The sequence below is a fragment of the Catharus ustulatus genome, chromosome 17 (genome assembly GCF_009819885.2).
Source record: "Catharus ustulatus isolate bCatUst1 chromosome 17, bCatUst1.pri.v2, whole genome shotgun sequence".
Classification (NCBI taxonomy): Eukaryota; Metazoa; Chordata; class Aves; order Passeriformes; family Turdidae; genus Catharus; species Catharus ustulatus.
The window spans coordinates 12,255,238-12,366,556 of NC_046237.1; the positions used below are offsets into that span (position 1 = coordinate 12,255,238).

At 53.8% G+C, this 111,319-nt stretch overlaps 3 protein-coding genes across 6 annotated transcripts; 2 read left to right on the top strand and 1 right to left on the bottom strand.

Moving 5' to 3' along the window:
* The first annotated feature begins 21,964 nt into the window (after positions 1-21,964).
* On the top strand, positions 21,965-51,054 carry SOGA1 (suppressor of glucose, autophagy associated 1). Of its 3 annotated transcripts, none has more exons than XM_033074716.2 (16): positions 21,965-22,355; positions 30,002-30,226; positions 31,773-31,931; positions 34,325-34,387; positions 37,068-38,297; positions 39,274-39,393; positions 39,567-39,692; positions 40,035-40,265; positions 40,413-40,520; positions 40,794-40,961; positions 41,881-42,132; positions 42,257-42,328; positions 42,685-42,755; positions 42,995-44,441; positions 44,537-44,678; positions 45,570-51,054. In XM_033074716.2, exons 1-16 carry the CDS (start codon positions 22,113-22,115, stop codon positions 45,596-45,598), a joined length of 4,686 nt encoding a protein of 1,561 aa, XP_032930607.1. In that variant the 5' UTR covers positions 21,965-22,112; the 3' UTR covers positions 45,599-51,054. The 3 variants fall into 3 exon arrangements, with proteins under 3 accessions (XP_032930607.1, XP_032930606.1, XP_032930605.1); XM_033074715.2 differs by having other exon boundaries at positions 22,026-22,355; positions 42,263-42,328; XM_033074714.2 differs by having other exon boundaries at positions 22,026-22,355; positions 39,277-39,393.
* A 5,927-nt stretch (positions 51,055-56,981) lies between these two features.
* On the top strand, positions 56,982-88,717 carry ACSS2 (acyl-CoA synthetase short chain family member 2). 2 transcript variants are annotated; one of them, XM_033074738.1, is made up of 19 exons: positions 56,982-57,138; positions 57,319-57,514; positions 74,838-74,929; positions 75,419-75,522; positions 75,792-75,864; positions 76,620-76,695; positions 77,583-77,697; positions 79,214-79,252; positions 80,941-81,078; positions 81,320-81,490; positions 82,212-82,345; positions 82,575-82,707; positions 83,133-83,189; positions 83,458-83,538; positions 84,092-84,200; positions 84,341-84,409; positions 85,496-85,672; positions 86,367-86,441; positions 86,960-88,717. In XM_033074738.1, the coding sequence occupies exons 1-19, from the start codon at positions 57,015-57,017 to the stop codon at positions 87,085-87,087; spliced, it is 2,091 nt and encodes a 696-aa protein (XP_032930629.1). In that variant the 5' UTR covers positions 56,982-57,014; the 3' UTR covers positions 87,088-88,717. The 2 variants fall into 2 exon arrangements, with proteins under 2 accessions (XP_032930629.1, XP_032930630.1); XM_033074739.1 differs by lacking the exon at positions 79,214-79,252.
* Positions 88,718-89,155: 438 nt separating this feature from the next.
* Positions 89,156-98,741, bottom strand: GSS (glutathione synthetase). Its single transcript, XM_033074740.1, has 12 exons — positions 98,606-98,741; positions 97,494-97,639; positions 96,179-96,254; positions 95,262-95,401; positions 95,029-95,145; positions 94,817-94,897; positions 94,474-94,551; positions 92,912-92,978; positions 92,110-92,304; positions 91,685-91,766; positions 91,156-91,345; positions 89,156-90,721 (listed from the first exon to the last, which is right to left on the bottom strand). Exons 1-12 carry the CDS (start codon positions 98,732-98,734, stop codon positions 90,598-90,600), a joined length of 1,425 nt encoding a protein of 474 aa, XP_032930631.1. The 5' UTR covers positions 98,735-98,741; the 3' UTR covers positions 89,156-90,597.
* Between the last annotated feature and the right edge of the window lie 12,578 nt (positions 98,742-111,319).

The window sequence follows — 111,319 nt, forward strand, 5'->3', positions numbered from 1 at the left end:
CTGAGGGCTGGTACAGACTGGGACAAGGCTCTGGGGAGCCCTGTGTCACCAGCTAAGGGCCCAGAGAGCTACAGAGCCTCCCACACATGAGGGAATAGGACATGGCCAGATGCTTTCAGTCAGATGACTCATCCCAAGAAGCCTGGGGGCCAGAGTTTTAAAAGACATTATAATGCATTAGTCAACCTCAAAGTAAAGGCTTCTGTGGACCTCAGTATCTTAAAATAATTATGCCTTGGAGACATGCCCGGGGTGGCACAGCCACAGTGACAGCACAGGGGAGCAGCTCTGCCCCTCAGAGCCCCTGACCACCCTCCCCAGCCCAGTCACCAACACCATTAGGGAGCCCAGGGGGATTTGTATGAATTTCCCTGTGCTTCTCCCAGCTCGTGATAGCTCTCCATTCTGCGTGATGCTAGAGTTTAGTCTCCTACTGTTCAGCATGAAAAACTGGCATAAAAGCAGCAGCTGGTGCTCACAGTATCTGCTCAGTCCCTAACACCACCCAGCATGTGCTAGTACTGAATATTGATGAAACTCCGATCTTATTACAACAGAGCACAATATGTTCCCTGCCTATACATTCCCTTTAAGCACAAAAAAATAGTGCTAAATTAGGATCCAGGTCAGGTCCAGTGTCATAAAACCCACTTAAGCCAAGGTTTGGGGGAAGCCTCGTGGGTTTTGCCTGGCTCTGGAAGGATTGCTTTCTACTGCAGGAGTATAACCCAGCTGTAAATGAAGCAGAGTTAGGGGGTGTCAGGGCTTCATCCATCTCTGCTTAAGAACACACTTGGATCCAATCTGATGTCACATGTCTTGAAGATAAAGGCAAATTAACCACTTCAAAGCAGCAAGCACTTCCACGCAGCCAATTTTGTTCTTTCTATAGAATCCAAAATAAAAATCCCTGTTTACCAAAAATCGGTTTTTCATCTTGCTGCATTTCAAGTTCAAAATGGGAAATGAAATGTTACATGAGCTGTATTTGGTGCAGAAATAGAAACACAAGTGTAAAGGATAAGACAACACTATTCCAGATACAGATACATTTTGAACAAGTTTTACTTCTGGGAATTTAGTGAACTTAGAACTGTGCATCATTGATTCATCCTTTGGTAGTGCTCCAAATTACACAAGATCCACATTATTAACTTGTGTAGTTGATAAAACACATTATGAATTCCCACATTCACCCCCACAACCAAAGAAATCTGGAGGAGCAGCAAAAGCAGTTTTAAATACCCTGGTGGTCCTGAAGGCAGTAGAAGACTGTCTGTGAAGAGAAGATCTGAAAGTCATGGCAGGGGAACGTGCACGTTCCTGCCTTCCAGCACCCGCACACAGGGCTGGTTCCTGATGGAGGGGCTGATCCCAGCAGCACCACAGCAACCCTGCCCCACCTCACAGACCTGAAACGAGGTGGGAAGAGACCTCAAAGGGCAGCCTCTGCTCTGGGGGAGGATCATCTTGTCCTAGTTTGGAGGACAGGTGTCTGCTGAGAAAGGCAGGAGCTTCTCTTTGAAATGGAGAATGTAAACCCCCTTCCTCCAAATTATTATAATTTTGAAATCAAGGGGCTTTCAGGCAAAGATATGGGAATTAGGAATAACAGTTCTTTACTAGGGAAATTAAAATAGAAATACAGCACTACAAAGAAACAAACCCCAAACCCTGACACAGTCAGAGTACAACCTGACACCCGTCAGGCAGGGTGTTGGCAGCAGTCCCATTCCATGGTGGCTGCATCCTCCTGCAGTGACAGATGTGGCTCAGTTGGAGCAGTGCTCCTGTACAAGGTGCAGTTTCCCTCCGGAGCTCCAGTGGTGATGTGGAAAAATCCGGTTTTCCTCTGGAGTCCAGTGGAGAAAGGGACTCCCTTAGTGTCCCAAAACCTCTGTTTTTATCTTGGTAAGAAATGTTGGGCTCTTCCCCCTGTCTGGAGCAACTCCCAATGGGATGCAGTAATTTTATCAGTCCCACAGTGGGACTCAATGGCCATGAGCAGAAAATGACTGGCTGGAGGAAGGATGGGTTGTGAAAAGATAAAGAACAATGTCCTGCCTGGTTTCAATGGATGGCCCATTAGCAGAATATCTCCCACGGAGATAAGGATCACTGCCCCCACCCTCAACAGATGGTGATAGAACAGATACCTTTTATCACATCCTGTATTGTAACCCAAGACACATCTCTACACAGCCCATAGCTTAACTCCCTTTTCTGACACCGTGCCTGTGTGAAGTGCCCTGTGCCAGTCCTGGATTATCCGTCCTGTTGGGAACTCACACTCGGCTCAAAATAGCTGAACCTAAACCCATGACTTCTCCTCCCATGAACATTGGGCAAAGAGAGCATTTTAGTTTTATATCCTAATTTTTCTCTGACATATTTGCAGCTGAGACTTTCTGCTTGACCTCATTTTCAAATTTAATAAGAACAATCTCTATCTCATCCTTGAGATGATTAATGAAGACACGGATTGACAGCAAACCCTTTGCAGAACCCCACTTTGTGAAGTTTTCTCTTTTGATAAGAAACAACTTTCCAGCATGGCTTTCCAACCAGTTTTGCAACCACCACATGACAATTTTTCTTCTAATGAGGTTTCTCTATCTTGATTATCAAAAACATAATTGGAGAAGATCAAAAGCTTTATTAATGTCAATTTATATAAAAACCACCACTTTTCTTTTGCTCATAAAACTGAATTATAGTGTCACAGAAGAAAAATCAAAATGTTTTGGGAGCCATTTGTTGTAGACAAAGCCCATGGGATGCTGCTGACCTCCTCACCATGTGCTAACATTTTCATTATTTGTTCCAATATTTCCCTGGCAGATAAAGTTAACCTCCTAGTCTGTACATGGAGCTTCCTTAAACCATTTAAATGGGAATTTTTTTTTTTAAATCTTTGCCAGGAGACATTACCCACAGTTTGCAATGTCTCAAAACCAGAGGTGAACACCTCCATGGTGAAACAAATCACCCTGTGGTGGTTTTCCCCAGCACCTCCGTGGTTTGAGATCAACAATCCACACTTTTTAATTTCTCTTTTCCTGTGTTGGCTGCCTGGTGGCAGCTGCACATTTGAGTTGAATCTGAAGCAATTCAACATCAATAGGAACGAGCTGGGCTTTGCTCCTCCACAAACTTCCCTCTGCTCTGAGGACCAGCCCGACACCTCCCCAGCTGTAACAGCAGTGGGAGTTTGCACCACTTAATTAGTGATTTGTCTTAGGTCTCTTCTGCCTTCACTCAGAGCCAGGATTAAAAAACACACAAAGGAAATTAATTTTCTCATGTTCGGGCTTGGTTGTTTATTAAATCTTATCAAAAGTATGGAAAGTTCAGTAACACTTCTGGCTACCTGCTAGAAACAAACAAAATGGAGAGAGATCCAGCTGCTACAAGGTCTCTTCAAGCTAAACAGTCCAATAGAGAATTAACACCTATATTATTTATACTTTTGACCCAATAACCAAATCCCTATGATGCTCAGTGTGACACTGACTGTCCAACCAGGAACTACTGCCTGAAGCCATGGAGAAGAAGGAAGATGAGCACTGGAAGAGACACCACCCAAAATCCTCCATCTTGTCCCATACCTAGTACTACTTTATAAAAACCCTTCACCATGTGAAATCACAACTATTTAACTGCACACCCATGACTTTAACTCCATCACTCAAATTTGGAGCCTTCTCCAAGGCCTCAGCTCACAGCAGTGTTCTCCTGGGGGTCAGAGCCAGAAAGCACAGAAAGCTCAAACCCCCAGGTTTCTGGGATCCAGCACCCAGCTGCCTCCTGTGTCTAACACACTTGTGCAGAGCATCCTCCTCCCTGTCCTTCCCAGTTCCCTCTCCATTTGGAGCCCTGGCCTGTTTGTTCTGCCCTCCCAGGCTCACACACTAGGCTTTTGTGCTCCTCCTCAGTAGTTTGACCCAGTTTCCCCAAGTCTGGACTGTTCCGCTTTGCATCGTGACTTAGCACTAACAAACAAAGCCTGGGAGCTGCAGAGACAAAGCACATCAGAGAGATCTGGGCCACCAGCAGCCCTGTCCAGGGCACCAATTTCCCTGTGCATACTGATCCGAGGGCCATGTGCCTGCAGGAAAGCAGGACACACGTCTCGGGATGCAATTAGCGGTGGTTTGCGCAAATGCCGGCAAGGACGCGCCTGTGGCTCGGCTGTTCCCAGCACAAAGGAGGCTCTGCCCTGCACGATGGAGGTGCCACATGCCAGACTGGTGGGACTGGCATGGGGAGCTGGGGGCAGGTCTGCAGGCTGTGGTCTGGGAGCAGCAAGCAGCACGGGGCAGGGAGCTGGTGTGACCTCCTTCCATCACAGGGAGGAGAGAGCCCAGAGCAGGCACCAGGATAATCAGAGGGATGGAGCAGCTCTGCTGGGAGGAGAGGCACCAGGATAATCAGAGGGATGGAGCAGCTCTGCTGGGAGGAGAGGCTGGGAGAGTCAGGGTTGTTCAGCCTGAAAAGAGAAGGCTCTGGGGTGATCTGATTACAGCCTTCCAGTGCCTGAAAGAAGCATACAAAAATGATGGAGAGAGTATTTACAAGGGCCTGGAGTGACAGGACAAGGGGGAATGGGTTCAAACCCACAGACAGGAGGTTTAAATGGGATATTAGAAAAAAATTGCTAACTGGGATGCACTGGTACAGGTTTCCAGGGAAGTTGTGGTTGCCCCATCCCTAGAAGGGTTCAAGGCCAAGCTGGACAAGGCTTGATCTAGTGGAAGGTGTCCCTGCCCATGGCAGAGGGGTTGGAACAAAACAATCTTTAAGGCCCCTTCCAACCCAAACCATTCATGATTCTGTGATGAGTCATTCCCCTGTGACCTCCTGCTGCTCTCAGTGAGAAGAAAGAAGCAATGAGGAACCAGGGAGACTACACTGAGCAGCCCCATGGACAAAAATCCCATTTGGGTGCTCCACTTGGTGCCAAGATTTGAAAAGGTCCACGGTGAGGAGTCTAGGAATTCCTTGCAGGCAGTTTGTCCAGCTGTGGAAGGCTGCTGAGGAGGGGATGCAAAGACGCAAGTCCAGAAGGCAGATCACATCAGGGAGGGAATGCACTTGGAGACACAGAGAGAGTGAAGACAGCAGCTTTGGTGCTGAAGACAGCAGCTTTTGCTGTGACAGGGAAGGGGAGCAGCAGGGCTGCAGGCAGAGGGGAAGTGGTCCTAGAAAAATTCCTAAAACAAGATTGTCAGGGAAGTTTTAACTGAGCAGAGTGGGGTAGGACTGCGTTTGCTGAGGGGTGGACAGAGCAGCAGCAGAGGTGAAAGTCACATTGCCAATTTTCTGACATGTCTGGGTTTACCTGAATACCTAGTCTTGGTGTTCTTTTCCATCTCAATGAAAAACAGTCTTGGTGAGGAGAAGAAAATAGGATTCATTAAATTGTCCAAGTTTGCATTTTTCTGGAAGTCCATTCAGAGAAATAAAAAGAGTTGGTTTGAGGTACCCCCAAACCTGCAGTAAGCTGGAGAAGCCCCAAACCCACTGTGGCTGTGGAAGTTTTCAATACTTCCCCCTGCACTGTGCATCCTGGCAGCCCCAGAAGAAACACTGGATTCCTGGATAAGCTGAAAGGCACACACAGCACACCTGCACAGCTGGACCACAAGGGCTGAATTATAGAAATGTTAGCCAGAAATTCTGCAAAATTCAGAAGGAGCTTCAACATCAGGACCCAGAGGGAAACCTGAGTCTAAGGGAGCAACAGGGATGAATGATAATCATAACATTGGCAGCAAATCAAGGAGGGAAGGGCACAGGGAAAAGGCTGAGGACTCTGCCATGCACAGGTTGGGATGATGGCTCTAGCTCCAGAGGACAGTGAAGAGATGGGCTGAGATTTTTGCCTGGACAGAGGACACACAAGTGGAATGACCAGGCAGAGATAGAATTTGTCTGGACAAAATCAGGAGCTGAGCATTTCTTAGAACCACAGAATGGTTTGGGTTGGAAGGGATGCAAAGTTCACCTCATTCCATCCCCTGCCATGGACAGGGACACCTTCACCACCCCAGGTTGCTCCAAGTCCCATCCCAGCACCTTTGCAGCAGGTAAAAATTCACTGTAGCCTTAGAGCAGAGGTGCATTATATGACAAAACAGTTCATTAAGGAAAGACTGGGAGAAGGTCACCCCTGAGGGACTTGGTGGGATAAATTAATCACATTTGTTGGTGAAAAATACAACTGATCATCATTTTTACTGCTGTAGAAGCACAGCTTAAAATAACTGCAGGGACAGTAATGAAGGGCCCTGCCAATCAACAGGAGCAAGAGAAAAACCCCAAACCAAGATTATTTTGCTTTTGGAGCATTACAGGAGTAGGTTGCAACTTGTGTTTTACTTGTTAGCTGGCCAGCCTATTCTTCACAATAAAAACAAACAGAAAAAGGCAAATGCAACTAACAGAATTAACTGCACCAGTGCAACCCCACTGCCTCTGGCAGCCACCCACAGCTCCCCTGGGGTACAGAGACACACACACCACTTGGTGAGAGCACAGAGCTCTGCCCATCATCAATCTGCACTCAGGAGGGACAAATCCTACCCCACCTCCACAGTGGGAGCAGGGGCAAGACCCAGGAGTGACACAGAGGGAGGGTTCAAGGAGCCAGGCAGGCTGGCAGGGGCTCAGCTGCTGCTGGAAGCAGCCAGGGCACTGCAAGTGAAGGGATCTCTGTATTCATGGACAACTCAGGGCTCACAGTGTGTTTGGACAGTGAACACACAGCACCAGGAATTGCTGCCTGAATTATTCAGCCTCTCTCAATCCAGTTCTTACTGCCACTGAAGCACTTGGAGGGGAAATCTTCCTTTGACTTCAGAGGACTACAGATCAAACCCCAGTAATGCTTTTATTTCTAGATGGAGAGGTTCTGAAATTAGAAAATAAAAACAGAGATTGACATGAAATTCCTGGATCTTTTCTATTTGCCACTGTACCTTTTTTTTTTTTTTTAATTGGAATAACCTAGATGTTTGCTTGAAAATAAAGCAGGATCCCTGGGGCAAATATTTCTCCATTCATTGACTTTCTTTACAGTTTCTTTGCAAAATACCAAATCTTCTAGGCACCATTCACAATTTCCATGGCACTGATCAAAGGTATCATTATTAATGAGGAGCCTCACTGGACAGGGTATGTTAAAAAAAATAATTTTCCCCTAACAAGACTCTCAGATCAGGAGCTCAGCATTGAAAAAGCCCCAAAAATCTGCTGGATGCACAAAGCTAGTGGAGGAAAAAGGCACTGGAAGGGCTGTGGGTCAGAAATCCCATAGGGTAAGCACAGACTCTGGAACCCAGCACTGCCATCACAAACAGCAGCTGAAAAGTTTTGTATAACATTAAATAAGCCCAGGAGTGCAACAGAGCCGTGGGCTACAGCACAGAGGGGTGCCAGGAGCTGGGACACAGGCTGGCACTGGGGACTGCAAACACCTCAGTGATGGTCAGACAAAGTGTCCTGGTTTGGAGGACAGGTGTCTGCTAAGAAAGGCAGGAATTTCTCTTTGAAATGGAGAATGTAAACCCCCTCCCTCCAAATCATTATAATTTTGAAATCAAGGGGCTCTCAGGCAAAGATACGGGAATTAGGAATAACAGTTCTTTACTAGGGAAATTAAAATAGAAATACAGCACTACAAAGAAACAAACCCCAAACCCTGACACAGTCAGAGTACAACCTGACACCCGTCAGGCAGGGTGTTGGCAGCAGTCCCATTCCATGGTGGCTGCATCCTCCTGCAGTGACAGATGTGGCTCAGTTGGAGCAGTGCTCCTGTACAAGGTGCAGTTTCCCTCTGGAGCTCCAGTGGTGATGTGGAGAAATCCGGTTTTCCTCTGGAGTCCAGTGGAGAAAGGGGCTCCCTTAGTGTCCCAAACTCTCTGTTTTATCTTGGTAAGAAATGTTGGGCTCTTCCCCCTGGCTGGAGCAACTTCCAATGGGATGCAGTAATTTTATCAGTTACACAGTGGGACTCAATGGCCATGAGCAGAAAATGACTGGCTGGAGGAAGGATGGGCTGTGAAAAGATAAAGAACAATGCCCTGCCTGGTTTCAATGGATGGCCCATTAGCAGAATATCTCCCACAGAGATCAGGATCACTGCCCCCACCCTCAACAGATGGTGATAGAACAGATACCTTTTATCACACTCTGTGTTGTAACCCAAGACACAAAGACTTACAGACCCTGAGCTGGCCAGGGTTGGGTTCAGGAGTGGCAGACAAGGCAGAATCAGCAACGAGTAGTGCATGGCATAAATTTAGACATAACTCAGCTGCAGACCATGAAGGAAGCAGCAGTGCTCTAAAGGCTTCTTCAACAAGAAAAGAAGAGCAAAGGTGTAAAGGTGTGTCAGCAAACAAAGAACTCACCCGGGGCAAAAAAACCAAAATCACCACTGAGAATATTATATCCTTAGCAAAGGATTCAGGCACTGGCAAATTGCAGTGACATCCCTCACTTCTCCCAGAATGAAACCACCAACCTCAAGAGCCAGGGAAAGAGGGCAGGGATGAGCATAAACCCCTTCCCCCAAAAGAGGGGTAAAAGCCAAGTGCACGTATAAATACCTCAATAAATACTTTAATTATTTTTTCTGTAAAAACCTATCTAACTAAACTACTAAATATTGCATATACCAGTAATATGTCCTGGGCTTTCCTCACACATTAGATGTTTCCATTTCACCTGCAGTGACAAGAGGAATGGCTTTAAATTTGGAGAGGTATTGGGCAGGAATTGTTCCCTGTGAGGGTGGCAGGCCCTGGCACAGGGTGCCCAGAGCAGCTGTGGCTGCCCCTGGATCCCTGGCAGTGCCCAAGGCCAGGCTGGACAGGGCTTGGAGCAGCCTGGGACAGTGGGAGGTGTCCCTGCCCATGGCAGGGGGTGGCACTGGATGATCTGAAAGGTCCCTTTCCAACCCCAGACCCTCTGTGATGCTGTGATTAAGCAGAACATTGGCAGCATTAATTTCTGAGTGAAAAGTGGACCGGTACAAAGTGCCATTTGTGAATTGTTTACTGGGATTTGGTGACTCTGATTGGGTTTTCCTGTGGAAGGGACTCTCCATAGCTGCAGCTGATGTTACTCACTCCACATTTTTCTCCCTGAAGAGACTGCAAAGAAAATCCTCAGTTTCTGACAAAGGCACAAATTAATTTTCTGTTACACCCAGAATCTGCACGAAAGCCCCGCTGCCGTGTCTCGGTGACATTGTCCCCTGTCCCACAGCACCATCTCGTGGGAGACTGCAGCTTGGAAAAACCCACCAGCAAAAGCACCAGCTTGGAATAAATCCACTTCCAAGAATGCCACTGCTCTTCCCTCAACTCCAAATCTCTGCACAGCAGGATAAACGCTGCATCTTCGCAGGGCTTGAATTGTTTCCCTAAAACATCAAGAAGTGACAGGGGAGCATCTCCATGGCACAGCCTCATCCCCAGTTTATCTTTCCAGAAGCAGAAGTGCAGAAATGCACCTGGGTCTTTTCTCCCAGGTAACAAGTGTCAGGACAAGAGGAAACGACCTCAGGTTGAACCAGTGGGGTTTGGATTGGATATTATTAAAATTTCTTCTCTCAAAAGGTTGCCAGGCATTGGAACTGTGATGGAATCATCAGCCCTGGAAATGCTTTTTAAAAAGGTGTAGATGTGATGCTTAGGGATGCAGTTTAGTGGTGGCTTTGGCAGTGCAGGGTTAATGGTTGGAACTTAATCTTAAAAGGCTTTTCCAAACTGAATTATTGAACTATTGAATCACATGAATTGTTATTGATTTATTGAATTATTTTAACTATTTAGCCTTCACAAAAGACCCTCCAGTGCTGCCTGCTCAGCTCTCACAAGAGTGAGAGAAGAATCCATGCAAGCTCCTGACCTGTACTCATGTCCAAGAGCTGGCAAAGCCCCCACCTCAAATATCCCTGAAAAGAATCCCCAAAACCATAAAATAGTTTCATAAAATGTCTCCTTGGCCAGTCTGGGAGATCTTTCAGTGGGCCCAAAACCATGTACCTTGAAGGATAGGTAAGAGAAGCTTAGAACAGAGGAAGTTTTCATCATCTCAAGAACATGTTTGTATTTGTGGTTTCATCTTTTGGAGGCTGAAGTGGACCAGTTATTGCTGGGATATTCCAATATTTATTAATTTCCCATGGCAGCACTGCTGGGTGTCAAGGAAGAGGGGATCCTGACCCTGGATATGGGTGAGGTTCCTGCCCAGAGAATGTGCCAGGCTTGGACTCAGAGCCTATTCTTTATCCTGAAGTTCTGAAGTTTCCTGGTGAGCACGTTGGAAGGTGGAATTACCATATTTAAAATCATGTTTAATGAAATTTTACTTATTTTCTACATGGAAAAAGCATGACTTCTGTCTCAGCAGCCTGCCTGCAGCTGCAGATTTGCAGGATACTGGGAAAAACAGAGGAGAAAGAATGCTCCCAGCCCTGGGTGCTGCAGGACATCAGCTGAGTCCACCATGGGGACACCCAGGACCTTCACCTGCCAGGAAAGCATCACCAGAGCCTGTTTCAACAGCACTGCTTTCCCTGATGGGCCTCCACACAGAGATCCCATAAAAACACCTTCTGCTGCATCTTTAATAAAAGTATCACCCTTTTTAGAAACTCCCACCCTTCTTAGCCAATGGTGCAGTGAGAACGGTGGGAGTAGCAAACAGCTGCTCCCTGCTGCAAACATTTGACATAGTGTTATAGATAATAAACGAATCAAGCCGAATTAAAAAGATTTAATAAGCAATTTTCATTTTTGCCACCGAAACACAATCCTCAATAGCCACAATCAAAAAGGACAGCATCGCGCCCAGGATCATTGATCCGACCTTTATCACATCGGGTCCCCCTGTGTTCACAAATGCCATCCTGGGCAGTCTGTTTTTATACAGTTTTTCTGGCCTGGGGCAGAAGTCGCTTTGTTTCTGCCGTGGATTCCCATATTTATGTAGTTTCTTTTCTCTGCAGTGGACTGGACAAAACAGTTTTGGCACAGCGATGAATTTTGAAGTGTGCAGATTTTGTTTACTGGAACTGGCTATTGAAATGTAGGTGTTCCTGAGCACCCTGGTTATCTTGATTGACGGCGATTATCAAGTCCTCATGGCCGGGGAGTTTCCTGACTGTCCCATAACGAGTCACCTCCGTTGGAGCTGGTTCTATTCACTTGCTAATTGTGGCTTTGTTAGCATCTGCACCGCTGGAATCCGCTGAAAAAATCATTTCTCCTCTCTGTGGCTCAGTGTTCCTAAAGTTATTTTATTAATCTCTTTATTTATACAAACATGATTCATCTTTCATAAAACACGAATTACTTTATAACATATATCACATAGAGCACATCAAATTAGCAGCTAATGCCTCTTGCCTCCACATCCCACAGCCCTGGGACTCCCTTTGGGAGCAGCAGCCCGCACACACAGACTGGAGCCCAGATTTGGCTGCACCTCCCACCTCCACACCCAAAAGTGGAGTTCAGTCTCCAGCTTGGAGCTGTAGGAACATCCAGATCCTGCAGATCCCAGCCCTGGAGGGTTATTAATGATCTCAATTTTCACCACCATGTTGGAAATGCAGCATGTCAGGCAGCCAGGAAGCTTCCAGATGTCCAGCTGAGCCAGCCTCCAGGTTTACTGTAATTTCACGATTATAAGCTGCACTGATTATAAGCCGCACATTACAATACAGAGTGTGATAAAAGGTATCTGTTCTTTCACCATCTGTTGAGGGTGGGGGCAGTGATCCTTATCTCCGTGGGAGATATTCTGCTAATGGGCATCCATTGAAACCAGGCAGGGCATTGTTCTTTATCTTTTCACAACCCATCCTTCCTCCAGCCAGTCATTTTCTGCTCATGGCCATTGAGTCCCACTGTGGGACTGATAAAATTACTGCATCCCATTGGGAGTTGCTCCAGCCAGGGGGAAGAGCCCAACATTTCTTACCAAGATAAAACAGAGGTTTTGGGACACTAAGGGAGCCCCTTTCTCCACTGGACTCCAGAGGAAAACCGGATTTCTCCACATCACCACTGGAGCTCCGGAGGGAAACTGCACCTTGTACAGGAGCACTGCTCCAACTGAGCCACATCTGTCACTGCAGGAGGATGCAGCCACCATGGAATGGGACTGCTACCAACACCCTGCCTGATGGGGTGTCAGGTTGTACTCTGACTTTGTCAGGGTTTGGGGTTTGTTTCTTTGTAGTGCTGTATTTCTATTTTAATTTCCCTAGTAAAGAACTGTTATTCCTAATTCCCGTATCTTTGCCTGAAAGCCCCTTGATTTCAAAATTCTAATAATTTGGAGGGAGGGGGTTTACATTCTCCATTTCAAAGAGAAGCTCCTGCCTTTCTCAGCAGACACCTGTCCTCCAAACTAAAACAGCAACTTTTCATTCTTTGTCCGTATATAAGCTGCAGCTGATTATAAGCCTCACTTTGGGTTCGGACCAAAATTTTAGTCCCATGCACAGGGAGCAGAGGCAGCACCTGTGTGTGCCCCTCAGCCCTGGCTGGAGAGGGAGCCAGCAGACAGGATCCCACAGTGGTTTTGCATCCTCCCCTTCTGCACCAGATGCTCCTTGCTGTGCAAGGCTCAGGAGCAGAGCCCAGGGCTCACCCCAGGGCTTTCTCCATCCCCTGGAGGACTCAGCCCATGCAGGGAAGGTTGTTTAGTCCATGTCCTGCAGCCTGTTTAATGCAGATTTTTGTCTCAGCCCTGAGCATTTTGCGCTGTCTGCACCCAGGGAAGGCTGAGCTGCCCACAGGGAGCCAGCTGCAAGCTGAAACCTCCCAAAACATTCCAAGGGTTCACTCCTGTGGGCTTTCTCCAACACTTATTAACCCATTTATCACACCATCAGCTCCCCACTGCCTCCACCCTCAAACTCACTCTAATCAAGCCTGGCTGATCCTTTGTTTCTCAAAGATGGAAAGGATTTCTGTTGGTATCCGGATCTTTGGGTGCTAGCTGCGATGTGACATTTGGGAATTAAAGCCAACATGGAAAAGCTTCAGTCACATTTCAAAGTCTGCTTTGATGGAGACTGAAGCTCCTCCCTAGACTGCAGGATCTGCTTGGAGCAGGGGATCAGAGACCAGACCCTCTATATCAGGTGCAAAACTCTCAGCAATTAAACTGGAATGGGTTTTCCATTAATGAGCAGTAATTAGGGGTGCTGCTCAGAGCTAAGCAATTCGAAGCCCGTCTGGGGGTGCTGGCCCTGCCCTTGTGCCCCGGCCAGCTCATTACAGGGGCTTCATTTGCCACCTCCAGTGCAGACAGCACTGCAGGCACCTTACCTGGGACTGCCCCCTGTCACCTGCACCAACGTGTGCACAGAACAGGATGGAATAACAGAGCTGAGACAGGCGACCCAGGGGTTAAGCTGCGAAAAAGCTGAGAATCTTCCTTATATGAACTACCTGTTTCTTATTCAACATGGATCTGTTCCACTGCATAAAAGTTGCCTTGGCTTTATTGACATTACACGCTTTGAAGGCTCTACATGACTAAAACTTTTAAAAATCCCATTTTGCTCAAGCTCTCAAGAAAGAGCAAAGCCTGTGTTTTATTTCTGAACAGGCACTCATCCCAAGAAATCCCAGCTCTGCCAGTTACTAGCTGCTGACACCAAGCTGCTGAGCTGGGTGAGAGGAGCAGAGAGCACAAGGCCAAAGTGGAGCAGCCACATCTCCAGAACTGCTCCTGCAGGGATGCAGGACCCAGCTACAGAGGTGAAGGGTCACAACTCAAATTGCCAGAGCCTTCTTCTTACTCCAAATGCAAGCACTTTGGGACACTTTGATCAAAACATGAATTCAGGAGAATTTTCTGAGTGTGCCTGTCATTTTTGGCTGGACTAAATCCCCTTGAACACTGATGGTTTGGTCTCTGCACTGGCTCTCCCCTGGATTTTGCTGTCCAAGCTCTGCTAATTAGAAACACCCTTTAAACAACACACTAAACAGATCTGAAAGATGAGGAGGACATGGTACATCCAGGGCACAGGGAATGGAGTAGTGAAAAGCCCCCTCACTTGACCAGAGACCTCCTTGTCACATTTAAATTTACAACTCATTTAAACTCTTTTGGCTCGCTTTTCACATCCAGCCAGACTTTTCCTCACATACGGACACTCCTTCCTTGGAGAAGCTGCAGCCCCAGCCCTCTTCCCTTCCCACAAGGTGACAAAGCTTCTTCTCTGAGCCTGATCAGCACAAAGAGCTTCACCCAGGGAGGTGTGAGAACCATTCACTGCTTCTTCTGAGCCCTTCAAACTTGTACGCAGATTTTCCCTAGAGGCCAGACTGAGTAACATCTCTGGTGACCCAGATGAAGCCCAGGATGAGCTGCCCAAGGATGTGCATCACAGCCGCAGGGGACAGACCCAGGGCTCACAGCAGCACAGTAACCACAGGAATTTTCCCCTGGAGGGCTCTATCTCCTAGCAGAGAAAATGCTCCTTACAGCACAGCCCTTCCCTAGGGCTTGCCACAGGAATAGCACCGGCCCACAGCTGTGTTGGGACTGGAAACAGCACCTGGCAGCTGCAAGCAATTCCTTGGTATGTAAAGATGGCTGTTCACAAACCACTCAGCAAACAGCAAAGCCATTGCAACGCTCACTGCCAGGAGAACAGCACAGGTGGGTAAAGACTGCAGAATTCCCCCACATCGTCATCCTTAAACAGTTACAAGAGAGAAACCAGCCCAGAAAGTGCCGCAGGCAATAACTGAGAGCAGGAGCAGGGTTTGCACTTAAATAGAACTCCATCACCACATGTGGAGGGTGGGAGGGGTCCCAGGTGAGGCTCTTTGGGGGGGTTTCAGGGATTTCAGGCTCCTCAGGACTCTCAGAACAACCTGGGGGCTGCTGGTCAGGCAGAGCCCCTGCCTGGATGAGTAGAGCCCCCATAATGGCCAGTGCAGCTGATAGAGAAAGCCAAATTACCTTGGGAACCCCAACAAAGATTAAACATGAGTGGGTAATTTCCTTCTCTTCTGTGATCACTTGCTCTCTCTATGCAATTAGTAAATGCTGACAGTTTGTTTTTACAGCTACAAAGTGCAGTTCTTGCTTTTCTCAGGAGATCTCTCCTTGGAACAGCCCTGATGCTCTCAGGAGCTCTCTTCCTTATCACTGTTCAAGTCCTGCCCTGGGTTTCTGATTACAAAGCCTTTTCTGAAGGGTGAGGGCAAGAGTAGCTGTGCTGGCACTGGGCTCAGAGCTCCTGGGCACTGCTCTAGCTGCAGAATACTGCAATGGCTTCAGAATACTGCTAAAATGTCAGGCTTTGATTGTTTATTTCTTTCTGACAGATATATTTTTTTAAAGCTTGTTATGAATACTGGAGACTTCTTAAAAGCCAGTTTGGGTCAGAACATCAATGAAAGTGTCTAGCCTTGAACATTTGCACATAGCAGGAGGCTGTAATTTCTCAGTGGCTAGGTTAACAAAAGGAAGGAGTTTATTTAGGTTTTTCTTTATGTATTCTCCAGCTTTTGGTTGAGCTGCTGCCCTTCCTTCTTCCCTCGCTGGCTGAACATCCTCAGGTGTCTCTGGTGGCTGCAGGGGAGATGGACACCTGTGCTCTCAGCTCCGTGTTTTACATTTCTAGAGTTGTTAAAATGTTATATCGAGTATCAGATAATTTGTATCCTTTATGAGCCCAATATTTGCAGGGAAATTTTCCCTGCACAAACTCACCAGTTTGATGGGAGCCAAGGGAAGGCTTTTTGCCCTGCTAAAAGTGCCCAAAACAGGCTGGAGTGCTCTGGGCAGGGCTGGAGCACGGCTGCGCTCTCTGCCCCTCCCTGCTCCAAGGGGAAGGCACAAAAGCAGTAAAGGTATCCGGCACGTGGATACAAAATTCCAATTAAACACTGGCTAAAATCAGAAGGAACTTTGTATCACTTTTATGTATAAAGGCAAACATAATAACATTTATATGGATAACGATTTATAAGCGTGTTTCTAAAACGCTGCTGTGTCTGCAGAGTGTCGAAGATTGTTTTCATCATTTTTTTTCCCCTTTTTCCATCATTTCCCTATTCCCGAGAGCAGCGAAGGCGGCTGCGCTCCTCCCTGTGGCCACCAGGTGGCGACGCAGCCCCGCAGCTCCCCCAGCAGAAATGGGGCAGAAAACGCAGATTTGGGGATTTCTGCCGAGTTTCGTTGTTAAGGGCCTCGGTTTGCTTTGGGCTTTTGGGTCAGGAGAAAACTCATGGGCGAGAGGACCCACCTGGCCTATGGCCACTGTCCCTGTCCCAAAGAGCAACCCCTGAGAGCTGAGCAGGGGGAGCCCTCAGCATCTCTAGGGCCACTTTGATGCCCTAAATTCCCACAGCCATTCCTGGACCACGGCAGCCATCTCCAGCCTGGGACAGCCAGGCTCCCTGCCAAGGTCCTGGAAGTGTCCTGGAAGTGTCCTGGAAGTGTGGCACTGCCCTGGTCCCACAAGAGTGGGATGTGTTGAATGCTGTGCTGAGTTTCTGGAACAGATTCTGCTCATGAACATCCCCATACTGCCACACTGCAGTGTCACTGGAGTTGGGGACAGCCAGCCTGGGGGTCCTGCACTGCTGTCCCTGCAGAGCCACATTGCCCAGGGTGGGGGAGAGCAGAGCAGGGCGAGGGGAGGGCAGGATGGACCTCAGTGCAGTGACCTTGTACTCCAAAAGCAAGAGCCACCCCCACTTCTTTCCCAAAGCAGGTCCCAGGAGCAGTGAGCAGCAGCAAAACAGCCCAGAGCCCACATGGACTGTGTCTGGAGGGGAGGGCAGAGCAGGGCAGGCAGATCTCTGTGAAGATCCTGGACTGAGGGCTGGGTGAGGGAGCTGTGAGGACAGGAGAGTGTGAGCTGCAAAGTGCTGGGAGGTAGGATTGGCTCAGGGAGAGGCTGTGACAGAGCACTGGGTGCTGCAGCATCCTCACCTGGTTGGCCCAGGAGTGGGTGCAGCTCAGGGCCAGGGAAGGAGAGCCCACAGTATCTTATGTTTGTTTTTTTTCCTACACCTGCAGTTTTTAATCCTTTACTGTTGGTCAATGAGAAGCTTGTGCTGTGCCATGGAAACTGGGTGCTGCCCTTATCCCAGGGTGCCCTCAGCATCTGGCAGGGCAGCTCTGACTCCCTAAATCCCTGTGACCATTCCTGGGCCCAGGGCCTCCATCTCCAAACGCCAGCAGCCTTTTCAGTGGACAATGCCCTCATGCTCTGTTGTCCAGCACTGTGCTGGCACAGCTGTCTGTCCACAGGCTGCTGCTGAGCCCAGAGCGGTTGGCATGTCTAGTTCTTCCTCCTTCCTCTTGTGGAATCCAAGGTGTAGGGGCAGAGGAGCAGTGCTTCCCACCCTGCTGATGCTGGAGGAGAGAGCCAGGGTTTGGGATACAGCTCGGGTTCTGTGGAGGGTCTGACTGGTGGGGGTGGGACTGGCTGGAGCCTCTGGAGCTGCTTGATGAGTCCTCACCTGACAGGGGACAGCAGAGCCTCAACCTGGGCACCTTCCCAGAACCCCTCTCTCCTGCCTGGCCAGAGGTTTTTGCTGGTGTCTCTCAGGCAACAGCAAATTTGGGAGGAATCAGTATCATTTCTGCTGGGGAAGGTGAAATCCAAGGCAACCCCACTGCTATGATTGCTGCAGAGCATCCTGATGCAACATCATGTTAAGCAGCTCTGTAAGCAGATGTGCCACAGCTGGAAAGCAAAGTGTGAGCATGGCCTGGCAGACCACAGAGTCCCCTGTGCTCCCACAGCCTCCCCTGGGATGCTTGGCTTCAGGACCCTCCCTGGCAGCAAAAATCCCCAGTGGAAGCAGCAGTGGGGAGGGGGGAGCACAGCTCTGACAGTAAACAATGCATGGAGGTGTTTTAAAATAATGCACTTGGGATGTTTGTCATTCCAACAGTGTGTGAGTGTCTATATAAAGTGCTGGAGAGCAGGTGCAAACGCTGTTTGAACAAGGGAAATGCAGAATGTTGGCTGAGCATGACAGCCATTTCTACATCTTTCTTTTCCCTAAGAAACTGTAGAATGATCAGCTGGGCCAGGTTCACTGTGTCCATCTGCACCCTTGAGACTGAGGGCTCAGGCCCTTCCTCCTGCCACTCCTCAGGGCTTGCTGCACTTTGCTACAAGATTTTTATCACCCTAACCTGTAATGCACCTGACAGCCTCATCAGAGGGCTGGCGAGAAGCCAGCATTGCAGAGAAGGAGCAGGGAGTGTGCAGAGCCCAGGGCCTGATTCAGAAGGTGCTCAGGTGAGAACATTGCTGCTGGTTCTTGGTCCTCCCCTGGCCCCTGCCCTTTGCACTGGGGACACAGGGTTTTGGATGTCCCCCTGTGCTCCTGGGGTGCTCCTGCCTGTGTCCACACCAGTTGTGCCATTGGCTCCAGTGCAACCCCTGAGCTGGTGGGGAGGTGACAGCTGGGATCTGCAGGGTTGGTGTCCCTCTACCAGGAGCCAGCACAGGGTGAAATTTCCTCTCCTGTGTCCCCTTTTCAGGCCCTGATGAGCCTCAGGACGGGCTGGGTGGCTGGGAGAGCCCTGCTCAGCCCCAGCCCCATCTGCAGTGGAGGGATGCTGGTGAGGACACCTTCCCCTCTGCACTGCTCAGGGATGTGCTGGATCCTAGCTCCAGCTGGCTGCCAGCCAGACCTCCTGAGGGCCCAGGGGGCTGGTTAAGCTCATTGCTTTCCTTTCAGAGGCTTCAGAAATCTGCCTGCCCACACTTAATTCAAATTTATTGAATAATTCTCCTGGGAACAACTAGTTCAGAACCAACCACTACAACAGACCATCAATGAGATCAGTTGGCACAGCCCCGGGCATGGAGTGCTCTGTCCCTCCAGCACAGCTCCGTGGCAGTGCCAGGGTGATGATGGTGAGCACAGGGCAGCCTTGGCTCAGCTCTAAACCTGGCTGCCTGCATTGCCTCCAGCCCCAGGGGATGTTCTGAGGTCTGGTAATATCCCTCCCACTTCCACCCCAAACCTGCTCCTGCCTTTGAGCCTTGCTCCCTTGGGCAGCAGTCCCAGAATTGGGCTCAGCCCTCACCTGCCTCCAAAGGCTGTTGCCAGCTCTGCAAAGGTGGTGAGACACAACATGCCTGTGGGGATGCACAGGTACCACTGGATGCACATCCCACTGCAATGGGATCCACGTCCTGTCCTCTTTCGGCTGCACTGGGTTTGTATGGCCAGGTTTTTAGGCAGGGTTTACATCCACCTTGGGGTCACCAGGGATTGGCTCTGCTGGACATGGAGGAAGCTTCTGGCACCTTCTCACAGAAGCCACCCCCATTGTCCTCCTCCACCATCAAAACCTGGCCACACCAACCCAACAGAGGTACAACAATCTGAGATCACCTGGACAGGAGCGGGGACAAGCCAGAGCCAGGCTGGGAGAGCAGGGATGAGTCCCCAGCTCCAGCAAGAAGGCAGTGAGTGATGAGATCTGATCTCCCTCTGGGAGAGCTTTTTCACTCCGTGCTCAGCCCCAAGCAGAGACTGGGGCACATCGTGTCATCCTTATGGCATCCTGGGGGTTGTTCCCAAGGACCAGGCTGCGCACATGCTGCCCTCATCCCTCGCTCCCCTGCAGCTGTGTGGCTGCTCCAGGGCAGCCCACCGTGTGCCCAGTGTTACGCAATTAGCCGCTGCTCGGAGCAAAACTAATGATCATCATTAATGAGCGCAGCGCTGGTGGGTCAGCGCCCGCCGTCCCGCTCGGGGCATGTGTAGTCATGCAGGACTGAGTCACGGCGCTGCTAATGATGCTGCGAGCCGTGGGGAGAGCGGAGCAGCCTTCCCGCTAGCCCTGGGCACAGAGCACGGGCTGCTCTGCAGCACGTACAGAAGGGCAGGTCCGTGCCACCCTCCGCCCAGCCCTCGCACCCTGCGCTGTGGAGCAGGACCTGGTGCTGCTCAGCCTTGCTTTCCAGCAAGGAGAGGTGCCAGGCAACGTGCCAGAGCCTGGGAAATAGCACCTGTGGCTGCGATGTGTCCTGGACAGCGCAGGATGCCCAGAACCTTCCTTTCCCAGCGCAGTGGCTGTGCTGCAGTGTGGGGCTGGGACACAGAGCCCCTCTCGTCTTCTGGGGTCCCTTGTTCCAGCCACATCGCCTTTGTCATGCTCACAAGCTGCTGACAGGCTGGAGACACACCTTGGCGTTCATGGAGCCACGGGGGAGGGAGCTCAGCAAGCCGTGGCCAGAGGCACACACCGATTTCCAGCGCTTGCTCAGGCCACGAGCCGCAGGGAGCGATACCCGCAACAAAAGCCTGGGTTTGTTGTACAATCCTGATTTTCCTGTGCTGGAGGCACAGCTGGTTTAGGCAGAGCAGGAATGCAATCCCAGCCTGTGTCCAGAGGGTGCCTGGGGATGAGGGCAGGGGGCTGTGAGCTGAACAGAGAGTGGCATTGAGCAATGTCCTAATAAACCCCACGTGTTTATTTTGGGCAGATTAGGATCGAGACGCGCAGCGGGCTCTGCCCCTCTGCCAGGCTCGGGTTTTGCCCCGGGGCTGTGCTGCCCAGCATCAAAAATGGAATCTGAGCAGCGAGGGGGTGCCAGGGTCTGTGTGATGCAGCAGAGCATCGCTTCCCGTGCTGAAGGCACGGCGGCCGTGCTGCCGCGCGGGAAAGCACAGAGGAGCATTTTACAAACACAGCCGAGGAGCATTTTTCAAACTCAGCCTTTGGATGCTCCGCAGTGGGTTTGGGGCCGGCTGGTAACGTACGACAGACGCGGCGGGTGGGTGGGAGCAGACTTGAACAGGCACTCGCTGCTCCAGGCTTCCCCCTGGAGAGGCACTGTGCGCGCTCCTGCTGTTGGGAAGGCAGCTGGATCCGACCCTGGGCAGCGGGGCGGGGAGCGGAGGTGTCTCAGGGATCGTCACCAACAGGGGTCTCGGGGACCTCTCACCCACGGGGCACATGGGGGACTGCCAGCTCCGAGGGTGCCCCGCACTGACAGGGGTGCCCTGGAGACTGTCACCCTCAGCATCCCTCGGGGACCTTCACCTCAGAGACTGCCCGGGGGACCTGCGCTTACAGGGACACCCAGGGGACTCGCACTGCTCAGGACACCCTGGGGACCTCCTGCCCCAGAGCTGTCCTGAGGGACACTTATCCTCAGGGGTGTCCCAGGAGCTGAAATGCCCCCTCCTCCGCTGGGGTACCCCAGCGTCCTGCTCTGCAGGGGACACGCGAAGGGACACCGTCCCCAGGGATGCTCCAGGGACCCGCCGGGAGGGGCGTGCCATGTCACGGCTCCCCAAAGGACACGCGTTGCTGAAGACACCCGGGGGGGACCCTTCACCCCAGGGATGTCCTATCCAGCGGGGATGCCCTATCCACGGGGGGATCCCGGGACTGCGGAGGCAGGGTGGGATGGCGCGGCTGTGGACGGGCGGAGGGGTCGCTGTTGCCGCCAGCACGGCCGCCCGCCTCCCCCCACTCTCCCTCCGCCGCCTTTTGTTCGCCGCCCGCGCTCGTCCCCGCCCGGCGGCGGCGGGCGGAGCCGGGGCCGGGGCCGGGCCGGGGCCGCAGCCGCAGCCGGGGCCGAGCCCAGCGCGGCGCAGCGGGAGATGGAGGCCGCGCCGGCAGAGCCGGGTCCCGCCGCGCCGCCGCCACCGCCGCCGCTGCCGGAGAGGAAGAAGAAGCCGCAGCGGGCGCCGTCGCCCGCCCGCCCCAAGGAGGTGCCCGGCTGGTCGCTGGCCAAGAGCCGGCGCGGCGGCGGCGGGGGGCACCCGGGCGCGGCCCCGCGGCTGGCGGCGAGCGGCGCGCACCCGCACCCGCGGCGGCCGGGCGGGGGCAAGGACGGGCGGCCCGACAAGCGGGGCCCGGCGGGGGCCCGGGCCGGCGGCAAGGGGCCGGCGGGGCGCGGGGCGGTGCGGCCGAAGGGCCGGCGGCACGGAGCCGAGACGGCAGCCCCCGGGGCGAGAAGGACGGGGTCGGGACCCCGCTCGGTGCCCGGGCCCGGGCCGGGGTCCGGGCTGACCGACAGCAGCTCGGAGGTGTCGGACTGCAGCGCCTCGGAGGAGGCGAAGCTGATGTCGCTGGAGCTGAGCGGCAGCGATGGCGAGTCCCCGGGCAGCGCCCCGCCGCCGCCGCCCTCGGCCGGAGAGGCGTCGCCGCTGCCCGAGGAGCCCTCGGCCGCCTCCGTGGCCAGCAGCCGCCTGCAGCTCAGCACCTCGCTCGCCTTCTCCGACCTCACCGAGGAGCTGCTGGACGCCGGCACCGACGGGCTGCTCCGCGAGCTGGAGGACCTGCGCTCCGAGAACGACTATCTCAAGGTGGGCATGGCGTGGCGTGGTGTGGCATCCCTGGCACGGCTCGGTGTGGAGTGGCATCCCTGGCACAGCTCCGTGTGGCACGGCATCCCTAGGCAGTAGTGGTTCAGCATGGCACCCCAGGGCACGGGTCGGTCAGGGTCAGCATCCCCGGTTATAGCGTGGTTTAGCGTCCAAGAGCTTTGCAGGGCATCTGAGGGCATGGCTCAGCATGGTGCGGCATCCCTGGCCTTAGCATGGCATGGTTTTGAGTCCCAGGGCAGGGTCAGCATGGCTTAGCATTCCTGGGCACAACAGAGCATCCCTTGTCACCACAGCAGGGCATCCCTGTGCACAGCGCAGCATGGCACAGCATCCATGGCAATGGCATGGCACGGCATGGCATGTCAAAGCATGGCTCAGCATGACACAGCATCGCTGGGAATGGCATGACGTGGCACGGCACTGCATCCCGAGGTGTAGCTCAGTGTGGCACAGCATCCTTGGGTTCAGCCTGGTGCAGTTCAGCATCCCAGGGCATGGCTGGGCATGGGGCACAGCTCAGCTCAGGATGGTCTGGCTCAGCCTGGGCTGGCTCAGATGAGCAGCACAGCACAGCATGGCTGTGTGCAGGGCTTGGCATGGCTCAGCCCAGCCTGGCATCCCTAAACGTGGCACAGCCAGGGGTGGCCTGGCATGCTGTGGCTGGGCTTGACTTGGCACAGCTTAACATGATGAGATGTAGGGCCTGGCTTGTCTAAGCCTGGCATGGCCACACTAAACTTCGGGCAGGGCTCAGCTTGGCACAGCATGGCGCAGCTGGGCATGATCCAGCATGGTGTGGCATGGCTGGGCACTGCTCAGCTCAGTGTTCCATGGCATGGCTCAGCACAGGGCAGCCTTTGGCACAACGTGGGCCAGGTTAGCCAGGCGTGACCCAGCTGGGCATGGCTTGCCCTGGCACAGCACATGGGGTGCAGCATGACCAAGCCTAGCATGGACCCAGCTTGGCATGGCGAGGCTTGGCACAGCCTGGGCTGGCACAACTTAGCAAGGCACAGCTCTGCTTGGTGTGGATGTGCTCAGCCTGGCTGGGCATCCTGGGACACAGTATGGCATAAGCTGACCCTGTGCACTTGGGCATGGGCTGGCAGCTGGGCATGGCTCCCTGCTGCTCTCCCTGCTGCTGCTGCTGCCAGACCCTGGGGACATTTTCCAGCTCTCTTCTGCCCGCTGGTTCCTGTGCTCCCTGGGGCCTTTTTCCGGGTCTGCCTGGTCCATAGGGGTGTGGATGAGCCATGGCAGATGTGATGTGAGAGGACAGGGACGTGGAGCCGTCCCACTTTTGGTCACACATCAGCCTGATGGGCACCAGCATCCACCAGGTGCCACGTCCTGGGGTGGCTGCAGGCATTTTGTGCCCTCCGCTCTCTGTCATGGTGGAGCTGTGGCTGAGCTGCTTGGGCAGTCACCTGCTGGCGAGCTCAGGCTGGGTACCAATGTTCCCCAGCTGCTCTTTGGGTGCTGCAGGCTGGAAGTCAGGCCAGCGCTCCTCTGCTATTCCCTAAGTTTGTGAAAGTGCCAGGATTCCAGCCTGGAGGTGGGCATGGGGTGATGCACTGGAAGATGCTCAACCAGGCCCTTTGTCCCTTAGCAAAGCCCCAGTTCAGAGCTGGTGTCCAAACTCCTGCCAGAATTAGCAGCAACAGCTTATGGGCTTTGATTTACTGGGAGCTGGAAAAACACAGATGAGACCCCTGGGTTTCCAAGCACACGCACGCGAGCACTGCCGTTCCTGCGGATAGAGCGAGCGCTTCCTCCATTTCCACGTGATGTGATCTCTTCCTGGCAAGCTCCAGGCCAGCAGGGTGTCAGTGATTTACCCTGAGGGCTGGCAGCTGAAATCCCCTGCCCAGGAGCAGTGGGAGAGGGGAGAGCTGCTGGAGGCATGCATCAAGAATGGCCATGGGGATGCTGGTGGCACCATCCCTTCTTTGCCAGCACTTGTGTCTCCTCCCTGACTTGTGCATCCTGATTATATCCATGTTTCCGTGTTGTAGCTCGCTTCTCCTGACTGGAGCAGGAGGTGGTACCCTGGCTCCAGCTGGGCAGAAGCCCAGAGCATACACCTCTTGTGCTCCAAAAAAATGTTGGAAGATTTGCCTGGTTTCTACAACAAGGAGCAGAAAACTGGGCTGGGCTGCAGCAGAGTGCTGGCTTGTGCCATCTGTGCTAAAAATTCATGGCTAAAAACAAAAACAAAGTCCTAACCCAAAGGATTGGCTCTGCCCATCTTGCCATGCAGCACTTCTTCACTTGGGTGTTGAATCAGACTTTTCCCTGATGACTTATTTCCTAGGACTCACCCAAAAACCTGCAAATGAATTTTTTTGCGTGTATTCATCAGCACCAGCTCGATCCTAGTGCGTATTTAGAGCGAGATGAGGATTTTTGGGGGTGGGAGGGCTTTGGTGACGTTCTGGCACGAGCCAGCCGTGTGTGGTGCTACTACACCCGTGTGACGCTGGCTTTGGGAGCTTCCCAGCCGTGCTCCAGCAGTGCCAGCTCACGTCCCAGCTCTCCTCGGCTGCCATAATAAAACCGACTTGTTTAAGCACACTTCACCCATTTCTCTTTGCAACCCAGATTTGTGGAAGACTGCTTTCCTCCTCCCACTCTGGGTGTGCTGGGCAGGCTGGGATCTCCTCTTGCCCCTGCTCAGGCCTGTGCACCTGCTGTACCCCCCCCAGATGGGTTATTCCAAGCATTTCCCCAAAAAGGGCTGCTTTTACAGGCAGGCTGGCAGCCTGGTGAGGGAGGAGGTGGCTTGGTGTCCTTGCCCCATCTCGCTGTTGCTGAGCCTTGCGATGGAGAGCAGCTCCCAGCCCTGCTCAGCAGGCTGGAAAATGTGAGATGTGATACGGCAGCAGCTGTGGAGTGACAGGCAGACAAAGAGTGGGCACGGGAGGGTTTGGAGCAAGGGGAGGGGATGCCTGCAAACCCTTTCCTCTCCTCTCCGAGGGAAGGGGTTTAGGCAAGAGCTGTGTAAGGCTGGGAGCACAGTGCTGCCTGCACTTTCCTGCTGCCTGTCCCCCTCCTGCTCCCTGCCCTGAGTCATCCCACATCCCTTGGGGCTCACATGCATTTCCCAGCCCTGTGGAGAAACATTTAGAATGGCTGGGTGCCTTGTTTCCCCCAAGGCAGCCGTGCCACCGGCAAGGGCTCTCTGAGAGCATCTCACAGGGGTGCTGGGGGCTGTGTTCAGCAGCCTGGTTGGCACTGAGTCCCTGCTCTGCTGCTGGCCACAGGGGCAGGACCCGTGCCTGGGAGTCCCAGTAGCCACCTGCAGAGCTGGGGAACAGAGCTCTGTCAATCAGCCACCCTGCAAGGGGCTTTGCAGCCTCTCTGGGTGGTGCACAACATGGGTTGGGCTGCAGAGAGCCCCCAGCTGTTTGCCTGGTAATTTATGGGGGCAGGTGTAAAGCTGAGAAATGCTGATTTTTCCCTCACTCCATTGCCAAGGGGGAGCTGCCATGGGGGCCAGAGGCAGGGATCAGCACACAGGCTGCTGCACTGAGCTCCAGCCTGACATGGATGGCCACTGTTCGCTGTCAGAGCTGGGCCAGAGCTGCTGTTAATGCACCCACAGAAACCTCTGTGTGTGACATGGGTGTGCCTTGCCCATCCTTCCACCCGTTGCACCCTGCCACGGGCTTGTGGTGCACTGTATTTTCTGGGTTTGCTTTGCTGGCAGGGGACGTGCCTGAGCACCCTGGGCAGTTTCCTTTAGAAATCCCCTCTGAATTTGCTTTTTTCCCCTAGCAAATTCAGCCATAATTCCCTGTGCTGCCTGACGGGCGCTCAGAGTTAATTGAAAGCTGCTGCTTTTGTGCAGTAATCTCGGAGGAAGCCGTGCTTGTTGCTCTCCTGCACGGTAATCCCCGTTCTTGCACGGGGGTGGTGGCGAGCCGCAGGCACACCCGCTGCCAGCACAGCCCCAGCTCCGCACAAAGGCAGCTCTGCCAGCCATCCAGGCAGCTCCCACCCTTCCTCCTCCTCTGCTGAGGTTTGGGGGTGAAGCTGGAGGGTGCAGGCAGGGCTGTGCCCCCCAAAATGCTGCCCATGGGCAGAGCTGGGGCTGCCAGGGTGAGAGGGTTTTGCTGTCAGGGACACCATAGCCAGCCATGGCTGCACTGCATGAGCCTGTTTGGTGTCCCTTGCTCTTTTCTGCTCCTTGGAGACAGCAGGGTTGCAGTGTGTGTCCCCTGCTCTGCTCAGAGCTTGTTGCATTCTTGCAGGTGCCAAAGTCAGTGTGTAAATCCCCTTGGGTAGGAGATCAAGGGTTTCATTCTGCTTCTGCAACCTGTAAGAGGTCTGGTCTGCTTTGCCATCCCCTCTGGTCCCTCTCCTGCCCTGTCACTGCTCAGGGTCATCACCCTAAAGCTCAGCCCTTCCTGAAAGAGCTGATGTCCTTCAAGTGCATGTGTGGACACAGCTGTTGCCTCCTCCTGCTCTAAAAATGCATGGTTTCTTTTTCCTGAACTGGAAACAGGCAGTTTGCATCCCACCTTTCCGCTTCTTAGCTTCTTTAATGATCTCCCCAGGGAGAGACAGTGTCTCCAAGGTTTGTGCAGAGGAGGTTGAAGGCAGGTTGTCTCTTGAGCTCCTCCACCGAGCATAACCTGGCTCCTGCAGCCACGAAATGGGATGTTTGCTTCTGCACACAATCCCTGGGGCATTCAAATGAGTCTCTCTGGACTGCGGATTCCCAGCGTTTTTTCCAAGACAGGAGATTTCTAATGTGAAAACATGGGGAAATCATTGCTGCTGCAGAGATGGGATGAGCAGAATGCAGTGGTGGGTGATCCTGGAGGACCAGCAGGGTGCTGGGAGGCTGTGACTCCTCATAGGAATGGGCACCCAGTTGTTTACAGGGCAGCCCAGCTGGGTAATCCCCAGGGACATTTGTGTTGGAGAGAAGTCATTTATCTCATCCTCAGTATTGCCCACCTGTCACCATTTCACACTTCATTTAACATGGCTTACAATGCTCCGTGCTCAATGCCATCCCTGAATTTGGGATATTTCTGTGGGGTTCCTCCCCTCTTCTGGTTCTGCTCTCACCTTAATCCAAACGGATTTTTTGCTGAGTTGAGCATCAGCTCCAGAAAATGTGCAGGTGCAAAGAGTGAGGCTCTGTGACCATCAGGGACCCCTGGAGCTGTGAGGGGACCCCAGTGCACCCCGTGTGCTGCCTTAGCAGATCAGCTCTGTCCTCCAACCTCTCTCCCAATTTGCTGGCATTTTTCCACTCTCCAGTCCTAATCCCTTTACTGTGGTTTAGCAGCATTGCCTCCGTGGGGTAAACTGGGGCAGGCTGTGCGCCTGCCAGGCTGCATCCACTCAGAGGATTTATCGGTGGTATGGGATGTGGGTGAATTCCTGCAGCACGAGCAAACACAGACACTGCTTTCCCAGCCCTCAGTGCTGCAAATCCCCCAGCTCCACTCCATGGCTGCACTTCCAGGCTTTGCCCAGGCTGGATGTGCTGGACACGGCCTCCCCCTAAAATAACGGTTGCTACAACCCAAAGCATAAACAAGCAGGAGCTCTTAGCAGGGCAAGCCCAGGCTCCCTTCCAGCAAATGCAAGATGTGGTTGGGTTTTTTCCAAGGTCTCTGCTCCCTGCCCTGCTCAGCTGCTGCCTGGGGAAGCCACATATCAAGTGAGAGCTGGAATGGTCAGCACTGAAGGGGGATTGCAGTTGCATTCAAGCCACGATTTGCCTGACTGTGGTGGTGAAAGGCTGCCTTCCCCACCCGCTGCAGTGCGCCTGCTCACCTGCAATCCATAATGCCTTTTTTCCTATGACAGCTCCCAAGGAGTAGGTGCATAAACCAGCTCTCCAGGCTGGTTTGGTTTATGGGGTTGTTTTTGCTGGTGCCCCCCAGGGCTGTGGCAGTGGGGGGTTCCCATCGAGTTTGTCACCCCAGGGTACATCCCAGCCCTTGCAGGGCTGTCTGCCAGCACTTGTGGTTTGTCCCTGGGGTGTTTCACACCTGAGGATTTCTCAAACATGTCTGCAGTGATGCCCCTTCGCAGGACAGTCTCTGGCTGTCCCTGGAACAGCCTGGCCCGGTGTCCCCAGGACTGCCTGTGCTCATCTCAAAGCCTCGGGGCTGTTTCTGTACAGACGCAGAACAGAAGCAGGTCTGTTCTCAAGACCTCCTGTCGGGAAGCAGAGCAGTGGAGGGTGGCAGGACCCTGGTGGCCATGGTGCCGGCAGCTCAGGCCAGGGGATAATCCGGGATTGTCTAATTGACGTTCCTCCTTTGTCACAAAGTGTTTAAAGCCAACAGTGAGCGACTGTGACTTGTCCCTGCAGCTGCCGGCCCTTTCCCCAGGCTTGGCTTCTCCTTTCGGGGAGTTTTGCAGCTGGGGCTTTGTCAGGCTGGGTGAGTGTGGCAGCCACTGTGTCAGCGCCTGGCAGGGCCAGCACAGAGCTGCCATCTCGGGCTCTAGGTCACTGTCACAGCAATGTGGGGAGCAGTCCCTGTCCCCTGTGCCCAGGGTGAATCAGGGCTGAGCATCCCCAATGCCTGTGCCAGATCCTTTTGTTCCTTCCCTGACCATGCCACGGTGCAGAGTGGCAGCGTGAGCCACTCACTTCTCAAGTGGCAATTGCATTTGGCAGGGTCAGGAGGTCTTTAGTGGCAGGGGTTTAGGCAGGAAAGCAGATGCTTGATCCCTTCCCAGGAGTGTGCTGGTCCCACTGGGTCTTGTCTAGGAGAACAGCTGGTGTGATGGCTGCAGAGTTTGCTTGGGGGATTCTGGTTGATACCACATTCATGGTGACGTGGACAGAGCTTAGTCAGTCCCCAGGAACCAGAGGGGACAGTCCTTGAGCATCCCCAATGATCACAGTCCTGTTCTGGGTGAGGAGAGGGCACTGGGAACCCCACAGCAGTCATGTGCCACGGCCCTGGAGGAGGCTTTGGGTCAGTGCTGGTGCCAGCAGGATGTCACCCTTGCCTCTGCTGTGACAGTGATGTTCTGTGCCAGAGGCTCTGTTGTGCTGGAGGAGGTCACTGGGAGAGCTGATGAGACTGGGGAGAGGTGGAACAGATGACCCAGCCCAAGGATTGCTGCTTGGTGGCAAAACAAGGGACAGCCTCTGGTCCCCAGCACTGGTGGCATCTGGTTCGTGTCCCCACGTTGCCTCCCCTAGCAGCTGTCCTCGCCTGCCATCTCCTCCTTCCCTCGCCTGCCTCCCTGACACATCTTTTCCAAAGATAACCTAATTTTTGTCCCTGTGGCTGCTGCCTGAGCTGCTCCTGCAGCTCCTTTCCCTCCCCCACCTTCCTCTTTCTTTTACCACAAATACTCTCAGGCGCTTTTGTTGGCTGTTCCCCCCCTCGGGTGATTGGCTCACTCCTGAGTGATGGCATCCAGCTGGCTCTGAGCCTTTTCCTGAAAGGATTGGGCTTGGCCCAAGGGTCCGAAGACCTGTGAAAATGGCTCATAGGATGGATGGATGGATGGATGGATGGATGGATGGATGAATGGATGGATGGATGGATGGATGGATGGATGGATGGATGGAGGGCCATGGTGGGGAGGTGTCGCAGGGGAAAAGAGCCTGTAGGGTCTAACACAGCATCTCCCCACAGGATGAGATCGAGGAGCTGCGCGCCGAGATGCTGGAGATGAGGGATGTCTACATGGAGGAGGACGTGTACCAGCTGCAGGAGCTGCGGCAGCAGCTGGACCAGGCCAGCAAGACGTGCCGCATCCTGCAGTACCGGCTGCGCAAGGCCGAGCGCCGCAGCCTGCGCGTGGCACAGACCGGCCAGGTGGACGGCGAGCTCATCCACAGCCTTGAGCAGGATGTCAAGGTCAGCCTGGGAGAGCACCTCCCCAGCCAGGCGGCCCCCAGAGGGGTTTTTGATGAGTTGTGGGCATGGAGGTGGCAGGGGATGGCGGAGTGCAGGGAGATCTGTGAGGATGTGCAGTTTGTGGCGATGTGCAGTTTTGTTGGAGATATAATAATTCCCTGCTAGCAGTGTTGATGTGGGAAGTGGGGAGCAGTGCTTTCAGCTCACAGCTGGTCTGAGGGGATCCTGATGGAGAGGACCAGCACTGCTTGAGAATGTGGCATATGTGAGGCTCATCCTGTGCAGGCTGGAGCCCAGGCCAGCCCTGTGCCCTGGGGCTGAGCTCCCTTATCCTGCTCCTATGGGGATGTGATGGGGCCTCCACTGCAGGATGGAGCATCATGAGTGTGCAGGGAGGAAGTGTGAGACCAGGACCCTGCAGGCTTGGGAGCTGCTTCTCTTGGCCATTGGGAAACCCTTGCAGAGCCCCAGGCATGGTGGCACGCAGGGCTGGGGCAGGGACAAGAGGATTTCTGCAGGGTGACGTTGCTTCACCCTCGAGGAGCCTGGTGAGTGTTTGCTGAGGGCTCTCACCAACGAGACTGCTGCCAAGAAGGGGTGCAGTGGCAGTCAGAGACAGCTCAGGATGGATGTGCAACAGCTCGAGGACTAACTTTGTTTTTTGAGCACAAAACAGCCGCTCCTGGAGCCAAGACATGCCACAAGTGTGGGGCTGAGAACCCGCCTGCCTCACTGCCCATCCCTGCTGGGGCCCCAATCCCCTCCCCAAACCACGCAGCAGCTCCCCCCTCCCACCCTGGGTGTCTGCTGCCAAAAACACCCCCTCCAGCTTCTCCCTTTCTGGGAAAGAAAGCACAGCCCATCCTCGGGGGAACAGGAGCCCGACCCCATGGCCTGAGATCCCCCAGCCCTGCAGCAGGTCCTGCTGCTGCCTCCACAGTGCTGATATCTCAGGCTGTGCAGGAGACCAGTGGCATTTGGGATAATTTTTGCTGTCCTGCAAATGCAGCAGCGACTGTTTCATGTTATTAAGTTCCGTTTATTCTGGGGACTTCTCCCATGCAGGGATCTGGAGAGGGGGAGCTCTGGGGTGGATGTAGGCACCCTTCACCCAGGGCAGCTGCTGGTTTTTCTGTAATGTGATGCAGCAGCTCGCCTTTCTCCTGACCAGCACAGCTGCTGCCTGCAGCGACAGGCTTCCTGCTCTGCTGCTGCTACCAGCTCTTCCAGCCTTTGGGGGCTTTTCCAGCTTTGTGGTATGGGTAAAAGATGGTGAACATCTCCCAGCATCATCCTAGGGCTGGGGAAGGCAGGATTTGGCCAGGGGATGGGGATTGCAGGGCAGCCTTGCAGCTGGTGAAGGAACAAGAGCAGTCAGAATACATGACTGAGGGGACAGGCACAAGGGCCAGGGGGTCACCTCGCTCCAGAGAGTCTCAGTAACTGCCTGGTGATCTCTGCGTGAGGACTGTGGGTGCCCAGGAGCTGGAGTCTCAGCCCCCTGCACACAGTGCCCAGTCTGGTGAGACCCCTGTTGTGTCCCCAGGTGGCCAAGGACATCTCTGTGCGGCTCCACAATGAGCTGGAGGTGGTGGAGAAGAAGAGGATCAGGCTGGAGGAGGAGAACGAGGAGCTGCGCCAGCGGCTCATCGAGACCGAGCTGGCCAAGCAGGTGGTGCAGAACGAGATGGACAAGCTCCGAGAGGTGAGTGGGACATGGCAGGGGGACCAGGAGGGGTCCCCAAGGCTCTGCTCATAGCAGGTGTCCTGGCCCTGGGTCATGGGATCCCCCAGCCCTGCTTGAGGCACTGAAACTCAAACCATACTACAGATGCTTGTGAAACCTGAGCAGCACCTACCCTTGGCATGCTTCATCCCACCCTGCGGGCACGGGCTGGCCCTGCCCCATCCAGGGGGGGCTACAGGACTTCCCCACTGCACTGGGGACACTTGCTCAGCCCAGCCCCCTGGGCCATGCCCAATTCCATCTGGGCAAAGCTCCGAATGATGTGTGAGGTCCCTGTCCCTGGCAGAGTGTATCCTGACCACATCGTGCAGGTTCAAACTGGGCTGGGATGTGCCAGCAGTGTCTCAGTGGTGTCCCAGTGAAGCTGTGGAGCTGGGTGAGTGCACCCACCTGTGTCCTGGGCAGCCACAAATGTACCCATATGCACAGGTCCAGGGCACTCCATGTCATGCTGTGTTTGGGACCAGCTTCTGGCTGAGATGTGTGTCAACCTCGGTGACAGGAAAGGCATCCTGGTGACAGCATGGACTTGAGATCCATCGCAGCCCCTGTAACCCACTTCCCTACTGCCCGGGATGCCTTTGGTCCCGGGGGAGCCTCGGGATGCATCTCTGGCTGAGCCATCAGGGCAGTGTGGGGGAGGAGACAGCCAAGGGAAGACTCTCACTTCCCCCACTGTGCTTCCTGCACACGGCTTGGGATCTCGGGGGCCATCCCTGCTTAAAGCTGCAGGATCCATCCCCTGTGAGCCATCCCCGTGCCGGTGACACAGGGCAGCATTCCCCACTCGGGGTGCCTGGTCCCCGGGCTGTGCAGCCCCTGCTAACAGCCGTGAAATGGGTTTCCCTTGCAGCTGAATAACAAATGGCAGCAGCGGGAGCTGGGCTGAGCTCTCCCGCACTCAGAAAACAGGCAGGGAAATGGTTGTGTGGTCAGCATGGGGAGCTCCGAGAGGCAGCCCCTGCCTGAGCCCTGGGGACACTGCTGGCTGGCACAGGCTCAGAGATGGTCCCCAAGCTCAGGATGGCACACCCCCAGGCTAGCGAGGGCGTTGGGGTTACTCACTGATTGCAGAGTGCTAATTAGGCAAACATTAGACAAAGTGAGCTAAAAGCCCTCCTCCTCCCTGCTGCTGCAGGGCACAGAGCCTGGCAGAGCTCGTTAGCAGCCAGAGCCAGGGACTGCGCAGGGCTGCACTCACCCCTCGGGGCTGATTATTCCTCCCTTCCAAGAGGTTTCTCCCATAATTGGATAATTGTCTGGGGATCATTCCCCAAGGCACAGGCATTTTCCCCTCTTCTGTCACCTAAAGGGGTAGGAAGAAGTGGGATCAATCTGAGTACCCCGTGCCAAGCCTCCCACACCAAGCTGGGCCATGACCCTCGGGCATGGCCACCCCAGGCTGCTCCCAGGGTGGAGCAGTGACAGCCACATCTGCCCCAGGGGGCTGCTGCTACCCTTTGCCAGCCCAGTCCCCAGCACAGTGGGGGAGGGATGTGATGTGGCACAACCAGCCCCTGGGAGAGGCTCAGCAGCTCCAGCAGCTCCAGGGATGGTCGTGGCCTTAATAGGAAAGCCTGGAGCCCCAGCACCTTGGCACAGGCAGCAGCTTACATTTCACAGCTGCTTTCTTTGGCTGCTGGGCCTCAGCACCAGCTTGGAAATAGGTCCAGGGCAGCTGCATGGATCAGCCAGTGCTCATGGGAGGCTCTGTGGATGTTCTTGAGGGTCTTGCCCCAGCTCCCTTTCCCAGATGCTTTGCTCTGGGCACCTGCATTTTTACTGTGCTTTCGGTCTGCCTTATTGCTCTGTCTGCCTTCCCCACCTCCCAGCTGTCCTCACTAGCCTGGACATTGTCCCTTGTGTCCCCTTGTGACCTTGACAGCAGAGTCAGCATCATGCTGCTGAGGGACCAGGACATGTCCCGTGCTTGGGGAAAAGGCGATGGGGAATGTCATCATCTGCTGCTCCCACACTGGAATGTCCTGAGAGCTGTCCCTTGGCCTGGGGTGGGGGTTGGATTCCCTGCTCCATCCAGCCCTGACAGGGACAGTGACTCAGCCTCTCCACTCTCCATGGCTCATTTCCTGCTCACTCCTGCTTTTTCACTGCTCGTTTGCCTGCAGGGGGAATTTCTGGCCAAGCCTCATGATGTGATGCTGCCAGTGCAGCTCCCTCAAAGCAAAGGGCCTCCCTCAGCCCACCAGGGCTCGGGTATTTTCCTGGGGTCCATGAGCACCTGGGAATGTCAGTGCAAATGTGCACCACACTGAATCTGTCTGTCTGTCTGTCTGTCACTGCTGGGATGCAGGGCCATTGCTGTGGGTCATAACTCTCTCTTCTTCCTGCAGAACTCCCTGAAGAAGCGGGGCTCTCGCTCCATGGGCAAGACTGAGAAGAAGCCATCAGTGCAGGTATCAGCACCTGAGTGCCCAGGGCATGCCCCAGTGACCCACCAGCACCCCAGGTCATGGTGCCAGCTGGAGACTGAGCCCAGACCAGGAGTAAATCTGGGCATGGCAGCGCCATCCTTCTTGCAGAGCTTTGCAGAGCTTTCCTGCCTCTCAGAGCCCCTGCATAAGGGAGGGATTGATGTGCTGGGCCATCCTCTTTGTCCTCAACTGCTCCCTTGTCTCATTTATCAATGGAGCAGCAGTGGCCAGGCTGTGGCTTTAACCCTTTCCCTGTGTAAGGAGCTGAAGGAGTTTGGCTTTTACATTGCAAAGCTTCTGCTCCTGTGGCTCTTGCAGCCTGTGTCCCTCCTGCAGTGCCAGCAGCTGTGCTTGAGGGTGGTCTGGGAGCTTCACAGCATCTGGGGGAGCAGAGGGTCCCTGTGGGGATGGCTGGAGGCCACACCACTCCTGCCCCTTACAGGCTGCTGGGGCAGCACAGGGAAGGGGATTTGCTGGTGGCAGCAGGATTTCAGCTGTCACTTGCTGTTGAGCTGAGCTGCTGTGACTCGCTAATGCTGTTACCAGGGCTTGGAGACGCAGAGCTGCTGCTGCAGGGATAGAAAGGCAAAAGGAAAAATCCTCTTTCAAAGGCAAAAGACCTAAAGGGTTTATTTTGGGGAACAGATCTGCTCCCCCAAAGCTGGGACACAGAGGCAGACCATGTAAAGACACTCCTGACATGCTGCTGGGTGTCTCATGGCAGGAACCCTGAACAAACCAAGGGGTTTGGGTGACCTGTGTCCTTCTTGGCACAGGCCCTTCTGTGCAGCCACAGGACAGAGACCCCACCCCAGGCCCTCAAAGACTTTCCCTTTCAGTCTTTATTTATCACCTCTCTTTAACTCCATTCTTGAGAGTCCTTTCTGGCCAGCTGATGATCCCAGCATCCTTCCTCTCATTTCCCCAGAGAGCACTTACAGCCAGGTCTGCCCTGAGTTGAGTGGACTCCTCCATCACCCCCTTCCTGAGGCTGAAGCTCCTCATCTGCCTCCTCCTCGGGCAGGAAACAACCCCAACTCCCTCTGCTTCCCACACCCCCATGGAGCTAAGACCCTTCAGCTTGGGGTCAGGGTGGCAGCCACTTTGGCAGCCCCAGGTCTGTGGTGGGACCAGTGCTCCAGGAAGTCTGGGCTTCCCCGAGTGCAGATGCCCCTGGATGTGGCCTCTGTCAGCTCCCTGTGGCTGGTGGCCCTGCAGGCATAGATGCTGTGACTCATCTGTGGCTTCCTGGGCCCCTTTCCTGCCTGGCTGTCCTGAGTGAGCCTCAGCACTCTCCAGAAATGGAGCTGAGAGGGACAGATTCAACACTGAGGTTTGCCCAGACCCAGGAGCACTCCAGGTGGTCTTGGGAATGTGTGTATGTCTCTTTGCTGATGCCAAGGCATAGAGGGACACGCTGGGTTGCTGCTTTTTTTTCTTTTTTTTCCCCTGGAAAAACAGGAACTGAGGTCATGTCTGCCTGCCAGCACCAGCCCTCCCCTAATCTCCTCACCTAATTAGGGGGGCACAGCTTTAATGCGCCTTAGTGAGGTCGTGTCCTGGTGCACAAGCATGGAAGTGCAGCAGGGTGGTTCCTGTGGTCACAGCAGGACATTTAGGGAATAAAATGGCACCCTAAACTCAAGGGAACCCACTTTCCATCACCCCTAGGCTTGTTATGAGCAGTCCAGGAAGTCTGCAGAGTAAATACTGCTGCAGGGTTTGGCGTGAGTGTGGGCATGGCTGGTGGGGCTGGGGGTCTAGAGCACCCAAAGAAGAGGACAGCTTGTTTTTTCCAGCCAAGGAAGGGGGAAAGGGGGTGAGTTCAGCCAGGCAGAGGGCTGCCAGGGCCAGCAGCCACCCAGCCAAAGGGCTTGAGCACCTCCAGCAGTGCCCAGCTCCAGTGAGTGCAGTGAGGTGAGGGTCACAGCCTGCAGGTCCCGTCCTGGCAGTGACCACGCCAGAGCTCGGAGCACTCAAGTGACCCCAGGGCATGGGAAGCTGTAAGCTGGACGTCAGGAAATCCTGGTGCTCCATCCAAAAAGCTCCCAGAGCAGAGAAACGGTCTGTCTGGGCCAGCAGCCAAGATCCTAACTGCTGAATAAAAAAGGAACACATGGACAAACGGTCCTGAGAAGTAGAGGAGCTTGGGAAGGGACTACTGAGTTGATGCTGAGGCTTTGCCTGGGTTTTCAGTGCCCTGGCAAGGTGGTGGCAGCAAGGCTGGGGGTTGGGACTTTGAGAGGTTTTCAGCTGCTTCTCTGCCCTGCAGTGACAGTGGGGGGCTGAGCAAAAGGAGCATTGCAGTGGCAGCAGGGCCAGTTTTGGGGAGGAAACCTTAGTGATCCTGTGGAGTCTTGAGAGCTCTCCCTTCCTCTCTGCCTTGTTGTGGATCAGGCTGGACTTGGTCCACACATCCCTGGTGGTGGCTCATTTTCCTTCATGGGGCAAGACCCACAGGTCTCCTCATCCAGGGCATCCTGTCCCGTCTCCAGGCTCACCCTGAAAGCCTCGAGGATGGATCTCAAAGCTTTTCCCCATCCAGGAGCAGAGCCAGCAGCTTCCCTGGGATGACTGGAGTGGGAGGGTGGCATATCCCCAGGGCATGTTCCCCTGGGAATCACTGTGGCCTTTCTAATACCCAGCCCCTCTCTGTCCCCAGGAGGACAGCGCAGACCTGAAGTGCCAGCTGCATTTTGCCAAGGAGGAGTCAGCCCTGATGTGCAAGAAGCTGACCAAGCTGGCCAAGGAGAACGATGGCATGAAGGAGGAGCTGCTGAAGTACAGGTCCCTGTACGGGGACCTCGACAGCTCCCTCTCCGTGGAGGAGCTGGCTGACTCTCCCCATTCCCGGGAGGCTGAGCTGAAGGTCCACCTCAAGCTGGTGGAGGAGGAAGCCAACATCCTCAGCCGGAGAATAGTGGAGCTGGAGGTGGAGAACCGTGGGCTGCGGGCAGAGATGGATGACATGAAGGGCCAGGGGGACAGGGAGCTGCCAGGGCAGGACTCGCGGTTCCTGGTGGGCGTCTCGAGCTGCGGGGACGCAGGGGACACGGTGGCGGAGCTGCGCCGGCACCTGCAGTTCGTGGAGGAGGAGGCCGAGCTGCTGAGGCGCTCGCTGCTGGAGCTGGAGGACCAGAACAAGCTGCTCCTGAACGAGCTGACCAAGTACAAGTCGGACCACGAGCTGGACGTGACGCTGTCCGAGGACAGCTGCTCGGTGGTGAGCGAGCCCTCGCAGGAGGAGCTGGCCACGGCCAAGGTGCAGATCAGCGAGCTCAGCGGCAAGGTGAAGAAGCTGCAGTACGAGAACAGGGTGCTGCTCTCCAACCTCCAGCGCTGCGACCTGGCCTCCTGCCAGAGCACCCGGCCCATGCTGGAGACCGACGCCGAGGCCGGCGACTCGGCACAGTGCATCCCCCCTCCCGGCTGGAGGGACGGGCTGGGCAGCGAGGCCGACGGGCAGGACAGAGGGCTGGGCAGTGGGAAGGCACCCGACGGCCCTGCCAAGCTGCTCAAGCCCAAGGACCTGGAGACTTTGCTGGGCATCCGGGACCAGGCAACACTGGTCAGTAAAGCCATCGATGTGCTGATTTCGGATGCCAACGGCTTCACCTCGGGGCTGAAGGCTTGCTTGGACAACGAGTGCGCGGGGGTGCTGCTGGGTGAGGCGGTGGGCAGTGCTGCTGACAGCCCCAGCGATGCCAAGCTGATGAACGTGCTGCTGATGCGGCTGGGCGTGCTCCAGCAGGACCTGGGCTGCTTTGTGAGGAAGGTGGATCACCTCACCGGCGGCTTCAAGGAGCACATGGACTCGTTCCCCTTCTCCAGCCCCAGCAGCCACGATGTCACCAAAGAGGGGCTGCAGAAGGAACATGCCTCTGACTTCCAGGTACGGCTTCTTCCCACATCCCTCACAGCAGCTGCCGCTTTATTTGCCACCACGTTTCCTCCTGCTTTAACGGAGCAAACCCTGATCCCCAATGTAACCTCCCTCCTGCCTCTCCAGAGCAAAATCCAAACTAACACCTCACTGCATGCCAGTGGCACCGGGGACAAGGTAGGACTCTGCTCCAACAGAGTGTGCCCAGGGCGGGAGGCAGTGGACATCCTGGCACAGGCTGGTTGTGCCAAGGCTGCCCTGCCCATGGCCAAGGGCTCTCAGGTGCAATCCCACCTTAGCAGGGTTTTGGCTGCTCTCCCTGGCTTAGCCCAACATCGTGTTTCAGAAGTTCTTTGCTTGTTGGGGATGAGTTGGGTGGGAGGAGAGCAGTCTGCAGACCCTGAAAGCAGCCCAAATTGAAGGGACCCCGCTTGCAGGAATCCTCCATCCCCAGAGGTACCCAGGCAGGGTGATTTGGAGAGCAAAGGCTTCAGGGCAAGTCTGCAACCAAGGGAGAACACCTTTGGAGCAGTGCAGAGCAGCTCATGCCCTGCTGTCCCACTGTTCTCAGGGGTCCCAGCTCATGCCAGGGATGTCAGTGGTGGTTGGGGCTGCAGGCACAAGCCCCTTTCTGGAGCACACTCACTTGTTCAGAGTCCTATTGTTCTGCATGTGGTCCCCCCAGCCCGAGGTCCCACTCTCCCCCAGTCACTGCATGGCACCGTAACTGGTGTTTGCACATTTTTTCCCTCTTTCTCTCTTTTTTCCCCTTTCCCCAAACAATCCAGGCCACGTGTCTCCTCATCCTGTGTTTCCTTTTGGTTTCCGCATTGTCTCCCGCCATGGTGATGAAGCTCCTTCTCCTCCTCATCCTTTTTGTCGTCTTGTAGTTCTTTACTGTTTCGGAGACCCATTGTTTTGTTTTCTGGCTTTTTTTTCTTCCCGCTCTTTTGGTTTGTTCTCATTAACTTGCCCACGCATGCAGCAGCCTGATTTTAGGGACGCCGACCCTTTCCGCATCCCCCACACGAAGGACATGGACCCCGCCCATCCCCGGAGCTACAAAACCTGCCGGACTGAGGAGAACGACTCCTACGCCACCGAGGTATGACACAGGGAGGGAGCCACCTCCCCTGGGCCAGGGGGACTGGGGACAGGGCTGTGCCATGGAGTTGGCCCTGTTGAGAGCTGGGGACAAGGGAAGCTGCAGAGCCTGGTCAGGGGGGAACACAGGGAAGTGCAGCACACCTTTCCCATCCCTTTCCCGGGTTGTTACAGATGAAGGAGCTGCAGATGGTGCTGTCAGAGGCCAACGAGAGCCTGCGGGGGCTGCAGGAGCAGCTCTCACAGGAGAGGCAGCTGAGGAAGGACGAGGTGGAGAACTTCTCACAGAAGATCTGCCAGGTGAGTGGGTAACAGCCTCTGCCCCTGGGAGACAGCTGTCCTCATCCCACGGCAGTGCCACCTCGAGCCCTGTGACTCATGTGGGACCTTGGGTGTCACCTGGGAGCACACACAGTATGTCCCATTTTCAGGGCTGAGACTCCTTGCACATGGGCATGGAGACATGCAGGGCTTCGCCCATGGGAGTGCCTTAATGGCCCTGCTGTCCCCAGAATGCTCCCAGGATGGTGCAGATCCCCCAGATGGGGATATGGGGCTGGCACCAGGCTCAGCCCAGACCTTGGGGGGAAGCCTCACATTGCTGCCCCAGTGCCTGTCCTGGAGCCACTGTTCTCTCCACAGCTGAAGGAGGACCACCAGAAAGCACTGCTGCGACGGGAGTTTGAGCTGCAGAGCCTCAACCTGCAGAGGCGGCTGGAGCAGAAGTTCTGGAGCCAGGAAAAGAACCTGCTGGTGCAGGAGTCACAGCAGTTCAGGCAGAGCTTCCTCCTGCTCTTCATGAAGCTCAAGTGGTTCCTCAAACGCTGGCGCCAGGGCAAGGTGGTGCACAGTGAGGGCGAGGACTTTTTGGAGGTACAGTGGGCTGCCATGGAGGGGAGACCACACTGGTGGCTGTGTCCCTCATGCCTGTTTGCCCTGCCCAGGGCTGTTTGGGTGTCCCCCATCCCTGGCCAGGGGCTGTGGGTCCCCATATCACCCCAGGCATGGTGTCACCCACAGGTGAACAGCATGAAGGAGCTGTACCTGCTGCTGGAAGAGGAGGAGCTAGCCCCGCAGCAGCAGGCAGACAACAAGATGTGTGCTGGGGACACCTGGACCCCCAACACGGTGAGCAGGGTCCCCATGTGCCCAGGGGGTGGATCAGGGCAGGATCAGCCCCTGCTGTGGCTGTGTGGCATGGGGTGGTGGCTCCTCTCAGGGTGCATGGCTGGGTGGGGATGCTGCTCCCCAGCACGTCCCGGTCCCCTGCCCTGGTGGCTTCCCCTGTCCCTTACCTTGGCAGCAGCCTGCAGTGCTGGGGTGCAGAGAGGGCAGCTCCCACAGAGTCCCACCCTGTTGGGTCCCCTCCTGCTGCCTGTGTTCACCCCTGTTCTCCTGCAGCCCAACGAGTGCATCAAGACTCTGGCAGACATGAAGGTGACCCTGAAGGAGCTGTGCACGGAGCTGCGGGAGGAGCGGCGTGGTGCCAGCGAGCTGCAGCAGCAGTTCACCAAGGCCAAGGCTGCCTGGGAGATGGAGCGTGCTGAGCTCAAGTGCCACATCGCCCAGGTGGGAGCCCCGGGCACCCTGTGGGCTGGCAGAGCTTCCCCATGTCTGCTGGGGGGCTGGGGGCCTGCCTGTGTCCTGTGCCAAGCACTGGGCTGGGAGCAGGGTGGCACTGTGGGAATCTTAATTAGCAGCCGCTCAGGCAGGAGAGTTTCCATGGCAACGGGGCTGGCATGGAAATCTGACTGTGGAGCAGCAGAGGATGCTCTTTATTCCTCTGCCTGGGGAGGGTGGGATGGGACAGGGGCTCAGCATCCCTCCTGAGGACTGGCAGCTGAGAGCAGCATCACAGCCCACCCCAAGTCACAGTGCAGGATCCCTGCAGATGCTGCAAAAGGGATGCATGGCTGCAGGGAAGGCAGGAGGTGGAGGGAGAGCAGCCTGAGCACTGGGGGAAGCTTCTACCTGTAGGTTGAGTCCCATCAGTCCCTCAGCCCTGCCCTTCCAGTGCTGAGAGGCTTCCACTCGTGCTGTGCTGGCAGCTGCCCATGGCTGTACATCAGCTCTGCTCCCCAGCACAGGCACTTTCCAGGCAGGATGTCTCCTGGCAGAGCATGAGTCCCCAGTTCCCATATCTACTCCTCAAAAGCGAGCAGAACAGCCATGGTGGCAGCACCCCAGTGATGCTGCATCCTTGGGAGCCACGCTAGCAGCACTGCAGGTGATGCTGCTCCTCTCTAGGAGCCATGTCCTGCAGGCAGGAGCACAGCCAGGCAGTCAGGACATTCAGCCTGTGTCCTGCTGGGTGACCATCTGCTGGGCCGGCTGGCCATGGCATGTTGTGTGTGTCACATCCTTGGGGACATGCTTATTGCCCAGCCTGGCAGCATGGGACTGGCACTGGCAAGCAGGATGCCCACAGCCCTGCTGGTTTGCTGGAGATGTCCAGCACCACACTGGAGCCACCACTGTGTCCCCACAGCTGGAGTCAAAGGCAGGCAAAGGGATCGCGGAGCGTGCGCTGCCAGACTGGAAGGTGGCACTGAAGAGGGAGCGTGAGGAGCACCAGCATCTCCTGGCTGAGTCCTACAGCGCTGTCATGGACCTCACCAAGCAGCTGCAGATCAGCGAGAAGAACTGGAACCAGGAGAAGGTGGAGCTGCTGGCTCGCTTCAAGGAGGAGCAGCAGCAGGCAGAGCAGCAAGCGAAGGACCTGCAGAACAAACTCAACCAGGTATGGTGTCCCCCATCCTGCACGTGTCCTCCAGCCTCTGCTGCTTTCCCCAAAAATGTTTGATGCTTTGGCTTGCCCAAAGGGGCTCATATTGCACCTGTTGGATGACCAATACATTCTCCAGTTGCAGAAAGGATCCAGTCCATGGACATTGAAGCACTCTGAAATGGAGAAGCATGGCAGTAACTGGAAAGAGGTGGGTAAGAGAGGGTGGAGTGCTCTTAGGGCTGAGGTCTGTGTTAAGGGTTAGATGAGAGGATGTGTGAGCCCCAGTTAACATCCCCTTAAACAGCAAATGAGGTTGCAAGGGAGAGTGCCAGGAGAATGAGAGCATGAAGGGCATGGCTGAACCCCGAGAGCTTCTGTGGGGTTATAAAAAAGCTGATTTTAAATAGATGTGGTTGTAGCAAGCCCCATGCAGTCCTGGGACTGCTGTTCCTCAGTGTGTGGGGAAGCTGGAGTGGGATGCAGCCCCTGAGCTCCAGCCCCTCTCTGCTCTGCACTTTGGTCCTGTGCTTGCTGACCCCGGAGCTTTCTCCTGTGCTCTCCTAGGCTCTCAATGAGAAAATCACAGACAAGGAGGCTATCTCTGAAGCAAAAGCCAAGGGAACCAACCTCAAAAGGTGAGTGTGCTGGTGCCTCTGTGGTCCCTGGAACATAGAGGGGGCTGCTGGGCTTGACATCCCTGAGTCATGGGGAGATGTAGCTATGTTCCAGGGCAGTCCTGGAGGCAAAAGGCTCTCTGTGAGGAGCAAGATTGGGTGTCCTGGAAGGTCCCATTGGGGTGGGAGCAGAATGCTTCAGCTGTCCCTCAACCCCCTGCCCTGCCCCCTTTTGATCCCTGTCCTTTCTTTTGCCACAGGACCAAGTCTGTTTCCTCCATGTCAGAGTTTGAAAGCTTGCTCGACTGTTCTCCCTACCTCCCTGGAAAGAATGTGCCAGGGCTGGGTGACCATGCCCGGGGCAAAAAGGCATCCTCAACCACCCAGATGCTGCCCAACGGGATCCGGGACAGCACCAGCCTTCCTCCTTCAAACTGTACATATGTGAATATCGAACAACCTGCCCCTGACAGCCTGGCCAAGGAGAAGCTGGACATCTCCTCCTGGGACTACTCACAGGCAAGCAGCCTCTCGGGGCACGACCCAGCTCACAAACAAATCCAGAGGAGCTACACGGCGCCCGACAAGACAGGGATCCGCATCTACTACAGCCCGCCGGTGGTGCGCCGGCTGGAGGCGCCCCTGGTGCACAACAAGGAGGGCAAGATCATGATCGAGCCTGGATTCTTGTTCACCATGGCCAAGCCGAAGGAGCCGGAGGAGTCGGCCAGCGCCGAGGGCACCTACAGCCAGTGGCTGTGCAACTTCTCCAAGCAGCAGCAGGAGCTGCTGGACGGCGGCGCGGGGGACAGCGCGGTGCCGCCGGTGCCACGCTTGCCCCCCTCGCTGCACGACCTGGAGATCTCTGGCAACATGAGCGACGACATGAAGGAGATCACCAACTGCGTGCGCCAGGCCATCTGCTCCAGCTCGCTCGAGAGGAAGGTGAAGAGCACCTCCAGCCAGACAGTGGGGCTGGCCCACGTGGGCACACAGACCATCCAGACGGTGAGCGTGGGCCTCCAGACCGACCTGCCCCGTGGCGCCGGCGTGCACGGCAAGAGCTGGTCCCCGCGCAGCTCCTCCCTCGTGTCCGTGCGCAGCAAGCAGATCTCCTCCTCCCTGGATAAGGTCCACTCCAGGATCGAGCGGCCATGCTGCTCCCCAAAATACGGCTCTCCAAAGCTCCAGAGGAGGTCTTCCTCCAAGCTGGACGCCTCCAAGGACAGGAGCCTGTGGAACTTGCACCAGAGCAAGCAGAACGGCTCTGCCTGGGCCCGTTCCACCACCACCCGCGACAGCCCCGTCCTCAGCAACATCAACGATGGCCTGTCCAGCCTGTTCAGCGTGGTGGAGCACGCGGGCAGCACCGAGTCCATCTGGAAGCCGGGCTGCCCTGAGAGCAGCCGGGCCAAGCCCGAAGCTCCCAAGTATGGCCTCGTGCAGGAGTTCTTCAGGAACGTCTGCGGGCGGGCGCAGAGCCCCACTGCGCCCCAGGAGAAGAAGGAGGCCGCTGGGGAGGAGAGCAAGAGAGCCGAGCACCCCAGCCCCGCCACCCACCACCCAGCCGAAAACTTCTCCCGTGTCCTGAACAAGAAGGTCCTCAAGCAGGGCAGCTGCGAGGACCCCAAGCCCTCGTCCCCTGGCCAGGGCAGTAAGGACGCAGTCCTGCGGGACCCCGACCTCATCTCGGCCATAGCCAGCGAGGTAACGAGGCACGGAGCGCCCCGGGGTGTCCCGCCGTGGCGGGGGACAGGGTGCCTGACCCCTCTAACCCTGCTGTGCCCTGTCTATCTTTGCAGGACACGGCGTGCGATTGCAGCTCCCAGTCCCTCACCTCCTGCTTTGCCCGGCCTTCCCGCTCCGCGGTCCGCCACTCCCCCTCCAAGTGCAAACTGCACCCCGCGGAGCCCCCCCGGGCGGAGGAGAAGCCGGGGGCCTCGAGTGAGTGAGGACGGGGGGCCGGGGGCCGCAGCGTGCCTGCCATCCACTGTCCTGCCGGAGCAGCGCCCGCGCTGAGCCCGCGGGGGCTCATCTGTCTCCTAAACGTCCCCTCGGCCCCGGGGACGCTTAGGAAGCAGATGTGGAGCCGGAGGCTGCCGGTAGCCCCGGGGTGCGGGGACGCCCTTCCAGGGTGGCTGCATCACCTCCTGGCCGTGCAGACCCGCTGCCGGCACTGGGGGTGCTGGCCGGTGCCACCGCGCCGGGAGTGTCACCTGCCACCCTGCTGTGCCGAGGGTGCCGAGAAAGGGAGAGCAGCCGGGGAGGCTGCTGGTGTCCACAGGGAGGACTGTGCTGAGCACAGCAGGGCCGCTGTGGGAAGGCCTGGCCGAGGGGTGATGCCGCGGATGGAGGGTGCTGGCTGCACCCTGCCCGGGCTCGGTGCATCCTGCCAGCATTGCCGATTGCCGCGAGGTTGCATCAGCCGCGCTGCTTCCCCGGCAGGAAGGAGGCGGGAGGTTCCCTGTGCTCACCCAGGCTGGGCTGGCTGGGCCCCTCCCCGGCCCCCCCTGTGCTCTGGGGGTGCTGCTGAGCCCCTTCGCTGCTGGCGAGGGTCCGGGTGTGGCCGGGCTCCTCCAGCCGCAGAGCTGGGATTGCTGGGTGCACAGTGTGGGGAGAGGTGGCCTGTGCCTCTGTGTGTGTGTGTGTGTGCACACCCCCTGCTCCCAAGGGGCCGTGCTGCCCCTGCCTTGCACCCACCTCCCTGCTTGGGGCCACTTGTAGTTATTTCTCCTCCAAGTGCTGAATATACATATTTCTTTTTTTTTTTTCCTTCTCTTTTTTTTTTTTTTTTTTCTTTTCCCTCCACTTCTGGCTCTGCCCAACTCCGGACAGCCTGCAATGTAAAACCAAGTGCATTTTAAAAATACCGAAATGAGCTACATTGGAGAGGCACCAATTGGATTAAGAGATTGTGGGTTGGGAGGCTGCAGCGTGGCCCGCGGTCTGTGCTGTGTGTCCTCCATCATCACCAGAAAAAGCCTTACCCAGGGAGGGAGGGGGCAGCAGCCACAGCCCCCACAGCACTGCACAGCTCCTGGGGCTTGGGGACTGCGACCCAGCCCATCACAGAGCAGCCTTGGTGCCTCTGTGCAGCTCCAGGAGAGAACAGATTTCTGAGGCAGCTGCCTGACCTATTTTCAACTGCCTGCCAGGGGCCAGGCAGGGATTCATCCAGATGGAGCTGCCTGCAGGTGCTTGGGGCTCAAAGCATTGCTCTGGGGCTGTGTGCCTTCTTCTGGGGGCTCCATACACTGCTCCTAGGGCTCTGCACATTGTTCCAAGGGGTCTGTGCATTGCTCCAGGAGCTCTGTACACCACTCCACGAGCTCTGTGCATTGCTCTGGAGCTCTGTACACTGTTCCAAGGGGTCTGTGCATTGCTCCAGGAGCTCTGTACACCACTCCAGGGGCTCTGTGCATTGCTCTGGAGCTCTGTACACTGCTTCCAGGGCCTCTGCACATTGTCATCTTGCAGTTTCTCTTACAAACTGCTGGTGCTGCCGAGGCTGCTGCCCTCTCCTGTCCAGCTGCTCGCTGCCCGCAGCAGCTGCAGCATCACTGCCACGTCGCAGCCTCCGTCAGCATCTCCGCGACAGCCGCTCACTGCCTGTGTCTCCAGACACACCAGCATCAGCCAGGGCCCAGCAGGCCCAGCACCGATGGCCTTTTGCTCCTGCAGCACCCAGCTGGCCCCTGGGGGACCCTCACAGCAGCCAGGGCCAGGCTGTGTCCCTGCCTGCCATGGAGGAGTCGGGTCCAGAACTGCCACGGGCAATCTCCTGCTGTACATAGATCCTTTCGGGCTGGTTTGTAGCATTTTCGTGGATAATTGGGGTTTTGGTTTGGTTTGGTTTTTTTAAAAGACTCTCTACTTTTTGGAATGTGGTTTCTCATTTTTACAACTGCCTTTTAATTATTTGTAATATTGGTCAGTTCTGTCTTACTCTGTAAATAAGTGGTGCTGGGCATTTCCCAGGGAGGCTGAGATGAGGCCGGCAAGGAATCTGTGGGGAGAATTTGCTTAAGGTGTTGAGGTGGCTGATACTACTCCAGCCCCTCCATGGATTCTGCCTCTGGATACATGCCAGTGCCCAGCCTGGGGTGAAACTCGAGGTGTTTTGGGCAAAGCCCCTACCCTGTCCTCCTGCTTCCTCTCACCAGCCCATGCCAAGGTCGCATGAAGGGCACCTTCTGCCCCGATGACAGGCTCTCTGCCCACCCCATCCTGCACCCCTGTGTCATGCCTGCTTCTTGTGTGAATAAAGGCCCTGCAACCCCTCACCCCCACCCTTGGTGCTGCCTTCCCATGCTGTGGTGGGGGCGACCGTGCTGCCTGTCCTGTCTGGGGCAGTGCTGCTGCAGAGGGAGGTGTGGGAAGTGTGATCATGTCCCTCTGTTCCTGCCATCCTGACTGCTGCCCAGCCTACACATGGTGTCCCATCCTCTCCTCACCCACCTGTCTGTCCCTGACACCATCCCCATGTGCTGACCCCAGCTGTGCCACACCACCACGGCTCCTTGTCATCTCCTGCAGGTCCTCACTGCCAGCACCGTCACCCTACAGCAGCCCCCTCTCAGCTCTGCATTGTCCTTGTGATGCTGGTGTTTCTCACAGGTGCCCTGTCCCATCCCAGCCTGCCCAGCAGCTCAGCCCAGCCTGCACACACACCCATGTCCCCTTTCCTCTGCTGCCCATGTCTCCCTGCCCTTGTTCCTCTCAGTTGGACTTGATGATCTCAGAGATCATGTCCAACCATAATGATTCTGTGATTCCCTGATCACCTGCTGGTCCCAGCCTCCCCTAAGGTTCACTCCATTAAACTCTCCCACCCTTAGGTCCTCCATCACCCACCAAAACCCACCCTCTTCTTTTGCTCTTCCATCATCCTTCATGTTCCATCCCTTTCAACCCTGCTCTTTGATTCACCATCATTCTTCCATCCCTCTTTATTGTGCTCTTTCATCAACCTTAACCCAACCCAACCCTCTTTTCTCCTTCCTATGCTATTCCATCCCATTCCTCCTTCCCATGTTCCATCACCCACCATACCCCATCCCTCCTGTGTATCTTCTTTTATGTCCCAGCCCTTCCTCCACTGCTTCTCTGTTCACCCATCCCTCCTTCCTTGCAGTCACCTACTGTATCCCACCCTTCCCTGCCACCCACCTCCATCACCCACCAGGTCCCATCCTTCCTTTTTGTGCTCCTCCATCAGCTACCATGTCCTGTCCTTCCTGTCCTCCTCCATTGTGTCCTGTCCTTTCTTGTACTCCACTGTCACTCACCACCTCCAATCCCTCTCTGTTCTCCCCACTCCCTTCACATCCCATCCCTCCTTCCACACTCCTTCCAGTGTGCTGGTACCAGGTCTGTCCCATCCCTCCCTGCCATGCTGTGCTCCTCCATTACCCACCATGTCCCCTGTCACCCTCTTGTGCTCCTGCATCCTACACTGCATCCCATCCCTCCTTGTCCTCTGTCACCCACCACCTCCCATCCCTCCTTCCTGTGCTCCTCCACTGTCCCCCATATCCCACCCTCCAGTCTTCCTGTCACACTTCCATCCCATCCCTCTAACCTGCTCCTTCATTTACCACATCCTGTTCGTCTTTCACCATTTTATCGTGTTTTTTCCTTCTTCACCTTCACCCTGCCCCATCCATCCTTGCCTTGCTTAGCCTCCAGCTTTTCCTTTCATATTCGTGTCAACATCTCACCCTCTTCTTCAGCTCCCACCACTGTCCTCTACATCTTACCATGTTTATCCCTGCTTATCCTCCATTAGCTCCCACCTTCACCTCAACCTCCTCCACTCCTCATCTCTCCACATCTTTCTTCATCCTCTTGTCTCTTCCTATCTCGTCTCTCAGCCTCCCTCACTTCCCCATCCCAAAATCCACCCTCAGTTCCCACCATTTCACCATCCTTTCAACTGCTAATATCACCCAAATTTACCTTCTTCACCCCCGCATTTCCAGTCTCCTCTTTGTGCTTATCCATTTCCCATCTCCTCATTCATCCTCCTCCACTGCTCTCCAGTCTGTCTTCTATCCCTGTCTCTGTGTTCCTCCTGTCATCCATATCCTTCTGCTCTTTCCTCATCCCTCCTCCATCTCCCCTCCATCATTTTCCTCCACCACCTGCCATCTAATCTCTCCTTGTTTTCCTCTTCCATTTTGTCCACCTTCTTCATCCTCCCCTTCCCAGTGTCCTCCATCCTTCCCCATGCCCCACACCACCCACTATTTGCCTGTCCTTCCTCACCTTCATTTCCTACCATCTGCCCAGTCTCCTCATCCTCCCCAACATCATTTTTCTTCTTCATTGTTCTTTCCACCATCTTCCATCTCCTTCGCCTTCCATCTCATACTTCTTCCTCTACCTCAGTCCTTCCTGTGACCCTTCACTTCCCATTGTTCCCCATACTTTTCCCTGCAGTTTCACCTCTTGCCCTGTACCTCTCACACTCGACCTCTGACTATCTCACCATTTCTCTGTCATTTGCCTCCCACAGTTTCCCTGTTTCTCCCTATGCTCCTCCACTTCTCCCCACCTTCCTATTCCTCTTTATCCTCTAAGTGTCCCACCAACCTCACAGACTTCCCTCTCCATCCCTTCCTGACCTCCAGCCATCCTTCCTTACCTCATATCTTCCTCTCTAACTGTCCTTACATTCTCCTTTATCTCCTACCTCTATCCTGACTTCCAATCTTCTCCCAGCCTGACCTCTCCCATTCCTCCCTGCAGTCTTTTACTCCCAGCCCATCTGACTCCAGCTGCAGTTTCCTGCTTCTTTTCACACTTCTCCTGCCTTATATCCCATCCCTTACTGACCCAGGAAAGCCACTGCCAGCTCAGCCACCCCTGATGCACACAGAAAGGGCCCTTCCTGACATCAGAGAACACTTCTCCCTAGAGCTAGTGCACCTGGAACTAGTCATGGGGGAAAAGGGGATGACCTTTGCCCTTGGAAGGTTTCAGTAACTTAGCCAGATAGTCACCAATGTCCTGATCTAACATTAGCAATAACTAATGTGGAACATGGAGCTTAACTAGATTCCCTGGAATCACTTCAAGCAGTGAAGGATTTCCAAGATGGGCGAGAAAGGCTTGGAAAGGCTTTGAATGCATTGCTTGGGATGCTGCAGGACATGAAGAACTATCCCTGCCACTTGCAGCTGCTCCATGGTGCTCAAGCAGACCCACCACACACTGCTCCAGCATGAGCCATGTTCCACAAGGACCATCCCATCATGCTCCAGCAGGGCCATCCCATACTGCCTGAGCAGCACCACCCCAGCAGGACCATTGCATCCTGCCCAAGCAGGACCATCCCATACTGCCTGAGCAGCACCACCCCAGCAGGACCATTGCGTCCTGCCCAAGCAGGATCACTGTAATGCTGCTCCAGCAGGACCATCCCATACTGCTTGAGCAGCACCACCCCAGCAGGACCACTGTAATGCTGCTCCAGCAGGACCATCCCACCCTGTTTCATCAGCATCACCCCAGTCTGCTCAAGCAAGACCTCTCCAGGCTGCTTGGGCAGGATATCCTATATAGCTGGAGCAGAACATTCCCATGTTGCCCAAGGAGGACCACCCCATGTCACTTGAGCAGGACCACTCCAGGCTGCTTGAGTACCATTGACCATCCCAAAGAGGCTTCCTGAAAAAGCTGGTAGCTCCCAGGCCAGTGAGTGAACCTTGAGCTGTCCCCTCAGACCAAGATCCAGGAATCTTTCATCATCCTTGTTTTCCTCCTGGCAGGCTGGGCCCTACAGGGTCCAACAGGCTGTAGTAGGGCACAAGGCTGCTGGCACTGCTGCCAAGGGGAGGACAGGTCTCCTCTCCATCCCAAGGGAGCTCCAAACCCTGCAGGACCTTCAGGCAGGGCCTTTCCAGAGCATCCCATGTCACTCACGCACAAGGGCCAGCCAGCCTCGCTTCCAAGACTCTGCCTTGCCTTGTTGAAGGTTCCCAGTCATCCCATGGACAGGATGATGCCCTTTCCCAGGGGATGTCCCACTGCAGGGACAGGGCACCCAGTGTCTTTATAGGGAGGGGTGATATTTGTAAAGCATTCCTGCTGATATGCCTTCCTGACTGGTAAAGCTGGGGGAGGGTGGAGGGAATTTGCTACCTGTGTTAGGAACTAGCTGAACTTACGTGTCTCCCCAAGCTGGATTTCTTATTCCACATGTTCAAACTGTTGTATATTGTTACTGGGATTTTTACATTGAATTATTGTAGAAAACAAAAATTTAAACCGAGTCTGTTAAATAATAAACATTAAAAAATCTCTATGAAAAAATAAATGTGAGCTTGTCTCCAAGTCCTCTCCTTAAAAATGTGCCAGAGCAGGAATGTGTCTCCAGCTGTTGCTTTCCAGCATGAGACCACACCACCCTCTGGTGTCAGCACGGACCTCAGCTCTGCACTGGCTCTGCTCCAACCCTGTCCCTTTGCTCCCAGCTCTGCCTGCCAGAGCATCCTTGCACTGCCTTAAATCCTGCACAGTAACAGCAGATCCCATCCTGCTCCCAGCACATGGACATCCCCACATGGCATGGGGCAGGCCAGAAGGGAGCAAAGCAAGAGCAGAGCTGCTTTGTTGGGTGCTGGCATCACCCTCCCAGCCCCAGCAGGCACTGGTGCTGCTTCCCAAGCTGCTGGAGTGTGGGATGTGCTCCTGTGTCCACACGGCCTCACCCTGGGCATGACTGAGCCTGACCTAGAGCTCCAGCTATGCCTCCCTGCTCAATAAAACAGGGACAAAAGAAGGCAGCCACGTTTATGGGAGTGAAAGGACACGCTCTGAAGACTGGAGACAACTCACACAGGGAAGCTGTTTATTAAACCCCAGTCTCCTCACTGTGCTGCCTCTCCTGAGCCCAGATTCCCTTCCTCTGCAGCCCAGGCTTCCAACAAATCTCTTACCGTCCTGGCCCCCTCTCCCAGGATGAAAATAGCACCAGCTGGCAAGCTCAAGTAAACAAATGAGCTGCTGTGAGAGGAGAGAGCATCTTTATAAGTTAATTGGCCCCATCTAAGAGACAGACAGACATTTTTCTGTAGATAGATCGCTCAAGAAGCTCAGGCCAGCAGCACTAACATGCCTCCTGGGTTTGATTTATAAGCCTGGTTGCGTTACTAGCTCATCTCCATATAGAATGATTATGAATATATTGTCTGTACTCTGCAGAGGGCTAAATTATCAGGCTCTGATATTCATCAGCTACTCCTTGAAGCTTAAAAGCACCTCAGATTCAGAACTCTCTCTCCCAGTGACAGCAGGGGTAGAAAGGAAACAGCTCAGGGTTGGTCTTTGTTTTCAGCACAACCTGGCCTGTTTTAACACCCTGATTAAGTGGGGGGCTGGAGGGAAGGAGCAGCCTGAGCCAAAGAGCTGTGGAGCAGGGAAGTGCTGGAACCCAGAGCCAAGTGTATTGGTATTGAGCAGTTACATTTACAAACAAAGGAGCTGATAACTCCCAGCAGGACTGAAGGGCTCTTATCACGGTGCTGATTAAAATTTCCTCTGCAGCCAGCGATGACGAGGGGGAGTGTCCTCAGTGGGGAGACAGTATAAGCCGGTGTTTAACCCTGCTGCTGCTGAGTGCTGATTCATTCAGCACAAGTGAAGGGCTGCCCAGCCTGACCATGTGCTGAAAATTAGCCCAGAGAGCCCCAGCAGGGAGATCCACAGCCTGGTCACATCCTCTCGCTCCATCTCCTGTACCTCCCACTCCATCTCACCCATGCTCTGCAGGTCCCAGGAGTTTTTGCTGGTGTCATTTGTTATTCCTTCCAGATCCTTTGCTCTTTTGTTCTGCCCCTCAATTCTCTGCCCTTGCCTGTGGTTAAAGAAATCTTCTCACTGCAGGATATTCTGATAAAGGCTCCCACTGCCTCTAGCATGGGCATGCAAGGCACAAACTTGTTTGTGCTGTGGTAAATTCACCAAGAGTAAGGTCCATGATAAAAAGATGCCTTCTCTGATTAGCATCACTGACAGCTGTATCACCAAGCTGCTGAATCTGCCTCACCAGCCCCTGGTCCAGGCTGCCCTGCCCAGGAGATGCTCTGGGAGGAGTGGATAGGCAGTGGGAGAGGAGGTGGCTTGCTGTCCTGCAGACAAGCCCATGAGCCTCAGCCATCACACTGGTGCCCTGGTGTAACTCAGACATCTCTGTGCCTTCCTGGGTTCCTTCCTCTACTACTATGGGTTGCATCCTTCCTGCCTGATACTCACAGTGATTTGCATTAATTGGGGTGTGATTCCCACATTTATTGGCAATAAGGCCAGTCAGAAAGCAATGCCCTGTGACCCCACTTAGACCCCCAGGTAAGTCACCTGCTCAACCTGGAGCAGTGCTTTGCCCAAATTAGCACAAGTTTCCCATGTGAGGCTGCCTCACCAGGATCACCCTTCCAGGACCAGAAGGTCTGAGGTGTTCAAACCAGTTCACACTTTCCAGTTTCTTTCTCCCACCCCCAGCATCTCCAAGACTGAGATCTTTCATGTCAGGGAATATGGAGTGAGGGGTCCCACCACAGCTGCTGAGCTGCTGTGGGTGCTGCTCTGGAGAGGCTGTTTCTCGAGTATCCCAAGTTTCAGAGTATCCCAAGCAGAGTGTGAGCAAGACACCACGTATCTTGGCCAATACCATTTTTTTGACACTCTGAGTCTCTTCAAGAGACATTCACATATACACTTTAAGTACTTTTATTCCTTTACAGGAAGAGGCAATTAAGGGCCTAAAATGCAGCTGATTTTCCAGCACTGCCTGGTGAGTTAGGAGATCTGGGAGCCAAGCTGGGAGCAAAACCTGCAGCATCCAGCTCTATCACACACCAGCTCCCAGGGCAGGAGCCCAGCTGGATGCAAACTGCCCTTGGGTGGAAGAGCTGGAGCAACAAAGCATGGTCACACAGCAGGAGCCCCTTTCATAGATCCTGTAAAATCACCAAGGGAAGCCTGGAGATATCAACAAAATGTTCAAGGCCAGGTTGGAGAGGGCTTGGAACAACCTGGCCTAGTGGAAGGTGTCCCTGCACGTGGCAGGGAGTTGGAATGAGATGAGCTTTAAGTTCCCTTCCAACCCAAAGCATTCCATGTTTCTGTGGCTTTTCAGTGAGACACTGAAATGAAAATGTAAGGAGGGCTGTGTTTGTGCCATGGGGATCTGACTGATAGTACCACCTCTGTGTTTCACAATCCTGTATGCAGCTGCTTGGAGGTATACTGGAAGAGGAGAGAGCTGGAGAAAACAATAGGAGGCTATTTGGAATTTTCTGCTTTGCAGGTGCTTTCTGAGAGGAGATGCACCCTCTCCCCATCAGGCAGCTTCCTGGGCCACAGCTGTGGACAGCTGCAGCACAAGAACAAAATTTCCTGGCTGCAGCAGCCCAAGCTGGGCAATGCTGGATGAAGGACAGCTGTGGGGCTGGTGGGACACGGTGCTGCCCCAGCCTTGGGGCTTGGAATGTCCCACACACAGAGGCAACAGTTGCTGGACAGAAATCATGCTGTCACTGAGGCTGGTGGGGAATTTCAGCTGGCCAGATCACTGAAAGCAAAAAGCCAATGAGAAGGGAAGCAGAGGCCACCTCCCAGGTGCACCTGCAAGCCACCTCTTCACTTGTCACTCCTGTCCTGTGACAAGGAGAGTGACAAAGCCCTTTCTCAGCAGTGGGGTGAATGACAGCCCTTCCTGGCACTTAGGGGGACGCAGGGTTTGTTAGAGAGCTGCTGGCAAATGCAAAATCCCTGGGACACAGGCTGCTGGAACTGAAGGCTGGCAACTTGTAACAGCACATTATCAGCTCAAGGTGTCTTGTGAAGGACATTAGAAGTGCTGGGTTTGTCCCATTTCTCAGGAGAGGATCAGTGTGGTTTCCAGCTGGGGTTAATTGATGTGCCAAGTGTACCCAAGAAACTCATGGAGCTGTGCCCAGACCATGGATCCAAGGGGAGTGCTGGAGTGCAGTTGCCATAGCTCCTGAGGAACTTCAAAAACACCCCTGTCTGAGAGCCCAGGCTGCAGAGCCAAAGTGACTTTTTCTTAAAACCCTCCCCCCTCTTTTGTAATAGGGAATTCCACATGACTGCTGACTGGTCAAGGAAAATTTCTTACAGGATTCAGCTGTATCCTTACTGGTCTACCCACAGAGAAAGTCTGGGCTCAAAAACTGGTGATCCCAGGCTGAAAGTCCGAAAAGGAATGGGCTAAAACTGGACATCTGGATGGATTGGACTTGTGCTGGAGACTTCACCTTCATCCATGTGGTAGAGATTGAGACCCTAAACACTGATCTTCCAGTGATTTTTAAAATTTTGTTGTTGTTGTTAAAAACAATGAAATGAACAATATGAGGCCACACTGTAGATTTCCAGGACACGGATTTTATAGCACATGGCTGAGGAAGCTGTGTTACATGGGCCACAGCATGGTGTGAGGATGGCTGACAGATTTGGGATGTAAATCCTGCTGAGCTCATGTTGTAAGTGTGTAGAGAGTATCTCTGGAGTGATTGACACTGTCCATAGCACACAGCCCATGGAGGGAGTTTTCACCTGAATTACTCTCAGGTTTCACCTCGGAGTGAACCAGCTGTGTCCTCCTAATTGGGGTCACAGAAGAATCTTTGCACTGAGGCAGTGTGGGCAGGCAGCAAACTGACACCAGAGCAGGGAGCTGCAGCACAGCTGTGCCCTTCAAAACTAGGGAACATCCTTAATGTAAAATACACACCAGTGCTGCTGCTTTTGTCTGTAGAACTGTTTCTGGCTCTTTGCTGATGAGAACATTGCTTGGAGTGCCAGATGATGCTCACCAGTCCACAGGTTTGTGTTTCCTCCAGTCTCCAGCAGGGCAACACTCCCAGGGAGTGCACAAAAGCACAGAAAACCCAAGGATACCAGAGTAGGCTGTACCTGCTCACTGACACTGTGCCAACTACAAGTTTATGGACTTTAATCTTTTGAGTGTTCAATGGCCCTGGCCCAAACCAGCACAAAATTCCCAGGGCAGGTGGCTGCCTGGGCACAGCAGTGCTTTGCTTCAAGGGGAGAAAAGGAATTTGAGGTTTTGGCAGCCTGCCTAAGAAATATCTTCTTGGCAGACCATGTCATTTGAGCAGGCAATGCTGTTGGGACAGTTGGGCTCAGTGCAGGCAATGCTGAGGATTGGGATGACAAGGGATCTGCTGCAGGAGGTGCAGCCACAGGCAACTCCTGCTCTGAGACCAGACTCTTGGAATCATGCTGGTCCTTGGCACACCCCAGCTCCAGCCTCCTGCTCCAATGGGCATGGCTTCTCAGGGCCTTATCTTGTTGAATTTTGTCTGTGTCTAAGGACTGTGACCCTGCTCCTACTCCGGGCTCCTGTTCCAGCATTTGACTGCCTTCTTGGTGAAAAAAAAAAGTGGGGGAAAAAAAAAGCTTAATTTTTCTCTACTTCAAAAGATCTGTACAAAGTTTTTGCAGGAGGAAAGCGTTCAGTGAACTGCCACAGCTCTCTGTGCACACACAGCTCAGTGGAGGGGACGTGGAGGGTCATGGATCCCAACGAAAGTTGTTTTTCACAGTGGGACAAGGCACGGAGTGTGGCCATCCCCGCTGGCTTGCATGGGGATGAAGGAGCCCAGGATAGCACCCTGGGCTGCTCCCTCTGCCTAGCAGTGGCAGGGACCGGCACGGAGGGACACAGCTCCTGCTGACGAGGGAGAGTGGGCTGCCAGGGCAGCACTGTAAATGGGGACACTGCTGGCATGGGGGGACACGGGCCATGGGCTGGCCAGGGACAGCGGGACAGGGCTGACGAGGGTGACCGCTGATGGTGGGGACGTGGCCGGCAGGACACCACTGACAGAAAGCCATGACTGACCGTGGAACAACACTGGTGTGGGGGACAGGGCTGACAGCGGGGACACGGTGGGCAGGGTACATGGCTGCAGGGTGACTTGAGTGACAGGGGTCACCGCTGACACAGGGGACACGACACCGCTGACACGGGACAGCACTGCAACAAGGACACGGCCGACAGGGGACAAGGCAAACAAGGGGACACCACTGACACGGGGACACCACCGCGAGCAGCAGCACCCACTGACACCAGCGCCACAGCGACAGCAGCCCAGCCCGCTCCGAACATGGCCGCCGCCCCGCTCCGCCGTGAGGGCGGGCCGTGCCCGCCGTGCCCGCCCCCGGCTCGGCGCGGCGGCGGAGCGGGGCTGCGCGGCCCCCGCCCGCGCACAGTCCCGGTGCCTCGCCATGGTGCTGCCGGGGGAGCAGGCCCGGCTCTACCGGCCGCGGCCGGAGCTGCTGCCCGCGGCTCACGTCCCCTCGCTGTCCCACTACCAGCGGCTGTACCAGCGCTCCGTGGAGGAGCCGCACGGTGAGCGGGGCCGCGCGGGGCGGGCGCGGCTCCCGGGCCCTGCGGGGGCTGTGGGGAGCCCTCCGCTTGTGGGGTGCTCGGCGGGTGTCCCTCGTGTCCCCACTAATGTTACCTGCCTCATCCCCGCTTCCCTCATCCCTCTTTCCTGCTCACGGGCTCCGGCGCCCGTTGCCTTTGCAGAATTTTGGGGGGACATCGCTAAAGAGTTCTACTGGAAGCGTCAGCACACGGGACCCTTCCTGAAGTACAACTTCGATGTGACCAAGGGAAAGATCTTCATCGAGTGGATGAAAGGAGCGACCACCAACATCTGCTACAACCTCCTGGACAGAAATGTCAATGAGAAGAAGCTTGGGGACAAAGTCGCTTTTTACTGGTAAGTTTTTGTTTTTATTGAGGTGGAGAGGCTGTGTAAACGGCACCCTGAAGTAAGCGAACAGGGGCTAATCCTCAGACGGGCTCAGCACGCGTTTGCTCGCAGTGTCCTTGGGAAGAGCTTTGCCGGGAAGCTTCTCTGCCCTTCCTGGGATGCGCTGAAGTGCCCGGCACAGCACGGGGAGCACCTGGCTCCCAGCTCTGCAGCTGTACCTGCTGTACCTGCTGAGGGCTCCGAGCCTCAGGCGGGCTGGGGCAGGTGCCACAGCTCCCTGCTGGAGGAGGTGGATGTGGATAGAGAAGCACGGGATGAGGAGCAGCCAACATCCAGCAGCTAAAAGCTAATAAACCCCATTATCTCCCGTGTTTATGTTTTGTGGGTCTGGCAAGTTTCCACTCCTTTGGTAGAAAGGTTCTCCTAATACCTGAGTGTGTATGTGGATTCCTTGCACTTGAACGTAAAGTGTTTTCAGAAAGACTGGGTTCTCTACCTTTGGGAAGAAAAGTGTCTTCCAGCCCTATCTAAAGTATGTTTCTGGTTTTTTGCCACAGTAGTTACTAGTGTTAAAATCTGAGTAAAACTTAATTTTCATATTGATGCGAAGTAGCTTTCACTTGTGATGTCCAAGCTCCAGAAGTAATGTGCTCCTGCTGAAATAGCTCAGCTGGCAACACAGCTGTGTCCTCAGACAGAGCTGTGCCTGCTTCTCCTGTGCATTTTGCTGTTTCCCTTGAGCTTGTATTCATCTAACCTGGCTGTGACTGTATGTGACAGGGCAGAAGCACAATTAAATGTACCCTATGGTAGGCATGCAATAACTCCTTGGGATGTGGTGAGTCCCTTGAGCAGAACAGATGGAGAAACCTTACTGTCATTATAATAAAAATATCAGATGCTCTAAGTGATTTATTGTGCAGCTGAAGGTCCCCCTAAGTCACCTGGTATAAAGTTGACTGGAGAGCCACCCTGCAGCTGAAAGGAACATGATTACACCAGTGTGGCTCTGGCTGTGGCGGTAAAATTGGCTTCGTAGAGTTTCTAGAGTTTTTATCTATAGCCCTTCTGTTTCAGTGAAATAATTACACACACTGCCTAGTAAATACTCATATTGATAAAGCACAGGTGAAATGCTGGGAAGTGTTTACTTCTCTACTAGTTAAATAAATTCTCTATCTCACTCTGATGTAAAATGACTGCAGCTTCTGGATGAAAACTTTTGTAAACTCCTGCAGGTAAAGGTGTGCCAGCAAGCAAAGCCATTTGGCATCCAGCTCTGGCCCTGTGCTGGGGTTTGTTGAGGGGCTGGGTTCTTTGTGCACATGAATCTTTGTGTGACAGCGAGGCAGCAGCCCACAGTTTTAATTTGGGCTTGGTGAATGTTTTTCTTGTTGGTTATTCTGGCAGCCTTTGTGGGGGTATTTGTGATGCTGAGAAAAGCTTGGGGTGGATATGAAAATGGTGGGTGGCTGTCAGTTGTGGTGTTCACAGTGATAAAAAATAAAGTCTCTCTTCCTCCTTCGCAGAGAGTTTCCCCTGATTGTTTTGGGACGGGCTCTCCTAGTGTGGCTCTGTCTCAGGTGACCAGGCACTGTAGTGTGGAGCTGTCAGCTAGGAATGCCAGTGGGAGCGATGGAAGAGGCACACTGTGACAAAACTGTGGCACTGAGAACTCGAGAGAGAGGGTTGCAACTCATAAAACTGCTCCTTTCTGAGCATGTGGTTTTTTTCAAAACAAAACAATAATTAGTTGCTCTCATCTTGTCCTCTCACATTTTGTGTTTAGCACTCTGGAATGAGTCTGACTCCCTAAAACACTTGAGACTTGTCACACTGTATGAAAGGTCGCCAAAGAAATTAAAGCCTTTGAAAGCTGGAGAGGGTTTTTTTATTTTTAAACACCTGAGCCACTAGATTGCATCTAAGGAAGTCTGTAGCCTACTAGATGGGAAAGGTGCTGAACTTATACCAAGGCTTGGTTGACTTCCCAGCTCTGAGAGCTCTGAAAAGATACAGGACCATGGTCTTTGCTTTCAGAGAGGAGGAAATTAGGGAAAAGCTGAATAATGTTTGGAGGCATTGCTGAGAGTCTCTGAGAAGTGATGTGTCCTAACAAAACTCTGAACTGGCTGTGGCTTCTCCAGTCTTGCACGGATGGGAAGGAGCAAGCAGCTCATCTGGGCTTGCTAGGGCCAAGCTGCACTAAAGGTTCCTGCACCACCAGCAGTCCAGATTAGCTCCACTCAGAGGGTCTAATCCCAAGCCACATGGAATTGCATTTTCAGCACAAAGGGCAGTACATGGGATTGATTGCCTAATGCTGCAGAACTTGTACATAGGTGACTTTTGCTGTCATGGTGTCATCCTCATGGTGCTGTTAGGACTCTGTAGCTCAAAGTGGCCATCCTGAGTTGGTAGGAAACATGGATTTTTCCCTGTTGCCTGCTTCACTAGGATATCTCAGGCTGCTTGCAAACCTTACAAATATTTCTGGTTTCACTGCTTCTGATTCCTCTTTCTCTGCTTGGTATTGCTGATGTGGCCTAAAAAAAGGAACAGAAGCACCAGGAAATGCTTCTGATAAAGTGCTGCTCTCAAAAGTCAAGTCTCTTTCCTAGTGGTGTGCCAAGGCTGAGGTCAGTAACAGTGGCTGCTCTGCAGGTGGGTACCTGTGGTGACTCTCGTGGGCCTGGCAGGGGAAATGGACTGGACCAGCTGCTGGGACATTAAGGGGACTTGCAGCAGTGCTGAGAACTTTGTGAGGAGTGGTTAATTGGGGCAGGAGCACAGTGTTTCACCCTGCTGTAGACATGCCAAGTCATTTGGACAGCCCTTAGTTCTGTGCTGAAATGTCTGTTAATAATGTCATATAAACTTTAGCCTGGGCAGCCTGTGGAGGTAAAAATATAACCTTGTGGGAATTAAAAAAAAACATCTCTTGCAAAACACTTTAATTAGATCCTGGGGTGTGAAAGTATTTGGAAGAGGCCTGCTCTGTGTGTAACCTGTGCCTCTGTTTCTCAAACCAGTTACCCAGCTGCAGTGTTGGTAGTGCCTGGTGGGACCGGGGCAGGAGGTGGAGCTTTGTTTTTAGAGTCCCTCTAGGCGAGGAGATGGAGTTTAGCTGGTGCTCCTGGCTTCTGCCATCTCTGGGAAAGTGTATTCATTTTCTGGTTTTTTAGATTGGCATATGACATTGCACATCTAGAAAGGAGTAATAAAGATAGTAAAGGCTGCCAGAGCTTATTGGAACTTTGTTTAACAAAATAATAAGTACCTATAGTTCCTCTTATGGGCCTAGAACAAACAGGGCATGCAAATATAAAATTAGGAGGTGTGGTTTGTTTGGTTTTGGTTTCCTTGTATTATTTGACTTTAAAATGTGATTATGGATTTAGGGCCTTGTAGCCTTGAGGTTTCTTCCAATAAAACTTCCTACAAGAAAAAGCCAAACAACTATGAGAGCATATTAAAAAAAAATAAAAGATACAAACCAGCCTCACACATCTGTCATGTACTGGCTGTTAATATCCAGCCTTTCCAAGTGATTAATTGGATCCAGCTTCTACATGATGCAATTGGCTCTGCTGCTCCCATTGGCTTCAGGATTCTGGAGCATCCTGTGTCAAACTGACCATTCAGTTCTTTGGTAACTTCCTGGATGACTTGTTATTCTTCCAGTGATGCAGCCTCTTCTGGTGATGAGAGCACATCTCTAAATCGCACTTTGTTTAAAGAACAAAATTCACCACTGGGAAGGTTGCTTTTACTTATCCACATTTGCAAGTGTGTGTATGGCTTGGTTCATGCCCACAGCACTATCCAGGCTCAGCACAGCTCCTTTCCTGATGGGGATTCTCCATTGCAGAAGGGCTGGCTCCCCTCAGCCCTTTCTGAGGAGCCTCCCCAGCAACCCATCTCCCTGTTGTGTGCTCAGAGGGATGGATTGCTGGTTTTGACAGATAGCAATTATTTTGGAAGCACTGATGAACAGTATAATGCTCTGCTTCTGGAAATCAGACACATTATGTGCCCCCAAAATAGGTAATAACTTACATTGAATGTGTTAGTATTTTATGAAGTGCAAATCTTGTACCTTCTTCAAGGGCAGTGATAGTTGTAGATTCCATCACAGAAAGTATATGTCTTTTCTGGTGGGCTTTGTGAAATCTGCCAGTGTGGGAGAGGGTGACAAAACTGGGAGCTTCAGACAGAATTTTTCATCCCTCCAAAGGGGAATATCCCTGTGTGGTGAGGATGCCTGAGCTGTGTGGGTAGTGCAGGAGTGGGGGTGAGGGGAACATCAGTAGAAACATGGAATTAAAACAGGAGTACGGGGAGTAGAGTAGTAGCTCAGGCATGTCCAAGTCATGTGCTTTCCTGGCTTCTTTGGAATTTTTCCTTTCCCAGTTCTGGGCAGTCACCAAGCAGTGTGGTTAGTGCTGTGTGGTAGTGCAAGCTGCTGTGTTTGGGCACTCATATATAAGAACAGGCTGGGACAGGAGGGACTCATAGCTTCTCCTCGGGTGTAGCTCCCTGATTTTTCTCCATAGGTGGATGAAGTCTCTAACTTTGGCTGTGTGCTGTTTGGAGCAAGGTCATGATGGGTTTAAAATTAACTGATTCATGTAACTGCTCTGAACTCCCTGCAGATGAGATACAAAGATGATGCTGCTCCAGGCCAGCATGCTGATGCCTGCTTAAGGGTTTGAGGTTGTCAGTTTGGCCTGAGGGGCTGGAAAACACAGGGATGATGGTCTAAAACTTGTTACCAAGGGCTTTATGTGTGTGTGCCGAGACCCATTTTCTCCTGTCATAATCTTGAGGTTCTTCTGTCCCAAGTGTTTCTGTTGTACTCATTGTGCTGCATCCTCCACCCTGTTCATTACTAGTGAAATCTCCAAGGTAGTTCCCAGCTGAGCGGTTGTGCCAAAGGGAAGAAATAAATATCTGAGAACAACAAACTGCCTCCTTCAGGCATGTGTGTGGGGTGTGCTTTCCTGGATGCTGTGAGTCAGCAGATTGAGCACTGTGGTACTCAGGCACTTGGCATGCTCAGAGTCACTGGAAGTTGTTTTTCCATTCCAAGGACTGACTTGAAAGTAGAACTTGACTCATCCCTGTCAGGTACTCTTGCTGGTTTGCTGAAGTTGCTGGGAAGGGTGAGTAGTTTGATGTTTTGGAGATCTCAAGTCCCATTCCTGCTCTGCAGAGCCTCTTCCATCCCAGGATGCCAGGTAGGGCAGGAGCAGGGAGCTGGCAAGTGCTCTGAGCCTCGTGCTGTGCTGTTCTGCTCTGCAGTGCAAGGAAGGAAAGGGACAGGCATTAAAGGCTGGTGACCATTTCATTACCTAGTCCTTGTGGTTTTGCCCCTTCAGAAGCACCCCTGAGCTTGTGCCCCCATGGGAGGGCATTCCACATTATTGAAGGTTTTCTCTGGAAGTGGCTTTTACTGAGCTCAAACAACACGTAATCCTACTATCCTGATCCTGGAGACAGGGTAGGATTTTTCATCTTTGTTAGGTAGAATCTGTTAAAAGAAGCACTCAGGTGCCAGCCTTTGGGTGGTTGCTCAGTGGCAGAGCAGTGAGAACAGGATTGTTTAACCTTTCCTGCCTGGGAGAGCAGCTCAGCTGCCTTGAATCAGGGGAGCAGCTTTCATTTGAGTTTTGTTGGATCTGTTTGTTTCCAGCCTTTGCTCAGAAACCTTTGGTAGCTGCTACTGGCAGGGATACAGCATCCATCCATATAAATACAAGGGAATATCCAGGAAGTATTGGACCAGATAAACAAGTGGGATGTCTGTAAGTGCCCAGGATTAAATGGCATGTGCCCTAGATAGGGGCAGGAACTTGAATGTGGAATTGCAGAGCTGCTGGCCAGGGTACACTGGTGGCATTTGCAAAAGGCTGCTGTGCCAAGGGCTGGGAGGTAGCCAGTCCCCCTGTGCCCAGAGAGGGCAATGGAGAGGGTCCTGGGAACCAGTGAATGTGACTTGTATCCCTGGGCATGCAGTGGAACAGGGGCACTGGAGGGGTGCTGCTGCTGGTGAGCTACTGGAGCACGAGGCCGGTGGCACTGAGCGCACAGGGGTGGCTCTTTGCAGACCATCTTCGGGAGGCTTCCCACTAAAACTTGTTCAAGAAAGAATTCCAGTGTGCCTGGAAGAACAGTGTTTTTATGGAGCTGGTTTAGCCTTGCCTTTTGCTTCCTCACTTTCAGTGGACACTCTTCAGGGTCAGCAGCAGGACTGCCAAGGACAGTGTTGAAACAGAATTGCTGATGGTGGCCAGGCTCACATGCTCCACAAACAGCATCTCCTGCTGCTGTTACTCCAAACATCAGCCACGGGTCTGACTCATCTTCGGTTGGGTTTTGTCTGAGAGGCTCTTGGCTGAGCTGCTGTGAGCACAAGTGCAGTGCTGCTGTGTAAATGACACCAGTGGCAGTTTTTATGTTCTTATTTAGTACTTCTTCCTCATCCTCCTCATTACTCTGTAGATTCAGCTCTGTAGATTCAGCATGAGAGATTTATTAAGTTTTCATTAATTTCTGTTTACACCCCTACCCGGAAATGTTGGTCTATACCTGTGCAATGCTTTTCTGCATGGTTCTGGGGATGTGGTTGTAACAATAACTACATGGGGCAGTATGAGGGGTGAGTGTGCACAGACAATGGCACCTGGATTTTTTCATGTCTGTGAAACTTTTGTCTTGTTCTACTGGCACCTATTACAGGCAACTGGATATGTTTCAAGAATAGTTGGTGGCTTTAGGGAGGGGCACCATGGTTGTGCAGTGGTGGCATATTGCATATATTGGCTGGAGATTTGAAACTTGCAGTGGATAAATGGAGCTCATCAACAGAGAGGATGGTGAACTTCTGTATGGATTCAGGACATGGAAGATCAGAGCCTTCAGTTTGCTCACTGGACTAGAAAACCTGATTATTTTTGCCATGTGAATGCCTTGTGTGTTCTCCCTTGGCACCCTGGTGTGAATGGAGCAAGTGGACAAGGACTCCAGCTACACGTGGGTGAGACTTGCTCCAAGTAGGGGACAAAATACTCAGGCTTTGCCAAAAGAGGTGTGAGTGTGTGCTCATTCTAAGTGTGGCATTTTTCTGGTGGGTTGCTGCACTTGCTGTGCCTGGTGGACTCTCTGTGCCCAGAGCTCCTGGGCTGAAATGTCGATGGCCTGTGGTTTCACAAGAGCTCTCCCCTCCCCCCTTTTGGAGCAGGGTTTCTGTTCTCTGTTTGCATTTCTGCACATCACTTGGAAATGTCGAAATGAGGTGCGGTAGGAAATCGTGAGCCCTGGCAGTTTGCCATGAAGTTCATTTTCATAGATGCCACCTCCCTTCTTCAGGGGAATTCCTCGAGGAAGTTGAGGGCCTTCCTGCTTGCTTTGTCACACCTGGTAGTGCCCAGAGAAGCTGTGGCTGTCCCATTCTGGGAGTGGTCAAGGCCAGGTTGGACAGAACTTGTAGCAACCTGGTCTAGTGGAAGGTGTCTGTGCCCATGGAACTAGATTGTCTTTAAGGTCTATTCCAACCCAGAACTTTTGTTTGATGATTCGTTCAGTGATAGTGAAGCATGTTTTTCATTCCAGTTGCCACTGACCATCTTCTCAGAAGCATTCCCTAAATGACATTCCAGCAGGTGACACCTGGCCTTCACCTCTGGAAGTTTATGATGCATAAAATTCAAATGTCCACCAAAAATCGGTTTAAAAGCTTAATTTTCTACCATGCCCTTTATGCATATTGTTTGAGCCTCCATTGGAATTGCCTTGCCTGGCTTTCTGTGTTTCTAGAAGCTCTTCAAAATATGGCAGAATGTGCCCACCAGAGATGCAACTATTCCCCAAAATGGGGCATTTCCCAGCTGCATTTGGCTAGCTGATTACTTTACTTACAGAAGCTTCATCCAGGGTCTGTTCAACAGCCCAACTGTAAATTGTTTAAACAAGCAATCAGCTGTTTTGTACTGAATATAAACCCTAGTCCCACTGGACTGGTAAAAATAGTCTGTGCTCCTTTGAAAACCTCACTGATGGTAAACATCTAAAATGTTTCCTCTCATGTCAAACTCTCTCAATCTTCTGCAGCATTCAGTGAGTTTGGCTGTTTGAGCTTGCAAGTGCTGGCTGAGGGCAGCCAAACTCCATGACATGCTGGGTGAGTCTTGCACATAACCTCTGTTGCAATGCTATATCATTATTTTGTTTTTAAAAAGTAATTAAAATTTGCTTTAAAAAACCTCTCCCCTAAATAAAACAGCAAAAAGCTGTTGTTTTTTTCCACTGGTTGTTCTCTCATGTTTTAAAGTATACTTCAGAAAGTAAGAGTTAGAGTTAATGCTCATCCTCTTGACTTGATGGTTACTCAGTATCAAGCAAGTAGGAGAATCAGGAAGCCACAGAGAGTAAATTCTCATTGCTGGGCCCATCAGCACAGAGTGGCTGCTGACACTGTCGCCAAGATATTTACCTGTGGTTTGCATGACTCACAAAATGACTTATCTTGCCAAATGTCCAGGGTGAGAGTACATTTCCCTTGAAGAGGGATTTGCTGGCTGCTGTCGATCCTGTCTTCCCCAAAACTGTTTCTCTGGAGTATTCTGACTCTCAAGTGTGAGCAGAGTGTACAAATCCCATGGCACTGAGTTCACTTGCTCATGTTGGCTCATCCAAGCAGCAGTGGGAGGTGTTAATTCCCTTAGAGATGTCTGAGCATCTCACTGCCTAAAGAAAGGGGCTTGAAGCAGATTTTAGGGCATAGCCTGGTGTGAGTGGGATAACTGGAGGGAATTTTGGCAGGTTGATAAATAGAGTGGTTTTGGAGCAGTGTCCACCTCCAGCTGGGCTCAGTGGTGTAGGATCGCTCAGGGTATGGCAGAGTGAACAGTGCTTGGGCTGCACAAGGTAAATATTATTTCTTTAGATGCCTCTGGTATTTGTTCAGCTTCTGAAAGGCTGCAGATACAAAGAGTAGCTGGGGATGTATATAATGAGAAGGAAGGTCAGAAAGATGGATGTGGTTTTCCTGTGGGACAGTAACAATGGTGCAGGGTGTTGGGTGTTTGTTTTGCTTTGTCCATATAGCTGTTTTTAAAGGTGAATAGAGATCAAAGAGCAAATGGTGACCCAGCATCCCTGTAGAAATGAGCTCCATTTTGGCTGTTCTGTAAAGTACATAGTACCTGTGTCAGTTGGACTGGAGGGGATAGGCCTGGGGCCGAACACAGAGCATTGTGCCCTGCAGAGCACAGGGCTCCTGCTTTGACACGGTTGGTTTGGGTTTCTTAACAGCAGTAAGAGTCCATCCTTGCTAGGTACATGATCAACTTTAAGTTGGGATGGTTTGGCTCAGAGGTAAATTTGAGAGCAGAGCTCTGTTAGGCCCTACCTGAGGTGTGAGGACACTGGAGGGGAAAACTGATGGTGATTTTAATGCAATTGTCTGTGTCAACTGTGTGGATTTAGGAAGTGATGGTATTAAACTGGTAAGATTCTTCTCTTCCCTGGGCTTTCTGTTGCCAGGTTTACTCAATGATGTTCTCTGAATGCTGCCAAGTATTTCTGAACGCACTGGGAAAACCTTTTCACCAGCCCCTCCCAAGCTGAGCTCTGTGATTACACAACTTCTTCTTTCTGGATCTGTGTTGTGATGCAAGGGGAATTAAATGTGGTGATGGTAGGGTTGAGCTTTCTGGTAAACCTGCTGCTCAGGAAACCTCAGGCTTCCCAGAACTCCTTTGGGAATTTTACATAACTGTGGTGGGAGATGGTGACGTTAAACATGGGCAGGGCTGGGCAGACTGCCCCGTCATTATGGAATGTTCTCATGGAGGTTTTTTGCAGACCTGCTGCAGACCCATCTGGTTTGTGCAATTAAGAGCATTTCTATATTGACCAATCCATGCAAATACCAGAATTTTTTTTCTGATTATCTTGCACAGCTGCTCTCCCTAAACTTCATGTTTGAATATACAGTAATTTCACGATTAAAAGTCGCACTGAGTATAAGCCGCACTTCCGGGTGTCGGCAACTTTTCATTCTTTGTCCATACATAAGCCACACCTGATTATAAACCGCACATTACAATACAGAGTGTGATAAAAGGTATCTGTTCTATCACCATCTGTTGAGGGTGGGGGCAGTGATCCTTATCTCCATAGGAGATATTCTGCTAATGGGCCATCCATTGAAACCAGGCAGGGCATTGTTCTTTATCTTTTCACAACCCATCCTTCCTCCAGCCAGTCATTTTCTGCTCATGGCCATTGAGTCCCACTGTGGGACTGATAAAATTACTGCATCCCATTGGGAGTTGCTCCAGCCAGGGGGAAGAGCCCAACATTTCTTACCAAGATAAAAACAGAGGTTTTGGGACACTAAGGGAGCCCCTTTCTCCACTGGATTCCAGAGGAAAACCGGATTTCTCCACATCACCACTGGAGCTCCAGAAGGAAACTGCACCTTGTACAGGAGCACTGCTCCAACTGAGCCACATCTGTCACTGCAGGAGGATGCAGCCACCATGGAATGGGACTGCTGCCAACACCCTGCCTGACAGGGTGTCAGGTTGTACTCTGACTTTGTCAGGGTTTGGAGTTTGTTTCTTTGTAGTGCTGTATTTCTATTTTAATTTCCCTAGAAAAGAACTGTTATTCCTAATTCTCATGTTTTTGCCTGAAAGCCCCTTGATTTCAAAATTATAATAATTTGGAGGAAGGGGGTTTACATTCTCCATTTCAAAGAGAATTTCCTGCCTTTCTCAGCAGACACCTGTCCTCCAAACTAAAACAGCAACTTTTCATTCTTTGTTCATATATAAGCCGCACCTGATTATAAGCCACACTTTGGGTTCGGACCAAAATTTTAGTCAAAATGGTGCAGCTTATAATCATGAAATTACTGTAATCTATTTTCTCAAAAACAGATTTTAAAAGCTGTCTTTACTCAAGTGCCATTCCTCTCTCAAATGGCATAAGCAAGGCTGTGGCATAGGGAGAAATCCAGGTTTTTTTCCCTGTTTTGGCTGCTGTTGTTCCTGAGAACCTAAGATATGTCCAGCAGACCCTTTTGAGGCAGCAGTTTTGGGGCTGTCCTGGGAACAGGCGAGGCTAGGTGGTGGCAGGAGGTGTGTGAGCAGCTGACACCGCGGTGGCCGAGCACGCCGGGGGCTCTCGCTGCCCATGCGGCTCACACATGAGCACATTCCCCACATGGCAGGAGCCTGGCTGGCCCAACTCTGCCTGGCATTTTGGCTGCTCTAATTCTGGATGTGGAATGGATCAGGGAGCCATGAGCCCTCCTGGCCGCCCCTGGTGACCTTGCACGTGAAGAGCTGTCACCACAGCATGAAAATTCATTCCTGTACCTTGTACTCTGCTCTGGGGACAGGCTGCTGGTGAAGCAGGAGCTGGAGATGTCTCATGCTGCATTTGGTTCCATGTTTAGGGAGGGATTTGGGGCTCTGAGCTTGTTTTAGGTTAGATGGCAACAGGGATGTTCTAGGGTAGACATTCGCACAGTTCCCATCTCTGCTCTACTGGAGTTACAGAATTAACTAAGTTAGAAAAGACCTTTGAGATCATGGAGTCTCTCTGTGGTTCCCCACTGTGCAAATTGTTCCTGTGACATGGCATCATCTGGGAAAGTCTTCTTTCCCTCTTACAACACCTTTTCCAAACAGGGAATCCATGTTTTCTTAAGGGTGCTTTCCAGTAGGTAAAATGTGGAGCCTTTGTCCTGCATTATGAAAAATTACTCTGTGGGCTGCCATCACATCTCTGCCAGTCAGAAAACGAGACCTGGTAGCTTTGAGGTGGTTTGCTCTGCTTTGAAAAATTTACCTTTCAGGTGCCCTCTGCCTGTGCTTGGTAACGTTGGTTTACTGCTTTTACTCAATCACAGAATGGTTTGGGTTGGAAGGGACATTAAAGCTCATTTCATTCCCCCTCCCTGCCAAGGACAGGGACACCTTCCACTATCCCAGGCTGCTCCAACCCCGTCCAGCCTGGCCTTGGGCACTGCCAGGGATCCAGAGGCAGCCACAGCTGCTCTGGGCACCCCATGCCAGGGCCTGCCCACCCTCACAGGGGAGAATTTCTTCCTAATATCCAACCTATTCTCTTTCAGTTTAAAGCCATTGTCATTTGCAAAAAGGGAGTGAGTGATGTGTTCACAGGAGCTTAGAGGAGAAATTCAATTGATCTGCAGCCCCTTTGGTCCTCAGTGGGAGCATTTCCAGGGATCAGAAAGGCTTTGGCTTTGTCCTTAGCTTGGTTTGGTCTGTGATTTTCTCTTTCTGACTGTGCAGATCTGCAGATGGTCTGGCAGATCTTGAAAACTTCTAACACTTCACTTGCTTGGCTTCATTTCTTCCTTTTCTCCTGTACATCACCTTCTCAGTGGTGTTGTAGCTCTTGTAAACCACAATTATCATCCTCAATTCCTTTGAAAACTGTAACTGCCTCTGATGCAACCCGTGCTTCCTGCTGCTCTGTGCCAATGCCAGAGCAGCTTTGCTTAGGGAGTTGTAGTCATCTATAATTCAAATAAGTGATGCAAATGACTTCTTTAGAAATGTAGTGAAAGGGAACCAGTGTTGGTGATTTGCTTTCAGTTCAGCTTCGCTTGGTCTGTTTGGGTGCTCTCAGAAGTGTGTGTCCCCCTGGCCATTGAATTCCTGTCCCTCCCTTGTGTTTGTCACCCTACAGCTGAGATGGGCTCAGCTCACTTGTTTAGGTGAGGAGTGGATGAAGCAGACCATGCTTTGGAAAGCCCTGTAGTCAGCCCTGGTGCTTGGCAAAGCACAGTAACTTCTTAACCTGCTTTGTTGCAAATACCCAGGAGATCACCTGGGCACAGAGTTCCTCTCCCACACTGCTGCTCTGCATCCCTGCCTGCTCCACGTGGTCAGTGCTTGAGCTGATGGGGCTCTGAAGAAATGCTTGCCTGCTCCTACAGACCACCCTCTCTCCCACACTGTACAGCAGGAAATCACTCACCTGCATGGTGGCTCTAAGAGGGAGGCATAACCTTGATTTACTACCTGGACAACAGGTGAAACAGCTCTGTGGCTCTGCACCTCCAAGGTCAAACTCCCAGCTCAGCAGGCAGTCTGTGAGCCCCCTGTAAGTGTGGCACAGAGGTGACAAGGATTCAGCTTTCCTACCTGGTGTTTTCTTCCTCCCCTGCCTGTGTGACTTCTCCGAGCAATTGTTCCTTGCTCAGGTGCTGGCAGGGTCTGTGCCATGGGGCTTTGTGAGCATCAGGCATCTGCTCTGAAATGGGGAGCCCCTTATTTTAACTGCTGGCAGAAGGGAGCAGGAGGGTAAGAGCACTGCAGAGCCTTTCATATGTTGACAGGGATGTGTTCTGTGCAGGGCTGGGCACTGCCATCCTGCACACTGCAGTGGTGTGGTCCCCAAGGCTCTTGGGGTGTCTGGCCCTGGCAAGGATTGGCTGCAGACAGATACAAAACTCTCCTCTTTGCAAGAAACCTGACTTCTTCAACAAGTCACAATTTCTAGAAGACCTGCTTAAGAGGGCCTCCAGTTGTACCTCTGTGTGTTTAGTTGAAGAACTTGCATTTATTGAGTCAGTGGGTGATCCAGTGGAGATCTTAAATCAGAATGGGTTGGGTTGGAAGGGTCCTTAGAGGTCATCTAGTTCTACTCCCTGCCTGGGCAGGGACATCTTCCACTAGCCCAGGGTGCTCCAAACCCTTTCCAACCTGGCCTTGGACACTGCCAGGGATCCAGGGGCAACCACAGCTGCTCTGGGCACCCTGTGCCAGGGTTGCCCACCCTCACAGGGAAGAATTTCTTCTATATATATTCCATATGGCCAAACTTGCCTTTCTCCAGCTGAGCATTCACACAACATGCAATATGTAAAACACAGGCTTCTCAAGTGCTAAGAATCTCAAATGCATTCCTGCCATGAGCTAGATGATGCTGTAAAATTTTGGATTACAGTTGCTAAATGTAGCACTTGGTTTGAAGATGAAAAAATATCAGACTCACTATGCTACACCATGTATTTCATCGAATGATGTATCTGGGATGTTTGGGGTGCTGAGAATTGGATTTTCCTTTCAGAAGAAGCCTTGCTGTTAGAGCACAGATTGCACATGAGCAATTGCAGCAGTGCTGCTGCCAGCTATTTTCACCAATAGTTCTTAAAATCCATGTATTTGGGAAGTGTTGGATTTGGTGGGGTTGGAACTGCTGAGGTGTGTTCTGCGGTGCTGTTTTCAGAAGAGTTAGGTTTATTTTCAAAGTTTTATTTCTTTTTCAGTTGAATTTGGACAAGGGAGCCCATGTGACATGCTCAGGGCTGACAGCCCTTGCTTATGTGAGATGGGCACATTGGGAAGATGCTGCTGGCAGAACTTGGATGCCACGAGTTCACAGGCTGGGTTTTGACGCAGAGAGTACTCAATAGCATGCAAGTGGGCATTCCTTTAAATGCCCTGTCTAAAATCCATCATTCACTGGGCTTTTGTGCCAGAGCAGAGGCCCAAGCAGTCTGAATGCTGCTGTGGGCACTCCAGACTATTTTCAGAGGCAGGGAGACATAAAGCAATTGCCTGCTCTTGGGAGACTGCTCGAGGCCTTGGCTGAGGATGCATTGAAAGGAGGTATCTTGTCAGTAGAAACAAGGACATGATTTGTTTCCCATTGAACAAAAGGTCTTAAAATCTGAAGCCTGAGGTTTGCCCTGCTATGGTAGGGGAACTGTTTTGCAGTCACGCAAATGGATGGAAAGGACTTTGAAAGCCCCCTGAAAATCCTCGCCAGTTTTAACTTCTCTTTGACTCTGTGTGGCCTTACGTAAGAGGCCTTAGTTCTGGCCTTCAGGACAAGCCTGGGTACATTCCTTGGCCTGAATATCCCTCAGAAATCCTGCCAAGGAGGAGGACCTGGTGTATTTGAGATGTGCCTCTGATGTGCTGGCAGAGCAGGAATGTCTGAGCAGTGCCTCGTGCCGGGTGGCTCAGGGCAGGTCTGTGTCCATCCTGGGCACTGTGAGCAGAGCTGCTCCCCTGAGAACCCACAGCTTGGATGACCTGGCTGCCTCTCCCCAAATAGCACACAGGGACCTGGGCAGCCTGTGCTAGTCTTTCTTCCTAATGTGTTCCTCTCTTAGTAAAGGCTGTAATTAGATCCTTTGCTGGGCCAGAGCATGGACAAAGAGACATCCTTCCTCCCTGCCCTGTTTGTTGACCTGCTGGCTTGCACAGCACCTGCCTGTGGTGCCCAGCAGAGCCCAGTGACCTTCAGGTAAGGGATTAGTGGGCTGGGATGCTCCAGTTGCATTTGGAAGCATTATAATTGTCTTTTAAGAACTATTCCATAGCAAGGCTCATGGCCAAGGGGAGAGCTGCACACACACAGTGATCCTGCACATCTGAACACAAGCAGGTTTGCACAGCACCAGCCTTGATGTAGGTGCACAAAGGAAAACCTGGATAGTGAGGGAAGGCACTCAGTGTGCAGCCAGACACAGCAGAAGCAGGTGCTGTTCCTGTGACCCAGAGCACTTACAGCTGTTCAGCCTGGCACTGGAATCATCAGCTCTTGCATCTTTGACCTCAAGTAACAGAATGAAAAAGGAAACTGATTTCCTGGTTTCCCTTTCCTAGCTGAGTCCTGCTGTAAGGGACCTTGACTAATGTTTTCACATGTCATTTAGCTCAAAGTGATGCTTCTGGCTGTGATGGGAAAAAGAGGAAAGTGCTGGGCTGTCAAGGCTGAGCCACCTGCCTTGGGCACTAGTTCACGTTTTCACGCTTTGCTTTAGCTTTGTATTCTTGTGTCTGTGCCCTTTCCACTTAGAAGGGGCCAAACTTGCAGGGAATCACCCTTCCCACAGCCAGTGGTGGGAAGATTCCCTGTCCTGTGCCAGTGCAGGTATCCATGGTCCCAATTGCTGCAGAGCACTGTGGAAGCCAGGAGTGTAACTGGATATCAAGAGGGATAAGGCAGATGTGTAAGCAGCAGATCTACAAATGATGATCCAGGTGTACCCACCAGTTTTGGAACTCGTTTTCTCCATGGGGCAGGAGCAGATCTTGTATCAGTGAGGCTCTCTTAGCTCTTGTGGTTTCTCCCTCAGGACTGTCTGCCATTGGAGCATGTGGTCACTGTTGTGCTGGCACAGAATGGCATGATTTTCAGAATTACTTGGGAAATTAGGGTGTTGCTTTATGCATTTCTGCATCCCAGAAGCCTTCCTGCTGTTTGTGTTGCTGGGGAAAGTGGTTGGTTTTTGCCAGAATTCCATACTTAGGTTTGGAGTGCTGTGTTTGACATGTTGAAGAAGTGAAGTTTCTGTTTCAGAGCTGGGCAGAGCCTGGCTGCAATCCTGAGGGAGCACATGCCATGGAGGTGCTTCCTGGCCTCTCCCCAGCACTAGTGGTGCTTTTTATTTGGCTGCACACACTAAGGGCACACTTTTCCAGAAGCACTAGCAGCTGAGAGTGATGTGATACCCCTATTCATCTATGGATCACTGGAGTTTCTGTGCTGGCTGCCTTGGAGAGACCTGGAAAAGCCTCTCTGTCCTTCCAGAGCGTAGACTGCTGCTTCTCCACTGTGAAGTCATGTCAAATTATTTGTGAATCTCCTGATACTTTGGGAGTGCCACCTCATTTGCATGGCTGAAGTGTTGAGTCACATTAAAATTAGCTGTTTTTAACTTCACTAGCAAGCCATTTCCCTGAGGATGTGACATTTTTGTCCCTTGGCTGTCCTTCCCATCAGAGTCTGGGCTGCAGGAGCCCAGAGTTGGTTCACAGAGGAGCACAGAGAGAATAAGGCAGAGCAGGCATGACACTGAACAAACATACATGGGTGTATTTATATATGACCTTGGAAAAGAAGACAGGCTTTGGCATCCCATCAGATGTGAGGTATTTGGGGGCTGGGTGTTGGCCCATGTTTCATGCAGAGATATCTGCAGGCGTGAGCACCCAGGAGTGAGGGAGCCATGCCATAAATCCCAGAGGGCTCCTGAGCCTGTGCACTCTTACCTTTGGCTCTGTTGGACTCTTCTTGTCTCTCTGAAAGTGCCAGTATTTCCATTTCACACATTCAGTTGATTTCAGTAGTGATCTACACAGGACTGGGCACTTTGGACTAAAATTTCCTACTATTGGAGAACTTTAGTCCAGAATTGGATTTCTGGAGTTTGGTTACTCTGTGCCCAAAAGGGCAGGTGAGGACATATTTGTTGGCCAGAGCAGTTCTCAGTGTCCCTCTTACCTTGTACTGCTGCACAGTAACAAAGATTACCTTGCTTTTCCAGGGAGGGGAATGAACCTGGGGATTCCACGAAAATCACCTACCGTGAGCTGCTGCACAAAGTCTGCCAGTTTGCCAACATCCTCCGCAGCCAAGGTACACAGCTGGGCACCAGGAGCACTGGGTACTAGGAAGGCATTTGGCCAAGGGTTTGGAGATTGGGGTCACTGCTTTTGTGGTTGTCAGTCTGTTGGGTAATTCTCATCAATTTGCTCTGCAATACACAGATTCATCCCTGTCTCTGTTTGTGAAATCTGATCAGTGCTGCTCGTGTCAGCTGTACAAGGAAGAAATCAGAGCTAGAAATTCATGCTCTGGGGTTTTCCAACAAGCAGTGGGCTCTGATTACTTTCCTGTTTCATTCAGGGAGGCAGATGAGAACATGGAGTGTTCATTGCCATCATCTCTCAAGAGCCATAGTGCTTGAAAGGCAAAACCCAAGGCTGCTTCAGCTCCAACTCCAGCTGAAGCTTCACTGTGTGCATATAAATGTGGAATTAAAATAACTGATTTATTTCTATATGCTGTTCTTTTGCCATGTAATGTGTTCATTTTGACAAATCCATGTTCACTTTCCCTCCGTAGGGGTGAAAAAAGGAGACCGGGTTTCCATCTACCTGCCAATGATCCTGGAGCTGGTCATAGCCATGCTTGCCTGTGCCAGGATTGGAGCTCTGCACTCTGTTGTGGTAGGAACCAGCTCTTGGTGCTGAGCTCTGAGGGGAGCAGCTCTTGTTTTGGGAGAGGAGCTGGAAAGATAAGTGCTGATCATGAGAAGGATGGAAGCTCAGTTAAGGTGCTGCTGTTTCCCTGCATTAACTGTGCTATGAGCTCCTTTAGCTCTCTCCATCAGTGGTGGTGGTGAATCATTTGCCTTGGATGAACAGCACAGCAGCTGTAGGGGTTTGGGGCTGGGTTTCTGTGTGTCCTTGCTGACTGTGCTGTGTGTCCCTGGCAGTTTGCAGGTTTCTCTGCAGACTCCCTGTGTGAGCGGATCCTTGACTGCGGTTGCTCTCTCCTCATCACGGCAGGTAAAACACACACCTGAGCCGCTCTCTTCCCGTTGCCTGGCTGAGAGCTTTTATTTTAAAAGCCTGGAAGGAGCACAGGGAGGGGCAGTGCCTCAGCTGAGCCCCCCAAAGTGGGTGTAGTATTGCAGCTGTGTCACTCCAAACATGTGGTGAAAGCTCCAAGCAGCCCCTCAGTTTGTCCTGTAAAGCTTGATGTCACCAGCTGCTAATAGCATGTTTCCAAACACTTCTCATCCATGTTTCTCCTGAAAATCAGCCAGATGTTTGCAAGATGTAACATGAGGCAGGCCTAATGTAAGAATTCCCACCCTTCCCAGTTTTAAGGACATTCTGCTGCAGCTCCCAGCCTTGTAAACAAAGGATAAGAGTGTGGCAGTAGTTGCATGTAAGCCCAGCATTTCCCCTGCTGTTTTTTCCAAAAGTGCAAGAAATAGTGTTTTTATTGATTTCCATGGTATTAAAAGGACCCACTAAGCTGCAGTCTATGTTCTGGATGCATTGGATTATTTCCCAGAGAATATTCCCAAGAGATTTGTGAGGTCAAACTGGGACCTCTCCCAGAGAAGGAATTCCACCATGTCTTTTGGCATCTGTTTCTCTAGGCTAAAAGGGTGCATTAGGAAAGCTTTCCCATCAGCTGCCTGTCTGCTTTCCCTCACTCCAGTGCATGAGCTCTGCTCTGCCCTCCTGAAACTGCTTGTCCCAGCTGTCCCAGACTGCCTTGGCAGCTCTGATGTCTCCCTCACCCTTTGCAGATGCCTTTTATCGAGGGGACAAACTGGTCAACTTGAAGCAGATTGCAGACGAAGCCATCCGGAAATGTATAGACAAGTAAGTTTGGATTCCCCCCTTGGAGAAAAGGGCATTGCTGCCAGAATCTTCTCCTGCACAAATGGGAGTTGTCAGAGGTGGGCAGACTCTGCAGCAGGCCTGACACAAACAGTCATCAGATGTTACAGAAAGGGAACTAATCCTACTGAAATGACTTTGCCAAGCTTACAGACACAGCATCTGTGGAGCTTGTGTGAGACTGAACGTGGGTTTGTGTGTTAGATCAAACATGGAAATTCAGGGCAGATAGTCTGCATGTTAGAAATTCAACTCTTTAGGAAAACATGAGTCTTTATGTCTGTAAAAATAGGCACCTGGGAGGACAGAAGTGATCCTGAAGCTGGGAATTAACTGCTGGAGACACCAGTGTTGTTGATACCCTGAACAGAGCTGAAGGGAAATAAGGTCATTCTGTCAGTGTTTTGTAGGCTGTCTTTGCCCTCAGGAGTGAGCAAACACCTACCACCTTTCCTTGAGGTATACTCAGGCTATGGAAGCCTTTCCTCCCTCTGAGATAGTCAGTCATGCCTAGGGGTTGGAGCAACCACTAACATCTGGTAGGAGGGCTTGTTCCTGGTCACAGGCAGGCATATTTGGGATCTGTAAGGAATCTCCACTGCAGTGTCCTGGGAGAGGGACTTGTGGGACCTCCACTTTCTCCCCAGGAATCATACCTGATAAATTCCCAGTAAGCTGTGCACAGGCTGTTCCTGTGGCTGGTGTCCTTGGAAGTTCATGGTGTACCTGGAGTTTGCATGGCAGCAAATGCTCCAGCTCAACAAAAAGAGCTCCAGGCCCCTACCCTGTCTCCAGTGCTGCCTGTGAATCCCAGGAAGGGCTGGCTCAGCCCCTGAGCAGCTCAGTGTGACAGCTCCTGCCTTTTACAGGGGATCCTCTTTGAAAAAGTGCATCGTGGTGAAGCACCTGGGCAGGGAAGAGATAACAGAGGACGGCACCTGCAGCAAGTCTCCTCCTCTGAAAAGGCTGTGCCAGGAAGTGCAGGTGTGTTCCTGGTGGGATGAGAGGGGGTTTTGTTACATGGGCCTGACACCAGGAAATTGGTCAGTGCAAAACCACTGCAGTGGTTCCCTGAATGCTCCTGTTCTGACTCCTGTTCCTGTTTTCATCCCTCCTTGCTGATGTTGCCATGTGAGTGGTCTGAAAAATGGTTCCTTTTCCTTACCAAGATCCTCTCTCTGCTGCTTCCTTTAACACTCTCACAAGCTCCCAGCCCACAGGACCCCTGGGTACATCTCCAAAGCCACTAAGAACAAGATACCCGTTTTCCTCTGCTTAGTTCAAGGCTTTTCATTCCTTACCCTTTGTCTCTCTCTCCTTTTGTTCAAAGACCAATGCAGGGCTGCACTGTAGCTGTGACAGTGGCAGCAGGAGAGGAAACCCAGGAGATTTGTGCTCATGGCATAAGCTCAATGCAGCCCTGTGACAGGGCAGCAATTCTCTGCTGAGAGCAGTGCAGGGTCTGTGCAGCTGGCACAGGGACTCTGTCAGCTCTCAGCCTGGGACTTTCCTCTGCAACTGAAGGCAGATGAAAGAATGTGGGCCAGACATATGGGATGAGATGGGGGTGGGAGGAGGAGCTGTGGCTGCCTGCTGAGCAGCCCTGCTGTGCCCACCCTTACCTGCTCCAAAGGCAGGTTACTTTCAGCTACCCCACAGCTCCAAATCTTGCCACATTGTCTTCTGTCACTCTGTGTTGGGTGATTATTTGCACTGAGTTATCCCCAGGCTGCTGCTGGCTCAGAAATGGGTTGTGTTTGGGGAGTATGTGAGCTTTAGACTCTGCTTTCAGGAGGAGTGGTCTGTGCACATCCCTGGAACAAGAAGATTCTCTATCTTTGAGTTGTCTTCTCTTGTTCAGCCATGTTCATTTTACTGGGGTGTTGCTCTTTGTTTGACAGCCTGGCCATGTTCCTTGGCCTGCTCTGCCCCTTCTCTTCTGAGGGCAGGGTAGATGCAAAGGAATGGGAAAACTGGAGCAGAGCAGCCCTCCTGTGTGAGGTTTCCCTGGCAGGTGATTGCAGGGCAGCCTGTCCCTGTGCTGGTTTCAGGAGGTGAAGTGAGGTTTTTGTGCAGAATATCCTGGGGGGAGGCTGGAGGGTGTCTCTTATCCTTTGACTCTCTTTATTTGTTTTGACACTTTGTTAAGGATTCTTTTCCTTGTGGATGCATTTTTACTGTCCCATTGGTTTGTGTGAAACTATTGGATGGCCTGTGAGCTGTGTGCTGGCTCTGTGCCTCTGTTCCCAGCCAGCCATGTCCAGGGAGTGGCCTTGGGGACCTGCCTTGGGGGCAGCTGGTACCCAGGGAAGGTGATGGAAATGGGCAGGCTTCTGCTAAGAGGGCATCTCCTGGCCTGGCCCTGGATCTGAGCATTTCCCAACCTGCCAAGATAATTTCTCAGCCTCTGGGCCTGTGGGCTTCCAGCTCTCTGCCTGCAAAGCCCGGTGTGGATCCTGCACTTCCCAGATTTCACACCTTCTTTGTGGATTTTTAACAGGAAAAAAAGACTGAAAGCTCACAGAGACTCCATCCCAAGGTATTTACACACAGCACTGCCTTCCTCTTTTTGGCACCTCTTGTCTGCTTCCCATGCAGCTCCCCACCACCCTTAACTGCTCTGGCTGCCCATCCACACATGCCCTCCTAACCGTGGTGCCAGCAGGTGCATGTCAGTGAGAGCCCCCACCCAGCTTGGCAGAGCTGCCCATGCTGTGGGGGTGAGTGCAGTGCCACCAGTGCTTCCAGGAACAGACCCACACCTGTGACCCCTGGTGCAGGGGGAGTGCAGAGCCACTGGGGTGCACTGTCAGCATCCAGGTCAGGGTTTGGCTCTCTGCCTTTCAAAAGCAGCTCTCACAATGCATTTCCCTTTGTTGGGAGGCTGGCAGGGGTCACCTGCAGCTTCTTGGCCACAGGCAGCAAACCTGGGTCTCCAGACCCAGCATGTGGACTCTGCCTGCCTCATCCAAGGAGCTGTGGCCTCTGGACCCCCAGAGCAGGCAGGCAGAGACACACAGTGCCATGGGTCTGACCTCCTCCCTGGGCACTGGAGGCTGGGTGCTAAATCAGGGATCCTTCAAGGAGGGATGCAAGAGAGAACTGCATAGCCTTGGGCTTGTTTACTTGGTGTCTTGCTGAGAGCTTGCTGGTGGGACAGAATTGTGGAAACTGCTTTGCCAGGTAAAACAGGAGCCCTGGGGGTCCATTAAAGCTTTCCAAGTGGGCTTAGTTGTGCCAAACTGTCAAGCAGCTGGTGTCCCCTGCACCACGTGTGCAGGAGCTGTGTGCTGGGCTGTGGGGTCCCAGTGCCTCCAAGAGGTCTCATGAACATCTTTAAGCTGCAGAATCACCATGTGGCTGCTCTCTGTGCACCCAAACTGAGCGAGCTGTGGTGGGTCTGGCTTTGTGAGGAGGAAGTGTGTAGGCTCTGGGTCAGGTGCCTGCCCTCACAGAGACATGGAAAGTGGAGGTCTGAGCTGAGGCTGGGGCATGTTCCCTGCCCAGCTTCCCCCAGGCTTCTCTGAGGAAAGGTGAGAAGGTCAGGGGAAGTTAAGTCTTGGCTCTGAACTGTGCCACCACCCAGGAGATGTGAGCAGCCAGAACAACCCTCAGGGTGACCTCTACCAGCCACAGGCTCGGTGACTGTCACAGTTCTGGCATCTTCAGTCAGCCAGTGCTGGATGGCTCTGCATTGGTGCAGTTGCTTCTCACCAGGGTAGTTAAAAATGCAGAGAACAGATTTTTTGGGGGACCTGCAGGGCCAAGCAGTGTGAGCTGCTGCTTGTCTCAGGCTGTGCTTCTGTCAGGGTCCCCAAAGGTGTGTGGGACAGGTGGCTGTGGGATGTGTGGCTGTGCTTGCTGCTTGGCTGTGGGACTGCAGCTCAGGGCAGCCCCACAGGGCAGGAGGAGCCTGAATGTGGGATCAGCCTGGAGCAGCTGCTGCCAGCCTCTCCTGGCTGCCACCCACAGGGATTCATCACCCTTACCTCTGGTCTAGACACTCTGCTTCAGGTGTTGCAGCCAGACCGTGTTTAAAGGTGTTCTTGTGGCTGTGGGCTGTGGAAAGGAGCTTTGGGAGTGGGAGCTGCAGCTCTGGTGCATGGTTTGCAGCAGGCTGTGCTGTGAACACTCCATGGCCCGTGAGGGGGGCGAGGTTTGGGCTGTGCTCCTCATCCCCCGTCTTGTTTTTGGACAAGCCTGTTTCTAATCTCACACTGTCCTCAGACCCCCTGGAACCCAGCCATGGACACGTGGTGGCACGAGCTGATGCATGGTGCCAGCACTGAGTGTGAGCCCGAGTGGTGCGACGCCGAGGACGAGCTCTTCATCCTCTACACGAGTGGCTCCACTGGAAAACCCAAGGTGTGCTCCCAGCTCCCTGCACAGCACAGGCTGAGCCACACGAACCCCTCAGCTGGGGGAACTGGTGAGGGGTGAGTTGGGAGGCCCCAGCAGGAAGAGGAGCCACAGAGGTCTTAGGAAGAGGTTATGCTGATCATTCCTGCTCAGCTGCTGTTGGAGCTCAGTGGTGCTCAGCTGGGCCTGGCAGGGGGAAGGTGGCGGTGGGAGCTCACCCTGACATTCCTGTGCCTTCTCCTCGCAGGGTGTGCTGCACACCGTGGGTGGGTACATGATTTTTGCTGCCACCTCCTTTAAATACGTGTTTGATTACCAACCTGAGGATGTGTACTGGTGCACAGCTGACATCGGATGGATAACGGGCCACTCCTACCTCACCTACGGCCCGCTGGCAAACGGGGCCACCAGCGTCTTGGTGAGTGCTGTGTGCTGCTTTCCCTCCAGGAAAAGAGATGGTGGTGCTGAGCTGCATCCCTGCATTGCTCTGTGATGGTATGCAGGGCTCTGTGAGGAAGGGTGGTGCTCTCAAGGGAGGGCATGGTGGTTGTTTAGGGGAGCAGTCTGTGCGTGGCTTTTGGCTGGTTAATTTTTTCAAATGCTCCCCTGTTTCTTTCCCATAAAAGTACAAGCCTGTGTACCAATGGAGTGAGGGCTGCTCTGACTTAATGGAAAAACTCAATCAGGGAGGGATGTTTTCCCTGCTGATGCTGAGTTGACAACTTCTTGTTTAACTCCTGTATCTGTCTTGGCAGTGTAACAGATCAGGGAGCCAGAGATGTGTACTCAAGAATCCCCAGGGAAATCACTTTTATGTTGGGGGAGGCCTTTAGGGACTTCTTGGTACTTTGGGTTGTGATTGTGTCACAGTGTCTGGGCCTCTTGCCCTTTGCCACATGGACAGGGTCATGTGGTGCTGTGTCACTGTGGGAGCCACCCAAGTGCCCATGCTGCAAGGGGGTGTCAGGGGACATCTGCTAGACTGAGGGGGGATGACATCAGCCCAGTGAGGAGGGTCCCTGACCTGGGCTGGTTTCACTGTGTGGTATCCCTGTAAGGACATGCTGGGGTCCAGCTCCTGTTTGGGCAGGTGGGGAGCAGTGGGGAACAGCTGTGTCACTGCTCTGTCTCCTGCTCAGTTTGAAGGTGTCCCCACCTACCCAGATGTTGGCAGAATGTGGAGCATCATTGACAAGTACAAGGTGACCAAGTTCTACACAGCCCCCACGGCCATCCGGCTGCTGATGAAGTACGGCGAGGAGCCGGTCAAAAAGTGAGTGCCAGTGCCAGTGGCATGAGGACAATGGCTGTGCACAGCAGGGCTGAGTGGAAAATGCCAAAATGACCCAGGTCTCCTCTCTTCCCCTGTGGAAGAGTGCTGAGAAAGCTCTGGCCTGGAAAGTCCATTTTGGGTAACCCAGGGGTTCCTGCAGGCTGTGCTGTGCAGCAGGCTCACAGCTCCATAGCCTGCTGAGCCCCTGCCAGCTCCCTCCTCTCTGCAGGCACAGCAGGAAGTCCCTGAAGGTGCTGGGGACTGTGGGTGAGCCCATCAACCCTGAGGCCTGGCTGTGGTACTACCGTGTGGTGGGAGAGGAGAGGTGTCCCATTGTGGACACCTTCTGGCAGACAGAGACGGTGAGTCCTTGCTCTGTGTCCCAGGCGCCTCTCTGTCCCTTGTGCTCCCTGCAGGGCATCTTTGCAGGTTTCCCATAGTGGGATTTGGGGTCTGAGGACTTGTTTGGCCTGCCCAGGAAACTCTGATGTCCCCCTTCTCTTTCTGTCCTTGAACTCAAACAGGCTCCAAGGGGAAACCTTCCTCTCCAAAGCATCTCTTCTAAATTCTGCTCTGGACACTTCTCTGCTGCCCCTCTTTGTCCCCCCCCAAGCAGCTCCAAAGCTTTGTGCCCAGATTCCCTATCCACTGCCAGATCCTTCCTAGGGCCCATCTCCCACCTGCCCTGAGTAGCCCTGACTGGGATGTGCTGTTCCCAGAGCTGATAGCTCAGCTGTGGGATGGGCTGGCACGGCCCAAACTCACTGGGGTTTGCCTCTCTTTGTAGGGAGGCCACATGCTGACACCCCTTCCTGCTGCCACCCCCATGAAGCCAGGCTCTGCTGTGAGTACTTGTGTTCTCCCCAGGAACCTCAGCAGGGCCCTGTCTGTGCCATGGCTGGTGGGTACAGCCTGCCAGGGGGTGAGGGGACAGTGGTACACATGGGGAGGTGACCATCACCCAAATTCCCAGGCCCTGTGCAGCCACACTTGTGGGCCCATGTTCCACAGCTCTCCAAAGGTGCCCTTGCCCTGCCTCCCACTCCCTCTGGTTAATGGGGGTCTATTGCAGGGATTTACCATCTCTCCTTTCTCCCTGGTCCTCATGGCAGACATTCCCCTTTTTTGGTGTGGTCCCTGCCATCCTGAGCGAGTCGGGGGAAGAGCTGGAAGGAGAAGCAGAAGGTTACCTGGTAAGGAAGGGCTGATCTTCCCCACCCTCCCTTTGTCCATTCCCTGTGAGCTCTGGGACATTCCTGGTAGAATCCCCTCATCTTTTGGCCCAGGGAAGGGGTAGAGTTCACCATCCCTGGAAGTGTTCAGAAATTGTATGGAGGTGGCACTCGAGGACATGGTTTAGTGATGAATGTGGGTGATGGTTGAACTTTGGGAATTTTTAAGGACACCCTTAAAAAATTGGTGATTCTACTTCCACTAACTCTTGTCCACACAAGGAACCCCCATTGGGTGGTGGGAACTCCCTCCAAGGCCCTACCTTTGTGGGAGCTTTTACAACTGCTCACTAAATGCACTTGCACATGTGGGCAGGGCAGGAGGATGGGAACAACTGCTCAGCCAAGCTCCTTCCCCCTCACCAAAGCTGGTGAGACTTTCCCAGTGGATCAGTGCTGGCAGCAAGTGTCTGAGTGCTTCTCATGGCTGTCTCTGACATCTCTCTCCCTGTGGTGCAATCCTGGGTTGTTGGTTTGGCTGTCACTGCCTCAGCTCTGTGTTTGTGGCCCCAAGGTGTTCAAGCAGCCCTGGCCAGGGATCATGCGCACGCTCTACGGAAAGCACCAGCAGTTTGAAACCATTTACTTCAAGAAGTTCCCTGGGTACTACGTGACAGGAGATGGTAAGGGGGGTCCAGGCTGCTGTGTCACAGGGACCTGGGGACAGCAGTGGAAATCTTGCCCTGTCCTGCCCTCAGAATCCCTTATCAGTTGCTCCAAGGGGTGGCACTGCTGCCTCACACTCATTTCTGGTTATTTTTAGGTTGCAGAAGAGATAAAGATGGTTATTACTGGATCACAGGGCGAATTGATGACATGTTGAATGTTTCTGGTAAGAAGGAGTTTTGTCTTCAGTGGGACCAATGTGCTTTCTGACACCTTGCTTTGTGACACTTCTGCATCCATTTCAAAAGCTTTATGGGGATGGTTCTGCCCAGCAATCTCCTCAAAGTGGATCCAGCTGCTGGGTCAGGGTTATTTCAGGGACACACAAGCCTGTGGTTTAGTGAATTCCTGCACCGTTTTCCCTGGAGACAAAGCCTTGGAAGGAATGAACCTTCTGTAACCAGACAGGGCACCTCTGCTGAAGGATTTAGGGCCACAGGGAATCACAGAGTTTGGGCAGGACCATGGGGTTGCTAGTCTAACCTGTTGCTCCATGGAGGGCTCACCTCAAAGCTGGATTGGGTTTCTCAGAGCTCTGAAGATTGTCCCATCTCTCTTGACTGAGTCTTTGAGATTCAGCTGCTTCTCAGCCCATCATTTTCCATATACTCAATTGAACAGTTCCTTTCCTGGAGCCTGTATCCTCCAGGCATGTCCTCCTGGCTCTGAGGTGCTGCTTTACTTGTCCCTGGATCAAATCAGATCCTTTCATCTGACCAGCAGAGCCCGATTCTCCACCCAACTGATCATTCTGGGAGTTGACCACCTTCCTGTGGCTTTCTGTGACAGCAGTGTTGGGGTGGAATGTCAGAGCACAGGTACAGGAGCAGAGGTGTGCAGGACTGAGTTGTGCCCCTGTCCAAGATGTGGGATGTCATTGCCCCTCCCCACAGCATTGGGCTGGATCCTGGACTCTGCAGATCCAACCTCTTGCACTGCACTTTCCAGCTGACCATGTGGGCAGGGCTCCTCTTGCCAAATCCAGCTCCTCCTCAGCCTGTGCTTTAGAAGGGCTGTGAACTGTTCATGATTTGTTCCAGAAGGCAGCCTAAAGGTGGGAGGGGGAGCAGCCAGGGGAGGTGGCTGACACCTGGCAGCTTCCAGAGCTCTGTGGAAATGAGTTTCACTCTCCAACTGTTGTCCTTCCCCAAGCACATCAAATTGATGCTCTCAAATCTGTAGTTTAGTGCCTTTTACAGCCTCAGGCCTCTTCCTGCAGGTCTGTAAAGCTCTGCCTCCCCCTTGTTTGCAGGCCACTTGCTGAGCACAGCAGAGGTGGAGTCGGCCCTGGTGGAGCACCCTGCGGTGGCCGAGGCTGCTGTGGTGAGCCACCCCCACCCCCTGAAGGGCGAGTGCCTCTACTGCTTTGTGACCCTGAGAGAGGGCCACGAGTTCACCAAGAACCTCCCAGATGAGCTCAAAAAACAAGGTAGCAGCAGCCAAATGCTGGGGAGCAGGCAGGGGAGGGCAGGGGATGGAGGGGTTAAGGGCTTGGGTGCTTGCCTGTGGTCTGGGGAATGCAGTGTGGACAACTGCCACAAGGTGCCTCTTGATTACAGAGCTCTGCTGACAAAGACTAAAATTAGTTCTCCCACAGGCCTTGGGCTGCTCATGTGATGCCATCTCTGCCTCATGGCAGCCCTGTGAGGAATTGGGATGCTCAGCAGGCTTTTGTTTGCAGCAGACTGGGAGGATCATGGGGTTTCCTTAGGGTGGTGCTCTGCATGTTTGTGCTCTGCTCTCAAGGAGCTGTTTCACTGCAAACTGCAGCATTGAATACACAAAACAGACCCTGGCAGCTTTTTCCCTGGAGGAATCCAAGAGTGAATCAATCCTTGCTCTGTCAAAATGGTCATGGTGTTGGTTGTAGCCGTTAGGGAGGTCTCTGGAAGATGGAGGGAATAAAAGAATGAGTGCTCTCCCTGTTGGGGAGATGTGCTTATGGCCCTGTTGGCACTGCAGGTCCTGCTGTCCCCTCCCACTGTGTGGAGGCTCAGGTGGATCAGCCCCAGGCATTGCCCTGCCAGGTGTCCCAGGAGCTGGGCTGTGTCTTAACCTTCTATCCTGACTGGAAAGGATGTTTGGCTTCTTGTCCCTACAATGAAAATCTCTTTTTTTTGCAGTCAGAGAAAAAATTGGGCCCATAGCAACACCTGATTACATCCAGTACGCCCCCAGCCTGCCCAAAACCCGCTCAGGTGAGTTCCAGGAATGGTGCTCAGAGCACTGGACAGTTCCTGCCAGTGGAAGTTGATCAGCCCTGCTCTGCTTGTCCAGTGCTGCTCAGATTGGGGAGGTGCAAGCTCAGGGTGAGCAGGATGCACAGGTCTGGTACTCCCACTTCTGCTAAGGACATTGAAGAGATATCCTGACTGCTGAGGAGAGGGACTTTTTATATGGATAGATAATGAAGGACAAGGGGTGATGGTTTTAAACTGGTGGAGGGCAGATGTAAATTAAATAGATGTAAGGAAGGAATTGTTCCCTGTGAGGGTGGGCAGGCCCTGGCACAGGGTGCTGAGAGAAGCTGTGGCTGCCCCTGCATCCCTGGAAGTGTCCAAGGCCAGGCTGGACATTGGGGTTGGAGCAACCTGGGCTACTACAAGGTGTCCCTGCCCATGGCAGGGGGTTGGAAAGAGATGATCTTTAAGGTCCCTTCCAACCCAGACCATTCTGGGATTCTGACTCCTGCTTCTCTTTCTGCCTGTCATTACAGGAAAGATCACCAGACGGATATTGAGGAAGATTGCCAAAAATGACCAGGATCTGGGGGACATCTCCACCTTGGCAGACCCAGGCATCATCAAACAGCTTTTTAACAGCAGATGTGACACTAAGCAGTAGCAGCAGGACCTGTCCCTGCTGAGCAGAACAGTGGCAGTGGCACCTGATGAGCAGGTCCCTCCAACAGCCGCTGCCTGCCCAGGAAGGAAACCTTCACCTGTTGAATTGAATGTACCAATCATAGGAATGAGGAGAGTCTGGCTCTGGAGAGGCCGTGTCCATGCCCTGGATGAGGTGTCTGTTATGTTCCAGATGGATGTCACACATCTAAGGGTCAGCCTGCTACACAGAGGGACTCGTCCTCCTCCCTTTTCAGCACCTCGTTCTTGATTTTAATTTAATTTGGGGGGGTGGGGGAGAGGCTGTTAATTTACTTTATGTCCTGGAGGGGCCCTGGCACCTTGTGCACAGTGGGAAGGAGCTTTGGGGGTTGGAGGGGAAGTGATGCTGGAGTTACTAAATGCAGGCAGGCCTGGGAGGTGCATCTGCCACTGTCCACAGAGCAGCTGAGCTTCCTTTTATCCTCAGAGTGCTGCAAGCTGCAGGAGCACTGCAGCAGCCACATCATCACTGCACAGCTGTGCTCATCCTGCCTCCACTGTCCTGGGCTAGCACAGCTTCCAGGGGAGTGGGGCAAGGCTCCAGGGAGCTCTGGCCTTTCAACAGCATTTTTGGGGCAGTGTGATACCAAGAGCTGCTGCTTCCTCACTGTGCTGTGCCAGCTGGTGCATTGTCCCCAGTGCAGGGTCCCTCACTGGCCATGGGCACTGCAGGGAGCCAGGGAGGGCAAAGCCTTGGTGTGACATGTTCCATGGAGCCCCGGTTCCTCCAGCCCTGCTGCCACCAGCTCACAGCTGAACCAGAGCTGCAGCAGCTGGGTGCTCCTTTTGTGTCCTGCAGGAGGAGTGGGAGCTGTTACACCAAGGGGTGGAAGGGAAATGGAGCCAGGCAAAGGCACCTTTCCCACAGCACCATGAGCACTGCTGCAGCAGAGAAACAAAGGCAGGCAGGGCTGTGGGAGTCATACACCTTTCCTCATCAGGAAAAAATGGTAGGAGATGTGTAAACTCAGTGTTTGCTTAAATCTGACATGGCTTAAGGCTGATCAGAGCTGAAGGCCCCCAGACCTCTTTCCCAAGAGCCTGACCACCACCATGGTCCTGCCAAAGCCATCCTTCCTCCAGTGAAGGACATTTAACTCCAGCCAGGGCTGAGCTGGGGCTGATACCTCCTTTGCAATGTCTCCATGAAACCTGCATGTGAACTGTTTGATTTTGCACTTAAACCAAAGGAGAACTGGGTTTTAAAACTTGCTGCAACAGCTGTTTTGGGGAGTGCCAGGGGACAGGGATTACCTGCAACCTGAGCTGACTTGGGGCTGGAAAGGAGGAGCACCCTCTGGGTTGGAGTGCTCAGGGCAGATGTTGGGGTGCTCTGCTGGGCTGTTGGCCAAGTCCCAAATCTCACTTGTTACCTGCTGCTCTCACTGGCACAGCACCTGTGTCACCTGTAACCTCGGTGCCTGCCTGTGTCCCATGTGTCCCCACAGCTCTGGATTGTGCCACCTTGGTGACAAGGATTCCTACATCATTGTTCCTCCTCTTACTCTTTGTCAGCTATGTAATTTTGGCTGGAATACAGCAAGAATTTAATGCAAAATGGAATAAAATTCAAGAAAACAAAATGGAAACAAGCTTGGAGAGTGTGTGTGGGTGTAGGTGCTTGTGTGCTGTTGAGTCCAGGGTGTTCAGTGCAGTTGGAGTGGCCATTCCAGATACCAGGACTGGGGATGGGGAGGGGCAGGTTCCTGCCAGCACGATGTTTTTCCATGGATGGCATTTACTGTGGCTGGCTGTGCTGGCTCCAGGGCAGCAGCCTGTGCCTCAGTTTCTCCCTGGGCTCCAGGAGTGCTGCTCCAAGGCTCATGGAAAGCACAAGGCAGTGTGACACCCACCTGTTACCACCCCCTGCGTGCAGCACTGGTGCCAGGGAGGCTCAGGGCTGTCAGCAGAGCTCAGGGCTGCCTCACCTCCACCCCAGCCCTGTCGCCTTCCAGGCACAGCCTTGGCTCTCTGCACACCTGGCCAGGTGTGACCCTGGGCTCAGACAAACCTGGCACAAACAGCAGTCAGATTGCACATTCCTTTTAATCTCTGGCTTGGGGTAATCAATCCCCCAACAAAACACCCAGGAATCCCAGTTTCAGTCACACTTGAAGAATGGAGCAGTTTCCCAGGTGACTGAGTGGTGATTGATGCCACAGCAGCAAAGAGCCAGCAGTGCTGTCACTCAGCCATGGCTGTGACACACCCATTCTGCAGGAATTCTGCTTTTGTGCTGGTTCTGCCACTCAGCACATCCATGCTTCAGGAATTCTGCCTCTGTGCAGAATTCTGTGTAACTGACAGAGCTGGGCTGAGCTGCCTGGGCTCTTCAGTGCCAGAAAGGTGCAGCTTTTAGGGCTGAGGAGGAAAGGGGGCTGGAGGAAGAGGCAGAAGACCTTGAGCAGGAGAGCCCTCACTCCTCCACTGCTGTTCCCATTGATCCACAGAACCTGGAGGGAGCCATGTCTCCCCCTGCACTAGTGCTGGTCCCAGAGTAAGGTGCTTGGAGCTGGTGCTGCCCAGCCTCCCCTGCAATTCCTTTGCTTCCTCACCACAGAGCTCCCAATCTCAGCAGGACCATTCCCAAGGCTGGGGCTCCCTGACAGGAAGATGCTGTGTTTGATTTGCAGTGGGATGCACTGGCCCAAACCCAGAGTGATTTGGGATTTATCAACACACACAAGGCTCCAATTCATGGCTGCCTTGGGAGCTGAGGGATTCTTACATCAGCCTCTGGAGATCTGTTGGACAGGCTGCAGGAGGCAGTGGGAGCCTGCACTGCTGCCTGCCCTGCATGGCACAGAGGCACTGTTTGGGATGAGCACCCAGTTCAATAAAACAGGAGTTGGGCAAAGCAAAAGCAAGCAAGAGGCCCTTGGGCATAGTACCCAGGGCAGCTGTGCCTGGTGCAGGAGCCCTGAGGATCCTCAAGCACAGGGGAAAATAGGACAGCAGCAGCACAGCGAGGAGGGCTGGGGGGGCTGAGTGGAGCTGGGCTCTCCTCTTTAAGCTGGAGAGCACTGAGGCACTGATGAAGATAAAGGCTGATACTTGCCCATCCACTTTTCTTCTCTCATTCCTTAGGCTGTGTGTATCTCCAGAAATCATGCAGCAGCAAGCAGCTCAGAAGTGGGAGCAGCACCAAGGCCTGTTGTGGCACACTGACCCTTTGCTCTACGCTCCCCTGCCCCCAGGCCAGGCCATAAGGGAACATCCAGAACCCTGCAGGCCTGGGAGTCACAGCAGGGCTGTGCCCAGGGCAGGGCCCCCTGAGCAGGCAGAGCAAGAGAATCTTTCTTCCTGGAGGGGGAATCACCAGAAGAAGCTGGGGCTGGCACCAGCTGCATCACACAGTCCCTCCTCACAGCCTCCAGCACACTGGACCTTGGCAAGCACAGTCTAAGGAGAAACCCCTGGGGCAGATCAGCTCTTCAGGCAGCAGAGAGGAGGGTGGGGCCATGGCTCCTCACACCAGGTATGGTGTGTCCAGCACAGCCACCCCGGCTGCCACGCCGCCGTCCGCGTGCTCGATGGCCTTGGTGCGCAGCAGGTGACCAGCGGCCTCATTCAGCACCAGCTCCTGGCCCTGCCTGCAAAGGAGAGGGAAGCTGAGCCCCTGCAAAGCAGGGTTATCAGGGTTGAACAGGCATTAGGCCTTCAGGTATTTCAGAGATCACCAGGGCTTCAGGAAAACCACACACGTGGCTGCATCCAGAACCCAAGAAGTGCTCCCAGAAATCAGGGATGAGACACATTGATCCCAAGATCCCATCACACCAGTAAATGCCAGCACAAGCTCTATGGTTTTCCAACAGCTCATTTGGCAGCAGGGTCAGAGCAGCAGCTCAGTGTGTGCACACACTCAGAGCTGCTGCCAGAGGCACCGACTGAATGGTCACATCTGTCCCCTGCACCTGTCCATCCCCAGAAATCTGTCCAGCTGCTTGGGCAGCACAGAGAGCAAACTGCCCCTGCTCCACATCAGGAGCAGGGAACTGCCCTGGAACACAAGCATATTCCTCACCTGACATAGACACCAAAGATCCCGAGCTCAGAGATGCACTGGGACACTTGGAGGGGACTGTGAGCCCTCAGCAAGTAATTCAGTGCTGGCTGGGGTCTGATCTTATCCATCAGGATGTAGGAGGTTCTCTCAGGGCTGTCTTTGATCTTCTCCAGAACCTCTCTGAGCTCTTCGCCATAGAGGTTGTTCCCTGGCAAACAAAACCAGCACATCAATCCATTCCTGGACAGCAGAGGCCCCTGGCCCCAGCTATGTGGCCCTGGCAGCTGAAATAACCCAGCCCTTGCCTCCCTGGGTGCTGCATGGGCTCTGCACACCCAGCACCATGGCCTTGGGAACTCCCCCAGGAGCAGCACTGCCTTAGTGACAGGATTAGTCCCCATGGCTACAGGTAGCCACAAGCGACCCTTTATTCAACACAAGACCAGGAGCCAGCACGGAGCTACTGCCTGTCCTAAATACAGCACAAAGCACAGTGGAAACCCTCAGGGGCCCAGCCCAGCTCACACCCTCACAGCCCAGCTCATACCTCCACCTTCACGCTGAGGCTTCAGCACGAAGCGGTCGGGGTCAGCAATGGCTGTGGCAGCTATTCTGTCACCCTCTTCACCCTGGCAGGAAAGAATGGGAACAGGTGGACATCAGGAAGAATTTCTTCATGTACAGGGCTGTTTCACATTGGAACAGGCTGGATGGAGTCACCAGCCCTGCAGGTGTTCAAGGAATGATGGGATGTGGCAGTCAGTGCCATGGTCTAGTTGATAATATGGTGTTTGGTCAAAGGTTGGACTCAATGCTTGGAGGGCTTTTCAAGCCTAAATGCATCAGGGAGTAGCAGGGGCTCCTCAGCAGATCCCTCTGAGCAGAGGCATCAACAAACTCCCCAAGAACCACAACAAAGCCCTCTCTTCTTTTGAGCCAAAGGTGTGCACGTCCATCCCTGCTCCCACTCACCTCATCCAGGGAGTAGAGTCCTGCAAAGGTGGCTCTTATCCGAGCGATGGCCTCGGGGTGGGCTGGCAGCAGCTTCTCCAGCATGCCCGGCCGGCTGAGCTCCTGCTGCACCTTCTTGGTGCCTGCCAGCTGCGTGGCAATGTCAGGGCACTTCACTGCCCGGGACCGCTCCAGCAGCAGCCGCGCCTCCCAGTTCTGAGGCAGGGAAGGAGCAATCACCCCGTGAGGGAAAAAAAAAACACACAAAAGGTTTGCTCTGCTCTTTTCTGTGCAGTTACCAACATATGGTTTGTCTCCTCCCAGCCTGCTGGCAGCGACAGGGGGTGGGAGTAGCACTCCAGAGAAAGGCAGACATGAATTTCCCAACACCTCTGGGAGCAGCACAGTCAAATTAATCCACTGTGTGCTCCTTCCCCAGCTTGTCCAGTGCTGCCACCTTGAGACACCAGCAAGATCTGCTTTGTGCTATTATTACCTGCAGCCTGATCGTGCTAAGAGAGCACAGAGTGATCTGTAGACCAAGTCTGAAACTTTTCAGCAGGTGCTCATACCTGCATTAACCTCTATTGTACAGAAGCAATTCGGTGCTGCACTAAGGGATCACCCCCTGGAGAAGAAAGCCACCCATTTTTCCTACTGCAGGGTCACCCTCCTGCACTCTGGAGTTACAGCTTCCCAATGCTCTCAGCCACACCCAGCAGGACCAACCCCACCCTAAACAGGGTAGCTGCCCCTGGGATCATTTTGAGCTCCCTGGGCAGTGCCCAGCTGTGGTTTCTGGGGCACAGAGGTGGGTACTGACCTGCTGGTCGTAGACCTGGGGCACGTAGCCCTCTCTGTAATACACCACTGCGACCTCCTGGCCATCCCTGGAATGGAAATCAGAAGTGCTCACAGAGCCAGGCCAGGCCCTGCTCCATCCCAGCACCAAGGGGGTATCACAGTCCCCTGCCCCTTCTTCTTGGCCTCTGGCCTCCCTGCTCCTGCCTGCCTGTGGCAGAGCAAGCTGAACACTGTAAGCCCTTGGCTTCTCTCCACTGAACCACAGCCTGGCCTGCCCCAAGACACAGGGAGCTGAATCTGGCCTCTGCTCTAACCAAACACTCAGTAATTCTGACACTTAGCTCAGCACCCCATTTTTAACAGCTTTTACCCCATGCTGGCCTGGGGGCTCAGCCTGGAGAAAAGGAGCCTTCTGGCTCTGCACAACTCCCTGACAGGAGGGACAGCTGGGGGGATTGGGCTCTGCTCCCAGGGAACAGGGACAGGAGGAGAGGAAATGGCCTCACCACAGGAGGTTTAGATTGGAAATTAGGGGAAATGTCCTCACTGAAAGGGTGGTCAAGCACTGGGACAGGTGGCTCAGGCCAGTGGAGGGAGTTGAAGATGTGAGGCTGTGGCACTTGGGGACATGTTCAGTGGTGCTGGGTTACAGGCTGGACTCGATCTGAGGCCTTTTCCAACCTTAACAGCTCTGTGATTCTTGAAGCTGGAGGGAACAAGGCTCTTCTGTGGCAGTTCAAGGTAGGACATCAACTCAACAACCTGACAGGCATCAAACCACCCTGCCAGGGCTGGGCTGGCAGCACAGCTGTAGAACCCATACCCCAGCTCTGGCCTCCACACTGTGCACTTGGTGTGGGAGCTGCTGGAAGGAAGGCAGACAGGAGGGACCCTGCAGTGACAAGGGAGGATGCTCAGGAAGAAGCACAAGGGATACACTTTCCCCTCAACTATCCAGCCATGGCAAATAAATTCATTAATTAAACACAGCACAGACCCTAAAGCTTGAACCACGGAAAAATGAGCCTCACTACAGAAAAATCACTGCCATGAAACCACATGTTCCCTTAGGTTCACACAGCTCCCAGCACATTACCTGGAAATAGGACAAACGTCACACTTGGGACCAGCTGGGAGGCTGTGATCCTCCCGTCCTGGTCTCCACAGGGAACTGAGTGAGTTCAAACCCAAGAGATCCCCAAAGGACATGGAATGCTTCCTCCTCCAGCACTAACAACCCATGGCAGAGCAGCACGTGAACAGTAAACAGGAAATGGCTCTGTGGAAGCCTCTCAAATGGGCAGGGCTGTTCAGAGCAGACCTTTGTGGAGGAGGTAAAGATCCCACAGAGCAATGAAGGTTGAAGCCTGAAGGAGGGAGATTATAACTGCAGCTGTAAGGGACTGATATGTGTCTGCAAAATCTCACCACAGTGAACACAAAACCATCTCAGCTCCAAGAGGAAGCTGCTGAGCCTTTCTCAGACAGTCCCTGCTCAGACTCAGCTCTGGCTGCAAGCTCTCCCTGGCAGCCCCCTGTGCCCCAGAGCCAGCAGGAATGCACACCCTGGCTCATACTCACATGTACAGCCTCCTGCTGGCATCCAGAGAGCCCTGCTCAAATACATCCCGGAACCGCTTCCTGACCACACGGATATTCCTGCCAACAGGAGTGCAAGAGTCACCAGGCTGGGCAGAGGTACTTGGGCTGCAAATCATGGGTGGAGTCTGTGGCTGCAGCAAGGAGGATCTGTAGGTTCCTTTACAAATAGCCTCAGGCTTTGTGTTATGGAGCCAGACAAATCCTACAGCCCAAAAAACTCCCTGTTTAGGAACCTGTGATCTGCCAGCAGTTTGCTCGGCTTTCCATCCCAGAAACTGAACCATCTCCTTCCTTTCCCATCCCAGGAAAATTCAAACTTTACCTGTTCCAAAGCTCATTTTCTACACAACGCTGATCAAAAATATTCCTCTGGACTTCCTCTACCAGAAACATCACCACAGCCCTGGAAGAGATACCAAGGACATCATTAAACCTATAAACACTCCAGATGCTCCCAGCTGGATCACCAGCTTTCCATCTCTGACTTGGGCCCCCTGCACTGCTCCTGTTCATGCTCTCCTCCTCTGTCCTTACCTTTGGGACCCGTAGAGCTGCCAGGCTTTGGCAATTCCCAAGGCCAGCCCCTTTGCTGGATTGTTGGGCAGCAAGTGTGATGCCTCCTCAGTCTTTCCCAGCACTTTCAACACCAACCTGTGCAACACAAATGCTGTAAATGCCATGGCCATGCCCAGCTGGCCCAAGGGAGCAGCTTGGGCTGCACAGGGGCCGTGCAGTGCAGCTGCTGCAGTGCCAGAGGTGCTGCTCACCTGTGGACGTCGGCGGTGCGGGAGGTGAGCCCCCCGAAGCTGGCAGCAATGGTGTTTATTTCTATCTGCCTCAGAGCTGCTCGGCCATCCAGCCCACAGTCAAACATGTAATCCGAGCGGTTGATGCCCAAAAACACAGTCTGGAACACAGGGAGGGGAGCTGGAGTCTCCTGTCACCTCTAACTGCAAACCCTTTGATGACCTTGCCTCAAAATCCTCCTGGGGCAGATCCAGTCAGAGAATCCCACAATGGCTTGGGTTGGAAGGGACTGTAGAGGCCACCTCATCCCAGCCTCTGCAGTGGGCAGGGACACCTTCCACTAGACCAAGCTGCTCCAAGCTCTGTCCAACCTGGCATTGAATATTTTCAGGGATGGGGCAGCCACAGTTTCTCTGGGCAATCTGTGCCAGCACCTCACCATCTGCCGAGTAAATTTCCTAATATCTCATCTAAACCTTTTCAGTGTCAGATTGAAGCCTTTCCCTCTTGCCCTGTTTGATAAAAACCACTGCAGGTCACACACCTGGGTGCTCTGCTTCCTCCCCAGGGCCCACAGCCCTCTCTGAGCTCCAGAGGAGTTCCCAACACTCCTGAGAGTAAAGGAACTTCTGCAGGGATGGCCTGGCTGGTGCAGGTCCCAACAGGACACATGTCCCTGCACACTCTGAGGCTCCCAGAGGACAAACTACATGAAATCCTTCCTCTCCATGCCAGGCTGTTTCCAGCAGCACCAACCACAGTGTTCAGCTGTTCACCAGGGCAGGGCCCTGAGCTCACCAGCTGTGACAAGACATTGCAGGGAGTGACCAGCCTGGGACAGCTCAGAGTCCACAGTGCCAAAGCTTGCTGCCAGAGTCCAGGCACCCCCACCACTGTGCCAAGGAGCACAGATTACTGGGATCTCCTGCCAAGGTACCTGAGCCAAGCCTTCCTCCAAAACCTGCATGTAGATTCTGAAGAGTCGAGCTGTGAAGTCGTCTACCTTGATGGTGCTAGAGAGAAACACAGAGCATGTCAGCCCCCTGCTGCTGTCACAGAGGAACAAGAAAATCAATTCTTCTGCAGAAAGAGCCCTTAGCAGGGGCATTCTCCAGCACAAAGAGCAGGGTAAGGGCTCAACCAAGTGCTGTAGCACTGTGAAACACCTCCCCATTAAAACCACAACACAAACCCAGTTTGCCAAGCACAGACACTCCACAAAAGGCCCTCCTGTGCAGAGGTGACTCACTGGCAGGACAGAGGTGGAACAAGTAAAGGCAAAGAAATGCAGCAGAATTCTGCAGGTTTAAGGAGGAAACCACAGGTCTCTCTGTGCCTCACACACAGTTCAGAGAAACTTCAAAAGCTTTATCCAATCCTCCTGTCCTGTCAGGCTCCATATCCCACACACTGTGGCCCTGCTGGAGTAGATCTGGCTTTTCCTCAGGGCCCCAAATCCCTGAGCAGCACCTCTAGAGAGCTGCCCTGGCACAGGGCAGGCACCTGAGCACACACAAGCCCTGGGTGCTGTATTTTTTAACCACAGGTACAAACATGTCCCCACAAGCTCTGGCTGCAGCTAGCTCTGGAACAGGACCAAGCATTGGAACAGCTCCAAGGGGTCAGGCTTTAACAAAACAAAAGGATGCTGGAAAACAGCCTCCTCTGCTCTGTCCCAGTGCCAGAGGCAGCAGCACGTGCACAGGCAGCACAGAAGGGGCAGTGGGAAGGGAAGAGGGATTTGTGGAAGCATCAGCCCCACAATTATGAGCGACAGGTATGGTCACTCCAGCCCAGGGCAACAGCCACAGAAAAACTCAGCAGAAGCCAGGAGCCAGAGCTGGACAGTCCTCCTGCATCCAGAGCTTATGGCTGGGAAAGAGGGGACAGGGGTGACTGATGAAGGGGTGGAAACAGAATAGACACCTCCTTTCCATCACTGCTGCATCAGAGCTGGTGGTTACTGGACAGATACAGGCAGATACAGAACAAGACTAACAGAGACTCCTAAATCCCAGACTCAAAACTCCAGTGATTTGCATTTAAGGCCCAGGGGTCAAAAAGCTCACAAGTATGAATTCACAAGCCTGAAAAAGTGGCAAAGCTGAAGATTATTGCAGGGAATCAGGTCTTGGCCAGATGTCCCATTTTCTGGGGCCCAAGAAGACCTCAGAAAAGTAGGGATGCCAGAAGGGAGATAAAGGCTTTACATTTAAAATATTTCATCAAAATGCAACATGCAGAAACATTACCTGGCCAGAGTTTGCTGTAGGAATTCTTTGTTTTGACTGATGGCATCCACCAGCAGGTTAAAATCCTGCTGGACAGCATAGGCTTGTTCAAACAAGGCCCGTGGCACTGCGGACGGGAGCAGCGTGAAGGGCGCGTAATTCACCACCTGCAAGCAGGGATGCAGCAGAGCAGTCAGGTCTGGGCAGCTGAGGAGGAGCTAAGGAACTGCTTCCTCTGCTTGGCTGAAGGCTGAAGCCATCCCCAGCCCTGCTGAGCCTCAACCCTGCTGATTTCTAACTTCTGAGGGTTCTGCTTTATGAACCACTGCAGCTCCAGTGCCTAGGCTGGGCTGACGGCCTCCCCCTGTCTCTACCAGAACCAGACAGCACTGTCTCCAGAACTTCTCAGGGGCAGAGAAAAGGTTAATTTGCCAATCCTGGCTGTCAGTTACTTCCTTTGATCCCTGCTCAGTGACTCCAGAGCCCTGGCTCATCCCACATCTCAGGCACAGGGTCACACTCAAAGTCTATATATTACAACTCTGAGAAATCTCCAATTCACCTGGATTTTCACATGAAACAAAGGACACTGGCAGTGTGTTTGGCCTCTCCTCCCAGGCTCCCTCTTCCTCTCACCCTTTGAGATCACTCAGAGCTCTGACCTAACATCAAAGAGCAGTGCTGTGGTGAAGACCTCCCTCCTTGTACCCCTGCCAGCTGCCTGCTTGTCCCCAGGCTCTTCAGGGACCCAGCGGTGCCCCACCCCTCCTGCACAGGGGCACTACTTTCTCTGAGACCCTCATGGCATTCTGCTCCAATGGCTGAGCCATGGAGAGGAAAATCCCACACATCAGCCACCTCCACCCTGTCACCTCAGTATGGGACAAAGGCTGACTGTAGCTGGGAACACGCCAAAAGCAGAGGCCCCTCCGTGAGACTCTCCTCTGGGTCAAAGGTACATACGGGTGGAGAGAGGCTGGGAAAGGGATTAACTCCCAGCACCACAACAAGCAATTCCTAAGCTTTCCCAGATCTACTCCTCTCCTTGGAAAAGGGAATCTCTATGGCAGGGCTGTTCCCTATGGAGCCGCTCCTTGCCCAGGTCTCAGCGCCTCCCCGCGCTGTGCACTCACATCCGAGGCGTGGGGCTGCTCCCCGGTCCGCATCAGCACCCCCGCCAGCAGCGCCGCGTCCACCGCCACCGCCGCCGCCTCCCGCACGGCCGCCTGGTCCTGCAGCACGTCCTGCCAGCCCGCGGCCATGGCAGCGCTGCGGGCACAGCACAGCGCGGGGTCACCGCCCGGCCCCGGGCCCTGTGCCCTGAGCCCCGGGCCCTGCTGCCCCAGCCCCCGTGCCCCGAGCCCTGTCCCCCCGCTGGCCCCCGGTCCCCTGCCGGACAGTGTGCCCTGACCCCCGACCCCCGGCCCCTTCCTGGTTCCCGCTCCCTGAGCCCCAGCCCTTGGCACATCGCTGTCTCCTGAGCCCCAAGCCCTCTCCATCTCCCAGACCCTCACCGACCGACGACCCCCGGGCCCTCCCCGGCCCCCGGGTCCCGACCCCTCGCCCTCTCCAACGCTGTCTGTCTCTCTACGGCCACCAGACCGCCACTGACACCAGCCCCTTCAGGTGCTCACGTCCCCTCCCGGCCCCCAGCGCCTCACTGACCACTGACCCCCGTTCTCCCCCGGCCCCCAGCCCCTCAGTGACCACTGACCCGCGGTCGGTCGCGGCCCCCAGCCCCTCAGTGACCACTGACCCGCGGTTGGTCGCGGCCCCCAGCCCCTCAGTGACCACTGGCCCGCGGTCGGTCCCGGCCCGGTGCCGCCGCCAGCCCCGCTCCGTGCGGGCTCTGCGGACCGCCGCGTGATTCGACGGGCCGCGCCCCTCGCCCCGCCCCTCAGGCTGAGTGGCAGCTCAATGAACCAATCAGCGCGGGGGACGCGCCCCTCGTGTGCGATGCCGCGCACCGGGGGCGGGAGGAGGAGGAGCCGCGTCGGGAGCGCGCGGTGCGCACGCGCAGGCTGTGCCACCGCCGTGTGACGTCATGTCGTGACATCAGGAGGCGACGGGGGCGCTGGGGCTGCAGCTCGTGAGATGCGACCGCAGCATGCAGGGCCAGAGCTGCTGGGAGCCTGGAGCGATGGGAATAGGTGGCGGTGTTGGTACAGAGGCCCTTTCCAACACCGGCGATCCTGCGGTTCCGTGTAAACACCTGCACGATACCGGCGCCGCGGTACCCGCTGCCCTCCTGGGGCTGAATTCACCCTTGGCAGGCAGGGGACGACAGAGGAAACGCAGGCCTGCCGTAGGAAGCGAAAGGAATTTGAAATAAACTTATGTTTTCTGTTTCTTACCCTCCCTCAGCCACGTGCCTTTGCTGCACTGCTGACAGGGCCTGGAAGGGCTGGCCGAGGGTGCAGCCCCGTGGCTGGTGTCCCCATGGCCGGTGTGTCCCCATGGCCAGTGTGCCCATAGCCATGTCCCCATGGCCGGTGTCCCCATGGCTGGTGTCCCCATGGCTGGTGTCCCCACAGCCGGTGTCCCCTGCGCTTCCCAGGAGCTGCTGAGGGCTGTCCCTGGCAGGGAGGTGCTCCCACGTTCTCAGCAGTGCCCTGGGGCACAGGGCAAGCTGAGATTTTTCTGGCCCTGGATTTGTGCTCCCCTGGCTGAGGCTCTTCTGGGCCTCCTCACCTGGGGACACCTGGGAAACAGCAGATCTCAGAACCCTTTCATTCATAGGACATTCATTTCTCAGCAACAGGGCTTGAGGTGACAGTGTGGGAAATCAAGAGGGTAATTTTCTATTAGGAACAAGCAAAATTTAGATGTAAATAAATCAAACTGTAGCAGGTCCTTTCTACTTTTTTGTTTCAAAGGAACAGTCAGTCCTAACTTTTCCCTCTGAATAAGTGCAATGAAATGGAACAACCCTGTGTTGGTACCTCCAACAGTGTAAAAAGAAGCAAGATTTGTTGTCATCACAAGGCAAACATTTGTGTATCCATTGAAATAATGGAATGACTTGAGCATTTTCACAGCTCATTTAGGACAGAACTGTGAGGCTCCAGCAAATGCAGCAGGGCTGGAATTGTGACCTGTGCTAGGGTTGTTTAAGCCATGGATGGCTGGTGAGGAGAGGGAGTGTGATGCTCACATGCAGCCAAGGGAGCAAGAGCTGGACAGCAGCCTCACATCTGCATCCCAAGAGCAGCCAGCCCTGTGCCAGGCTCAGCCCTCAGCATGGGCAGCAATGGGACCCTGCCTCTCTGCTCCCCTCCAGCACATCTGTGGGGCTGCTGGGGGCCTCAAAGGACAAGGACATGGAGCTGATGGAGCTTGAGATGGGCTGAGAAAGCTGGGGCTGTTGAGGCTGGAGAAGAGAAGGTTGTGTGGAGACCTCCCAGCACCTTTCCAGGGTGTGAAGGGGCTGCAGGGAAGCCAGAGAGTGACCCTTTGTCAGGAGCTGTAGGGACAGGACAAGGGGGAATGGGATCAGACTGAGACAGTGGGTTTAGATTGGATGATGGGAGGAAATTGTTCACTGTGAGGGTGTTGGGGCCTGGCCCAGGCTGTGCAGAGAGGCTGTGGATGCCCCGTCCCTGGGAACATTCAAGGCCAGGTTCGATGGGGGCTGAGCAGCCTGGTCTGCTGGGAGGCTGCTCAGGTTGGAATGAGATGATCTTCAGGGCCCCTTCAAAGACAAACCACTCAAGGATTTGATCATTCTGCAACCCCTATCCACCACTGCAGAGTGGCCCTGGCATTCTGGTGATACCACACCTCCCAGAGTGTTCCAGATGGCACTGCCAGGAGCTGGAAACAGGCACAGCACACTCTTCACCTGCTGCCAGTGGTCACCTGTCACCTGCTCCCTGATCCACCCATCAGTCCTGAGCTGTTCCTGCTGCCTGCACTGAAGCACCAATCCCAGCAGGATGAGCACTCCTGTCCCGGTGAAGGCACAGTGCCATTCCAGGGAGGGGACACCCCTGACTGCCCAGGCAGGCTGGAGCAAAGTGATGCTGGTGTGGGACAGAGACTCCCTCTGAGGCATCTCCCTGATACAGACACAGAGACACCCAAGAGGACCTGGAAGTGGATGTGAGGATGGATATGGAAGAGAGCATGGAAAGGGATGTAGAAGAGAATGAAGAGCAGATGGAGGCTAAGGTAGCAGTGAGATGCAGGAGATGATGGAAGTTGATACGGAGGATGAGATGGAGAACATGGAGGTGGATGAGGAGGATGAGGAGGAGCCCATGATCCTGGGATGAAGACCAAGCCCAGCAGCAGGACAGGCAGGTGCTGGCCATGCCCTGCCCACAGGCACAGTGGGTCCCTGCAGCCAGGCTGGGGCTGGGCTGGGTGGCCCTGCTCAGGGACACGGTGCCCTGGGGGGGCCCTGGATTCTGGTGGCACAAGCAGCACCTCCAGCCTGCCCTGCACTGGCTTTGGGACACACAAATTCTGTCCCAGTGCCCGGGGCCCGGCTCCCAGCCCCAGCTGGGCTCAGTGCTGGTGGCAGAGTCCTGCTCTGCCAGCGTGTGCCAGCCTGGGGGCACAGGGAACAGCCCTCAGGGCTGGACTGGAGTGGTCTCCTGTGCTTTCCTCTCTCCCAGGACTGATGGAGATGCTGGCTGTGGAAATCTTCAATTTATACATATATTTTATAGGTTGTTCTTTGATAGTTTCCTGTAAATATATTATGAATATAGTTATCTCATAGAGACTTCTGTAAATATGTTTTGAAGGTTGTTATTTCATTGGACCTTATGACATTTTGAAGATCATTATTTCTTAGACCCTTCTGTAAATATGTTCTCTGGATTGTTGTTATAATGATTCTTATCATGTAAATAAGTTTATTGGTTTTATTTCTCTTCTGTAGATAAATTGTCCTCATTTGTCACAGCCCAGCTCTCTGCATTGGACACAGGCAGTGTTTGCACAGTTGTGGTTTCCACTTGCTCTGGGTTCCTGGGGCTGGAGGTTCCTGGGGGTGCTGGCACAGCCACCCCAGGGCTGGGGGTCCCTGTGCACAGGAGGTCCCAGTGACACCACTCCTGTCACTGGGCACTGCTCAGCAGTGTCCCCAAGAGCAGAGCTGTCACCAGCAGAGAGGGGGCTCTGACAGCAGCAGCCCGTGCAGCAATGCCACCAAAGCAGGCAGGAAACCTTCTGCCACGATTCCTGTGGAGCACAGGGACTCCTGGCCGAGAGCAAGCATCAGGCCACAGAGGTACAAAATCCACGTTCATGCTCTGAAGGCCATGACAGCCTTGGGAATTGCTGGAGCCAGGATCTGGGGAGCAGCTTCTGCAGCTGCAGGACCTTACATTTAAGGCTTGGAGCGTCCAAATGCTCCGGCCTTTGCTTCCCCCGCTGCTTTGCATTGCCCTGTGCCCGGATTGTTGAAGAGACAAAAGCGAAGCGAGGGGCAAGGAGCCCTGCCCGCGTTCCTGCTGCTGGCAGCGGTCACTGGCCCCTGTGCCCCAGGGGTGATGCCTGGAGGGGGCAGCGCAGGCTGCGCTGGGCAGGGGCCGGGGGGTTCGGGCCCCGTGGGGCCGGTGCCTGCAGGTGGCTGCAGGGTGGTGTGGGGAGCGCTGGGCGCTGGCACAGTCCCGCAGGGATCCCGCCTGCGGGGCCCGGGGCTCCCACTCCGCAACAAGTCCGTGGCCCAGTAGGTGCCCGAACTCAGCCGTCCCTTCCCGGGCAGCTTCTCCCAGAGCCCCGCGCTCCCTCGGCATCCCTGGGGCAGGCACGGAGCTCCCCGGCAGTCCCTGCCCGGAGCAGCCTGTGGACAGCGGGGACTCGGATCGGCCGGCGCTGGAGGCTCGGGGGCCCGCGGCAGCGCCAGCCCTGCCCGCCCGCGGCTCTGCCCCGCTCCCCTCCCGAGCAGCCCGGCATAGCGCTCGGCCCTGGGCCGCCAGAGCCCGGGGATGCGTGCCCAGGGATAAGCACACCCGGGGATGAGCAAACCCGGGGATGAGCACACCCAGGGATGCACACCCAGGGATGCACACCTGGGGATGAGCACACCCAGGGATGCACACACCCAGAGATGCACACCCAGGGATGCACAACCAGGGATGCACAACCAGGGATGGGCACACCCAGGGATGCACAACCAGGGATGCACACCCGGGGATGCACACCCGGGGATGAGCACACCCAGGGATGCACACCCAGGGATGGGCACACCCAGGGATGCACACACCCAGGGATGAGCACACCCAGGGATGGGCACACCCAGGGATGCACACCCAGGGATGCACACCCAGGGATGCACACCCGGGGATGCACACCCAGGGATGCACAACCAGGGATGGGCACACCCAGGGATGCACAACCAGCGATGGGCACACCCAGGGATGCACACCCAGGGATGCACACCCGGGGATGCATACACCCGGGAATGCACACCCAGGGATGCACACCCGGGGATGCATACACCCGGGAATGCACACCCAGGGATGCACACCCGGGGATGCATACACCCGGGAATGCACACCCAGGGATGCACACCCGGGGATGCATACACCCAGGGATGCACACCCAGGGATGCACACCCGGGGATGAGCACACCCAGGGATGCACACCCGGGGATGAGCACACCCGGGGATGGGCACACCCAGGGATGCACAACCAGGGATGAGCACACCCGGGGATGAGCACACCCAGGGATGCACACCCAGGGATGCACACCCGGGGATGAGCACACCCGGGGATGGGCACACCCAGGGATGCACACCCAGGGATGCACACCCAGGGATGCACACCCGGGGATGAGCACACCCGGGGATGCACACGCAGGGATGCACACCCGGGGATGCACACCCGGGGATGCGCACCCCCAGCACCTTTCTGCACTCTGCCTGCTTCGCTCCGCAGCCTCTGCCCCGCCCCGGCCGCACCACTGCGCACCTGCGGATCCACACCCGAGGACAGCCCTGCTCCAGCCCCGAAACCCTCTCCCACAGCCAGGGACAGCCCTACACCGCCGGCTGCTCCGGCACCAAAACCCTCTTGCTCCCACTGCTCCGCTCCCACCCTGCCGTGACACTCGGCCCACAGCGGGTTTGCAGTTTCGTTACTAACACTTTACAAATACCCTGTGCCCCACCTGCTTAAGCAGGACTCTCACTCACTGCTCAGCCCGTGACAGCCTTTGGAATTGTGTTACATATGTTTGAAACCATCGGTGGCTGGTGAGGAGACGTGTGTGTGATGCTTGCATGTAGCCAACAGAACAACAGCCGGACACCAGGCTGACATCTGCATCGTTGGACTTCAGTTTTTACCGATGCAGCTTTGAGAGTGGGCTGAGTAAATCCATGTGTGAGAAACGACGCTCACTTTGCCCCAAACCTGTCTGTACAGGAGGGTTCCTGACCCACCTAACTTGCACAGAGGCTGTGGGTGGATTGAGGATAACACCCTGGGGCAGCAAGGGAAAATCCCAGGAGGGGCACATTGAAATGGGATGCACTAAGAGAAGGATGATCCCTGACCCTGGCGTGTGGCTCCATCAAGTTAGTGCCTGTTGTTAATTTGCCTTTGGTCACCCTCCCTGGAGAGCTGCTCACTGTTGGACAGGCTGGGACATGACTGGCTCTTTATCCTACTGCCTGTGCCAGGAGTTGTCTGGGTCATTTTGAGCCTTTTAGCTCTGTTCTGATGAAGAAATGAAGCTCTGTAGTTACAGCTCTCCTGGACCAGAGCCATTGAGATGCTCCAGGGGCTGGAGCCCCTCTGCCAGGATGGGAGAGCTGGGGATGTTCAGACTGGAGAGGAGAAGGCTCTGGGGAGACCTCAGAGTCCCTTGCAGTGCCTAAAGGGGCTCCAAGAGGGCTGGAGAGGGACTGGGACAAGGGATGGAGGGACTAAACCAGAGGAATGGGCATCACACTGCCAGAGGGCAGGGATGGATGGGATATTGGGAAGAAATTATATTCTGTGAGGGTGGGCAGGCCCTGGCACAGGGTGCCCAGAGAAGCTGTGGCTGCCCCTGGATCCCTGGCAGTGTCCAAGGCCAGATTGGACAGGGCTTGGAGCAGCCTGGAATAGTGGAAGGGACATGGATATGGAAGTGACAGGGACATGGAATGAAGTTAACCTTAAGGCCTCTCCCATTCCAAACCATTCTGTGATTTTATAAACTCCCACCCTGTTCATTTCCTGGGCAGGAACCCTGCTCTTTCTTTTTCCTCTCTGCTGCCCCATCTGTCAGTAACTGTGATTCACACCTTAATTAATACAGATCCAGGCTGTGAATTTGGAAACTGGTAATCCAATTTTATCTCACTGGAAAACTGCCCTGGCCAATATCGAGCTCAGACCCCACCAGAAGTGAGGAACAAATTTTAATAAGGGTGTAGAAGGACAAAGTTTTCTTAAACAGAAGCATTTCCCTTCTCAATCCTCAGTCCTGTTTAGGGTTCTGCATCTCCCCTACCTGATGTTTGCTCTGAGAAAGAGCATAAAAAGCTTTGATTTCCAAGTATAACATCGCAAAAATAGTCTAAGTTCACTGCAAAAAGCTGGGGAAAAAAGCTCTGCCCTTTCCCTGGGAGTTCCTAGAATGAATGTACCCTGCTCAGAATAGGAGAAGTGTTTTATAGAGAGCTGTGACTTGCCTTTTCTGTCTGTTTTCCCAATTCACTCTGGAGAATGAGATTTTTTTCAGAGTAATCCAGTAGCCCAGAGAGGATTTGTACATGTAGATTGCTCATAATCTCTGCTACAGGGTCAGAGAACTGCAGTGCAGCTCAGAGGAGGTTGAATTATAAAAAATATGGCAGACATGGTAAGTATTTGGCATGTTCCATACAACAAAAGATGAACAACAGCAACTGGGCCATTATCTTTATTTGCTAAAAATAGAGTCCCGCAAAGTTTAAAGAAAAGCATTTTGTATTTGTAAACCTCTCCTCTCCCTATTAAAGAGCCTTCCAAGATGGGCTTTGTGGCTTTGGGCTGTCGCATCCCCTTTCAAAGGCTGCCCTGCGCTCAGACAATTGAAACTGGAGACAGCATCAGGCGCAGCGGGGTGGGGGATGAAGAGCTGAGCCATGACCCTGCTGTCCCCCAGCCCGGCACGGCACGGCACGGCACGGCCCGGCACGGCTCGGCACGGCTCGGCACGGCTCGGCACGGCACGGCACGGCCCGGCACGGCACGGCACGGCACGGCACGGCACGGCTCGGCACGGCACGGCACGGCACGGCACGGCACGGCACGGCACGGCACGGCACGGCACGGCAGCTCTGCACAGCTCCATCCCCGGGATGCCCGCGGCACACCGCAGCTCCCCCAGCCCTGCAGGGCACGGAGGGCACGGGCAGAGCCAGCAGGGAGGCAGAGCTCTGTCTGTGGTGCCCACACCGCTTTGCACATTGGGGCATTCGATACCCCGCAGCTGCCGCTGCAGAGCTGGGCGCTGCCTGCCCCTCCACGCCTCCCAGGAGCTGCCCATCGCTCCCTTCCCTGGCACCCTGAAATGAGGAAAATAAATCCAAAGCCCCTTTGGGTTCTCCTTTGCATTTCCAGCTGCAGAGAAATCAATTTAGTCTGATGTTTTGGGCAGCTCTGTTTTACATCAAGATATTTGGGCATCAATGCAGAAACCAGTGAGTTTGTGATAGAGCAGCCCCAAAGCCACGGCAGCAGGAGATGATGTGATGCTCAGCACCAGACCCATAAAGACAGATTTTTTAAGAACCTTTCAATTTAATTACAAATTCCACTTACGTTGCTAACGTTGTTAAAAAAATTAAAGGAACGGTTTTAAAAGATACTAGTAATGATTATCTGTATCGTTATCTCACATGTCTTAACAGAATTATGCAACAGAGAACTAACAAACATTTTGTTTCCCATATTATGGCATATTTCTCGCTTCCAGGATTCTTAGCAGAAGGAAACGCAAGAGCAGACAAATTGACAATGACTGTTACAAGTACTTTCCCTAACAATAATAGGGCTATTTTCTCATTGAGAAAATATTTTCATGGAAGCGAGTTCAGAGGTCTCCTCGGGGAGCCAAACCATCATCCACAAGAAAAACCAAGGCAGCTCTGGAGCCCTGGCTGCCCTGCGGTATAAGCACCAGCTTCAGCCAGGGTGTGACAGAAATCTATTGTCTCTAAGACTGTATTTCGATGCAAAACGCTCTGGTAAAACCAACAATCCTCCTCTCCCCCACGTGCGGCTATTGTTTGAAGTGCAGAACAATTGAAGGGTGCTCTCATGGGCTAAAGATAGAACGGCAGCTGGTGCTGTCCTTTTCCCTGTAACTGAGAATAAAACAATGCCCGAGTATTGTCTGCATTGCTGGAGCGGTGACATTGGACTCTGCCAAGGGAGCATCGAAAAGATCAATGAAACCGGGTTTATTTATAAGCGGGTAGTGTCATTTCTTCCCCAAAGTAATTTCACTTCCTTGGCTTTTCCACCGGACCCTTCTGTGCCACAAAGTGGCCGTGGAGAGAGGTATAAATATCCTGAGGCTGGCTGCCAGAGGGGCACAGGACCAGGGTGCCAGGCCAGGCTGCCCCTTTGCTTCCCGAGCTGTGCCCACGCCTCGGCAGCACCAGGGTGGGGACCAGCCACGGGTCTGGATCCCTCCTGCAGGTCCTGTGGGCACAGCCCCAGGGCTGAACGTGCAGGGACCCAGCAGCTGCTCCTGGCACCAGATCCCCACCAACACCAGCATCAATTTCCTCGGGGAGCTTTTATAATATCCCCAGTTGGAAGGGACACACTGGGTTCATCAAAGCCCAGCTCCTGTCCCTGCACAGACCCCCAGAACCCCACCCTGAGCATCCCTGGCAGCGCTGTCCTGGAGCTCCTGGAGCTCTGGCAGCCTCGGGGCCGTGCCCGTTCCCTGGGGAGCCTGGGCAGTGCCAGCACCCTCTGGGCAACAACCTTTCCTCATCTCCAGCCTGAACCCCTCTGACACAGCTCCAGCCATTCCTGGGGTCTGTCACTGTCACTGAGCAGAGATCAGTGCCTGCCCCTCTGCTGCCCCTCAGGAGAGAGTTCCAGACTTGTAGGGAGGGTTATTTCATTTACCAGCCACCAAGCAGGTGGGACACAGTGTGTGTGTGTGTGTGTGTGTGGTGTGTGTCCAGCTCAGCTGCTGTGCTGGGACGCTCAGAAATCCCTGAGCCCAAAAGCCATGGGTCAGAGTCTTGTTTAGGGACAGGGGATGGTTTACAGGGGGAAGCTGCTGTCTGCAGTCCACACTAGAGACTGGATACCTGCAACCATTCGCTGCAGCGTTGAGGAAGAAAAGCACATCTTGTCTAATGTGCCATAATGAGGTGAGAAGTTCTCCTGCTGTGATGTGAGGACAATGCAGGAATACTCCTACCTCCTGGGTCTTGAGAAAGCTCCAAGCTGAGCAGGGCCCATAAAGAGCTCCCACACCCGCTGCCACTCCACTTTGAACAGCTGTCCATGAGATGGACTGAGCTCGATCTCGTGTGAGGGTTGATGGCCCAGAGCACAGGGGAGCTCCCTGAGGAGTGAGGGAGAAGGTGCAAGAGGGATGGAGATAGCAGGGGCTGGGATGGAATCTTCCCAGGAACTGGCTGTGTGGGCTTGGTGAGTATGTGCAGGGCAACACCCACCCAACCTCCCCCAAAAATCGCCCAAATCTGCTCCCAGGTCTCACAGCAGATGAAAAGTGGTGCAAAACCAGAGCAGCTGGGGCAGCCTGTGCCCACAGAGTGTCAGAACTGCTGCCCAGCTCTGGCTGTGATCTTCCTCTGCCCTGCCCCTCCCTTGCAGCCTCCAAGGCAGCTGCTGCTAATGATGTTCCAGGGTCTGTCCTGGCCGGCCAGCTGCAATTAAGGTGCTATTAAATATTCAGATGAACAGGGCAAGATTCTCTTTACTCTCATTGTTTTGAAGTGCATTGCCAAAACCTCACCGCAGGCTCACACATTCCTGTAATTTTGCAGTGTTCAGTACAACCTTCACTCCTACACAGGTGCTTTATCATGGCAATCCCCAGAAGAAAACCCCCAGAATCTCAAAGCTGGAAATTCCAGGTGAACAGACAAAAGTCTCCAATTTTCCCAATCTCCAGTGACCTCACTCTCTCCATGCCTGCGTGTGACCTTGCTTGCTAACTCTATACACTAATTTCTCATGCCATGTTTCTTCCTGGTACTTTCTCTTCTCACTCCTGATATTGATTTTGGAGGCTCCCTATGTGGAGGGTGAGCCATGTGCTGCCCAGGGCTCATGCATGGCAAGGTGGGAACTGCAGGAAGGTGCTCATGGCAGCAGCAGCTTTGTGTGTGTGTGTGGGTTAGAGAGAGATGCCAGCCAAAGGACAGCCAGCTCAGCATGGGTCCAGCCCTGTCCCCAGGTATGACACACCGGCAGTACCCATGGTGGGAAGTGCTCAGGGAGCTGGGGGGATCCAGTGCTAACCCCATCCCAAACCCCACAGGAACACCTTAACTTTGGGATGCCAGTAGCAGCATTGCTGCTGCCCCATCTCCTGCTCACTTTGAGGGGGCTGTGCTGGGCTGGTGGCTGCTCTCTTTGTGTCACCCTGGTGGGACAGGGCTGCGGGGCTGAAGGGTTTGTCTTCTTGGAGGGGCCCTTGCAGAGGCTGAGCTGGAGTGATGAGACTGGTCTGGCAGCACTGGCCTGTCACCTCCTGCTTTGCTGCAAGCAGACATTTCCACTCCATGGAAATATGCCTGAAATAGCCCCTCTGCAGATTGTCTTTATCTAATCAGTCGCCTTCACACCCCCCTCCGTGCATTTCAGGGAGCCGATAGTGGGGATATGTTAAGTGTGGAAACCTCTAGCGAGCTGCCTGACAAGGAGAGTAATTCTCCTTCCTGCCACTTATCAGAGTCTGCTAATGGGAAACATTCCTCCTGGGGGTCAGGGAGCAGCCAGGGGATTTCTCTGGAGAGGGTGGCTGAGCCCCTGGCACCCTCCTGGCTCTCCAGGGCTGGGCAGGAGCTGGTCTGACCACAAAACTTTCACTGAAGGGGCAGCTCTGCTGTCTGGTGCTGGTGCTGTCCTGTCCCATGGGGAGAGGCTTGTGCAGCCCTCGGGGGCTTGGCTGAGGAGCCCCATCCTTTTCCATGGTGTCATGGGACCCCAACACCAAGCACAGCAACAAGAGCTCAGGGGGAAGAGCAGGGGTGCCTCAGTGATCAGGGGAGAGGATGTCCCTGCTGAGGGTGGGCATGCAGGGCTGGGGCATCATTTGAGCAGGCTGCCCACTCTGGGCAAGAGTGAACTAAAGAACCACCTAAAGAAAACTCGCCCCTGCTCAGGCCGAAGCCATGAGCTCCTCGTTGTGCCCGTGGGGTTTTGTGGGAGGTCCATAGGATCCTACTGCCCTGGCCCACCTGTTGAGCAGGGCACAGCTCAGGCCTTGCCAGCCATACAAGGATGAGCCTCCCACCCTCCAGAAAAACCACATCACAAACACCAGTGCCAAAAACACCCAAACCTGGCGGAAGAACCCTTCAGCAGCTGCTGCAGCGACCAATTCACATTTCCCCTTCTACAGATCTGTTTGGCCTTTGATGGACCCTGCTGGAACCTCTTCAAAGAGGGAGAGAAATCAGGGTGAACAGAAGGAACTGCAGGAGGAATCTCCGAAAATAAAATCTCTTTAATGATAAGGCCGGGGAGGGGGTGAGCAGAGTGCGGGGCGAGTCCATGCCCTGAGAAGAATGTGTGAGGCTGGGCCAGCTGGTGGGCCTGGGCCAAGCTCCCATCCCACTGCCAGGGCGCTTGTGGCAAAGGTACTTGGCACAGGACCCACCAAAGCCTCAGGTCCCTCCAGGGAGTGGGTGGAAACCTGA

Bases quoted from the DNA above. Each gene is read 5' to 3' on its own strand.
- SOGA1 (XM_033074716.2), top strand. From the start codon at position 22,113: ATGTCGCTGGAGCTGAGCGGCAGCGATGGCGAGTCCCCGGGCAGCGCC. The intron at 39,693-40,034 runs GTGAGTGGGTAA...TTCTCTCCACAG, and splicing joins TCTCACAGAAGATCTGCCAG to CTGAAGGAGGACCACCAGAA. The intron at 42,756-42,994 runs GTGAGTGTGCTG...CTTTTGCCACAG, and splicing joins AAGGGAACCAACCTCAAAAG to GACCAAGTCTGTTTCCTCCA.
- ACSS2 (XM_033074738.1), top strand. From the start codon at position 57,015: ATGGTGCTGCCGGGGGAGCAGGCCCGGCTCTACCGGCCGCGGCCGGAG. The intron at 82,708-83,132 runs GTGAGTCCTTGC...CTCTCTTTGTAG, and splicing joins CCTTCTGGCAGACAGAGACG to GGAGGCCACATGCTGACACC. The intron at 85,673-86,366 runs GTAGCAGCAGCC...TTTTTTTTGCAG, and splicing joins AGATGAGCTCAAAAAACAAG to TCAGAGAAAAAATTGGGCCC.
- GSS (XM_033074740.1), bottom strand. From the start codon at position 98,734: ATGGCCGCGGGCTGGCAGGACGTGCTGCAGGACCAGGCGGCCGTGCGG. The intron at 94,552-94,816 runs GTAAAGTTTGAA...TCCTGTTGGCAG, and splicing joins GAAAATGAGCTTTGGAACAG to GAATATCCGTGTGGTCAGGA. The intron at 92,979-94,473 runs GTGAGTATGAGC...TTTCCATTCCAG, and splicing joins GCCAGCAGGAGGCTGTACAT to GGATGGCCAGGAGGTCGCAG.